The sequence below is a fragment of the Dermacentor albipictus genome, chromosome 6, assembly GCF_038994185.2.
Source record: "Dermacentor albipictus isolate Rhodes 1998 colony chromosome 6, USDA_Dalb.pri_finalv2, whole genome shotgun sequence".
In the NCBI taxonomy this organism is placed as follows: domain Eukaryota; kingdom Metazoa; phylum Arthropoda; class Arachnida; order Ixodida; family Ixodidae; genus Dermacentor; species Dermacentor albipictus.
In genome coordinates, this window is record NC_091826.1 from 117,794,073 (window position 1) to 117,923,754 (window position 129,682).

General features: G+C 45.2%; 3 protein-coding genes and 2 long non-coding RNA genes across 12 annotated transcripts; 3 read left to right on the forward strand and 2 right to left on the reverse strand.

Annotated features, from left to right (window-relative positions):
• Positions 1 to 2,842: 2,842 nt before the first annotated feature.
• On the reverse strand, positions 2,843 to 18,398 carry LOC135916289 (zinc finger protein 664-like). 6 transcript variants are annotated; one of them, XM_065449619.2, is made up of 4 exons: positions 18,142 to 18,322; positions 15,844 to 15,921; positions 12,447 to 12,597; positions 2,843 to 7,022 (listed from the first exon to the last, which is right to left on the reverse strand). In XM_065449619.2, exons 2-4 carry the CDS (start codon positions 15,851 to 15,853, stop codon positions 6,788 to 6,790), a joined length of 396 nt encoding a protein of 131 aa, XP_065305691.1. In that variant the 5' UTR covers positions 15,854 to 15,921; positions 18,142 to 18,322; the 3' UTR covers positions 2,843 to 6,787. The 6 variants fall into 6 exon arrangements, 4 of the variants coding, with proteins under 4 accessions (XP_065305691.1, XP_065305690.1, XP_065305689.1 ...); XR_010568892.2 differs by lacking the exon at positions 15,844 to 15,921 and having other exon boundaries at positions 18,295 to 18,398; XR_010568891.2 differs by lacking the exons at positions 15,844 to 15,921; positions 18,142 to 18,322 and adding an exon at positions 17,032 to 17,212.
• A 63-nt stretch (positions 18,399 to 18,461) lies between these two features.
• Positions 18,462 to 43,505, forward strand: LOC135916290 (uncharacterized). Of its 3 annotated transcripts, XR_010568894.2 has the most exons (5): positions 18,462 to 18,483; positions 18,580 to 18,986; positions 36,540 to 36,691; positions 37,349 to 37,819; positions 42,463 to 43,505. It is a non-coding gene; the product is annotated as an uncharacterized lncRNA (long non-coding RNA). The 3 variants fall into 3 exon arrangements; XR_010568893.2 differs by lacking the exon at positions 36,540 to 36,691; XR_011515380.1 differs by lacking the exons at positions 36,540 to 36,691; positions 37,349 to 37,819; positions 42,463 to 43,505 and having other exon boundaries at positions 18,580 to 19,340.
• Positions 43,506 to 43,510: 5 nt separating this feature from the next.
• Positions 43,511 to 62,405, forward strand: LOC135916288 (zinc finger protein 575-like). The gene is made up of 3 exons (XM_065449615.2): positions 43,511 to 48,360; positions 52,623 to 52,734; positions 58,771 to 62,405. Exons 1-3 carry the CDS (start codon positions 48,112 to 48,114, stop codon positions 59,034 to 59,036), a joined length of 627 nt encoding a protein of 208 aa, XP_065305687.1. The 5' UTR covers positions 43,511 to 48,111; the 3' UTR covers positions 59,037 to 62,405.
• A 31,585-nt stretch (positions 62,406 to 93,990) lies between these two features.
• Positions 93,991 to 95,546, forward strand: LOC135916260 (uncharacterized). Its single transcript, XR_010568883.2, has 2 exons — positions 93,991 to 94,343; positions 95,427 to 95,546. It is a non-coding gene; the product is annotated as an uncharacterized lncRNA (long non-coding RNA).
• A 9,900-nt stretch (positions 95,547 to 105,446) lies between these two features.
• LOC135916259 (ninjurin-2-like) lies at positions 105,447 to 124,546 on the reverse strand. Its single transcript, XM_065449580.2, has 3 exons — positions 124,350 to 124,546; positions 115,835 to 116,077; positions 105,447 to 106,494 (listed from the first exon to the last, which is right to left on the reverse strand). The coding sequence occupies exons 1-3, from the start codon at positions 124,392 to 124,394 to the stop codon at positions 106,315 to 106,317; spliced, it is 468 nt and encodes a 155-aa protein (XP_065305652.1). The 5' UTR covers positions 124,395 to 124,546; the 3' UTR covers positions 105,447 to 106,314.
• Between the last annotated feature and the right edge of the window lie 5,136 nt (positions 124,547 to 129,682).

Genomic DNA, 129,682 nt, shown 5'->3' on the forward strand with positions numbered 1-129,682 from the left:
TATCAGTGCAAAAGTGTTATTTGCCCCATTACTCGAAAATCTGTCGGCATCGACCTGACCCAAAGATGGCACCAAAATCGGCTCACGGAGCAAAGAGTAAAAACACATAAAAAATGCTTGGATTGACGTCAAAATTTCTCAAGGAAGCTCTTGTAAAGTGCAAGCAAAGTGAATTAATGGCTTCAAATAGAGAAAATGTGGTACATTTTGGCCTGGGTGGAAACTGAACCCGGGCCTCCAAGCTGCGAGACGTGCACGCTTCCTCGACGACACGGCGGCTCTGCGGTTCTGGCTGATTGGTGCGCCTGGTGTGTGCATCATTGGGCACGTGACGGCGAAGCCAATGTGGAGGTGGTATTGCTATGCATTATTGCATAAAATGAGCGCGTTCATGACGTTCCGTTGTCTACAAGTGGTATGATCCTTTCGCATTCCCACATTTAAGCAGTGTTAAAGTTTGTCTTCTGAATTTTGCTTTTATAAACCTAGTTGGAAATGGTCACAAGGTAACTATGAGCACAGCATAGTTTGTTAATTATGCAATGTGCGCAATAGATAATTTTCTGCCTCCTAGAAAACTTAAGCACCTTTGCAGAAGCCAGCACTTCGGAATTTTTATGTAACACTGCTAGAAGTGCTTCTTTTAGCGACTATAGTTTTGAAGACTGTAGCAGGTTGTCCAGTGGTTCACAGTTCAACAAGTTGAATGAAATAGCCTGTGTCGAGTTTTTTCTGCTTTTCTTTGAAGTGCTGTACTGGAAACTGCCTTCAACTAGTATTACAGTTATCATATTAGCTGGCTAAAATTCAAGCAATGGCATATGCCAGAACAAGAGTTATGACTACCAACTGAATTTCACCAGTTAGCCTGTCGCTAATTCAGTACCATTGAGATAATACAACCAGAGAGTGCAGTCATATTTTTTTCATTTATTTACTGCGAAATTAGCGACAAAGTGCGAAGTGGACGAAGTGCACGCGCCGAGCGCCAGTAGTTTCAGATGTGCCGTGCTTTCGACGTTTAGTTCGCGTCGAGGCGAGAGACAACACGAAAGTCAAATTCGCTCGCTGCTGCTGCCGTGTTTCCTCACTCCAGCATTTTGAGAGCGAGTTTCCGTGGTCATCGAGTGCAATGTGTTCATGTTTACCTGTGTGCACGTAACACCGTGCTTGGTAATTCAGCTAGTAAGCGAATGTTTACAACTTCATTTGGCCGATAAAAGTAATATACTCACTTCATATAGCTCCCTACTAATTTGCTATCGCAAACGATGCTTTGCCTACCAAATACCCATTAGGTCTTTCTAAAAAATATAAAGAATGAACCTTACACATTGTTTATATGCATGCGTTACATGTAAATACTTATTATTTACGTCATACTTGTCCTTCGGCATTACAGAAATGGTTTCAGAAATTGTTAGGTTACAGAAATAGTTACACAAACATGGCAGTGCCTTTGCAGATGCCACTTTCTTTTTGCTCAGCTTTTTCGCTAATTATGGTGGCTAGAGCTAGCATACTAACTCTATGTTAAGTGTATAACAGATATGCTACGGCCAATGCACAAAGCTCAAGTTTCTAGGCTGAAAGCCTAGAGCTTGGGTGCCACATGCTGCATTCTGTAGGCAAAGCCAAGGCAATCGCTTTAGCATCAGAAGCCAAATGACGCACATTTTGTATGTGTGAGCACAGCAGAGCAAAGCCCAGCATACATTTAGGAGGAATTCTGGGACTGCACTCATATTCAGATATTTGTTCTTTGAATGTCAGGTGCTGTCAGGCATAGGTGTTCCAAATTTTGTTCTGCTATGTGCAAGGAAGACTGGACAAAGTAGCGCTACACCCATGCACAGAAACAGACTCGGAGCACAAGCTTAGGGAGAAATATCTGAAAGCTTGTGTTTGTTTTAGGATTTCCACTATGTCAGTGCTCAAGACCTATTCGTGAACATGTCTTGAGCAGTGACTGGCATTAATTCCTAACATTTAAAACTTTCCTTACTAAAGAGAAATGATAAGTCTGAGTAGAACGGTATTCTTTCTAATTTCATGCTAACCAGGTTATTAGATGAGGAAATCAAGGTGAATGCTCGCCTTTGAAAAGGTTGCACTGAAATCCCAGCACTGGTAAGCCAACGTGAGATCACATATTTGAAAGTATTCTTTTGCATTTGAGACCCGGTGGCTTAGTAAAAGTTCTTCAAACTTGCCAAGTTCCAGCTTTGGCACCTTTAGACTACAAACCAGTCAATCTTAACCGAGGAAAATTAAGTGGGCCTGGGTGGTTGCATTTTGGTGAGCTAGTGCAGAAATTTCAAGGCTATGTCGCCACCCACCTTTTGTTCTTGCATCTTAGCTGGCTCATGAAGCTGTCAGAATAAGAGCAGCTCTTCTGGTATTGTAGGTAAGTAATTTACTAATTTACTGTTCAACTTATTTAAAATCTCATTGGAATATGCCTGATGTCTACCATTACTATGAATCTGCCCCTGCAATGAGTATTCTATCTGGAAGTACCTATCTCAAATAACTGAAAAGTATTTACTGAACCAGCCAATATATACCGACACGAAGTCATGCTCTCTTGTTCACTTCTTTAACACATAGGTAATAGGAAACTGCCGTAACTGCGGTGGTACACTACAGCCTCCACCAACTACCACACAATATGCCCAAGGCCATGCTACCTGTGGATTGCAAATCACATGAAAAAACAAGCCGCAAGAATAAATTCCATGAGTGCATGTAATGACCAACACTTATCACGCAGTACCTTACATGGAGCTGCTCAGCCTTTACCAGGAGCAACTTCAGTATTTATTCAAGTCTTCACCAGAAAGACTATTCAAGCATTTTATTAAATCTGGGGCACAGTATGTTGCCTCTGTGTTGACCATTGTCTACATATTTTGTTTTCGTAAGCAACATAAAGCTTGACAATGCAAATTTTATGAAATACCCATGCAAGCACACATACACATTACGGTTATAGAAGTTAACACATATACAGAAAAACAAAACTGAACACTACCACAGTATTTGAGTGTAAGAATCTAAAAAAAGAAAGGAACTGCAACTAATGTCTTCCACTTGAGACAGTGCAAATATGCACTGGCAGATACCATTGCACACAAAACATCCCAATACACAACATCAAACATGTCAAACCTTCTTCAGTAATTTTGTGAGGCAATCACGAAAGAAACAAACTCTGTGTCACTGGATGGTTTGATCAGTCGTTATGGAGAGCAATAACTTCGTACAGAAAGTAAGACTGGGCATTTGATGCAAAAGCAAAGTGCCAAACGAGATACAAGCTATAATGTAAAACTAAGTACTGTCCCCTCAATTAACTGCACAAACTGCTCTCTGCTACTGTTCAGCCATTGAACCATCCACACAAACAGAAACATCAATGACTTGCATAAGGAAATTAGCCTCGTATATCGCAGCTCATGCACTAGGCCTAGCATGCTAGGCTTAGCACCTGACCACTACACCTAGTCTTTCATAAATGCCACAAGCTGCATTCTGCACTGTGGGTTACAGGCAAAGTTTAGGCAAGCACTTCGCTTGAGAAAGCAAATAAATGGTACACAAGAGCAGCTGAAAACAGTAGTAGAGAAGCCACAATGTACAACATCCACAATCACTCAATCATATTTTGTAGCCAAGCACTCATTGTGACCAAGACGACTAGACGAAATATATGCGTGCACGTTTGCTTGCAAAATGACTTCGTTGCGTGAGGCAATACACCACATAAGAACAGAAAGCTGAGCAAGCAATAATTCAAAGCAAATTCACTGTGGCAATGTTTGGTCTATTTTAGCACATACCAGTATGATAAATTCAATTTGTTCATTCTCAACCTGCCTGACGGATGATTTTCCACTGCAAATAGTGCTCAAGTTCTAAAGCAAATAGCATGGTTAGCAAAATTTGTAGCTGTGACAAATCCACAACTCATTCCTTGTGAAATCATCACTTTACAAATGTACATGACGATGCTCCACCAAAAACTGTCACTGAAATATGAAGCAATAAACCTGGTAAGCGGAATTAATAGAAATGTGCTTACCTAACGGGGTTTTTCCATAATCAGTATGATGCAGCTAAGCTGTCTGTAGTGCTTGGCATGAGACTAATTTCATCACGGCCAGTGCACAGCTTCAGGTCTCCGAATGCCAATTAACTCCAAATTTAACAGGTTACCAACTTCAGGTTTCACATTTCACTAATACTTAGCTTGAATTATAGGCCTAGAGTAAGTCAGGAGGCTGTTCTTTATACTATGCCCCTTCGTGCTTCTGTTAGACGCACTTGCAAAAAAAAAAAAGAAAACTTCGCTCGAGAAATCTAAGGCCCTTATCCTTCTAGGCCGAGCCAAGTCTGGCATTTATGCCACGATCAGAATACCAGCAGCCTGAATTAGACTTGTAACAAATGCGTGTGATCAGTGAGACATTAGCGGTCAATCATGCCCATGGTGCTGCAAGCTAGCTTGAGCTGTAGACTGACTTCAATGCTACTAAAGATTGCCACCTATCCATGAAATTTTGGTAAACAGAGTGAAAGAGCAATCTGGTCTTTGGCAACACTGCAGGATCATTAAGACTGACTTCATGCCCTGCCAAGCTCATGTGTAGGTGCACACAACTCTTTGCAGCTCAAATAAGGGTGGAAAGGAGCTGTCACCTCTTCATCTGCTGGGCTCCATGCATTTAAATTGTCACTTTGTTTTTGCTTCACTCCAAGCCAGGCATCTCGCAGGCAACACAACTGTGCTGGTGCCCTATTGCTCACAGACAACTCCCAAGTTGCACGTATGTAACTTCGGCAAACTAGGGCACACAAAGATTTAATCCGTAGATAACTGAATACGCTGGCACCAAGTTTTGATTTATATTGCTGCTGCAAGCAAAACATAGCCTATGCAATGCCACATAACACATTTCAAAGCAAGTGCTGTCTTAAAGTTCCATGGAAGACAGCTTTTTAAGTAGAGCCAAAGAAAGTAATATCATGAGAAGCCAACAAAAAACCATAGGGGAAATTACTTGTACTTGCTAACTGAATTAAAGAAATGATAAATTAATGGCAATTAAAGTGGATGAACGAACAACTTGTTGCAGGTGGGGAACGATCCCACGACGTCGCATAATGCGTGCAAGCATCGCAAGCGTAATGCGAAGACATGGGATCGTTTTTTACTTGCGGCAACCTGTTTTTCCATCCACTTTCATTGCCATTAATTTATCATTACACATAATGCGAAGACGTGGGATCATTCCCCAGCTGCGGCAAGTTGTTTTTTCATTCTTTCATTGCCATTAATTTATCATTCCTTTAATCTAGTTAGCAAGTACAAGTAATTTCCCTGATGTTTTCTTTGGAGTCTTTGTTTGTTGGCTTCTCATGATATGATTGATAAAAATCGGGCCCCTCGGTTAACCCCCTTCCTTCTAAAAAAAAAGTAAGTAGCATAATTTCTGAAAAGGCACTTAGCTCACAGATTGCACATATAAAACTCGGTACGGTGAACAAGGTAACAAGGCATGATGACACGCTCCACAGACCAGTATCACGTGGTTGCCAGAGAGCCCCAATCGTATGGCTGCTCATCTACACCTAGTGGCAACAATGTTTCTGAGACCATGTGATAACATTACTAGTGCTAAAGCATCACATTACTTCATTCATTCATTAATCACACAAACTAGCCCAACAGCTTACTAGTCACACTAATAAACATTACCCTATTAGTACAAAACATCAAACCACCAGCTATGCCATAGTCATCAGTTTAGAAAGGACTATTAGGTCCCATCTAGTCAGCAAACAATTAGACAGGCAGTCACTGCACGGTACTGAAAGACACATCTGGATCCAAACTTAGGCCAGATTCTGTTTGGTGGTGCAGATACAGTGCAGCAGCCGGGCAAGCACTTTGCAGAGCGCACGCCTAATCATTGCAAAGTTATCACTGGCACAGTGCTAACAGAGGAAGTTCCAAGGCCTATATTGAACGCCTGGCAAGCGAAACTGATAAGCACACTGATAAGCGAAATAGGACGCTAAACACATCAATGAATCTACACAGTCTGCAGAAAGCCTAGCACCTAAGGGCACACTTGAGGGTATAAGTGGATTGCACTATAAATAATTTCCATTAAGCTTTCCCCAAGATAAGACAGGCTGCCACATAAGTAGTGCTGTTGAACAACAGACGTTACCCATGGTGGTTGTACATGTGCCCACTGAGCAACAGCTTCAAAAAGCACTGGGATAGTAGCACCGGGGAAAGCACAGCTCACTCGTATGCTCTTCTTGATGCTTTAGGAAAGGTGCAAAGCTAAGGAGTTTCTGTGGAAAAAGCTGGCATCCAAACCACTGCCAAGGTGCACAATGCACTTTTTGCTGCTCAGGTGATAGAGGGCACTGCGCACAGATGCAAACTGGTATGTGTCGACAAGTGTTTGTGCACTCCAAAAGATCTTCTGTACCCATCCATGAAGTGACAGATGCAGTTAAGATTAAGCAGCAGAACCATGCAGTTTAACCTAGTTGAACAGAGCATGCATCCACTTATGCCAAAGCAGCAGGTCGCCATCCATACACAACATTGCACAATGCACTCTGGACAGTCTTGAATCACTGGAAAATGCAGCATGATGAAGGGCTTGCTTATGTGGGCCAATGGCTGCAACTTCATTGCCCACTGTGGTTGCCACCATGAATTCAGAGATGTGAAGCCGGAACACCACCATGCCTACATTCACTCTTATGGCACGTCGTTGTCGCCAAGTATCTCGTCCTTGTGGATACGCAGGTGGATGGTCAACAGCTGGCGGGTGACAAAGGCCTCGGGGCAAAAGTAGCAGCGGAAGCGCTTCTCATTGGTGTGTGCCTCTTCATGGGCGATGAAAGGTGTCAGGTAGACGAAGAATCTACCGCAGTAGCGACACTTGAAATTTCCCCTCTTGCGTGACTGGCTGGTGGCTGTGTACGGGCTGTTGCTAGATGAAGACGACAATGGCAATGTTAGCATTATTACATAAAAGGGTGAAAAACTCTTTTAGCACTATGTCAGTGAAGTGCAGATGTACTTTAAAGAACATTTCCGTTGCCAACTCCACAGTACCTTGTTAGGTGCACAAAAGTACGGGTTGCCACCTATTGAACTCTATAAACCTTGTGCCATTTTCAAATGGAGGCTCTAGAAGACATCCAGTTTTGCCCACTAAAAAAGCCTGTTAAATTTAGCAGGCAAGAAAGTATTATGGCAGGCCACAGTGTTATACTACTGTAATATTCCAAGTAAGTGCTACCCCCTATACTGAAAGATACTCCTTCAAAGTGTGCAGGGGGGGGGGCGGGGGCTACCTGCTTTGGATCCGGGGGTCAGCAAGCCAGGCAAATACCGTCTCCCAGCGACCACAGGCTCGCCTGGTTTGTTTGTTCGCTTCCGTAGGCGTCAATAAAATCAAATGCATTGCAATTTAAGCACAACATAATTGTATACACATTGTGCTGATCAACATAGGTGTTTATTATGAGCTACATGCGGTCGTGTCCCAAGTCCCACAGGTCCCTGGCTTAACTGTATACGCACATCTTACTGTACACACGCTCGATGGAGAGGAAAAGAAGCCTGTGGGTCTGATCGTTGTTAGTCACATTTATATGAGGCCAACAGACAGTGAGGCCAAGGAAAGAGTGGAAGAAATTATATATATTTTTAATTCAGATGTGCATATGACAAAGTAAAGAGAAGTAAAAGTGGACAAAAAACAACTCTTTGCAATTGGGAACTGAACCCATATCTTTCATATTACACGTGCGTTACGCTACCAATTGTCCTGTGCTGTCTTTTCATCCATTTTCTTGTGCACCTGTGCATGTGTCCTGGACCTAGCCCTGGGAGTGCTAGCCAGTGCCACTACTGATGGCCGGTGGATGTAGACCACCCTTTCAACTGCAAGTGTTTGCAATAAAACAAAGTGACATCATCTGGATAGTTACGATGAGCATGTTCAAATAAAAGCAGAAGTAACAAGCGTTCATGGAGAAGGTGGATCGTCCTCTCCTCTACATATTGGCAACAGGAAACCCGCGACATAAGGCCTCTAGAGGCGAGGCCGAGCAGTCTTTGTGGTTTCGTGATTGCACTCAAGAGCCTGGAGGGCCATCGACAGGCCACCAAAAGCTGACGCTGGTGCGTGTCAGGCCTAACCATTCCCAAGACCCAGTTCACCATGAATGTCTTCCTGGACAATGCCAGGAAGTTTGCTGTATGGATGACACCGCGACACCAACTCCACCTTGCAACACATCTGACCAGTGATGACCTGCATTTTTGGCACCGGCGTGAATCATGAAAACCCGACTTGAAAAACGGAGCATGGTATGGAAGGCAGCCGTGGAAGCCACTGCAAGAATTTATGGTCTTTTTACCTTGGAGTGCCCATCATTACATGAGCTGCAGGAATTTCATTCCACAATGATAAATCAGTAACACGTACTAAGGGAAATCGGCAAGAAAGAAAGTGCGAAGGATAAATGAAAGGAAGAGAGGTTAACCAAGGCCGAGTGCAGTTGGCTACCCTGCATTATTGGAATGCGAAAGGAGAGGATAAGATTAAGAGAAGGAGAGAAAGTCCAGTTATAAAGGCCAACTGCAACGAAATTATGGACTGTGTAAAAAGCCCTGTTCAGGTAATTTAGATGTATAGCAGCCTCTGTGCAAAATTTTATGTTTGAAATGCAAGTGGGTGCTTCACAATATGCCAGTAAAAAACTGTTTTTCATACCAAAACTGAAAAAAAAAACATCGACATTACCACTTTCCAGAAGTGACATACAATTTAGCCTGTAGAGAACCAGTGCCTAGGTCATCTGCTTCTCTTGCTTGTATACAATGCCCATGTATCAGCGAACAGGTCCCGCACATTTGCCAGCCACAGTGTTAGTATACCCTGCTTGCTGCTTCACACACTGTGCCCATGCTGTCGTGTGCTCACAATGTTGTTTTACTGCAAAATATTTTCCGAGCCAAGCCAGGTTTCTGTATCAAGTTGTCTATGCCCAACGAGCAGAGCCTCGATGCATTGTCTCTGCTCAGGGATGAAGAGCACATTGGGGTGGCCAAGATAAAGGTGCAGTGTGGCGTAATGCAGATGCGATTCACATGTGCAGTTATGCTACACTGGTGAAAACTGAACACTCTACAGTCTAGCATGGCTGTTGTGGCAATAGAATGTGTCCTACTTCACACCAGAGCTGCTGGAACAGAGTGAATTGTGCACTAACTTGGTTGACCAGTAGCATGCTGCCCTATATATAGTTTGGTTTCACTGCAGCGACTGTGTTTACCCTGTTTGACTGTCTTTACCCCTGCCCTGCCACCACCAAGGTAAAGGGGTTGACTGGTGGGTGAACAGAGTGCCCCAGAGAAATGAATAATCTCCTGCAGGCCAAATATAGTAGCCCATTGTTGGATCGCCTGCAACAAATTTTTAAATTCTGTTAATTCAGGTGTGCTCTCTTATTTTTTTTTCCTGCTGTGGTAACACATGCGCTGTAACGCTACATTTTCATTTTATAATACTCTGATAGGGTTTTGACTTTCACATCAAGATTTTCTATGTGTACCAAGACATCATTGCTGCTCTATGGTTCATGTGCTATATACTCTTTTTTTGCTCATCGCTCTGGTAAATCTCAGTTGCTCAACTTTCTGCACGTTCATTATGCTTATTTTTTCTTCGTCCTTTTGTATGGCGCACATTGATGTGTATTGCACACCCCTCTTCCCCCTAATGTAATGCATGCTTGGGTGATATGCAAGTATGTGAACAAATAAACACATACGCTACTAGAGCCACCGCACTGCAGAGCTCAGGGTTCTTTAACCACTACCTCAGGTTCTTTAATGTGCACTCAATACACGCCCCTTCCCCCCACACACCCCTGAAATGCAGCAGCCACAGCTGGAAATGAAACGCACAACTTCCTCCGGCCCAATAGGAGAATGCAAATCCAGTAAGCCACACTGAGCCAATGGTGTGAGAGGGAGGGGGTGATGCAAGATTAAGATTGGAAATCAGGGTTGCCATGATCAGAGCCCACGTGAACAAGGAAGCCATGTGCAGAGCCAGGAAAAAGGAGTACAGCATAAGAGATAACCCCCACAGAAACAACAGCTCCTAATGTCTCTGTGCATGGTCTCTACGGCTTTTTGAAATAGAATTTATGTCACACTACAAATATTTAGGAATTTGTGTAACAGGCCTACAACTAATTAGCTAATAAAGCACATGGAAAATATATTGCAGTATGTCAAGAGAACTGAAAACACTACACCGTTGGTTTTATTCATTCTATGATTTACCAATACTTGAAAAGTTTGCTTCTGGTCGTGCGAAGCCCACTTGGAGTATGTCTGTGCATGTTCCAAAGCAAGCTATCATCATCATCAGCAGCAGCCTGGTTACGCTCACTGCAGGGCAAAAGCCTCTCCCATACTTCTCCAACAACCCCAGTCATTTACTAATTGTGGCCATGTCGTCCCTGCAAACTTCTTAATCTCATCTGCCCACCTAACTTTCTGCCGCCCCCTGTTACGCTTCCCTTCCCTTGGAATCCAGTCCGTAACCCTTAATGACCATCGGTTATCTTGCCTCCTCATTACATGTCCTGCCCATGCCCATTTCTTTTTCTTGATTTCAACTAAGATGTCATTACCTCGCGTTTGTTCCCTCACCCAATCTGCTCTTTTCTTATCCCTTAACGTTACACCCAACAGCAGCAGCAAGCTATAGAGCTATACAGCTACACAGCAGCAGCAAGTTACAGCAAGCTATACAACAGCAAAAAGCTCAGCTATCAATGCTCGTGCTCCAAGGTGGCCTAAAATATTTAATGATGTCGTCTTAACTGTTTAAGCCACCTTTGATTATGGGGCATGACAAAGTGGACTGCGGATTAGTTTTGACCTTCTTTGGTTCTTTTACCACATGCCCAATGGCAGGGAGCACGAGTGTTTTTGTCTATCATCTCCTTTGAAATGTGGTCGACTGGGCTGGGATCGAGTCCATGACCTCATGCTTAACAGTGCAATGCCATAGCCGCTAAGAAACCATGATGGGTCGTGCTCCAACGTGGTCTCCCTCTGAAAGATCAATTGAGCTCAATGCAACTTAGCTCTAATGTCTAACAGGCCCTGGCAAATTCAGTACGAATGGCAGACTCCCCAGTTGAAGTGATCGCTTACTTATACTCCACGCTCTACTTTCCAAGTCACGCTTGTCAACAGCAACTTCTTCCGCAGACATACCTCGTCACCGTTTAGACAGCCAGCAAATGTCTTTGAATGAAAGAACCGAAGAAGAAAGTGACAATGAGGACCCCAAAGAAAACAGTTGCTGCGGTGATCACACGAACAGTAAGAGTGGTGCTGCACTGCCGTAAAACGACACCGTAGGGTGAAATTCAAGCTGAAATTCACATATATAACTCGTACCAATTATTCAGATCATCCTGTTTATTGGAGCAAAGCCCGCCAAGTCTTAATAATCTATCGGTTACTCTATATCACCTTATATTACTGAGCACACTTAAGTAACTTTTTTTTTTGGTTTCCCATACTGGCACCCTCAGGTTATAATCGTGATCACCTTATAATCGAACAAATATGGTAGTCAAATTATTCCACAGTTCACAACAGTGACCCTCAAGGCACCTAGGTAGCTTTGAACATTAAACCCCATAGATCAGTGAACCACAGCAGCCCATGCAAATTAGTCTGCTGAGAATCATGCTTTGCGAACTATGTGCCAATTTCTAACTTATTTTTTTTTATTTGAAAGTTTGCCCTGGGGCCCCTCATCTCCTCTGCAGTGGAAGTGCCGAGAAGCTATGCAATATTTCTGGGCCTTTGTCCTCATTTACAAAAAAAAGAAGCAGGTCTCGGGACTAAAACAAGTTATGCTGTTAAGCAGATTAGTTGGTTGCTGGCTTTTTAATGTTACTAGTGCAAAATCCCATTTCATTTTGCAGTCGCAAGATGAGCCGTGACCTTCAATGCACGCTATTAAAGTTCCTGAATAGCAATTTCCCCTGGTAATATGGCGCATCACCTAGTGAAAGCATAGATGTAAAAACTTGTCCAGCACAAGGAGTGTTGGTGAAAAAATATCAATAACCACAGATCTAGCTCTGCAATAAGGTGAACACAAATTCACTGGTTCGAATCTGGTATTAGCCTGTCATTTCTTCGTTGTGTTGCTGTTAAAGATAGTTGGTGGGTCAAAGATAGAGATCACATCACTGTCTGCATCACTGCAGCAATTCTGAATTGCAGAGCCTAAAATAGGCAGTGAAAGTTCCCGTGCGATGCATTGCGACACCAATGTGTCCATAAAATGTCGAGCCAAGCCTACCTCTTGTGAGGTGAGAAGTTGTAGAAATCACCGCGCTCCTTGGCGTTCTCCCTGTAAGCATAGGTGTTCAGCTTGACACCAGTGCCACTTCCTTGTGTGCCCGAACGATGCACCAATTTTGGTATGTCCTTCTCGAATGAGGCACCGGTTACTACAGAGAGAGAAAGAAATCCACTCATGTATGGGAATTGCTGAAGGATCACGGCGAAATCATATGCGCACGTGCATTTGGCATCAGCAGTAGCAAGAAAATAATAATAAATGAATGAAACAACTACAACAGCTTGAGGTCAAACTATCTTTAAGTTTAACATAAGCTCTGCAAACACAGCCATGGTTCTCTCTGTTGCAATAAAAGCAAGCACCATTAAAAAGTGCACTATGTCTCAAATATCATTTTATTACACGACATAAACAAACCAAGACCGTCTTGGTAAAGCACTTACAGCCAGAACTTGGCGGTTCCTGTATCTCTAACCAACTTTAAAGCCACTTGGTTCTGAATTTTTGCACACCATTATGTTAAAATTACAAGGCTGCTTTGATATTTAAAAATGGACGAAATTAGTTTCACTTGCTGCATAAAAAAAATCAGTGATGCTAATGATGATATGTGCCAAGGCAACCAGCACTTCCCATTTTTTATGAAAAAGGAATTCTGTCTTGCTAGCTTGCTACAGGCACCTTTATGAGCCAGCCATACAATGCCGACAGACGAAGTCGAGGACTGTGCATGGTAAATGTGAATTGTAGTTGAAAAGTAGAAATGAAGGATGAGCAAATTTGAAATTTTGAATACAAATTGCATGTTACTCACTATTGGTATTGGAAAAGGTAATATTTGGCATTTTCGAATATTCAAAAGTACCCAAACACTTGGCAACAACTGATTGATAAAGCCTAGTCACTATATATCCATTTGCTAAACAAGGTATCACCAATTATCAGAAATGAAACACGACAAATGCCTCTGAATGAATGCAGAAACAAAATGAATAACATAAGTTTTGCATTTGGTTTTGCAGCAACATGCAACCTGAGAGTTTTGCTGGTACTACCTAATTTAGCGTTTTTTGGCAGTCTGGCCATGTAGAATTTTAACCTTTTATACTATGATCAGCGACATTTTCCTTGTAACGGGCCCCCTTATGTGTGTTTACTGCACACAAGTTCCTTGTGGAGCTTTTTTTTTTTCTCTCACAACTTGTTTTCAGCCACCATTTCTCTAGTGTTTTTTATAGCTCCATTTCAAACAGCCAGCCGCTCATTCTTTGAAGCAAGTTTGCAACCAGGCTCCAATGATGCTGATAGGTTATTTGTGCAGCTCTTTAATGGCAATTAGTGACCTTCTGTTTAAAATCGATTCCTTGCCCCCGATAGCTATCTTTATTAGACTAATGAGTGCAGGAGTCTTAATTATGCAGAAATGGATATTCCCACTGTAAACATGTACATATGTCGGCATTTGTCTATTCAATATTGAATTAAAGTTCGATACATACAACTCATATTTGATTGATATTCAGAAAATGTGGTATTTACCTGCCTTTAGTAGAAATAATAAGGAAACAGGAAATGAAAACGGAAGAAATGACACCTTGCTGCAGGTGAGAGCCAAACCAGCGATCTCCACATGTCGTGCGCCAAGCTCTACCATTTCAGCTACAGTTACAGTTATTTTCTCCCTCTCACCGTCCATTCTCACAGGTATTTTGTGCATGCACACGAGCCTACCCTAGGGCAAATTAGCCAGCATAACTCAGAGCCACTGAGACAGATCTGCGATTCAATCATGGGCAACAAACTCCTAGTCCAGGGCTCCAGCAGTCACTTTCAGAGATACTTTAAGTTTTGTAAGGTTTCTCCAGACCAGCACAAGACATGTCGATGTCTACGAGTGACAGCACTTCTGACATGCTCTGTCAGGATGGTTGGCACAGTGGTAGAACACTGTGGCTTGTGGATGCCGAAAGCACCAAGTGCTAAGTTCCGTGAAATTTGGCAGAAGTGAAAGTATCTCTAAAAGTGATTGCCCAAGAGTGCCGCCCTTGCTATAATGGCCACGAGTAACGCTAGCTAACACACCCACGTTACGTTTAGTCAAATAGACAAACACCAAAGAGAGTGGATGGGGAGGGAGGGACAGCTACCAGTGAAAGCTTGGGTCACTTCCTGTACACCTGTATGGCATTAGAGATTAAATGCAGCAGTGGGAAGGTGCCATTTCGCAGGTGCGTGCACCCAACAGCCACATACATAAAGTTGCCAATGCTGCATCAAATTTCTGCCTCAGTTTTTTCACCAATGCAGTTGTAAAAGTGACTTCGACTGTACAAAGATGCCAACTTCAACACTTTGCAAAGGCTCCGTAAATGTCACATAAACATGCACTTGGCATTAGTGCACCAAAGAGTTTATACTGCGAGAGAGTGAGGCTGGCCAAACATGTAAAAGCGCAGCATGTGGCAATGCATAGATCGCGCATGATTGTGTGAATTCACCTACGAGACGATGTACAATTGGCTAGCTCGCATGATGTGGTAACGTGCTTGTAGGGCCACCTGAACAATATCAATCGCAATACAAACTAGAACTCAGGTGGTCACCAGTACTTTACGTCAAGTTACACATTTAGTCAGCAAGACAATGTATCTGTGTAATGCCCTTTCCGATTGCTTGCTACTACCATCTATGGCTACTGTCATAGCATGGTGCCTTCCTCACAACCTCTGCTTCAGCAGTGGTACATCAGTGAGTGGCACATTACAAGTTTTAAAACATTTATATATATGGACCATTCTTGCTTAAAAAAAAGTTTTTAAAAAATTTTCTGGGTTGAGTAATTGGTGGCTTTAGACATTGACATAGCCCTCATTTATCAATGAAGAATTTAGTTAAGCTGGGCACTACAAAAACAAAAATTCATTAAGGTACAGGGAGGTGGTGAGATTGCATCCAAGGTGTCATCACCCTTGGTCCTTGGTTTCTGCCCCTTTGCTGCCTTACCTGGTATTAGCTAGAGGAAAGACTGCCCACAGTGGTATCCCAGAAATGTAATTTACCATTCCAGCTGAACCTAGCATCCTTCCTCAGTGTACCTTTACGAGCCTATTCTGCACATCATGAACGTAGGTTAGTTGTATTTGTGAATGCAACACGGTCAAGATTAAGCTGCACATTATGTTCTAACAGCTTTAAAAAAAAGGTAATGTGCTTACCCCTGCTTTCCTATTGTTCAAAGTTTACATAACAGCATCTTTTAGTGCGTATCAGTCCATAAACTGTGGTGTACTCGCCTGCCTAATTTGTCCTAATTTTTTATTCCCGACAGTGCAGGGACAAAATACTGCAGGATCTGCAAGCACGTGCCAAACAGCATTACTGACAAAGAAAGCACCTGGTGCCATGACATGGCATCCTGCACGAGTGTCCTCTTACGCTCCTGCGCCTGCCATTGCAACCACTTCTCGTCAGCCTGCAGTCAGAATTGCTTTAAGTGCAAAACATTACACAAAGGGAGCGGTGTTTGTTTCGGCCAGCAGAGTGTGGGGTACACTGTCTCTCACATTGCAACAGCCAAAAGAGATGCCACTCAGCCAGTGTGATCTTTCGCACTCATTGCAACTCCTACAGCAGGAGTTGTGCTACAACTACACTGCAACTGCAAGTTGCATTGCAACACTGCAACTTCTACAACAACACGGCATCGTACGTGCACAGTGCCGTTGTTTCGACACCTGGTGCTTGCTTCATCAGAGGGCACGGGAATGTAACTTGGCATGCACTCACAAATTTTGTAATAGTTTGCCTCCACTGTACATCACTGTGGCTGCTCACTTCTCCACTGTTGAGACATGGGGAGGTATTTTCTAAGAGTCGACCGAGTGGACATGTCCATTTCGTCTGCTGCTGAAGTGCTGACAGACTGTGGCACCTGGTTGCTGCGGACACGCAGCCCAGCCCAGCCAATCAGAACTTCAACAGCTGAAGAAATGGACATGTCCACTAGGTGGACTATTACAGAATACCTCGAGCCTGTGGTGCTATTTTCGTGTGTGTATATCTCTTAAAGGAAACAGGTAAGCAGGTATGCCAAATGTTCTTTTGAATAAAGCAGACCAATAAATTCAATCAACCTGGGAAATTTGAGTGAAACCAATGAAGCTGTAGGCAGAGAATATTCTTTCGGAGCTGTCAGAATAAAAATACACAGTGTCTACTTCATTTTAAGGGGGCAGCAACCACAAACAAGGAAAGGGACCATGTACACAGCAGAAAGTTTCATCCATGACGCCACTATACAGCATGTGGACAAATTGTTAAATGTTTGCACGATAAAACCACTTGAGAACGAGAAATTCACAATGAATAATTTTTGCAACACGACACCAAATACAACTACAGCCCCTAGAGAAGGGGATCTTGGTGATGTGGGACAGAAGTGCGAACCTGGAACACAGAAAAAGAAATTAGTTAGAGGAACAGGGTGAATGTTCAGATGACATGGTGAGAGGCTCTTGCAGACGCAACAAACCACATAAGTATATGGAAAGAATATACGATTGGGCATGCTAGCGATGGATACCTGCGCGGTACTTCCCAGTGCCTGCGGATACCTATGGATACCTGCGCGGTACCAATATTGCTTGGCTCTCTGCAACAACTGCAAACTTGGAAGGCCTCCAGTGGTCATCTACTGAAAGTTGGAACACAGTCATGCAAATACGCCAGCTTAAAAGGTAGTGCTTGTCAAAAAACAATTGAAATTTCACCTGCTACACTGGTTGATGGCTGGGAGCATGCCATCTTCACTTTTTGAATTGAGCGCATTTTAATCTTGCATGTCTGTAGTGCTATAAATTAGCTTGTTTTAAATTCTTCCAATGCTTGACCATTTATTGCTTAAACTTGCAATTATTGGATAAGTATATTGCTTAGCCCATTGGTTCCTAACCTTACCAGGCCGCAGGTGTAAGAATGGAGTTCAGTCAGGTTTGTCACTGAACATTCATATACACATAATGTAAGTATGTCTGTGGAATTACCAGTTAAAGAAATGAAGTAGGCTGTATGCAACAGCACATTAGTCAGCGTTGACACTGCTGCTGATGCTAAAATTTTAAATCGATATCAAGTTTGCATTATCATTCGGTGTGTACAAGCCCTATGTGGCTGTTTCTTGGGCAGAAAATGTTGCAACACACCCTGATCTTTAAAAAATAAATGGGGTGGGGCTGGGGACAAAGTTGAACGATGTGGAATAATGTAAATATAAAAAAAATGTCACTGGGGTACTCCGGACGAATGCAACCAGCAGGCGAGCACTCTCGATCGTAAAGCAGAGTTAATGATAAAGAATTATTTACGCGATGCAATTACACAATATGCATATACATGCACACACACGCATGCACGCGCGCGCTCACACGCACACACACACACACGCAAATCCCTTCACCGCGTAATAATAGCTATTGCAAGTTATTCACTCCTTAATGAAAATGTCAAAAAATTCACAATCTTTCTAACACCATCAGATGAACGTTTCGAGGTGAACAGCTAGTAATAAGCATGAAGACCACACAACATCCCACAGCAATAATCATCGTGCTTAACTGTCACTGAAGCAAACGCAGTTAATAAGCAGCGCGTGCTAATTACAACGGATGTTCGCTGACATGATTGCACTACGCACAAACAAGTGCACCCCTTGGAGCTGTCATATCTTCGTTCGCTGAGGTTCGCTGATGTGCGGATATCTCGAAGCATAGGCACAGCGAGACGATTTCTTCACCACATCATCGAATAGATTTACAAGGATGCTTGTTATATCTGCCGAACGCAATACCCCATGCTTATTCCTCCGCTGGATGCCGGCTATTCGGTTCGGCACGACGGGAAACGTGAACGCGTGCATAAACCGAACGTTTCCAAGCGCGCCATTAGCGCGCGCTCACGGGCTTCACGGTTTCGAGACGTTTCGTTTTCCGCCGACAGGCCGTCACGTTATAGTCACGTAGATTGCCAGACTACTTGCGTGAGTATGTAGAGCTGCAACGTTTAGCCGTGCTTAATTATAAGTTTACTTTCCGGCCAATGCTTCCTATATGTATAGTATTTACAAAACACGCAGGTTGGATACGGCTGCGCGCCCTGGCTGATTCCAGCAGCGCTCAGCTTGTGCAGTTGTGGTGCTGGTGGTCATTGCTTTCAGCGTTTCAGTGGTCAATGTTTGCTTGTGTCGCCTTTGTTCATGATAACTGTGGTGCTGACTACTGCTGTTCGTCGTGTTCTAACGGCAACCTCAAGTGTTCGCCGTGAAGCCACCGAAGACGTCGGAAAGGCCTGTCACTTTCTTGTCACGTAGCGAGAAGATTGTGTGCCGATATCGGTCTCGACCGTCCCTTCTTGTTGCGGACCTACCAAACATTAAACCACTGCCAGGCAGTCGTCGAAGGCTTCGACACTAACCTGTACGACGCGTGCTTTGAAAACGTCGCATAGTACCAACAACGACGCGACCATCGCTCTCGAGAATTGGTACTTTCATGCGTCGCCGATTGCATTATCTGGCATTATTTACCTAGCCCACCATTCTTCGGCAAACATTAGAAGCTTCTTGGGTTCGAATTTTAACTATTCGTCTGACATGCGGGCCTACGTCGCTCAACAACTTACATAGTCCTTGATGGAAAGCATGCATTGAGCGTAACCGAAACTGCGCGACGCAAACGGAAGGTGCAAGTTTGTTTATGCGGTAATTACCTTGGAAGTTTGAGATGTTTGACACCTTGTGGTGTTTTGACTGGACACTTATCGCAGTCAGTAGGCAGACGAAAGTGGTTCTTGTTGTGGAAATCTTGCAATAAAGTCGCGAACATTTTTTTTAGTTCTTGTGCGGGCTCCGGCCTTATAAATATGCGAGCGTAATTTTTTTTTATAGTTCGTAAAGTGTAGTGAAAAATCGGCCTCGCTGCACAACACAGTGCACCCAAGGCGACGCTATCTTAATGCACAACGCAAGACGGCTTAGTAATGTAACAGGGTCCTGAATATTTCGTTGCCCGTGTTCAAAAAAATACCTTCGCTCACCGCTGCACTATTCTTGCCCAAATTTTGCAGAACGATCGCATTTTGGTGTCGACTGCGCTTAGTGTAATACCTGGCACGATTAGTCGCCTGTTCTTTAAGACAAAAATGAGAAACTTTTCGTCTGTGGGAAGAATGGCATCTAAAAAGCCGGCCTTGGCACGGACTTGTGTCGCCACCTGCCGCATCTGCAAATGTCATCTGCATCTGGTCCCTCATTAGACAATGAGGGACCAGGCTTCCGCCTGTCAACGATAACGACTGACAAGCAAGAAAAATACACCGAAATTTCATGTCTGGCATTTGCTGATGATATTGCATAGCTAGCAGAATCAGCAGCTGACTACCAACACCAGCTCGACATCTGCTCCCAAGTTACAGGAAACGACCAGCTAAGGTTCAACACTGACAAAACACAGTGGATGAGGATAAATACAAGCAAAACTAGCGACAAATTCACCCTCCAAAGGAACCTCATCAAAAAAACATCAGAATACAAATACCTCAGCGCAACTCTCAGCGACCAACCAAACTTTCTGGATCCGCATCAAAATGCATTAGTAAAAAAATCCAATCGCCTCAAACGCCGCATCTGGCACTTGGCCAGACATGCATACAACCCATACACTGTCGGACACACACTGTAGAAGGGAGTAGCAGTAGCAGCGACAGCATATGCACACGATGTGCTGGCCTACTCCAGTGAAACCATAAAATGCCTGGAGCGTCACCAAACAGAACTGGGCCATTGGCTGCTAGGGGGCAGCATAGCCACTGCAAATGCAGCAGTAAGCGGGGAAATGAGCTTGTCCTCATACGAGGCAAGGGAGGCGAGGTCCAAATTACAATAGTCCGGCAGACTCAAATTCATGGCAAACACAAATTAGTCGCAGACTGTACCTACACCTAAGATACAAAAACATCAAGACGGCTTGGATTCGGAAATACACGTCCCTAGACACAGTATACAGCCCAAATTCAAAACACCACTACATTAAGACAGGCAGAGTGGCGCAAGGCACTCATCAAGGAAATCAATGATGCTGAAAACACTATTTGGCGCATGACAGTGGCAAAAAAGCAAAGCCTGGCACTATATTACCACCACAAGCTGGAACCGTGCCTGTCACCACACTACCGAGGAGGTAAAGGCAGCGCCCTGCTGCCTTTACCTACTGCCTTTACCTGCTGCCTTTACCTTTACCCGCACTGGCGCTCTCCTCACAAACCAACGCCGCCACGAACTATTCGGCGTGGATCCGACGTGCCGCTTGTGCGGTGCACTAGAAGAAACCCTTCTCCACGTGCTATAACAATGTCCGAGACTTCCCACAGATCCCTGGTTGTGAGTCCTCATGCGGCGCCCCCTAAGTGGCTTGAAAACCCTCGTGTGGACCCCCGCTCACGAGGCTGTGCCTGGCAACACGTCGGCTCACAGTTTGGCTCGAGATCTCGCGCGCTGAGCTTCGTTTGCGGATGCGGACGGCGTGAATGAGGAGGAGAAACACGAGGAACCCTGCGATACTTATCATGAAATAGCCCATAGGTATCGCTTGAGGCGTCGCGCACTCCCACCACCGGCCAAGCAGCTCGATAAAACGCAAGCGGTCGCATTTAGGCGACTCCAGACAAACACATACCCACACCCAAAGTACATCACCAAAATCACAGGGGGCAAGGAAAGCAACCAATGTAGGCTCTGTTCACAAACAGGAACAGTCACACACATAATGTAGGAATGCACCTCGCTCCCGTTTTCTCATCCCCCCATCAGCAGCGAGACTGACTGGACAGCCTGGCTCAGTTCTGGGGACGTCAACCGACAGCTTGAACTGGTGGACAGAGCGGAGAAGGCCAAGCAGGCCCAGGGCCTTACTTGAGCACGATCCCTCATCCACATCCCCTTTTACCCTTCCCCCTTTCAATAATGTTTACCACCACCACCGTAGATTCCCGATCGTGCTCCCTGGCTGAGAGCCTGGCGCTGACTAGTCTCACCGAGGAGGACCGAACTGCATGTGCCGAGACTACGAAGATCCGGCTAGAACAGTGGAAACGACTGGGCAGGCGAGCCGAATATGTGAAGGAAACCCCCAGACAGACATCGCCCGGCTAGAGCTGCCCAGTCACAGCGAATGGCCGCTGACGACGACCACCTCAGCTACATGAGCTGCTACGACAGACGGCCAACCAGACGGCGACGCAGCTGGGACGCGCTGACTTGAACCGGCATGGCTGGCGGATTGGATCGTCGTAGCTTTGGTGAAATCTGAGGTGACTGGAGCCTAGAATACAACGAACCAGACCAACCAGATGGACTCACAGACTGTGACTGTGACAAAACTGTGTTTTATGTTCTTTCTCTCCTTACTTTCTACGCCTTGCTTTCTTTCCTTTTCGTACTTTGGCATTGACAAACGCCTGCCCTGAGTCAAAAGGGATCAGGACCACTCACTCACTCACTCACTCACTCACTCACTCACTCACTCACTCACTCACTCACTCACTCACTCACTCACTCACTCACTCACTCACTCACTCACTCACTCACTCACTAACTAACTAACTAACTAACTAACTAACTAACTAACTAACTAGCAGCGTTTAAGGAAGGGCTGCCGCGTGTTGCCCATAGAGTCGTATATTAACTCTATGCATATAGTGGTGTGAGCTCCAGTAACCGTAGAGTTTCATACAATAACGAAACTCTATGCCTGGAATCATGGAGTTTTGCCTGCAACAGGTGACTGCCCTCCCTGAAACGCTGCTTTCTGCAGATGACGACAGGTGGCGACACAAGTTTATACTCGCGTCATCACGGCAGCAGCTCGCATTCCCATAAGCGTAGGCAAATTTGCACTTTTTTCTTAGAAATCAGGCAGGCAATTGTGCCAAGTGCTAAATGAAGTCGACGCCAAAATGTGATCGTTCTGCAAAATTTGAGCAAGAACAGTGCAGTGGTGGGTGTAAAAAGTTTTTTTTTGCACGCGCAGCCAAATATTCAGGACCCTGTACTTTTGCCATTCTGCATACGTTATCTTCCCAACCAAGGATTAATTCCATACCTCCTCAATTTCACAAACACAGCTCAATTTACATGAAGACCTGGAGGATGTTACATTTCATCAATCTAGCATGACTGAAAAACGAAGCACACTGGTGAGCCGAAAACAGCTGCTTGAAAACCCATCTGTCCTCCTTGCCGTCCAACCTTTGGCCAATCGGTGCTGTCAATGTCGTTGAAAGACTTTGAACCCTAGCCCATGAAGGCGTGGGTTCACATTCTCACTTTTGCACTTTTGTTTACTGAACACACCGAGCGGAAAAGGTCCTTGTAGACAGGGGTTGTCACACTTGACTTAAGCTGGCGCGTCTTAATTCCAGAATTGACTCCAGTGTTAGCCGCCATGTATGTGAAACAACTGTGACGATTACTGGGGGCTGTGAGAAAGCGCCGTAAAACAACCTTTTCCGGGAGTTCTCTTGCTCCAATTAGGCGTGAAGGCGACAGTGAACCAACTAACAATACTCGGTCTGCTGAACGTGGCTAGCCTTGCTGGTGCTATGGGGCTGTCCGAAGGAGGTGCACTGTTGGCTTTACAAAGTGATTCGTCACAGTGGGCTGGGAGAGGTTCGAAGGTCACTACCCCCGCAGGCCGATCGTAACAGCACGCACCCTAGCATTCCTGTTAAGAAACAGTGTGAGCGCAACACCATAGTCCAAGTGTAACAGATAGTAAACATCACACGTAAACCAGTGCCTTTCAATACCTGCCAAAGCTAATCCTTTCATTGAGTGGTGATAAAGGCCGATGGGTTCTTGTTGAGCACCGCTGGCAGTGCTCTTTACCACTGCAGCATTGAGATGCGAGGTAGCTGCCAGGGCACATCTCTCGCTGTGCAGCAGAAGTTGCCTTCGTGCTGCATCACACGAACATTGTTAGAAGACCGTTTAAGGAGCTCGAGCATATGCTAAAGCTTCATATCACTGTCAATCCTTTTGCCTTCCTAGAAAACTGAAAATTCTTTTACCTACTGTGAGTGAAAATCCAAATGTCTTGTTTCAGTCGATCCTCTGTAAACACTGATCGATGTGCATTTATGTCTGCAGTTAGAGCTAATGTCACCCACTCTTCAGGCTCACTGTGTTCAGCTAGCTTATACTCGGTCCCCAGATATGTATTTTTGTACATGCTGCAGGTGTGTGTATAAAACAAAGCCACAGGAAAATTTGTAGCCATATGCTTTAATAATTCGCAAGGTGTAGCAAAGAATTGGCCTCATTGCATGACAGTGTACAGAAGGCAATGCCATTTTATTGCACAACTCAAGGGCTACCCAACAGGGCTAGCAGGACTCAATAATACACGCTCGCCATTCTGAAGGCAGGTGGTGATCTCTTCTTCCCAATCAAGGCTTCCAGCCTTCTCAGTTCTGCAATACATCGCTACCATATAGCGTGGGAACGTGAAACGCCCTCTTTTACAGGCATCTGTATGCGGACTAAGCCATCATACGGTCTTTTAGGTGCGAAGGGTTTTCTAAATCCGATGCATCGGGCATGGTGGTTTAATCGGACCGTTCAGTTTTCTCTGGAAATGCTGGTTGATGTATATGTGTTTGCGCAATCTGCAGTAAAGCTACTATCCCGTGTTCCTTGTGTTTGGCTCCCTGTGTTTGGCTGGCCCACGGATTGTATGCCTTCATGCAAGAGAGGCCTCAAGCTACTTTTCTGCATGTTGCCGTTCTGTTGTGGTAGACTTGAGGTAGGATCGAGTAGGCATCTTGCTTTCTTAATGGTCAAGACGTATTAGCGGGCTAGTTCGTTCATATTCGTAGTAAAACAGTGACAGATAACACAAGGGACCCGACGAAGAAGAATGACACTTACACAGGGCGCCCTGTGTAATTGTCGTTCTTCTTTGTATGGTCCCTTGTGCTCTCTGGTGCTATTTGATATGGCATTCTTAATGTTCACTTTGCCTCCTTCACTTTTTCACTTAGTAGACAATGTTCAATTGGAGCTCCTGCCTTGTTGCTCCGACATGAAAGTTCAGCATCGGCAAATCACAAGAGTGCAATCAAAAGGGCAGAAAGCAAGATGCTTGTCTGATGTCGCCATTGGTGATCAGAAGTGCTTTAATACCCTTGTTGCAACAAAGCTTTCAAGCATGCTCAAGTCAATGCAAGTTAAGGACTGCTACATATTGTTTTCAGGCAAGTGGTACTTTGAACTTGCCATACTACTCAGTAAAGTCTCTATCACAGTGGAGAATTTTGATACAGGTTTACATAAGTGAGTACTAAAACTGTGTGTGTGATTGAGGTCATGCATGGGGTCATGTCTGACAGGAGTTGATGATATCTGTTGAACATTGCTATGGTGAAATTTCATCTGACGCTGAAATATCTTTGCCATAAGTGACGGACATTCATTGTAAGCATATATTCATCATATATATAGGCATATGTATAAGCATATGTATCCCTGCACCGTCTTGTTTTCTTCGTGCTTTGGCTCTGTTTCACCCATCCCAAATATATTTGTTATGTTTGTATCTACAAGAAAGATTATAGATATCTACTTTGCTATATATGTGTACATTATTTTGAGGTTTCGCTGTATTACGTGTCAGATTGCTTCAATCTTTGTGTTTATCATCCTAGGGGTCTGATTGACCATGTCAGTATGCACATCCAGCCATACAAGATGCAGGAACTGTGCAAAAGTTTTTATTTAATGCTGTATGACGATGGCTATATGATGAAACCTACTTTAAAATAAGAAAACTAGAAAAGCATGATTCCTGAAATAGAAAAATGCATTTTGCATTAGAGTTTGTGGCCTAAACAGCACGCCAGTCAATTTTAATATAGGCTACCAGATATTCAAGCTCTGTCGCAATGTCCATGTCTCGAAATTTTTTTGTGGACCAGTGTATGCGCATGTATAAGTACTGGGACATGGCAAAGAAAAAATATGCATGAGTATATTGTGTTTGAGGCAAAAACTGTGTTTGAGGCAGGCCAACAGTATATACTGAAAGAATGGAAAATATCATCTGTATGGTGCTGTTAAGGTAATTAGGTGCTTAGGATACCTACACCCCTTGTGAAAATAGGGATTCTCTATCGTTTCCTTTGGCTTGAAAAGAAACAAATGTTTTTTTCTGGTGCATGCACATTCCAAGAAATGGTTTGGCAACTTTTTTTTTTTACAGTTCTTAAAACCATTGCCAAAGTTGTGTGCTTACAACAAAGCAGGACGTACATTTCTAAGCAGTGCGTGTAGTCAGTCCCATCGGCATGCAGACAAAAAAGAAATAATGGTCTAGGTGACCATTGTTTACGTTTCTGGTATAAATAAGTGCATTGAGCTCCACACTGTGCCTTCAAGGTCACAGCAGCACTGCTGTGTACCTATTTGGTTACTTGCATGCACACACACACATGCTTTACCTTATGCACTGTCGGCATGGAGTGGCACGCACATTGTGTCTTTACCTCTGTACAGAGAGCAATGCCAGCCACTGTCTCTCCGCATATACTTCATGACGCAACATTACGTCTCTCTCAGAAAGCAAGACTACGACCTGATCTTGATGCGTCGCTCTTGTGAGTTGTAGTCGGGAAGTGGCATGAGTATGGCATGTAAGCTCCGTGGAAGCCTGAAAAGTTGGAAGTTTTATGGAAGCGAGACATTCTAATCGACCTGAGCATAACATAGAAGAAAACCTACGCAGGTTTTTCAGAAAGCTTCGTAGCTGGAGAAAAATTAATCCTGGTGTTGGGATCTGACTCAGTACCAATGCTGTTCCCCACTTTGCAAGTTTCTGTGCAACCAATTTGTCATATTCAATCTTTCTGCAGTTTGAATTCTTGATTAATTTAGCATTTCGCTGCTATCTGCTTGCTAGCCTTCTGATTGAATAAGCAACGAGGCAACATACTGGCACTTCCAGAAACTGCCCTTGAAAGTTCAGCACAGCTTACAGACAGACGTGAAGAAAGGGACATCTTGACACAAGCACAGTGTCAACACTTGTGTAATATCTTTGGAGTCTAGTACTTATTTGAGACATGGTTTGTGCGTATTTAAACAATTTATTGCACAAGTATAGCCAAAAGTGTCTTTAAATGCTTGCAGTATGCCTTAAATGTCATTGTTTTGGTCAGGTTTTACATAGGTGTGCAATTGTTGGTGCAGTAGGTTTTCATAGTCATGTTTATATACAGTTATGTAATATGTGGTGTTCAAAACACAGCAGTCAAACACCAAAACACAGTGCTGATCTCCAGGATTAATTGCTTGTCTGTCAGCGTTTTAAAAAGCTGAATATGGTTCTGCCTCTAGCATTGTGCACCATGAAGTAGCTGTCTGGAAGTTTGTATAACAAATAATGGAAAGAAAATTTTACCCAACCACCATCTTATTTTGAAAAGCCCATATTGTCACATACATATTAATAAAGAGTACCAAGTGTTCTTATTTTTGAGCAGTACATAAAGCTAGCAGGGACTAAAAGCTAGCATGTGACTAAAAACACTGTACAGTTTCTAGCAACAGTTCAGGCACCATAGGGCATCAACAAAAGATTTCTTCTAGCACAGGTCCTCATTGCGCAGTTGCTTCAACACATGGCTTTGGTCAAACACATGCACATGGGCTATACCACTTGATTTCAGCTGCATGTCCAGGCTGCAAAAAAAAAAAAAAATGGGGGTGCCACTGGTCTCCAAACTTTTGCTTGCAACTGTACATAAACTGCTGTGTATTCTTGTTCGCTGTTTTTTTTTTTCAATGCTTTCATAGGGTTTAAAAAAATATCAAGCTTTGAAATTTCCCCGAAGGTTAAAACTGAGGTTCCTCTTACAAGTAAATACACTTTTGGAATGTACAGATGGCAGACTGTAAATATTTGAATCAGTTTTATCAGTCTCATGTAGGCTCTGTAGTTATCGTCTAAAAAAAACAATTACAATGTCTAACAGTGGTAGACATTGTGCAGTAGAACCTTATTCATATGATATTTAGGGGGACTGTAGAAAAAGAATGCATGATCGGAGCAAACATTGAGTAATCTTTATGATGGCGTACAAATTGCCACACTTACCCACAACTTTATCTGAAGTTGAATAGGAAGCACATAGACTATTGAAAACCCTTTCAGGAAAGCTCAGTATCACTACCTGGCAGTTACAGTGAGCATCAAACACTTTTATAGAGCTGTTGTATTCATGAATCACATTAAGAGGCTGGTGATTTCCAATGGATAAGTGGGTCGAATCTTCTTTAATAGCAGCCTCTTTTTGAGCACTTACTGCCCTTTATCAGTTTCTGCAGAGCCTTGTGCATCAAATCATTGAGGCTCTTGCTATTCGTCACATTGTGGTGTCCCGTGTTACTGTACCATCTGTGGGGCTCAATGATAGTTAAATCGCTTACCTTTGCGATTAAGGCACTCATGGTACATCTAACTTCATGTGCTATTTTTTTGCATTGTGTAGTTTGTTTTCTGTTCCCCGTTTCTTTGCATTTTTTCATCTTCTAAGGTTCATTAGCAACTGTTGATGAGATAAATGTTTCAGTTTATACTTGGTGTCTTTTCATTTTGTTTCGTTTTTTGGTGTCATTTGCTTACAAATCATTTACCAACATCTCACCTAGTTGTGTTATTGCAGCTATTGTTCTATTGTAACTGTGCAAAGTATCGAAGGCCACGAGATGGCACCTGTGGATGTGGTGCGGGGTAACCCCTTTAACCTTTATTCATCTCCTCTTGGCTTTCAACTTCGTGAGTCATGTTGAGATTAGTGACCAGAAACGATCTGAACACAGTGAAAGTCCATCTGTGGTCGTCCATCTGCGCTATGTGGCAGGTTCTGCAAAGTGACCGTTTTTAGAGATGACACAGGGCAGTCAATGTAGGCGCCACTGACAGACAATGCTGCATCGGTGGGGCACTTTCCAACTTTTGGATGTAATAACCGGGAAGAGCAACTTAATAATCAGGGATCAAATACACATGACCTTATGGAAACAAAGTTGTACGGTAAGACCTGGAAAAACATAACAGGAAATATCAATGAGGTATAGTCAAAAGAAAAATGGATGACAACTAGAAATATAAGACATTCCATCGTTCATATTGAAGCCTTGTTCACAATGAAGGCAAAGTCAGAGGATGGTTATGTACGCATGAGTGGATGGCACCGGCAGTGGGTGTAAGGGGAAGGAAGGCCGCCGTCATTGCGGTTGCAGCCTGGAATCAGTCATTTGTATCGGCGTCCATTTTCCTTTGAGCTTGATTAATCCAAACCAGATGAGTTTTTGTCAAACCCTTGACTTCTTATCAACTAGGTTCTTCTGTATTTGCATTTTTGCTGCAGCATTGCGTCCAGTGCAGAGACTCGCGTGACAATTCTTTCCAGTTTCAGAGAGAAGAGCCAAGCTGTTAGTCAATAGGCTGCATCACATTGGGAAAGAACATCTGGCTCATGAAGCTTGGATCAGGGGTGATGCACGGGGAGTCTAGTTTGTTTTCACAAGACATGCATCTAAAAACTGTGCTACGAGTTTAGGTTTACTGAAGGGCGCATCCTATGCGGTTGATTGCGACTCGTTACCTGCCGTCGTGGTTCAGGGGGGAGAGGGGAGGGGGAAAGGTGCCATCGCGTTTTCAGTTCACCGCTGTGGCAACTGCATCGCAACGGTGGTGAAATGCAAGAACACTTGTATAGGCAACCTTTTTTTAGTATTAGATGTTAAAGAGAGTGCTGGGGTTTGTCATTATGCACCACCACCAATCAGTGATGAGATGTTTCTACTTTTGCTTTTGCCAAAGAAACTGATTAGTCACGAGATTTAGATATGTCAACTAACCACCATGTTTACTTTTGCATGAGAGTAACAAAAATTTATTTTCTTTAAATGTGGCAGTGGTTTTGTAAAGTTGAAGGGCAGACAGCCTTTTGAGCAACATAAATGTTGCCCAGCTGCTTATGCAGATGTCAACTTTGCAAGTTTACCACTCTAAAGAAACTGTGTAGGTCCTTTCAAAGGCCAATGGCAATGGAACTCTACTTTTGCTAAACTGGTTATAAATTAGTAGCGTATATTATAGAATAAATCTTGGCGAAGCTGCTAGTCTGATAAGGGTATAAATTTTTTTTATTAACAGCTTTTAAATGAAGGACCTTGGCAGATGATGTAATTAGCTTGTGGTTATTTAAAACAACACAAGTCCCAAAACATGACCTCCAAGATATTCTGTGTGCCTTGGACAGTGCTCGATGTTGGAGCTGATTTCCAGTCGCTGTGCTTATTCTCAACATCCAGAATTCTGCATTATTTTTGGTAATGGCAGCTTACTGAGTTTTGGCACAGAAAGCATCGATTTCTACTAGCTTCTTGTGACACATTCACTGGTATTTCAAATGCAAAAAATCTTGCACAGAAGCTGCTCAGAACCTACGCTATCTGAAATTAAGCTTTCTATGTGACCTAAAATTTTGTTGCAGCTTGCCTTTAAAGCTTGGACACATTCCTTGTCTGCCACTGTATCTGTGAGTGTTCTGAGAAATACCATGCACATTCTTTGGCATACCTATGCATAATGGCTAGTAGTGCAAAGCTAGCAGGCACAGAAACAGACATTCATGACTTGGGCAAGTGCATGTGCCATAACGTCTATTTTTCTCTGTTTGTTTTCTGCTGTAATACTGTCATGTGTGATCCACTTGCCGAAGCCTCCGCCTTATATTTTACAGTTTGGTGCATTATGATTCTGTTTACGACTTGTGCCAGTTGTGTCTTAAATTTGGCATCCCACTTATGTCATGAATTTTTTATCCCTGTATCCCACTATGCTCTGTCGTGCATGTATTCAATTCAATTCACTTTATTCACCAGATGGTACTAGATGGCTACCTGAAAAGCTGTGTAGAGAGCTTGACAGAGGCCCCAGTAACCGTTACAAGCATACATCGAAACAGCAGACACGAGATACTTAACAATAGATGAAGTGAAAATTTAAGCATTTATTTATTTATTTATTTATTTACTTACTTACTTATATATTTATTTATTTATTTTGTAACGAAGAAGAGTAGCATGTGTGCACCACAGCACCATCGCTATCGGTATGAGCTCGTGGTTGCTGTCCTTGGCCGAACGCTTGTGACTGCTACCCATTCGCCTGTGCCTGTTGCTAATAAATCTCTTAGCAATTTATTCTTTTGTTTATTTATTTACAGTACCCTCAGGGCCCAGAAGGGTGCTACAGAGGGTGTGGGTACAGTAATAAAAGAAAAAAAAATACAACACGTTCAAACAATTATTCGTATTTAGGTGATAAACTCAAAACATAATCAGTTATTGCAATCTTGAAAGATGATGCTTCTTCGATTTCCACTCAGCACTGGTTTTTGGCAGAAATGAATCGGAGAAAACATTTGTGCGACAGAAAGGAGTGAACACTTTAAACCGATAATCAAGACATGTTGTGAGACTTCGTACACGTTGTCACCAACATGTACGAAGGCTCTGAAAGGAAGTCTTGTTTAAGCAAGTTATTTCGGTAAAATGTTTTTTGAAAAAGGCAAAGACGGGAAATTTTTCTTCAAAGCTGCAAATTAATAAGGCCAAGGTTTGACTTCTTTAAAGAAATGCTAGCTGTGCGGGAATAATTTGAAAGGATGAAACGTGCTGACCTGTTTTGAAATGACTCAATGGTATCTGCTAATGTTTTTTGACCACGGTCCCAGGCAGATGACGCCTACTCTAGCTTCGGTCTAATTAGCGTTTTGTAGAGCAGTAACTTCAGATGGGGTGGGGCTTTAGAAAAATTCCTGCGAATGTAGCCAAAAGATCTGTTTGCATTGTTCGTGATATGTTCCATGTGCGCATGCCATGAAAGGTTACTGTTTAGCTGGATTCTAAGATATTTATAGGAAGTCATCTGCTCAAGGTTGGTTACATTGATAATATAGCCGAAAGGAGTTGGTGAGTTTGAGCGATGCAAGACAGACATAATTTTGCATTTAGTTGGATTTTAGAACATTTGTCATTGTGAGCACCACCTTGAAATGTTGCATGTTACAGAGAAATGCATTAGTGTTGCAATTAATTTGTTAACAAAACGTTGTTTCATGCACTGAAGCACACAAGTAACTGGAACGCCAATGTATTTCTCCGCAAAGTTTGGGAATTTATATCTCAAAACTGGTGTCGTCCTGAGAATTTGTTCCAAGTGGATCCGCCTTGCAAAGTTCACTGCTAGAATTTGTAAATTGCAATATGGGTCATAAGATAATTAGCTAAAAGCTAATTAGTGAATTCTTGCTAATTAGTCAATCTTGCATTTTCATTTTTCGTGCAAGTAGTGTCCGCCGCTTCGAGTAGACCGGCTCATAAACTAGAATTGAGCTATCTGCCGCAAGCAACCTGCAAAAAATTTTGGAAGTGTTTGCTGAAACACCCTGTATATAGACATAAGTATACTCAAATATACAAAATTAATTGATACAACAAACGTTTATTACAATGCTTTCACAAAACATGCTCGCACCTGAGATTTCGACATGTATTTAGTTTCTTTGTATTTGTTTTTGTCAGCCTCACTGGCCTTATCACTTGTGCGCATGTCATTATAAAAGAGTATTTGCTCTTGTTCAGTGCATTTAATGGGCAATGTTTGTGACACAGTTGGTTTTATCAACTCAAGGGTCATGTATTATATCTTGCTGGAATAACGTGCACCTTTCCACACCTATATTTATCATCACTTCCTGGTTGATCCACAAGCATTTATTTCATGTACGTAAGACCCAAAGCGTATTATTTTGAAGTTTTCATTTCACTTTATGCGACTCTGCAGCCTACCTCAAATGTCTCATGCAAATTCACTTATCGATTTAATTATTATGAACCTCCCAGCTTAATGTTGGCATTCCATGTTAGCATTCGCTCAAGCTCACCAAATGACTTGAGCATTGCTTTATTTTTTTTCCCCTACTGGCAGCATCCTTGGCTAATGCTAAAGTATTTTCTTAGCTTGTTCGTTGTGGCATCACATGAAGCCTGCCCTGCATGAAGTAGCAACCACAAAAAGCCAAGGAAAGCTTAGGGAAAAATTAACAGTTGATTATTTTGGACAGTCACCTGCTTCCAGCACTAGGTAGCACGTACATGTTGTTGCACTTTCGCTCTGCACGTCACTAAGTGTCTGACACCACTACAAAGCAAAGCTGAACCGAGAATTCTGATAGTGTCGTATGCACCACCAAAAAGAGCACTCTCTCTTCAGCTGCTCATTGGTCTGCACTGTTGGTAAAAGCAGCGATGCTGTCGCTGCTTGCAGTCTTTGTTTTTATATGCTCCTTCTGGTTGGCAAGTATGCCTCATTAGAAGCTTCTTTATGTTCCCATAATTGTCTTGCGGCCTGGCCTGCAGTCTTGTGCATGGCCAAAGCGTACAACAAAAATGCCCAACAGAAGGGAAGATGGCAGTGTTGTAGCTCAATTGGTGCAGCATTGTACGCGTAATGTGGAAGATACGAGTTCGGCTTCCAGCAATGGCATGTTTTCTTTGCATCCACTTTCATTTTCCTGGTTATTTGTACATTTTAATGAAAAGAGCAGTTAATTTCCTCTAGGCTTTTCCCAGGGTAAATTGTCTATTGACGTCATGTGGTTTTTGGAAGTTCATTTTCTAATTGCTGGTGTAGTCTGTATTGTGTGCGCAATGAGTAATCTTCCAGGGCTACCTTAATTGGCAGCCCCCTTTTATGTTACTTACATATTTTTTGCCATATATTTATTCCTTGTGGGGGAGAGGTGGATTGTAATTTAGTTGTCTTAGATTGCATTTAATCAATTCAGTGACGATAGATACATTTATGCATCTATCAAACCCTTTCCAGTATTTCCACTTTTTTCTTTTTTTTTCTGGCCCTTTATTATCTCCAACTCCCGTCTCAGAGTATAGACTGCAGCTCTATAAGTGTTGGCAAATTGTCTTGCATTGCCAGTTAGTCTTGGATTTGTTCTGTTGCTTGTGTACATAGGCGGTAAGCCGTGAATGCTACCAGATTCACATCCGTAATGAGTTTCTCTTGGTGAATGTTGCATGTGTCGAACTTGTGTAGTTGATTGAATCAAAATGCCGATGGTCTGCATTGTGGGACTGCTGCAGAGGCTGTGGTGTTCAGCTGCTGAGAATGACGTCGTGCGTTTGATTCTTGGCTGCAGCACTTTGGGTCGGGATAGTGTAACACTCCTATTCCAACTCTTTTCCTTCGCATGCTTCAGAAGTCCGAACGGTGCTTTACCTAAGTCATCACCAGAAAGAATGCAATATGACAAGACATCTAACTTGTTTGTTCTTTGAAGCCTATTTGCCAGCCATCTCATGCACTCACAATGAACCACACATCCTTATTCACTTCGTCCTCTTGTGCTGGCTAACTCTGTATGCCTCATTAACCTGCCGAAGTGAGAGGGGGGCGATGGCTACAAGCCAACCATGACTGGACAATGATGTAAAAGGTGTAAAATCTGGCAAAAGGAATTGCAAAATTGTGTTGGCCTTACATTTTTCCAATTGGGGTAGGAACTCAAGTCAGGTTGGGTGCCATACCTTGGGGGCATCCCAAATAACAACAGGTGGTTAAAGTTAGTTTAATACTTTAGGCCTGCATTGCCCAAAGTATTTTCATTGTGGTTATTATGACTGGTAGCAAAGAAACAAATTCTAACTAGTGTAGTGCCAGTGGTAGTCTGTTGTTGCAATGTCTGAGCAACAATGTGCGTTGCTGTTGTAGCCCATGTATGTGATATACCGTGTCTGTGAAATTTGCTCTATGTTAGCAGAACTACAGATACTTTGCATCCGGAATATTTCCATTATTTGAAAAAGAAAAACATACTTGCAGTTTTGTGTTTTATATAATCAGGTAGTGCAAGTATGATCAATTGTGTGTTTATGAGAGCTGTTAAGCGCTAATGTTTGCCCCATCAATTATACATAGCTGAAGAATACATGCATCTGATAAAATCAGATTGTCTTCGGTGCATTTTGTGACTAAACTGTCTTTCTTGGTGAAAATTCAAAGTAGAGATCTGTGAATAAAAATTTGTGAACTCGTAGTCTTTTGCAGACATTGTTGACTTCTGGAACAAACCATCTCATTTTGTGATATTGTGCATTTCTAATTGCCACTTTGTTTTTGCTAGTTTCATGCAGTGGTAACAAGCCGAAAACCATGACTTTTCAGCTGTGTGCAAACTGGGCCCTCTGCTTCCCTAATGCATCTCCATTTCACTTCAGCGTAGAGGGTGTTGACACACATAGCAAATTTACTGGAGGCAACCACTGCATTAAATGGGAGGTTTTGTGTGTCACATTTAGTCAGCACTGGCGAAAGCACTTCCTAATTGGGCATAATGCCTCCAACTGCTTGGTAATTAATGCATTTGTGGTGCTGCAAGCCAGTGCTTCAGATCTTTCCATGAAGAATTACAGCATGGCTTTACTTTAATGTAACTTGGGATTTCATTTATTAAAATTGCAAGGACTCATTAGAAGTTGCACAAATTATCTTTCTACTGCCTTGAATTTGATCATTGTACTGCAAGTATGCAGCACTATTGTATAAAATTATATAAATTTGGCAGATTCATGAGCAGTTAATCTTAATTCCTGTTGAAAGAGGTTATTTAACTCGATGAGCTCAGAGTTTCGTCAAGCTGACACGTTTAGTATGCATAATTAGCGTGTGGCACAATATTTGATGTAATGCGACTTTAACCAAAACATTAGAGTGTCCTGCTTGCACCCCCCCCCCCATTTATTTTTCTTCACTTGTACGAAGTTAGCGTACAGCTACTGTTATTGGTAAAAAGAGCACAAGGGTTACGCTGTGTGCATGTCACATTGGCTCGGCTAGGACACTGTTATTTATAGCATGCCATAGTAAAAGGCTCTATGTTAGTGCTTTACTGAGAGCACATTGAACAAAAATTTGGCGATAGTCAGTTGGCTTACAATTAGGCTTGCAGTTCTGAAAGCTGTCCAAAAGAAATCAGGGTACAGAGACAGAATTACAAGATGGAAAAACGTTTCTGTTTCTTTATTAGTGTTATCCTACTGAGGACAGTGGACTGATAAAGGACAAAGAAAAACATGTAGCAGTTTGTGTTTTTCTATTTGGTGTGTAGAGAAAGTCATGATTTGTTTTGTAAAATTTTGTTGATTAGAAACGTGTAAACGACTTTTCTAGCCGTACTGCGTGCCTGCTCTGTGTGCATATTTCACTCGGGGGTAGCATATGTGGTGTTGTATTTTGTTGGTACTTTGTTTGGGGGGAGGGCAGGATTTACCTGTTTCATATGAAATGGATCCCAGTTACACTGTTCAATATCTAGCTGCTGCTTGCTGGGGTCACCCAGTGGCTATGGCTGCGGAGCTCAAGGTTGTGAGTTTGACCTCTATTGCAGTTGCCACATTTTTTTTTGGGGGGGGGGGGGGTAGAATGCAAAAGCACTTGGGCACTGTGCACAACCTAAACAATCCCAGAAAATCAATATTAATTCAGAGCACCCCACTACAGCGTGATTAATCATACCATGGTTCTTGCATATGAAATTTCAAAATTTTTTCCACACTTCTGCAGTGAGAGAATTAAAAAATGCCACAGATCCAACAAGCTGGAATCTATATACAGCGAAGATTTGCGTGAGTGCATAAAGAGCTGAAACACGACTAGACATGCGCACGCGCACGCGCAGAGGCACTCGCAAATTATACTGAGCCTTTTGTTAAGTGGAGTTGCTGACTACAAGTGAGTACGGCGGGTCCCTTGAACACATGATTTCAGAGGCAGCATGCGCATGTTTATGTAGCGCAATTCAAATCCATTCTATCTGCAAGGAGCATTCACTTCCTCATTACTGTGCAGCTGCGGATACGCAAGGCAAGCTTTCTGGATCTTTTTCTTTGTGCAGCTGCTGTCGCAGATGTGTCGAGGCAAGCGCCACATGGTGGTGCTGCAAGAAACCGAGCGGTGTGTGCGGTGTGCATGATCCGCCGTAATTGGTTGGCCTATTCGGCAACGGAACAGTCAGGCAACAGCTCCCACATTCACGAAACCTGCAAGGTTCACTACAAAAACCTTCACTTATAAAATGTTGTTTCAATAAAATGAGCATTTGGGCACCATCTGCCTTTGATAGGTAGGAGAGACTGGTGTGCATTGCGACATCCACATGTAGTCATTGTTTGGTTGCTAAAAAATTCAGAATTCATTTTTTTCTTTTTTATGACTAGGCTACAGATGACACATTTTGCTGAATAATTCTCAATGAAGTGTGCACGTTCTGCACCCAAACAGGGAACTTTATTTTTAGGAAGATTTATTGTGTCACCAAACAGTAGTCTGTTTAACATGCATTTTCTTGCTTTAACACTGCGCTCCCAAAACTTTCACGGCACAAAAGGCCTGCATGTATAAGCGTAACCTTTCCCTGACTAAAAACTAGGAAGCATAGAGCACAGTAAACAAAATGTACATCGAGCGCAAAATATTACCCAGTAAGTTAAATTTCTTTAAGTGTAAGCAATGTGCACAATAAAATCTCTCTGCTCTGAAGTTTGAGTGCTGTTGAGCCTGCAAATTCAAGTGGAAGATTCTATCTGCACCTGTCTCTCTTAATTATATAATTTTTGGCATTGTTTGGCATTTTTTAGCATTGTGCAGTGTTCCCATTGAGTAGCAGCTTGCATAAGCCTCGGCAATATCTCCTGTTTGGTGCAGTCTGCAGTTATGGATTCTGGCTGCCATTCCCACACTAGTGCTGTCGGAAGATGGGTCAAGCCCGGCAAATGTGCATCAGAGCTTCGCCGACGCAGCCTTTCGAGGCTGTGAGCAACTGTTGACACTCTATTGGAACCACGCCAGGGCCATGCAAAGTCGAGGTTATCTGCACCCATTGAGAGTCTGCAGCAAAGTGAAGACCGGCGCTGCTTGTCTGGAGAACAATCCGTCAAAACAGGGTGTTCCACACTGCGCCCAGCAGCACGTTCCAGCTACACCGTGACCTGGTGCCCCGATTAAATTTCAATCTCATGATGTTCACAGAGTCGTTTGGCTGGTTGAAACACTTAATGGGCCATATCAAGGAGTGCCACGCTTAGTGATACAGCATTTCTTGCCTAAGTCTGCTTTGGGGGGGCTTGTGTTGGCTGCATTTTACTTGTAGCACGAACAGCCGGCCCGTATTGTCAGGTAGGAATTTTTGTTATAAATCAGGCAAGTTACATTTGTTTAGCAAAACCAAAGAATCCAGTCGTGTCTTTGTTCATGTGGTGCCATGTGTTTTAATACACTTAAACTGTCAAAAGCTGGTGAAAGTGTATTACGCTTGGAATTCAATGAAGAGAAATGGTGTAAGAGTTTTCTAGTCTAGTTCTAGTATAAACCCATGTGATGCGACAATGTGGTGTGTTACTGTTCTGAGATGGCTGGTGTGATGTTTGAGAGAGTTCTTTATTGTGCACAATAATAAGGTTACAAATGGAGATTATACATACATACAGAGAGAGGTCCCATAGTGAACAGACTGTACAGGGGACCTCCCATTACAAATGAGTAGGATATGTAAATGTAAAGCAGCTATATGCAAACACACAAGACACCACAGTAATGGACCACATTACTGGTACCACGGACACCACAGGCTTCCTCACTCTGGGCAGCCAGTGTATAAAATTCAGTCTTATCAAAAGTGCATGGTGGGTGTTTTATGACACTCAAGGCATTAGGTTGAGCTTTTAATGCTTATGTGCAGGCCTCATTCCTTAGTACACTTTGCTTGGTAAAAGATGACATAAAAACATGCTAGATGTTAAATCAAACAAAATGCCTTGTGTACTTTGATGATCATGTGTCTTGTTTTGAAGAAAAGGGAATTGTTGAAAGGGTAAACATGAAACTGTAACAGTGTTGGTATAGAGATGGTAAATATTTGTTGCAGTTCAGTGTTGTCAGTACGTTTCTCTGAAACTGATCTTTCGAGCAGTTTTTGAGCTACAGGCATGCTTATTGAAGCTGCTTATTAAACAGGCATGCTTGATAAATATAGTTATTTAGCCTTCTGTCATCGTGGAAAGGTTTGAAGATTAAAATTGACTCATTTGCACTTAAGACGTCACAAGGATAGCTGTGATAGAGTTTGCTGACTAACATTTTTGTTGCTATAGTATTTTAACAGTTGTTTTACCACATACTCACAATTCTTGTTTTCATTGCCTTTTATTGTATATGGCATAGATGTGACGGTATTGGTTTTTGTGCCTTCCTTATCGACGATTGAGGTTTGGCTTGTAGATGAGCTTGACTTTTCTTTAGTCATTAGCCCTTGAGTAAACATTTTTGAGAATCTTTCTGTGGTCAGATTTTGCATTTAATATTAGTCATTCTGCAGTTTTACATGCTTAAAAAGTTGGCTGTAATCATGCTGAAGTGCACCTGGCGTAGATTGCCTGCAAGGGTTATTACAAAAAAATTGAGCTTAACACGACCGTGATTTTGAAACATTCTTCACTGGCACTTAATTTTGCTCTCACCTTAGTTTATTTAGACAGTGCCTACTCGTGCTGTGAGCGGCAAGCTAATCAACAAACAATTTGAATTCAAATGTTGATGCCGCTGCTAGTATTAATACAATTTTTTTTTAATTAGCTCAATGGCCATAGCACAAGGATTGGTGCTGTATTCTGTGTCATTGCTAAGAAAGCCAGTGTGACAGTCAAACAGAGTGCCAGCAGGAGTTTCCTTACAAAACTGATTGTGACACTCTTGTTTCATGGTTATAGAAATTAGCTTTCAGATTTTGTTTGTTCTCGCTTTTTTAGATCTTGCACATAAATTTTAGTTTCACGATTCTGAGGAGTGAGGGCTATGTGACCTTACTACATATCTTGCTGTACATCTTTTGCATTTGCTTAACGTTCAGTTTAGACTGTTTATTTTGGGCATTTTTGGTGTGTTTTTTAACTAGCAGCAACAGTCAGTGACTGCAGTTGTTTAGTATTTACTGCTTATCTTGAATTTTTTTTATTTGCGTGCATAAATCTTGTGATGGGCATTTTGCCAGCTGCCTAAATTAACTGGTTTGTCATATTTGTTGTAGTGCACCATTCTTTGGCAAGCTAGCTGATATGTGTTGCATTCATATGGCCTTTATTTTCAAAACTATTTGTGGTTTCAAAATCAAACAGCTCATTCTCTTATGTCAAGATACATCCTGCGTGCCTCATGAACACTATTTGTCTCTCCAGGCAACCAATACTCTTACCTGGGTCGTTTTCCATTCAAAAGCTTATCGGGCCTTGCAGTAAATGATCATGACATAATTATCTTGAAGCATGGCCAGCATGGATTTGTTACCCTAGATTTTAGCTTGTAGCATTTGCTGAATAAATATTAATGATGGGTTAAAGTTGTAGCTTATCATAGCCCATTCATGGCTTTCTCCATGAACTTTCTTGCAAAGCACTATATTTCTGCGCTGTGAAACTTTCCACTGAGGCATTTTAAATGGCCTGTTCAAGTAGATCCTTCATGTTGTAACCCATTAGAGATGTTTCCTCATTGCACTTTTATGCTTTTGGAGTCATTTACTGATTTGTGTCTCAGATCATTTTAACTAGTGCAACTGCAATTGATTTACATTCCAAGCGCAGCCAGCAAGCTGTGTGTAAAATGACACTTTTTCATTGACTTGGTCAAGGTTTAAATGCTTGCCCTTGTGTAATTGGACTTGATAATACCTTTTAAAGTAACACTGATGCTTTATTTTAGACATCTTGGCCACAACGCATGGTTATAGTATGTAGAGCATTTTAAAAAGTGAAAGATAAAAACAGTTTTTTTTTTTTTTCAGTCAATGTGAAAAGCCTTATCTGCTTTAATGCTAGGCTTAAAGTACACTAGTCCATAAGCCATAAAATTAGTTGAAATGCCAGTTCACCAAGAAAACTACCATGTTCTTTTTGTGATTGACATAGCACTGTGGCGTTGCAAGCTTATAAAATTTTCACCGAACAGCATTTCTTTTCGTAAGAAACAGGTAGACTCGTGGAAAAATTTTCTGAGCTGCTGTAATAGAATGTCGCTGGTGAGAAACTTACTCGTAAACTGCTGACACACACCACGTTGGTTTAGGATTCTGCAGCTGAAAACAAGGTTGGCAGGTTTGCTTAATATTCTGGTAGCTGCATTCTATGTTGCTTTCACACAATAAAATCAATCAGTCTATTTTAGTTTGGTGACATTAGCGTTCCACCTCTCTGCTTTTCCCTCAAGGTAATCTATATAAAATTGAACTGGGATATTAGTTGGGCCAGGAAGTGTAGTTTAACCACCGCTAGTAGGCAAGATAGAAGCAGCACATTCATCATATTTGTAATGCAGATAGTGTCTGTGGGAAACTTGTGAATCAGTGTTGCAAAGCAGAAGCTTTAATTTACTGTCGGTAGAAGGAAATAACTTCTAGTGGAACACTTGAGCCAAGCCTAAACTATTCACTTACATTGAACTTGTCCATCTAATTGTTCCTGAAAGAAAATCTGTGCGTGGTCTCTTGGCTCTACTGCTGTACAACAGTGCTATAAACATTCTCTGCGGGGTGGCTACGTGTTGAGATGACATTGGCAAACTTTCACTATTCTGTTTCATTCTTCATCGTAATTGTCTTATTTTAACTGTGAGCATGTCACTAAATTAGAAGGAAACAAGGCTGATAACATGCTAATAATACTGAGTTGCCTTGGATTTCAGAATTTCTCCCTTTGTCCCCAGAGTACATAAAAAATTGTTGCGGTTGGCAGCACTCATTGGCCTTTCTAATGCAAAAATTCAGGTGATTCCGTGTAGTAAGTCTTTCCTACTTTCTCACTATATACTCTGTTTCATACTTAGCGGGCAAATGCTGGTGAAGCTACTCAAGTACTAGTTTCATGGTCAGCTGGCTTTTAATTCAGAATATCTCATTGGGAACAACTTCCTCGTGTACTGCTTAATCTACAGCAGCTAGAACTAAATTTGTGTCAAGTCATGTATTTATGTACATTTCTTGCTATATGGTGCTGTATGTTTTGGTTGCGAACACAGGTGGTGTGCGTTGGAGGCTGTGCAAAAAGTGAAGTCGTACCAACGTATCCTTCCTCTTGTTCTGTACTGAACAAGCCCAGATATGCAGCATCTTATATATAAGAGTTTCTTCATAATTGTGACTGTAACGTATAAGGATAACATGCCTTAAATTGCATAATGCATCCGTGTGCATGGCTTTCATACGGCACGCACTATTTTTTGGTTGCGCACACAGGTGAAGTGACGAAAAGTTGCTGCAGCCTCCTCGGTTTTGCCTGCTGGGCATGAAGGGGAGTATGGAGCAGTCAGCAGAATCCCTGTGACATGCCATGCCATGCAACCTTCAGTTTAAGCTTGCAAACAATTTGTTTTCTGCTAATTTTACTTCACACAACGCCTTATGGAAAAAAAATTGCAGTAAGTTCTCTTAAAGACAAACGTATGGGAGTCTTGAAAACTTGTCACATCAAAATTTTTACTCCACAAAGGTCGTTGGAATCTGTCGAAAGCTGGCAATATGTCTTTGAACTATTGAGTTTGCAAGATAACATATCTGAAAAAAATCTGGAATGTGTTTTCTTTATTTTACCCCTCTCAGGGTGTGCGTTTGTGTCTTTTGTACAGGTTCTCTTTTTTTTTGGCATTATTGTATGTTCAAGTAAGGCAGTATGTAATTCTAAAATCTATTAATAGCCTGCAGCAGCAGTCTGGTTGTCTTGCGCATCACAAATCAAGTGCATGTGTCTTTTGGAAAACTTTTTTTGCTTTTGCAGGCTGGGAACAGCTGCCTCACACATTCTCCGAAGGTTTGGTCCAGACTAGCCGAGATCACAGTGGCTGCGACGAACTGGCCAGGCACCTGACGACCAGTGCTCCCTTGGAAAGTAGCGACGCGCCAGACCAAAACAACTTCGTCGAAGAACTGCGACTCAGTTGGAGCGCTGCAGGCCTTCCGAGTGTCACGACGGCTCAGTTGCAGCCGCATCGGCAGCCGCATCGGGAACAACCTCTGGCACAACTGAAGCGGCGCTGGCCGTGCCAGTTGTGCCCGATTGTCTGCAGCACCGAGTTCAACCTGACGAGCCACATGCGACGCCACGCCACCCGCAAGCGCCACGCTTGCCCCGTCTGTCCGACAACATGCAGTACCCTGTTCAACTTGGCCAGCCACATGCGCACGCACACGGGCGAGAAGCCGTTCAAGTGTGACATGTGCCCCATGGCGTTTGCTGCCAAGGGAACACTGGTGAACCACCGACGGACACACACGGGGGAGCGGCCGTTCCAGTGCCCCTTCTGCAACAAAAGCTTCACACGCAAGTTTGTGCTGCGGGACCACATCCACTACCGCCATTCAGGCCAGAGTGGCTCGCGATGAAGTGGCCAGAACCCAGTTGCTGTGGCCATAGTTCTTTAGTTACCCAGAGGGAAAAGTGTCACTCTCAAACATGTAGGAATGTCAAAATCTGGGAGCTTTAAGTTAATTTGGAAAGCCAGGGACTCCCTGTAGATACATTTTGCAACCGTTGTCCTTTCTCTCGTGACATTTTATTCTATACCTCAACAGCACCTAAGCAGCTGTTCTTACTGTTAATATTACTATTATTATATGAGAATTTGTTGCTTGAACATGGGTACTCAGGCTAGAGTGTACAGTTATATCAAGTGTCGAGTGGCTCTGTGAGTCGCTCAAGTTAGAGAGAAGGTGTGAACGTCTGCACTTACTGTGCACTGGTTTCAATCGTATGCTTTCATTTTCATCATTATGCTTACTATACTATGTGTGGGTAAATGAACCCTTTCATGGAGGGGGGGGGGGGGGGGGGCACGTATCAGACTACGCTTTTAAAGGTAACTTTAGTGTGCCGTAGCGTCGAAATGTAGCAACTACAATTTAACTTTTCTGTGTGCCTTCGTTTCTAGATTTCGTTTTATTTATTTGTTTGTTTTTTTATTCTACAGTCATCGACAAAACAAAATGCTTGCATTAATCGTTTACTTTCTCTTTCTTTTCTGCTCTGTTTCATTATTTCTTTCTGTTTACTTTCCTCTACGTGGCATTGCAAAAAACTGTTAAGGTCTCGCTACTCTTTCAGCACTCATGTGCCCTGAAGGTATTAGTTCATTCTCATCAGCTGCTATTGTATGGACAAGTTCTCAAGACATTGTTAGGCCTTTTGGAGGTTTCATCAAATGCAGTGGGACAGTGTCGGTATGAAAAAGTGCAGTAACACGTTTAGGTAGACTATGGCCTGTGTGAGCATTTGTGGAGCGTACCAATTAAGCAGTAATCTGTGCATGTTTGGCCAAAAAGCTATTCAAACCCAGGCTTCAGCGTACCTTTGGCTGGTCTTGGCAAATTGCATGTCAACTCATACTACATGGCTTTGGCTGCATGTTGTTTTCAACATGCAGCTTATGCAAGCTAGTGTTGCATGAATCAGTCACATGTGAGCAAACAGTGTGGGTAGCTGCAAGAAGCATGCTCAGGAGCATGAGGTTGTGTTTTTATGTTCCCACCTAGGTTTATAATGTTGTACATACATTCTAGCAGCACTTCTAGTATGGCATGAGCTAATATTTCTTTCTGTATTTATGGAAAAATTAATGTTATGCATGTGTCATTTATGCCTTCACAAGCCTGGGGTGGGGTGGGGGGAGTATTTGATTAGCGTCCAGCTATTGGACATGTCCATTTCATCTGCTGATGAAGTGCTGATTGGCTGGGGGTGCCTGTCTCCTTACGCATACCCCAGCCAATTCTCCCTAGTTTATATCACTGGATGTGCGACTAGTTTATCAGTTTTATCAGGAGTTATCAAGTTTTTTGTTGCATGCAATAAACTGATAGCTGTACGTGAGCCCCAATAAAGCAATTTTTCTCTTGTTGGGAAGGTGCTCAAGAAATCTAGCTACCTTTTGCAACTGCCATAGTCACTTCAATTAACTGCGTGAAGCTTGTCGAAACATTCCTTGAACACTTGTAACAGTAATAAAGGACCAAGAACAGCGATAAAGAGTTCTAGTACAAGCGTATTTCTTTTGGCCTAATGTTGCATTACTTCCAAGTTCACTCCTATGCTTGAACTGTAAGTACTCCTGTTCGATGGACCGCTTGGTTGCTAGATTCCTGATTCATGCTCTTAGCACAATATAAATTGGTGTGCTCTTTGTGTCTTCTTCATATTGTGCTGGTAGTATGAATCAAGATTTTGTTTGATGTTGTACAGTACTATCATTGTAGCAAGAGTGATCCCTAAGGAGCACTAATGAACATCTCAAACAGTATAGGACTTGGAAATCATTATAACAGCAGTGAGCATACGCCTATCTTTTTTTTAGAAAGCCAGCTATAGTACTGTGAACTAGAAGCACACACTTCCTATACCATAAAGGTAAACTGTTTAAACGAGCTTAAACTGTGAAGAGCCCATGAAGCACAATTTCAATTACACTGTCAACAGCAGATATTTCCTCATCTGTCTTAAAGCTACAGAGGGTAAATGCAGTGACAAGTTGCAAAAATAATTTGTTGCAAACGCAAGTTGAGGAATAGATATCGCATTTAATGGTGGCATTGAGGTTATGCTTTGTTGACTTTGTAGTTTTGTACTAGGGAGCCTGAATGTTTATACGAGAAAGATGTTAGTGTCTGAATGTAATGAGCTTGCGCTGTGAGGTATGAATGAAAGATGGGCACTGTGCATGCTGTATGGTGCGTCAACATTTTCCTGCTGGTGCGACACCGGCGGGGTTCATTTTTAGATGTAAAGTTTCCAGGTTGCGGCATGCTTATAGATTTTAATAGTGTCACATCACATATTCAAATAATTATGTATAAGGAGTGGCATAATTAAATTTCCTACTGATAGCTGACGTTGGAGACCTAAGGCCCCATCGGCGAAAGCTCTTCAGGACTATAAATAAAGTTGTTACCAAACTGATAGCTGACGTAGAACATTCCAGCTTCAACTTTGGCCTAGTTATAGGTAGGTTTTTGTTGTAGGTCTTAGCAATTATAAGAATAAATATATACAGAAAGTTGAAGGAAAGAAGCCACTTCAGAACGAGTTTGAACCTGGTACCTTAAAATTGTCTGCTAAACTGTTTCACTAAATAATCAACAAAGTGGAAGCGCAAAGAGTGACTCGTGGCTCGTGAGGCAGTTATAAAGCATGGTATAGTGTGTGTGATGCTTATATGCTCGGTTCAAGGCGAAAGGGGATCAAAGTAGGTGCGAAGGAATGAAATGCAGGATAGGTGAGATGCTGAAACTAAAGCTATACTTCCTTTGAGCAGGTGATCTGTAAACTGCTGCTATTCTTTTTCTTTTGTAATTTACACAGGTGCAAATGCTCGCCTCTGTAGCTCAGTGGTTATGGCATTCCACTGCCAGGCACACGATCACTGGTTCAATTTGTGGTTGTAGCCACATTCTAATGGATGCAGAATGAATGAACATTTGTGTACAAGGCTTTGTGGGGGCATGACTGAGAATGCATTTGATAAAAATATCGAACCTATTGCATTGAGACATGACAAAGGAATTCAGAGCATTGTTGTATTTTGATGCGGGAGACTACAGAGTCAACATCCATATTAGACAGAGTTGATATCATATATCAGATAGAGTTGATATCGGAAAAGCCATGTTTTTTTGTTTGTGTGTTCATGTGTTGCTGGTTTTGTACCGCAATGTTTAGCTGTCTTTCAAACAAAAGTTAAGCTCTACGTTCTAACAAATTGTGCACAACTGATTTTACAGCACTGTAGATGTTGCACTAAACACTTTTGGTGCCAACATTACCATTACTTGCATTGTTCACTGTGTCTCTCTGTATTGCTTTCTGTGCCTTATGTTAGCTACCTTCTTTTTTTGTGAACTTTGGATACAAATCCTGGTATCGCAGCCATAAGGAGTTAAATAGTCATGCAAATTACAGTGTTCTGAATAAAGAACAACATTTCGATTTCATTCACGAGTTCTAATGGTCATCCACACGTTTGGCAGTCTGAAATAAGGTGTTTCTTCGCAGCCCATCTGATAAAACATCGGTGGAAAATTAAAACGAACACTCATCTGAAAGAAACAATGGCTTTTTAATCGTGACAGTTTTTTCTATAGAGCGCTGCTCTTAGACAAGAATTCCTGTGGCAAGCACCGCTGTAACCGAGCAAACGAGCACAACGAAGGATGAAAAAGCAAGTGCAGAGTGCAGCGGGGCATGAAAGGTGTGAGGAGCAGCGTATAGGGAAAACGTGATAAAAAAAGCTTAGTGCGGCGATTATGGGCTACGAGATGGTGCCAGAGTAGCATGCCTGCGAGGTCTGTCTGCAGAAGCGGCCGTGAATTGCACCCACGGGTCACCCATGTGCTGCCTCTCGCGATCTCCAGATTATCGAGGCAGTCTTGCCACACTTTGTGCCATTTGCAGCTTGCCGCACAAGACAGATTGTCCGTGATAACTAATATATCGCACAATGAAAACATGTATAGAGCTGCAGTGAAATTTCACATTAGGGAGTATTGTAATTGTGGGAAAATTTTTTTTTCGGCCCCTTGTGATATTTGCACGTAGCCTTGAGATCCACAGTAGTGGACAGAGCACCTGATGAGGTATGGGAAGGGAGTTGAATTCACGAAGCGATTTCAAGCTAAACGTTCTCAATTTGAGGCATTTGACTGGAATCAAATAAGTAGGTATGTAGGTGTATGTGTATACGCCTATTTGTAAGTAGGCAGATGTGGAAAGACAATGTTGTGTATTGGATGTAATTTTGTTTAATTGTACTGTAAAGGTTATTATGTGTTTTGTTCGTTGTTTCTTATTAAATGGCAGTAATGTTCATCTGTTGTGACATTTCTGTTGTAGCATAATGCTATTCAGTGGTTTTTGCTGAACCACTGAGGTTTATAAGCATTTGACTCGGTCAGTCCTTGAGAGGAAGACCCAGCTTAGCCTTCGCTATCCACAGAAGGGTGCTTGAATCTGCCGTAGTACCAGAAGAGTACCAGCTGTTCTTGTGTGGAGGGCACCTCATTACCTTAATCAAAGATTGGATGCGCAAAAGTGATTATTGTTTAGCCAAAAGAATCTGTAGCATCTTGTTGAACTCATACGAGCATAGCTGTGCTCCCAACTTTGAGGGCAGTAATTTCTTATTCAGACCCATGATAGTGTGGCTTGCAATGCAGGCAGGCCAGATCATTATAGTTATGGCTGAATATGTGTAAATCAGTCTTAGGCTGTCTTCCAGGACTAAGAATTGTCAGACTTTAACCAGTATTTTGTGAGAGAGCAAACGTACACGCATGATTAATGCGTTGGCACTGCTTTCACTGCAGTGTGCACAGATAATGTTATGACTTTTCATTTTATTTTGCCCCGTGCGACGTTTGGTTCGACAGTTGGGTTTTCTTTATGACGTTTTGGTTTCTGTTGTGCCCATGTCCTTTGCACATGCTGTCAGTATTATTAATCAACTGTGTTGTTTGTCTCTCCTCTTTCGTAGTCTCTCGACAGCTTGAGTCGGCAGAATCATACGGCTTGGATACTACGGGTCCCTTTAATGAGCATGAAGGTGCACTGCCTGCTGGCCACATGCTTCTCCAGTTTCCTGCGCCTGTCCAGCTGTTCTTCGCCGAGCAGTTCGAAGCTGGAAACAGTCAGGTTGGCAAAATGTTACTGCCACAGCAGTTAAAGAGCAACCTTAACGAAATTTTGAAACACCTAAAAAGCTTAGTTTCAAATAGTGTAGATGTTATGTTTGGAGTGTTATCAGCCACCGCGAGCTAGTGGTGGGACTGTTGCCGAGCACTACAAGAAGGCAATCAGCATTAATCATCAGCATTCGCAAGAGTGCCGGCTTGAGCTTAACATGTGTAACCAATAAATTTTCGTCTTGCTCCTATCTGCATGGTGCCTTCTTGTCATTATATGCACAGCCGCCTCAGCGTAAATTTCATGTTTGAAATACCAATGCATGTGTCATGAAAAGCTAGCAAAAGTACACTTCCTTGATATCGAAACTTTAAAAAAAAGAGGTGCACACTGGAAGTGGCACATCGCCCAAAGTGTGTTCTCCTTGGCTTTCGAGATGGCGGTGCATATGTCACCGAAAGCCATCTCTCGGCAGTAATTATTAATAATCATCGCTGCAATGCTAGTGGCAATCAATGCAATGTGTAGACAGTAGCTTGGCTAGAAATCAATGAACTGGTGAGCTTATTAGACCTATTCCTAAACGAAAAATTTCTTTGCCTTCCTCCACGATTTGGCATGCCGTGGTGGTGGTTCATATTGTCGGAGTGTTGGTTGTCGTCGTCAGCTGTCTCACCGGGTATAAACTGTTGCCATCGGGGACACGATCACTTCTACAAGATTTCATGTGACTTGGCACCAGATGCGTCACTGTACATTCCGGACAGCATTTCTGGCACTCTGCCAAGCTCTCTATATTCACTGGGTGACAGGAACGCCTTCAGCTGTTTACTCCAACACGTCCGGTGCTGAGTCGCATGAAATCTCATGGAGGAGATCATATCACTGAAAGTGATTGCTCGAGTACTATATCACTGCTGAATAAAACTTACCTTTGTTCTGCAAGGTATTCCACCATGGCTGATGATCGCAATGCGGTGCATTCACCACCGAAATCTGCTGCCCATTTTTTTATTGTGATGTGCCACTTTGTTTGGTTGGCTCATCAAAGCTTTGCTTACACCAGTTCTCACGGTGTATGAAATTGACATGACTTTCTTTTTCTACTTGAAAAGTGACTGTTCTGTGACAGCGTTGTCTGTTGCTCACTTACGTGCCTGTCTTTCATTTCGTTGTGAGTGATGACTTGTAATTTCAGTTATATATGGCCAGTCTTAAGTCACAGGCCGGGAAGTGTGTGGTGAAGTATGAGAATAGTGCTGATGGAAGGCATTTCAGTGTTGACTGAAATGCTGGCGTAGCTGAACAAACATGAAATTTCTACAAGAAATTGCACACTTGCAGGCTTTTTAACTCTTTATGAGCACAGGTTTGAGTTTGATAGGATATACCTACTATGGCCAAGGGAGCTCTCTCAAACATGAACGTTCATGCTCGGATTGGCAGGTGTGTTGCCAAGCTACCATTCTCTGAATGCCGAGCGAAAATCTAAATTTAGCTCCACGTGTATCATGCGTGGCACAACAATGATTCCATCTGTACACGCAGTGCATGCATGGTTGAGCAATTGGTTGTTTCCTCCACCTAACAATATCAAAGCAAGGCGCATGGGTAGAACAGTCACAAAGGTATGAGTAGTAATGCTATAGCACGTTTTCGTTACATCAGTTTTTCTGACCATCAAGTTCTGACCATTTTTAAAGATATTTCACTTCAAAAAAAAAATGACAAGAATTATGGAAGATCACTGTCAGTCAGAGGTACCTTTCCTCTGTGGCCTGCTGCATATGCCCTTCATCAGCAAATCATGAAACCTTATCAGCACATCAGCAGACACACTAAGTGGTAATCTCGCTGCCAACCACAATGATACCATGACATACTATATATCTTGCTGTAATTACTGTGCCCCAGTCGAAACTGTGTAGCATCCCTACTATGCTGGCTGCAACTTCGTTGAAATGGTTATCGGTCAAGCAGCGGTGCTTGATGCAGAGGTGTCTCTTGTGGATGCGACGCCTTCGCTTTAGTATATGTAAGGCTACAAACCCCTAGTGTCGTCCTAGCACATCCGTTGTGCTGGAATGACCAAGAATTGGCTCATGCCAATGTCATGTACACAGTGCTGAAGTTGCCTGTTCGGGCACACACACAGTGGCCCATGCTGTCTGTCCCCACAAGACAACAGCCACCACATACCTGGTGGCCCCAAGTTGACTCTGTTCCCATAAATGGCCAGAAACGTACAAACCTCAGGTGGGGGTCAGAGCCAAAGAAAGCCGTCTCTTAAACAAAAAAGGCTGAGTTGTCATTGTGTTCAGTATTCCTTTAACCCTTTGACTGTCAAGTATTTTTCACAACTGCTACATAGCCCCTCCCTGCTTGGTTTCTTACTTTTGTTGGTTCGCTGGACATTTTATGCTGCATAGAAGCTGGTTTTTCATCACTGTTTTCTCCCATTTCAATATTTGTTAACAGTTCCTAAGTTTCTGCATTTGTCATAGTCCAGACAGACAGACACACATACAGACATGCCACGCAGATCATGACCACGGCTGCCCATCGGATATTCAGTCCCAGCCGTTTTCTTTTTCCCTTGCTTGCTTTGCGGACATTTCATGGTACATAGAAGCTGTTCCTCCATCACTGTTTATCACTGTTTTTTTTTTCCAATTCGTAAAATCATTGTGTTCATAAATCCCTTCACCTGTTAAAGTAAGGATAGACCTGCCACATTCGCCGTGGCCGTTGTGCCATGACAGAGGGACAAAGTACTCGGGCATTTGCTGCACCTCAAGTCGGAAATTTGACTTGCAAAGTCTTTGTGTGTATAGATGGCCTCTCCATAGATGGCACAACTGGTATGCGGTGTCATTTTTTTTGCACGAGTTGCTTCTGGAGAGACAGGGAATGCGCTAAACATGCACCGTCACTACCACCACACTTCTATTTCGTCCACTACCATTTGAAGCTGAAGCTTGAATCCTTTTTACACTTGAAAAGTGCAGTGCTATATATATTTATTTACTGTGCTTAAACTTCCTGCTGTTATTGAAGTTCTGTGAATTAATAATGACCTGGGGCACTTCTTGAGTGATCAGTTCACAAACTGTTTCTAGAATTGTAAGGTGATGCGATCGTAAACAGTATAAACTTTCCTGTCTTTTGTTTGTCCTTATGTGCCTAGACTCTTTAGTAGGGAACAGGGCGCTGAAAATTGGCAGTTCTTGAACAAAATTGTTGAGCATGACATTGAACAAATTGTATATCAATCACTCACTATTTATTTATTTATTTATTTATTTATTTATTTATTTATTTATTTATTTATTTATTCATTCATTCATAATACCCTACAGGCCAGTTGTAGAGCATTGAGTAAGGGGGTAACAATGTCTACAGAACCAAAAAGAGCACCAAATAGAAAGGTAACAAAACAAATGTTACAAGTAGTACTGTGGAACATCATTACACAACGTTATGAAAGAGTGTATTCAGGTTATCATGAAAAGTTCGCATCAATGCATTGCAGACACTAAAATTTTTTTTTTTTCGCTAATAGAATACAAATATTTCATTCATGATTATTCATCACAATGCACACTTTAGCGAAGTACAGATAATAACAGCACATTTTTGACCATGATTTGGGACTTGACTTCTCAAAATGTTGACCTCAGTTGGCAGTACAACCAAAAGCAGCATGAGATGAGAAAATATGGTGTACTTGCATAGCACTGGTTGCCTTCATGTGCATCCAAATATGCACGCACAGTGTTGGGGTATCACTGTGACAGTGTCAGGTGATCACTGTGAAGCAGTGAAAAATTGTTTGATTGCTCGCTAGAGAGGACGCAGTGCAGATTGGAGAGAAAATGCAGGTAATTGATGTCGTAGTCAAGATTTACAAGAAGCCATGAAATTGGGCAGGGTAAAAAATGTATAGAATGGATAAGTGGGGCTCTGTTAGCCCTTTATTGTGAATCCTCAGCCATTCTCATCCAGGACACAGCTTATTCTACTTTGCTTGTTTGGAGACGGGCCATACTCATCAAATCAGTTTGCATCATGCATTTGGGTTTTGGTGCTTGAGCATACTCTTCAATGCTTTTGATTCCTTTCGTTATCATCTGTAACGTTAATTATGCCCTAACCTTCACATATGCTGAGGGTATGCCTTTTTTTCAGGCAGATGTGTTTCATAATATTTCGAGTGAATGCAAGACAAGAGCTTGCCCAATCTGCCTTTATTGCTCGGCATTCTGTTGCAGAAGTCTGGATGCAGCGCAAGTCTTATTGCTCCTGGGCCCACTGTGAGTGGAACAGACGCACCTGTTCCCTTGAAAAGTCATAAGCCAAGACCTCGCGGAAGACCCAGCACTGGTAAACAGCTCACTCAATGTACTAATCAGTGCACGCTTTAGTGGCTGACTGCCTATGCCACTCTTTCTCAGCACAAGGTTGCAAGTTTAATTTTCCAGCTAGCTGTGGTGGTTGCATATTGATAGGAAGGAGATTGCCAAAGCTTTCTCGCTAAGGTGCCTGGCATAGGTCGCACAGTAGGTAACTACGCACTCTTACTCATTCACCAAAATTTTTGCACGCTCTATACTCACTCGCACTGATATGTACCCATACTCATCGTCACTCATACGTTCACGGTCGCTTCCATTCACACTTACAGGTACCCAGTTGTGTCTTGAATCGTATCAAACAGTTCTCTTGGACAGCCCCAGGAGGTGCCCAATTATTCACATACAGTTAAACCTCAATCTAGCAAAGTCAGTAAAATCGGCAATTTGCTTTGTTACATCGAAATTTCATTCTATTGAAATTCGACCTTCTACACAAATAAGTACAGTCACCAATCCGTTTTTCTTACACAGAAAGAGGCCGCAGAATTTTCCGAATTATCAGGCATTTGTAAAAAGCAAATTTGAATTAGAAAACAATTCATTTTGATAAATTTGGGAGTCAGCGGCGCATGATATGGTTTCATGCCACGTATGTCGACGATATGTTCTCGGCAGTACGAATTAAGCAAAGCCAGCCACGCTTCCATGTAGGTCTGCTCCCACAGCTAATAGCATTGCTCGCACTGGGATGATGCTATCAGGAAAAGCGCCAGCAGCAGGGAGTGAATGCTTTTTCTGGCTCTCGCTCCAATGGGTCATCGAAACTCGAGATTGCACAACCTCCAATACTAAATGTGCAGTGAGAGAGCTTACATGGTGCCACGCCTTCTCGGCACACCCACTCTTTGCATACATGACAGATTATCTCTAAAGCAGGGTTTGCGCAGCTGCATACGCACTAAACCACGCTTACAGCCATGCGCAGCCGCAGCCGAGACGCGTGCCAACTTGCCCCCCCACTCCACTCTCCTCCGCCTTATCACGCGCGGTGCATCGCGTTACCACAAGCTCGCTGGCCTCCCCCTCTTCCCCTCTGCTCGCATGGAAAGGTGGCACTTGTGAAGGCACCATCTTTCTTTCCTCACCCTCGGCACACTTTCACTCACACTTAAAGCACACAGTGCGGGGGGTGCAATGGGATCTTGTAGCACTCTGTCTTTATACGAAACGTGATGCAGCTCCACTTTGGCAGATCTTGTCGTGGGGTGCGTGATTTGAGAGGTGCGTTTGCAAACAGCCGCTTGTAATTCATTCATTTGATTATCTACATCCGCAGACGTTTCCATTTATTGTCTCAAGATTACTTTGCGGCGGCAGTGAAATTTCGTTATATTGAAATTGCATACAAACACACTTCATTATATTGAGGTTCTAAATTCATGGTGTTCTATGGACAAGAAATTATGAAAGGGTAAATACTTTGTTATATCAAAAATTTCGTTATATTGAAGTTAATTATATCGAGGTTTAACTGTAACACCAATCCGCAATGTTTAATGAAGGGGCTGGGCACGGTGTGGAAACACCGCCTTTCTTAAAGGGACACTAAAGGCAAGTACTAAGTCAAGCTAAAGTGATAGATTAGTGCCTAAGAATCTCTAAGGTGTCAATATTGTTATGGAAGGGTGAAAGAAGAGAAAGAGGAAGAAGAAGATCACAAGACGCTGGTTGCTGCGTGTTGTTACTAGTCAGCCATTTTAACCCAATTGATTCTCCTTGTATATACATTGTAAATACACTCTTATACTCCCAACATCCCCGTAACATATGGTGGAGGTGCGCACAAAACACACACAGATTTCAGGTAGCAGAGAACTCAACTTCCATGTGACGTCGCCCGCCGTGGTTGCTCAGTGGCTATGGTGTTGGGCTGCTGACCACGAGGTCGCGGGATCGAATTCCGTACACGGCGGCCGCCTTTTGATGGGGGCGAAATGTGAAAACACTTGTGTACATAGATTTAAGTGCACGTTAAAGAACCTCAGGTGGTAGAAATCTCCAGAGTCCTCCACTACGGTGTGCCTTATAAACATAAAGGTGTTGGGGCACGTAAAACCCCATAATTTAATTTTTTTTTTCCCCATGTGATGTCGCGGGATGCCCAAACGGTCCAAGTCACTTGACCAAAAATGAAGCGGCAGCGGTGAATCCATGGCTCTGTTTTGGCTCGTTATCCCGTCTGTCAGGCAATGTTTTACTCATCGACAGCAGCAAAGGGTGGTGATGGCGTATGCAATGTCACCAGTTCCCCAATTGGGTGGCGGGAGATTTGAATTTCGAAAAAGGTATTCAGACCCTTCAGATGCAATTTTCTCGTAAACTAAGTAGTTTCTTGGCACGAAACAAGCATTGCTAGGTTTCTGGAATGCTATTTAAACAGTCCACATTGACTTAATATTAACCTTTAGTGTCCCTTTAAACTCCGCACCACTCACGCTCATACTCTCGTCAACTCTCACTAACTGCCACTCACATCTGGTGATTAATCAGTCATGTTTGTGCTCACGTCAACTCAAACTCACCATCGCTTGCTTTCTTTAGTGCTTACATTAACTGGAACTCACTCATACTGACTTCTACTCACACACTTGGTCACTCACTAATGCTCTATCTCATGCCATTGAAATGAGTCTAGAGCAAGTTTGAACCAGTGTACTGATATACGGTGCCTGGGCGAGAGCCTAAGGTGATTGTAATTTATCGTTGGAGCCTTCCAAAACAGCCATGAGAGTTTCTCGCAGTTACCTGGTGTAGAAAATGAATTTTTCGACTACTCAAACCAACTGTTGCTTTGAGTTCTTGTTTAATTCAGTCTTGCACTGCAGTTGTCTAGCTTCTTAGTTAGTTCACGTGGTAGAGTGACTGCCACGGAAAGATGTTGGTCCTGAGTTGGATCCCTAGACCAAGATGAATTCTTCTCCAACTTTGAAGCTCTCTTTCTCTGAAAGCCATATTGGGTTTATTTCATAGCTCTGTGCTAAACGTTGGGTAGATGTTTATTTTCTAGACTTGTGCAAGTGTCAATTTTTTGGTTTGAAGTGCAGTTGAAGTGAATAACAATTAGCATACAATAATTACAAAGCAAATGCATCAGAACGTCATTCATACATTTTGAGGAAAAAAAAGCTAGTGAAGAAAATATACTAACCTAAAAACATACGTCCCAAAGTCATTAAAATATTTAGCAGACTCAACTGTATCAGACATCTACGTAATGCAAAATTTTGCACGAACTGCCGCATTGCGAAACACCGATGCACGCCGTGCTGGTGTGGCTTGAGCAGCCCAAGATATGCATTGTAGTTTTTGTAACTTCAGCAAGCTTATGTTCACACTGCTTGAATTTTGTCTGGTTCAGCAGCTCCTTGGGGAAACATAATTTGGTATACAGTTTTGACGCACCCACTTGGTGGGAATCGTTGCAGCACGAGATACTGAAGCGTGTTGAGCTAGTGGGTGCAAGCAGACCATGACGCTCATTATCATTTTTCTTTTGTGTAGTATTTTAAGATGGCAACGGGAAACGAACGAAATTTGGCTGGTGTGTGACACCAGAATGTGATGCTGCCAAAGTAAAACGTGACGCTCACTTTGCACTGCTTACAGCAGGAAACAGCGGCGCTTTTGGGTTGTCGCCTATTAAAGGAAAGCTGAAAGGTTTTCCAGGAAAAATTAGTGAAGAGCTGTACGTAATTGTTTTCAACCCCCCGAATTTGAATATCGCATCGAAATTGAGTGAAAGAAAGTGGAAACAGCTTTTATTTAAACCAAAAGTGCAGCAGCAGACTGGGGGCAACTCGTGCGCCTCGTTTCCGCCTGTGATTGGTCGGGTGCCTCGTGACGTCAACAAAGGTGTTCGCCCAGACCGACCGCTGCCACCACACATGAAGCACGGTGCAAGGTGGTTTGGCGCTGTTGTTTTGCTGAGACACTAATGGTAAATTTCGAGATCTTGCGTTTCTCTGAGGAGCTCGGCGTTGCTCCCTACATGTACGAGCCGATTGCGAGGAGCTGGCCTCTCCAAGAAGCAAAAGATGCTGGTAGCAAGCAGTGCTTTCGTCGCAAACGAAAGTGAAGTGTTAGCATCTCCTCGTGTTAGAAATGTTCTTTGGTGAGTATCTTTTTTGCAAAGCTGCATTCAGTAATCCAGTGAGTTCGTTTCTGGAGAAACAACTGTACTGTTATGTTCCTGCATGCCTCCTCGCGGAACGTAAGCGGGGCTGCGATCGTCGGCATTTGTGTGCTGCCCCAAAGCTGTCGGGAATCTACATAGACGGTTTACATGCAGGAAAAGTTTTCGGGCTTTTGTAGCACGTGTAGTGACCTTGATCAGCGCGCCACCCGCACGCTACTTGTAACCGGAGCCATAAAGGCGGCGAATTCCGTCGGCTATGTGAGACAGCTGGTTTCTCTCTCTCTTCTCTCGCATGCCAGGGAGCACAGCACCCTGGCATGCGCTGGCTTTCAAACACATGCAAACTTTACACTTGCACTGCGTTATAGTTGCATGTAGGCTGTCTCACAACATGCGTGCGAATAGGAAATCAACGGAAGTTTGCGACAAAACCTGCATCAAGGGTGGGAGATAAACATGCACCTTCCGTTCAGCGTGCTAACACGAAGGAGCTAGCAGTAAATCAAAATCCAGGTTTGGATGAGTTCGTGTATTCTTAAGGTCTTCCAAGACCAGTTACCATCCGTCCGCCCGCACCTGTCCCGTCTTTGTGTATTCGTTGCCCCGACCTTTCCGCGCTGCATTTAGAAAGCCTGCCAGCAGCAAGTCGTACTCTCACTCATTCATGCATTATTGAAAACTCTGGTAGTAATCGTTGTCACGGAAGTGGTTGGAGTACAGCACTATAGTTCTTGAGCGCTTGAAGTTCTTTCGATTCACAGGAGCCTCCCACTTAGCTGAAAGCTTCTTGTCTTGCGGGAACTAATGGAACATCGGAACATCATCACAGCCGCTGGTGTTCGTGCAACCGTAGACTGCACAGAACGCCGGCATGATTGGCCTACCAGTTCAATTGATGCTGCGCACGTCAACAACCACTCTACATACACAAAAACAAAGGAATGCAGGGTCGAGCGAAGCAGATTAGGACGGCACGTATGCAGAAATAAGCATGGTCAGGCACGGTCGCGAAGACTGCGAAGGAATGGAACACCAGTGCTGACGTCACTGCGCCACAGTTTCCGGTCTCCGCTCGCATCCTTAGCGTCAGCAGCAGCGCGCGGCGCTCGATGGGGGCCGGAGCTACGGTGCGATTTTAACCGACGATTTTGTCGCTCCTAAGTGAAAAATCCCCCCAAAATTTTACCTGCATGGTTTATAAGGTTCCTGCATCCATATATGAGCGTCTTATTAAATTCGACAGACTCTTCAGCTTCCCTTTAAAAGCATGCAGTATGCAACCAATGGCACTACACCACATGTGCTGTGAAACAGATAGGTGAAGATGCTTATTGCAATAGGATCGGCAATGAGAGCTGTGAATGTGACGTGCGACAACCCTTGAGAAGATGTGCTGGTACCGAATGAAACTGAGTGCGTGCAGGCAATTTCACATGACATGGGCAGGTGAGTACTGTGGGGAAGCTGTTGTGACAGCTGCCTACTGCTCTCAATTGGGCATGCTTCACGCCTTTACTTGTTCATATGGGATGTAGTGGCTGTGAAATGTATGATGCAATTGCAGATTGGTGATTTACAGAACATACGTTTCAAATCATTGTGTTTTCGGGGAACATAGTAACAAGTCAAAAAGAAGCATATTTGTATTTAGTCACTGTTTTGCATTCTCGATCATGAACATTGCCACCGGGAAAGCGTGCAATAGAATATCCACTTGAATATTCTACAGAATATTCTAAAATATTTAGTATTCGCACAAGCCTATGGCATTTCCATTCATGAACCTCCCTTGATCTTGTGGGTTTGCATGGAACTGATTTGCCAGTTTCACTGACACAGTTTAACTCGTCGTCTGATTTTGCCGTGCAGGCAAGAAAAGACACGGGTGCCACCTGTGCACAAAGAGCTTCATCACAGCACGAGACCTGCGCACACACCTGCTGAAACACCAGGGCCACAAGCCGTTTCACTGCCACCTGTGCCCGGCCACCTTTCTGGCACGTGGCTACCTGGCCGACCACCTGCAGAGTCACTCGACCACCAAGCGCTGCAAGTGCGACCTCTGCCCAAGGTCGTTCATGCGCCCCGTACAGCTCAACCGGCACAAGGAACGCCACCACTCTAACGCGACGTGAACGCTCGAGGGTTGTGCAGTGGAATGTAATGAAGTAGCCATGTTGTTTTACTGCACAAAGCAGTCATTGAGGAAATTGAGTTTAAGTTGTGGCAATGTCATATTATTATGCAACGCTTGAAGTGCACACACATAAATTGTTCCATGGCCAGGATCAGAGGGTGTTGGATGTTAAATTTAGCATGGTGATAGTTCATATAACGAAGTTGACATCTGCAAAATTTCAGAGTTATTGGATGGTTAACATAGCTGTAATTAACAGCTAAGAATTAAGTTGGAGGGAAGTGCAACAGCTCATAGCAATGGGCAGCAGGCACATTTCCCCGTCATTTGAGTGAAATCGTTTTGTAAATACAAATGTACCTAGTTAACTCCTTGTGACATAAGCAACTTTTACTGCAGTAACAGCAGCAACAATGCATAAGCAGAGCTGTTTAGGTCCAAGGCCTAATTTTTTCCATATCCACCACCATTTCTCAGTGGCTCTTGTGTTACGCTGGTGGTCCTGCAGCCACAGATTCGACTCCCAGCCAAAGTGGCCATGTGTCAGGCAGAGCTAAATGCAAAAGTGCTTGGTAACATGCATTAGATATGTGTTGACAGGCCCAGCTGTTCAGAATAATTATGCAATTCCCTTCACTACACAGTACAGTCAAACTTCTATATAAAGAACCTTGATTTAGCGAAATTCAGGATGTAACTGTTCTCATTTACCAGTCTTAGTTTCATTGAAAACCATGTATTTTTCCGCTATTTAATGAAGTAATTTTGTGACAACGATTTTGTTTAATGAAGTTTTCGGCCATTTAAAGCATGTACTTGTACGGCTGGTAAATGTAGCAAGAAACTATAAAAATGTCAGTCAAGGCAAAAGGTATTTGCAAGCATCCTGCTGAATGAAAATTCAAGTGGCAGAAACACCATTGAAGTGCGAGCACTCAGGCGAGGTATGCAGGAAACACCGCTGCACCATTTGTCACGTTGCTAAACAACTTGCGGAAACCACAGGACACAACGCGGCTCGAAGAAACATGAAAGCTGACGATTTATTTGGTGCAAGAGGGGGGGGGGGGGGAGGAGAGAAGGAGTGAACGTGCAGTAACCTAATCAAGCATGTACAAAAGCGGAAGGCAGGAGAGGCACATTCACATCTATCTGCCCTCTTCCTCTAGTGTGCCCACCTCCTCTCATACCCTGGCCGTGAGAGCATGGCTGTCCACTAATGGGCCATGCACCATATCTTAGACGTAACCTGCGGCAAGTGGAAAGGGATTTGTTTAGAAATGTTCACTGACAGGATTCTATCTACCAGCAATGTCCTGAGAATTGGTGAAATTATTTTTACTCCTGAAATTTTAAAACCTGGAATTAACAAAATTCTCGACTTAGCGAAGTCTTTTGCCACAAGTACAACTTTGTTATATCAAGGTTTGACAGTATTTCATAGCCTGTATGTTTCTTTTCGGCAAATGAGCACCATCTGTTCACGAAAATTTTTTCCGGAATTGTTTGAGTGAGCTAGCTGCCCTGGTGAACACGACAGCCACCCAGAACTCGCAACCGCTTCCTACGTCTCTGTGTCCAGAAAAGAGTGCTCGCGGTACCTGGCAGCAGCTGTCAGTGCGCCTCCTATAATATTCTTCATGTAACGTTCTGGGCAACTTGCTACTGTTGCATCAATGCTGCACATTTTCTGGGGCAATTCGTACAGAATTTGGTTGACGCTATTGTTCTCTCCTCAGCACAAGTTCTCAGCAAAGCAGCCAACAATGGTTCTCAGCTCAATTCAAAAGTGGTTTCTTGAAAACAGGGACGGCATTTTTGGGCTATCACTTTCAGAGGTAGTTTCACTTTCGTGAGATTTCGTGAGAATTCGCACTGGATGTGTTGAAATATACAGCCAACAGTGCTCATGGCACTATGCAAAGATAGCAATATTGGCACAACACTAGAAACAGCCATCAGCCCTATACGCTGATGTGTCCAGGGCTGGGTGTCCTAAACTTTCGAAAAAATGAAACTATCTCTGAAAGTGATCATTCGAGAATACAACCGCAGGTGGCACTCAGCTTTCGCTTTTGACAATGAGCGAAAAAGCAGGCTTGTGGACAAAGGCTTTGAGAGCTGGGGAGTTTAGCAGGGCAGCCAACTTGCAACACTGTTGTATTGACGCCAGCTATGGATCCTGCCGTTCCATTATGTGACAGGTTCACTGCCCGTCTTGTAAAAAATTTGGCCGCATGATTACAACGCAAAGGCAATTGCCATGCCCAGCAGCAGTGTTCTTGCTGGTTCAGCATTCAATTGAAAAATGTCCAGTTGCTTAATAGTGATGCATTCTACGAGACTCCGCGTGATTCGTATGACAAGCTCAGAGTTGAAAGGGGACTAGTTTCTCAAAGCATGTGCCTCCTTTAGGACAGCCATCTTGTTGCTTTGTATTGGCAGATTTTATGTCAATCAAGAAAGTCTTTCCTGTTGTAGTATTGTAAGAAACCAAGAAAATAAGTGTCAACAGTGTATCTTCAGTGTAAAAAATTGTGTACAGTAAAACCTCGTTAATTCGATCCTCGTTAATTTAGAAAATCGGTTCATTTGGAGCTGTCCTTTGGTCCCGGCAGGCATACGCATTATTTATTGCAATCAAACTCGCATTAATGCAGGCATATTTGGCCATATGTCGGTTCATTCTGGCAAATCTTGGAGCTTGACGAGCAAAGGGTGCTGCAAATGTGTGGCAAACAGTAGTTTTGTTTTGACTCAGTGCAACTGCTCCACACTTGTCATAAACATGGCGGAAGCGGTCGAGGATGAAGAACGCCGGCTGTATCGCAATGGATGGACAATCTACTGGTGACCAGCTGCGTGATTGATTCAGAACGCCAATCAATCACAAGATGACGAGAATTGCAGCTTTTGCATTGTTTGTGTGCAAGATAGAAACAAAATTCGCTGATTCATTCAGTAAATAAAAACGTGCTCACTTAGTTAGCTCTTGTGTATTGTTATCTTGATATCCTCAATAGTTTGACCCTCGGTTAAGTCGCAATTTTTCTTTTTTTTTTTTTGGTCCCCTGAAATTCGGATTAACAAGGTTCTACTTTATAATGTTAAAGATTGGCATGAAGGTGAGGGATAAAGACAAGAAAAGATTGGCTCAATTTATTTATTTCGTTTACTGACACGTGTGTTCATTCTCACATATTTTTTCTTTTCTTTTTTTCTCGTATCCTAGTCACTCGAATATATTTTGTTTTGCATTGAATTTATATCTGCACACCAAACTGACTTGTCTGCTATCCTAGACTGCAGTGTTATTCACTTGGACACAAGCGCAATAGCATGCTAGTAAAGCACTTCTACATCTGTCTCCTGTGTTTATGATGACTTGTACTACAGTACTTCACGTAACGCCACCACCTTCAAAACCGTGTTTCCAGTTCCTGTGCTTCCTACTGTGCCTCTCGAACCCTAGTGATGGGTGCGGACTGACTAGAACAGTAGAGCATTCGCTTTTGCAGCAGTGGCCATTGTAGCAGGTCGTACATAACGATTACCATTGTGTCATAATGATGATCAGTAATCAGTATGTACCAAGGTTTGCTTAAACCGAAAGCACATATTCCATTTTTGACTCTGGCAACTTTTCCTCTAAAAGAACATGCCGTATGACTGCTGCCCTGATGAAAATGTGTGAGCACAATGAACAGCACTGGCTTATGTGCGAGGTGTCTTCTTTTTATTGTTAACTGAATTTTTAAACACCACCTGCAGCATATAGTACAATTCTACTAATTGAGCAGTATTACTCTGAGGTGTACATTATTTGCACAAGAAATCACAATGAATGTTAGAGCAATTAACAAAGTTTTCCTAATTAACATGTAAACTAAATACTTTATGGCATGTGTTGCAGTTTACTAATTGTAGCTAGCAACTTTAAAAGTCATATCCCTTTGTAACGAATTGTGAGGACGACACCAGTTTCAAGTTATGTGTTCCCAAAATTTTCTGTGGATTGCATTGGTGTTACAATAATTTTCGAACCTTAGTGCATTAAAAGGCATTTTGTTTAAAAAGTATGTGGAACAAGAGAAACACTAAATCACTTTGGACTGATGAAGTATTCACTGAAAAGTCTATTTTTGTTAAGTTTACGACAATAGGTTTGTTATGGGGGGGGGGGGGGGAGAACATGAAGGTCAGAGTTCCATTTCCTGAATGTTGTGCCGAAATTTCGAAGCTGCTGTGTCACCATGTTGCCATGGATTTCAACATTTTTTTTCCTCCACATTTGACCCCTGTTGGCTTAGTGGAAGTTCCCGAATCTTGCCATGTTCAGATTCGGGCTTCTTTGTAGAACAACATAGTCCATTTTTGCCAAAAAATAATTAACTATAGGACCTAGCAGATGGCCACCAAAATCCATGACATCACAAGTGCTTTCTCGCAGTAAGAGTGCTCTATTTAGTATTGATGAAGGGGCAGTGTGCTGCCACTGGTGAAATCATTTTAAATGCCTAAGAATTTCTATGGTTACACAATGAGAAAACTGTCCATCCGTCCCTTCTTCGCATAAGATGGTCGCTTTCAAGATAGCAGCTGTGGAAGAAGCCGACGACGATCATGCGAGCAGTGGCACGAGCACATCTCTGTGACCATGTGACACGTACAATCAGGCATGCACCAGAACTGTGGAGCAGTCGTGGCTTCGAATCGGACGTCGTCAGTGCACCTGGCACCACCAGCTGCAGTAGTTTGCTTGCCTCATCACTTCATGTTGCGCTGCCTGCCACAGCAGTTGGTGTCACCGTAGTGCTGTCACATTTGCCACAGTGGCGCAAAGACGACCGCAGCTGCTTAGTGACGAACAGAAGCGCAGGTATGCAGAGTATCAGCGTGAATACAGACCATGCCAGAAACAAATGAATGATGCTTCACAGAGCAGGGAACTACAGCAACACACTGCCGAATCAGCAAACAAGAGGAATGACGCCTTGCTGACACCGCCCGATACTGACATGACATACTGACAGGAAAAGCTGCACACATTTCCTTCATTTCCTACATCTCCCTTGTTAATTCCCTGCATGTCCATATTCGCTGCGGGCTCTCTATAACACGAGTGAACATTTCTTCTATTCACCTCTTCTGTGTCATCTTGTGCAGGTCTGACTTGACAGTTTGGTATTGAAACCACACTTCTCCGGTTCACAGTTCTTTCAGTTGTTCTTGCAATTATACCAAATGCACCAGCGCATGACCGCTTAACACCACATCATTACTACGAAAGGCTTACACATCATTGAGATAACTCCCTGAGGATATTCTACATGCAATTTTTCTCTGTAGTGTGTCCCTTTAACCCCTTAACTGCTAACGGCAAGATAACTCATCATCACAACTATTGTACTCTAGTGCCATTGATGAGTTACCTCGTGAAATTTTAGCAATTTTTGCAAAGAATGGCCAATATATATGAAAAATTTAGAAAACATGGTGTGAAATATGCAGGTCTTGTAAAAATTTCGCACTTCTAAAACATTTTTCGGAATTTGTCATGGCAGTTGAGGGGTAATGTGATAGCTGGACCGATTTTGATTGTGTTTGTTTTGTTAGCATCCGTAGACTGTGTTGGACATACAAACAGTCTTCATATTGCCACCTGGTGTTTTGAGCCAGCGCTGCGTGCCCAGCAAAAACGGTGATTGAAGACGACGAAGTCAAGGATCTTGCGCCGGCTGGTGAACCGTCCTCCTTGTGTCTGACATTTTCGTGTCTGGCTGCTGATCCTGCTGCTTATTCTTGCCTTAGCGCGTGACAAACTGGTGGAGGTGCGGGGTAATCTAATCTATGCACCAAACCCCTCCGGGCAGCAGGAGCTCCAGCCCCGTACCGGTGGTTACGCCTGTACACCGCGCCAGCAGAAGGATCCGTGGACAAGCCCCTGAGTTTGGACTCCTCCCAGAGAAAATGGCAGCTCCGACCACCCCAACCGGTATGGAAGGCACAACGCCGATTCATTGTATGCTACTCAATCCGCGAACGCCGAATCCCTTCCACGGCGCCATACATGAGGACGTTGAAGATTGGCTGTTGCACTATGAACGTGTTGCCGCGTTCAACAAGTGGGATGACGCAGACAAGCTGAAAAATGTCTATTTCAGCCTTAACGATGGCGCACGTGTATGGTACGAGAACCGTGCAGATGCCTTAAGCTCATGGGCAGAATTCAAAAGGCGGATTCTTGAGACATATGCGAGCCCTGATCGCCGAGAGCGAGCTGAGCGTGATCTCCAGTCCCGTATCCAAATGCCGAACGAGAGTGTCGCAATGTACGTCGAGGACATGACGCGTCTCTTTCGACGAGCCGACCCCAGCATGTCGGAAGAAAAGAAGGTGCGGTACCTGATGCGCGGAGTGAAAGAGCAGCTGTTCGGCGGTCTCGTGCGCAGTCCTCCCAAGACTGTGGCAGAGTTTCTTTCCGAGGCCATCACCATGGAGCAGACTCTTCGCCAGCGGACACCATCATACGACCGTCAAGTGAATAACATTGCCTCACCTACGGACTTCTTCGGAGCTCTCGGGGGTCACGTCGATTTCTTTCGAGAGCTCATTCGTTCCGTGATCCGTGAAGAACTCCAGAAACTGTCGCTACCTTCACAGCCGACGCTCAGCTCCTTGTCCAGCGTTCTCCGTGACGAAGTTCAGCATGCGCTTAAAGAACCACCCTTCAATACAGAAGCTCGACCGCTAAGACATGACAGCCCACATATGTCATATTCGCAAGCTTTGAGGCAACCTGCCCCACCTCCCTCCCCGCTTCGCGCCGCGCGCCCGGCCATGCTCGAGTCCGTCCAAGCTGCCTCGTATTATCAGGACCACCGACAGGCCCCGAGGAAATCAGACGTGTGGCGGGCACCTGATCGCCGTCCCCTTTGCTTTCACTGTGGCGAAGCTGGGCATGTCTACCGACAGTGCTCCTATCGAGAGCTCGGACTTCGCGGATTCTCAGCGAACTCGCCGCGACCTAGGTTCGGCCAGCGTCCTCCTGAAATCGAAGAATACGTTGCCCAGCAGCGCGGATCTCCATCAGCTCGACACCAGTCACGCTCCCCTTCGCCGCGGCGGTTTTCTCCGACTCGCCGTACGTATGCAAGCGTGGTGCAGGGTCGGTCGCCCAGCCCACGACGGGAAAACTAACCACAGCGACCTTTGGGGGCGAGGCCGCTCAGTCTGGACGTGCTCAAGGACCCCCACTGACGCGTACGCGGACCGACGATACATCGACGACGACAGTACCTGCTGATTACAGAAAAAGAATTTCCTTGGACATTCCTGTACTGCTTGACGGTCGTGAATTGAGTGCTTTAGTGGACACTGGAGCGGATTATTCTATAATCAGCGAAAAACTGGCCACCCTTCTGAAGAAAGTGACCACGCCTTGGAATAAAACGCCAGTTCGTACAGCTGGCGGGCACATCGTCACACCACTCGGCATGTGCACGGCACGAATACAGATTCGCGGCTCTACGTTTGTTGCCAGTTTGAGCGTTCTCCCTCAGTGTTCTCGAGACCTAATCATCGGCATGGACTTTCTCAGGGAGCACGGCGCTCTAATCAACATTCGACAACGCCTTGTCACTTTCTCGACGAAAAGCGCCACAGCGACGACCAACACCATCCACCCTCGAGCATCTCTTCGTGTTATCGATGACGCTGTCACGTTACCACCGCGTGCAAGTGTCGTGGTTCAAGTGGCATGTGACAAGCTCATGCACGGTGAAGCAGTCGTAGAAAGCAATCGGTCTCTCCTGCTTTCTCATGGTGTTTGCGTAGCAAGAAGCCTTGTCGATCTCCACGATGGCCACTGTGAGGTTCTTGTCACCAACTTCAGCTACGAACACCGGCACCTTTTCCCCGGTACTGTCATCGCCTACGCCGACCCGATCGCCGATGTCACTGAGTGTTTTGTTTCCGAGGCAATCGGCACTGCTGACGCACCTCTACGCAACGTCGACATTAGTCCAACGCTTCCTGAAGAGAACAGACAACCCCTGCGCGAGCTGTTGCTTGAGTTCCACTCTTGCTTTGCACGGTCGTCGAAGGTACGTCGAACATCGATTGCGAAACACCGTATCATCACCTATGACGACGTGCCCCCCATACGGCAACAGCCTTATCGTGTTTCCCCGACGGAACGACATGCTATTCAAACGCAGGTGAAGGAAATGCTTCAAGACGGCGTAATCCAGCCTTCATGCAGTCCCTGGTCATCGCCAGTCGTTCTTGTTAAAAAGAAAGATGGCACGCTTCGATTTTGTGTAGACTACCGGAAGCTAAACAACGTCACAAAGAAAGACGTGTACCCGTTGCCTCGTGTCGACGATTCTCTGGACAGGCTGAGGCACGCGAAGTATTTCTCCTCTATCGATCTGAAAAGCGGCTACTGGCAAATTGAAGTCGATGAGCGTGACCGCGAGAAAACTGCTTTCGTAACTCCGGACGGCCTTTACGAATTTAGAGTACTCCCTTTCGGGCTCTGTTCCGCTCCAGCCACATTTCAGCGAATGATGGATACCGTTCTCGCTGACCTCAAATGGAAAAGCTGCCTCGTCTATCTCGATGACGTCGTTGTCTTTTCGGAAACTTTTGACGAGCACCTTCGACGCCTTCGGAATGTACTCGAAGCCATTCGATGGGCTGACCTTACACTCAAGCCAGAGAAATGCCATTTCGGCTACGAGGAACTGAAGTTCCTTGGTCACGTCGTAAGCGCGGCGGGTGTTCGGCCTGATCCTGAGAAGACTGCTGCCGTAGCAGCGTTTCCCGCTCCAACCGATAAGAAAAGTGTGAGACGATTTTTGGGCTTGTGTGCATATTATCGCCGCTTCATTGAAAATTTTTCGAAGATTGCCGATCCGCTATTTCGCCTTACGCGTGACGACACGCCATTCCTCTGGACTGATGCACAACAGACCGCCTTTGCGGAGCTACAACGTCGCTTGTCTTCTCCTCCCGTGCTCGGTCATTTTGATGAGGATGCCGACACAGAAGTACGCACTGACGCCAGCAATATCGGTCTCGGAGCTATCCTGGTGCAACGACAAGACGGCACTGAACGAGTCATAGCCTACGCGAGCCGCACTCTGTCACGCGCAGAGTCCAATTATTCCACCACAGAGAAGGAGTGCCTCGCGGTTATTTGGGCTACCACAAAGTTTAGGCCGTATCTCTACGGGCGGCCATTTAAAGTTGTGACCGACCATCACGCTTTGTGCTGGTTGACCAACCTCCGAGACCCTTCTGGACGATTGGCACGTTGGAGTCTGCGACTCCAGGAATTCAACATCACCATCGTGTACAAGTCAGGCAGGCAACATGAAGATGCTGACACGTTATCACGGGCACCTATTAAATCTCCGAATCCTGACGAGGAAGACGACAGCGCCTTTCTGGGAGCCCTCAGCGGGCCGGATCTGCTCGCTAAACAGCGATCGGACGCTGAGTTAAGACCCGTCATCGATCACTTAGAAGGCGGCATCGCGTCCATTCCTCGCCCACTTTCGCGACGGTTGTCGTCATTTTGCCTACGAGGGGGCATATTATACAAAAGAAACACAGGTGCCGGCGACAAACCACATCTGCTAGTAGTACCTCAAGCCCTTCGCGACGACATCCTATTAGCCTGCCACGACGAGCCGACGTCTGGCCACTTGGGCTACTCAAGGACTCTGGACAGGGTACGGCAACTGTACTACTGGCCTAGACTGACTGCTTGCGTCAAACGCTACGTGAAAGGATGCCGTGAATGCCAGCGCCGCAAGTCACCACCCTGCAAGCCTGCAGGCCTTCTACAACCCATCGACCCTCCGCGTACGCCGTTTGATCAAGTTGGAATGGACCTTCTTGGACCATTTCCCTTGTCTTCCTCCGGCAATAAGTGGATCATTGTCGCAACTGACTACTTGACGCGTTATGCTGAGACAAAGGCACTACCACGCGGGACAGCATCGGAAGTTGCCCAGTTTTTTATGCATCACATTGTGCTTCGGCACCGTCATTCATCATCACTGACCGAGGGACGGCATTTACGGCGAAGCTTCTGGATGACATCTTCAAGCTGAGCTACACGAGTCATCGAAAGGCCACTGCATACCACCCTCAGACTAATGGCTTGACAGAAAGACTCAACAAAACACTGGCCGACATGCTCGCTATGTACGTGGATGTGCAGCACAAGACGTGGGACGAAATCCTACCGTACGTAACGTTTGCGTACAACACTGCCACGCAGGAAACTACACGCTTCCCGCCATTCCGCCTCGTTTATGGTCGAGATGTCCAAACTATGCTAGACGCCATGATGCCATATGAAGATACCGACCAGCTCGACCAGTTAGCCCCTGACGTCGAGGAGTACATTCAGCGCGCCGAGGAAGCGCGTCAACTGGCCCGCGTGCACATAAGACAGCAGCAGTGTACCGATGCAATAAGGTACAATCTCCACCATAGACAAGTGACCTATGAGCCTGGTGACCAAGTTTGGGTTTGGACACCCATTAGACGGCGAGGCCTCAGCGAGAAACTCCTCAGCAAGTACTTCGGACCATACACAGTACTAAGGCGTGTAAGCGCCGTGAACTATGAAGTGATCCCAGATGGAGACCTGCCATCGTCCAAGCGCTGTTTACCACGCGCAGAGACTGTACATGTGGTCCGCCTCAAGCCGTATTTTACACGGTGAAGTGTACTAGTGAAACAACCTTTTTTTTTTTTTCGCTGTCGTTGCGTCTTCCTCCAACGAACTGTGAAGCGTTTTTTTTTTTTGTTCCCAACCGCAGAAGACACTTTCCCGTGTGCATTTCCGTATGTGTGCTAGCGCGTTCCCCCCCCCCCCCCACATTTTTTTTGTCTTACCTAATTTGTGTAGTTTCCATGTACGTTTTGTGTTTGAGCATCGCGTCGATGCTCCGTTGGGAGGGGGAATAATGCCACCTGGTGTTTTGAGCCAGCGCTGCGTGCCCAGCAAAAACGGTGATTGAAGACGACGAAGTCAAGGATCTTGCGCCGGCTGGTGAACCGTCCTCCTTGTGTCTGACATTTTCGTGTCTGGCTGCTGATCCTGCTGCTTATTCTTGCCTTAGCGCGTGACAATATTCTCGTTTAGACCTACATTAGTTTATTATTTCACAATTGTTGCATGGTACAGTGCAGTGCAACACTGCCACACGTGTGTATGCTGAGCACAGAATTATGAAGGTTGGTAAAACAGTAACACTGTCTTGATGTGAAGATATTTGAGCAAGTATCAAAAGTAGTTGCAGCATATGTTTCATCACTGCCAAGGCCTCCATGAGCAGGAAATTTGTACAGGCAGTGACCGATTTCCCGGATGCCCGATTTTTTTAACATGCCCTATAATTCAGACGGCTTCGCGGCACAACCGCGTGACATAACTTGGCACAACTCCGAGCGCAGAGTTATGTCAGAGGCTGAAGCCATCCGCTCCGCCCTGCGCCACTGTGCAAGTTGGCACCCCGCCAGCTCTGCCTATGACGTCATCTGCAGCATCATCATCATCAGCCTGGCTACGCCCACTGCAAGGCAAAGGCGTCTCCCATACTTCTCCAACTACCCCAGTCATGTGCTAATTGTGGCCATGTTGTCCCTGCAAACTTCTTAATCTCATCCATCCACCTAACATTCTGCCGCCCCCTGCTACACTTCCCTTCTCTTGGAATCCAGTCCGTAACCCTTAGACCATCAGTTATCTTCCCTCCTCATTACAGGCCCTGCCCATGCCCATTTATTTTTCTTGATTTCAACTAAGATGTCATTAACTCGTGTTTGTTCCCTCACCCAATCTGCTCTATTCTTATCCCTTAACGTTACACCCACCATTCTTTCCATGGCTCGTTGCGTCATCTTCAATCTAATCGTTGCATCATCTTCTCTCGTTGCATCATCTTCCAGACTAATCTTTGGGACCCGCATGCCTTCCACAAAGTTCTACACCATTCGAGTCACGCGATGAAATCGGATAACACAAGGTTCGGCGACAACAGACAGCGGATAGAAGCCTCGATAACATTCCAGAAACTTCGGATAAATGCAGGCGCGTCCCGCGCTGTGCGATAACATGTTTAGGCGGCAAAATGTGGTCGCCCGATAAAGATAAGTACACGTGTCAATAACCCCCTCTTAAAAAGCATCGGCCCGATGCTGCAAACAAACAAAAGCAATAAAGAAAATCACTCGTAGCAAAGAAAACAGCAAAATAAGGATGTTCGTCAGCGTCCGTAAAATGGTGTAAGACGCACCACGCGGACCACTTCAGATCGTGCGTGGCGCCGCTGTGAATGCGAAATGCCGTCCGGCACGACCTCGATCGTAGTCCAGTGCGCCAATACGTCGGATGACCTTGTAGGGTCGGAAATATCGTCACAGTAGTTTCTCACTGAGTCCTCGTCGGCGTGTCGGGGTCCATACCCAAACACGGTCGCCGGGCTGGTACTCGACGAAGCGTCGTCGGAGATTGTAGTGTCGGCTGTCGGTACGCTGCTGGTGCTTGATCCGTAGGCGGGCGAGCTGTCGAGCTTCTTCGGCGCGCTGGAGATAGGTAGCGACGTCAAGATTCTCTTCGTCAGTGACGTGCGGCAGCATAGCGTCGAGCGTCGTCGTCGAGTTCCTGCCGTAAACCAGCTTAAACGGCGTGATATCTGCCCACCACCCGCAGACAAATGGTCTCACGGAGCGCCTGAACAAGACCCTCGCCGACATGCTAGCAATGTATGTACGTCGACGTCGAACACAAGACTGGGATGCTGTCAAGCCGTACGTAACATTCGCTTACAACATGGCGGTGCAAAAAACAACACAGTTGTCCTCCTGTGGCTTGTCTGACTCAGGGGCGTAGCCAGGGGGGGGGCTTATGGGGCTTCAGCCCCCCCCGAAATTTTTTCGTGCTGTCGTGTGCCGCCGACCAAAACAACTCCCGGCGCCAGAAATCATGCTCGATTTTGTCTAGAATGTCCTTAATTCACGCTCGAAAAGACATTTTAGCTCGAACATTGCTAAATCGGGCTGGATTTCGGGGCAACGCCCATGCATCGGGAGTCGCATACCGTAACGCAAGGAGCCCCACCGGGCACAAAATTTCAAGGGCGTTTTGAAGGCGAGCGGGCTCGTCTGGGCATCTCGCGGAGGTCGCGGAATCTGCGGAGCGCTTGGATTTCAATTCTGAAACGTTGTGGGTATAAAGTTCTCATAACATTTTGATGCGAAAGGTCCATTGACATTTTCAAAGTCGTGCTTTAGATTTCCAATTCCGGAACTTTGTGGGTTTAATGCTGTTGTAAACATTTGACGCCAAAGGTGCATCGACTTTTCTAAAGTCGTACATCGGGCCATACAACGAGACAAGCCAAATCAACACACTATCAGACAAGTTGACAAAGCACGCAGCGAGGTCCGATGAGACAAAGCGTTGTGGTGGTTCATTTGTGCCCTCAGGTCACAGAAAAGAATATAAACATTTTTTTTTTCACCTGCGCCAAAGCATCCATGTCAAGACACTAAAGCAACCATTGTAAATAAGTTCTTATTTATTTTTCTACCTAGACTTTTATTCGCGAGGATATATTGAGCCTCTTTCTCATTTCTTTTTTTTTCTCGCAACCCGCGGTCTGCCGATCCAGCCAGAGCGCGTGCATTTTTCTCGTGCTGCATCGATAACCGCTGTTAAGAATGGCGAGCTGCAAGGCAAGACTGCCACCCAGTTACGACTGGGGGACAAGACGCGCATCCCCCACTCACCGTCGCTGCAGCTAGGAGGCGTTCGAAGAAGCGGCCTTTGTGCTGAAAACCGCCTCCTTCCACCAGCCCCATCGACATTGTGACGGAACGAGTTTGGTATGCGAACAATGGTTCCAGAGTTCTCCAGCGCGGACCTGATCTGATACGCATGAACAAGCTGCCGCGGGAAAGCCGTATTTTGGTGCTTCCCATGCCTCAGCCAGACGCAAGACAACGAGCTGCCCACAATTGGCACCGATACTTGCCGGAACGGCACCCCTCCAACGCCATCGTCGGGCATCGGAATGCGTGTGCCTTTGTGTACGTAAACTGTTCTGCGGAGGGGCGGCAGGTTGGTGATGAGTAAACGAACAGTCGCCGCCTCGTATGGCCGGCGGACCGGGTGTATAAAAACTGTTGTTGTGCGAATGCTGGACACACTTCTCTTGAGCAGTCATGTTAGACTGATTCACTTCTCTCGTGCAGTCATGTTGGACAGACACTCTTTTTCTCAAGCAGTCACGTTAGACTGATTTAATTTCTGTAAATAAACCCATATTCCTCGTTCTCGATGAGAAGCAGTTCTTCACTTCATCAACGTCCTCAGCGTAAATAAGTTGGACGACGGCATGGGCCAGCTACCTTCGAATTCATGCTGTACTCCAATCTCGGCAAAGGACCACGGGCGATGGGATTGAGCCCCCAATCCTGACACCGCGCGGCCCACTTGGATGCGCGTTTGTTCTTCTCTGGCCGACTGCATTTTCGCCTGGCAGTGTTTTGGACGCTTTCTGGCTAGCAGACGAGAAAAAGAAACAATGCATAGTCGCTCGCCGCCAGCACTGCGGGGACTCGATGGATTGCAACGTACGCGTTCGCTTGAGCGCAACCTCTCCGGAAAATTTTGTCTCGCCGGTGTAGGATACTGAGCAGTACGCGTATGGTTTTCTGTGGACCAAGCGTCACACGTTTTCTTCGATATTCCTTCGGTAGCCACACTAGGTGCCCAAAGTAGGCATTCGATTGTAGCCAACCTGCTTTCCTTTGCGTTATTCTATTTCGCCGCCCCCCGCCCACACACAAACAAAGAACACATTGTTGCGGCGCAGCAAATTTTCGCATGGTGAAAGTTCGATTTTGTTACTTCTTTCGCGGAAAGTAATGGGCGACGGGACGCTTCAGTTGCCGGATACTATTTTATTATTGCGATAGCAGCTCTATGAAGAATCCAGGCACATTCCTGTCGTTGCCCTCATGTTCCGTATAAATAACGGCCAAGGGCGATAACATCGTGACCGCGCGCCGCATGATCTATGTGCGAGTGAAAGCGTGCGGGGGGGAAGGGGAGGGGGTGAGCTGACGATGGCGGCTGAGTCTTGTGTGCGCAAGGGAGAAAAGCGGGGAGGAAGCGCGCCGCCTTTCGTCGCACGCGATACATTTTGGGAGTGGAGGGAGAGGGGGGGGGGTGCTGTGATCTGTGGTTGCGCAACCTGTTTATTTGCCTTGTTCGACACAATATATATAGTGACTTTTTCTTAGGTACGTAGATTTATTGGTGACTTATGCGTATATTTAAATATCTTGTTGCGAAGTTTTGTGCATATGTGCAGTGAACATTGTTTCCCGTGACAATTTTTTTGCCCTGTATCAAGCTGTATCTTCACATTTGTACATTCCATTGTATCTTCGCATTTCTTATGTACGAAGGCGAGTCAAATGAAAGTGAGACAACCCGCCGCGCGCAATAATGGTTCGGTTCATTATTTTCGAGGCATGCGCGTAGCACATACGCATCTCATTTACAAGTGACATGCAGAGGTGAGGTTAAATGTTCTTTAATACACGGGGTTGAATATGGTTGCGTGACATAATGGACACTTCAAAAGTTGAACAGCTTGGTGTCGTGAGGCTTTTGGCAAATGAAGATGTTTCCCAAAAAGAATTTATTCGCCGTATAGCTGCCGTATGCGTTGAACATTGCGTGTCATTGGCCACTGTGAAGCATTGTAGCAAACTGTTCAAAGAAGCACATGAAAGTTACAAAGACGATCCATGGCCGGGCCGAAGCCACCGTGCAATCACCCTCAACGCAATTGAAAAAGCCGTGGTTGCTCAGTGGCTATGGTGTTCGGCTGCTGAGCACGAGGTCGGGGGAATAGAATCCCGGTCACGGCGGCTGCATTTCGATGGAGGCGAAATGTGAAAACACCCGTGTACTTAGATTTAAGTGCACGTCAAAGAACCCCAGATGAGGGTGACGACTTTTTGTCTGCAATTGTGACCGGGGATGACTCATGGTGCCGCTGCTACTAGCCTGAAACACTACGGCAAAGCTTACAGTGGAAACATTTGAATTCACCACCCCCAAGGTAAACAAAGGCCGTCATTTATGCCGGAAAAGCGCTGACTTCTTTTTAGATCGTTAGGGGCCACTATTGATCGAATTTTCTAAACCTGGAGAGACTCCGTTTCAGATATTGTGAAAGATCGGATCGGCTGCGTGTCGCAATTAAGAACAAACGACGTGGAAAATTGCGCATTGGGGACATCTTGCTTCACGACATTGCCTGTTCCCACGTCGCTGATATGGTTAATACAAAACTGGCAAAGTTTGTAGTAATACAAACGGCAAAGGCAGGAAATGCTGCACATCCCTCATGCAGCCCAGACCTGTTGCCTTGCGTCTTCCACATTTGGTAAAATTTCAAGAAACTGCTCAAGGGAACCAGATTCGTGTCGGAAGATGACGTGTAGTCATTTACAGATTTTCGAGGCAGCAACACAAGGAGCTTTATGAGACGGGAATTACGCGACTCGTTAGTAGGACAAGTCTCTAAATACTCATGGTGACTACTTTTAAATAAAGTACCCCGTTTGTCATATATTCGCATTGGCTCACTTTCATTTGACTCGGGCTCGTACATGTTGCAGAACTCCTGCTTTTTATATGTGCTCTCTGTTGCGACTATAATTTCGGAGCAATTACTCTCAATGCACAACCGGTGACAGCTGCTCCTGCGCAATACATTCTAACAAAGGAAAGCGTCATTGAGATTTTGCCCTGGTCGTTGCATATGTACAAAAATGTAAACAAGGTTGTTGAATGACATATATATATATATATATATATATATGCACACACACTGATCCCTCGACTAATTTTATAAGGAGCAGGCCGAGCTGCGAAGTGAGCCCCCCCCGAACGAAATTTCTGGCTACGCCACTGGTCTGACTGTATTGCAGAATGGCTTGGGTGAGCTCTGCTGTAAAAGCCGTTCCTCTGTCGGTGATGAGGACTACTGGAGCACCATGTCGCAGCAGGATGTTCTCGACGAAAAATATTGTCGACCGTGAAGCATATAAGGAAATCAAAACACAAAAAGTCAGTTATATATACGGACTCCCTAAGTGTTGTGAAGGCTTTGATATCGTTCTGTAAGCACAAAAATCCTGTTATAATTGAACTCTATTCCATCGTATGTAAAGTATATGTATCTAACCAGCATGTTATTATATGCTGGGTGCCAGGTCATAGGGCCATCGAAGGTAATGTTCTGGCGGACCAGATGGCCACGTCAGTTGCATGGCATTCTGCTATCCCCACCGCTGGAGTTCCTGTCACAGATCTGAAGCCCTTCTTACGGAGGAAACTACGGAATCATTGGCAACGCCTATGGGATGCGGAAACAAATAATAAGCTCCACGTGATAAAACCACAGTTAGGATTCTGGCCCTCTGTAACAAAATCACGCCGAACAGATGTCCTATTCTGTCGTACGTCTCAGAATAGGACACACATTTGGCACGCATAACTGTTTACTCACTGAAAATGATCCTCCAACCTGCGGTAGATGCGGGGAGAGGCTGACCGTCCTCCACGCGTCCTCCTGGAGTGTCGGGAAGCCGAATATGAAAGAAAGAAACATTTTCCCTTAGCATACCAGCAGCACATCCCCCTTCATCCTGTTATGTTACTCGGCCCAGAACCTTTATTTGACACCAACGCAGTCCTAAGTTTTCTGAAAGATGTCTTGCATGTTGTTAGTCCCACATGTTCGTAGCGGGTCCTCTCTTCAGAGAATGCCGCTGTGATAGCTTTTTCGTATAGCACATGCCTCTAGGCCCTTGTGTTTCAAGGGCTCTGGCGAGGCAGCAGTGCTCCAAGTAATTTTACCATCTTATATATTTTCTATTTTGCATCATTCTTCTACGATGGATTTTAATGTTCATAGTATTCGTCATTTGTCATCGCCATAATTTTATAGCACGTAGATTTTACTCACTTTACAGCGACTATTTTTAGGCCACTCTACAGCCAAGTCACATCTTCCATAATACATCAACATTACCACTTGTCATGGCGCTCTTTGGCCAAACCTGGCCCTTGCGCCACAAAACACCACACATCATCATCATCATCATTGCCATAGTTTTATTAGATGTAGCTATTACGCACTTTGCAGCAACCGTCTTTTAGGCCCTCTTGCAGCCCTTTACGTCCATTGCTCGTAATTTATCGCTTCACTTTGAACTCATTACCATTGCTCCGGCACTCTGGTTTTATTTAGCCCTTGCGCCACAAAACACTGAATTCATCATCGAATTTGAGGGCGTGCGAAATTAAATTTGGGGGTCGGTGAACATAAATTTGCGGGTATGCTTAATTACGCATAGTTAGACAACTCCCGTGGAGTTTCTGCATTTTTTTTTATCGGGCGAACCTGTGCCCACGAAAACAAGTGACGCTTGAATCACATCAATAGCAGGGAGCACAATTGGCGATCGTAGAAATCTGATGTACGGTCAAGCGCGTCGGATATTATGGGCGGCTCATCGAAGGTTCCAGCGCAACAGCTGGTACCCGCGTGTCTTCCAGAAAGTGCTACGCAATTGTCTTTCGCGTAGAATCAGATTAGGCAAGGTTCGGTGACAACAGGCAACGGAAAAAAACTATTGAGAAGATTCGAGAAGCTTCCGAGACATGCAGACGTGCCTTGCGCCGAGCAATAACGTTTAATATTTCTTTGTCTGTGTAGGCGGTCACCGGAGAAAGATAAACAAGTCATGTTTCAATATGTTCGTACATCAAGCGCTCGAAATCGAGGTATAAGTGGATGAACCATCCCTTCAAGATGAAAAAATGCAAATTGCTGCAAATTTTCGTACCCCTAAACACAGCTTTTATCCCTGCTTTTATAGAAGAACAAAGGGGAAAAGCGTATAGGCCGATATTCAGAAGTATACCACTGTCACGAGTGACAAGCATGGCACCTGCGCCTTATGTGAAGATGACGACGCATGTGGGCAAAATAATGTATAAAGGAAAATGAGAAAAGAAGGCAAAAAAGAAATCTCAAGCAAAGTCACGTGAAGCGCGGGACGGAGGCAGTAAAAACGATCAAAGAGACATGAGCTGGCATTGCTATGGTGAACATGGACTGGCGCAGGCGTATCGCCAGCTATGCTCTGGTGACGTGATCAGGATTCATCGGGAACCCTGACCGTAGAGGGGACGTCTGAGAGTTCGCTTGCGACTGCACCACCTCCTGAGGCCCAGCTACGGTGCCGTGGCAGTACGCCACGACTTCGGTCCAGCCCCGTGAAGCTGTCACCTGCTACCGTCCACTGCCACGGATACAATCGCCGGGCCAAGTCAGCGACCAGTTGCGCTATCGGCTTCGACCACGTCCTGTACCTCGTGCGTCCCGGGCGCACTGCCACCACTGCGTTAACCATCCCTATTAAGCAACAACGACGGAAGGTGACACTTGAGGCGCGTTGGAGTTAAGTGGCGGCGTCCTGCGACAGCAGGCCGCCGCCGGCTGACTGACTGACTGAAGCAGGCTGACCGTAGTGACGGTCAGCCTGCTTGGGAACTGAGACACTACAGCTTGGTAGTTGGTTTTTTTTATTTAGCGCGTGTTTATATAGAGTTATTTCTTGTACTTCTTCGTCTCCTTTCTGGCTTGCTCATTTTTGTCTTATAAATATTTTCTATAAATATTTTCTAAATATTTTCTTAGGGTAAACACGGCTCACCGTGGCCGCGCTCCGCGGGGCGCCAGTGCGTCCGGCGCGGCGGCGCATCGAAGCGAAGCGGCGCAGGCGCACACGGACCCAGGGGAGGTCCTTCGCGTCGTCTGCTACAGCGCTGGAGCGCGCCGCCGCTTGCTTTGCTGTACACTTCGCTATTAGCCCCGAGAATTAGGAGTGGCGCCCTCTCGCGAGTGACGTCACGGCCAGGACGCCGCTCGCTCCGGCTCGCTCGGCTGCCACGCGCGCTCGTTCCCTTCGTGTATGCTTGGGGTATGGGTGGCTCGAGCCGTACGTATTGAAGAATACGTCGGCTTCTTTCAGCTGCCATACCTTAACCACAGTTTCTTCTTCAAAAGCGTGTGAGTCGAGAAACTTTGCGGCTTGGATATCGCAAGCTAAGTAGCGTTAAAGGGGTCTACTAGGTTTTGCAATGCATATATGCGCCGTGTCTATCGGTAAATTTGGACTAAAGAAAGAATATCTGCAAATTCAACGCGCGAAGTTGTGCATGATGCTTCGCTAAACATTTAACATTGCTTTAGTATTTAGCTATGAGAGGCATTGCATTTTACGTGGAAGAAAAATTTGGTAATTGGCGTCAACATGTTATCTGATTTTAGAAAGACACTGCCCAGCGAAGCTCTCATCATGATTCCTATTACTCTGGTGTGTTGTTCTATTCAAATATGGCCATTCATTAATGCGTAAAAAAATAGTTAGGCGCGCATTTCTTATGAAAAAGTTTGCTGCTACTTTCATCCCCCTCTGAAACAGGCCTCCGAAAAAACGAATTGCTCATGGCTGCTAACACGACGGCGCGTCATGTAGAGTATTTACATAGTTAATTCACAAACACCATAGTAGCAATCACCTGAGAGAAAAGTTTCGTTGTTAAGATCGAGAGCCACTCAATTGAAAGTGATGCAATGTTTCATAGTGGCCCTCAGTAGCCTTTATCGACAATATGGCACACCCCTGATCACGTAACGGCAGCAATCGACTGTCCGTATGGCGAGGCACGCTATGTTCGCGAAACCCATCAGTTCACTACAACTTCGAATTAAAACCATAAAGCATGTTTTTTACAGCGCCAACTGGAATGGCTAAAACATTCTCTAGCTACTACACCGCAGCTTAGATTTCCTGTATACAAAAGGAAAATTCAAGCACCTTCTGTCTCACCATGTCTCGATCCAGCGCTATTCAATTATACAAACGGATAACTATTCGCTTCGTCGGTACATAAAAGAGAACCTTGCAGGCAAATTAAGTTTGCTCCAATCCAATCGCAAACATTCATAAAGAAAGCACCACAAGCCTTGCATATACTTTCACTTGATTTCTGACCCTCCACCGGGGGAATTTCGATATCTTCAATATGTCCCATACTACTAATCATTGACGCTTCGACTTCTTTCTGGCTGCAGCGATGCGGTCCAGCAGGCATACTTCACTAAAAAAATTGGGCCGAGCAGCCTGTGTCAGTTCGCCAAACAGATTCGTCATGTATATTCCTCAAGCAGCAAGCACCAGTAAATTTCTCAAGTGAGTTTGATTTGATTTAATAATTTCCATTTACACACACACACATGTACAGAGGAGTGTTAAGTGGAGGTGGATGAGGGAAAAAAGTCGCACAGACGCGGCTTGAGGTAACCTCACCCCCTTAGGTACAATATGGCTGCATGGGGTAACACATCAAGCGCCATATAAATTACATTTATATAGTGGCCATAAAACATTGCAGTTATACAATATATGAAAGAACAGTGAAATATTTCCACAATAACAATGCAAAACACACTGCGGCATTGAAATAAATAAATGATATACACTAGGTAACATAGACAAAAAAAGAGGAACATAACATACATTATTATTCATTAACAAACGCGCTCTAAAGAGGTGAGTTGAATGTGTAGCATGGAAAAGGGAATATATATTGGTACATTCCTATTTGTACTCTGTAAATAGCTGTAAGCCTTCATTAACTTTACTTCAAGTTTCCGCCGCTTAAAGAAAATGAACACGTGAATAACCGCCTAATGTCGACAAGCAGTTAAAGAAGCAAGTGAGGCGTCTAGAATCTAAGCTCCAGTATTAGTTAAGTCCCCGTACTACTGCCGAGCGTTTCTGTGAGGAAATGCAAAAATTCGATATTATACCATGAACTACTCGTCGTGAGCAAACCTGTTTTAGCGGAATAAAATCAGCGTAACTGCTGTAGAATCATATATAGCCAGCTTTGTGACATACTTGTTGCACCGCGGCAGGTATGGTATCATAACTGGATTCCTATAGGCTATGGTCTTGCGATTGTCTATCCGCGTATGAAAAACCCGCAATGAGCTGGTCTGCGTCGCTTCGGCTGGCACCGTAGCGTTGCCTTCGAGAGCTGCATTGTTGTCTTAGAAATTAGCTCTTTGAATAAATGTTCGCAAAGGAAGACGTCGTAAAAATATACTTGAGACGACCACCATAAGTATACAAGCAGAGAGAACGGGGGCGAACAAACGAAAACACCGCAGAAAGCGCCCGGACAACGCCCGAACTGTAGCAGACGACAGGCGCGAGTCCGTGCCCTGACGTCACGCGAGCGGCGCTCGCAGCGCCGCTCGTGTTCGTTCTTGGGGCTAATACACCAGAACACCGTGAATTCAAAGGGCGCCGCCATATTGATGATAAAGCCCCTCAATTTTCCAAAAGTAGCGCCATAGATCTTTCCGCCACCCCGCTCACCCAGGCGCTTCCTCCTCCACTCCTCCTGTCGCCCCAGCCTCCTCCGCTCCCCCATTGGCCAATCTGTGTCACGTGAAAGCGGGCCCCGCGCTTTTGTAAATTTTTTTCTTTCCGGCGCAGAGCAGGCGCCGCGCTTTTGTATATCTTTTCTTTCCAGCGCGCTGCGACCCCCAATCTTGGGCCTGCGACCCCCATTCTTGGGCCTGCGCGACGAAGTACGGCAGGCGGTTTGAAGGAGCGCGGTAGTTTTATACAATGGGCTTCTTCGATTTTCCACTTCTGGCTACCCGCGGGCTGCCAGAGCCAGCCAGAGCGTCTTCGTTTTTCTCGGGTTGCTCCGCCCACCACACTACGCACTTCCGCCGGGCGTTCGTTTTGCTCGCGCTGGACGGTTCTGGCTACCCGCGGGCTGCCAGAACCTGCCAGGACGATTTTGGTCTGGCTGCTCTCTGGAAGTTCTCTGGCTAGCAGACGACTAAAAGAGGCGATGGGCGCTCGCCGCCATCTTTACGGGGACTTCACGGATTTCAACGCGGGCGCTTGAGGACTTAAATTTATCTCGCTCAGCCAACTGTATACGGTCATCTCCGGATTTCGTTACTTCTAGCGTTATCTTTTTAGGTGCTAACGCTCCGTTCCGCATCGCGAAGCGGTGTGATACGAGCCGTGGTGAACCGTTTGAAGCTTTTGTGTGTGTGTGTGTCCCCTGATTGCTTCTTCGCGGCGGTGAACAGCGCGCCGCGCTCTCATGCGTGCATGTTATCGGCATCGTGTTCCACGCAAGTTGTAGACGCTCATTCACACATTGCGGTACATCTTCGTTTCGTCTTTCTCTGGTGGCGTTCCTTTTCACATATTCCGCGTATGTATATCTCTCCTTCCTCTGCAGTTAGCGAAGGCTTTGCAGTTAGCCCGTTTTCGCTCCGTCTCTCCGTCGTATGCTTAGGTGGCAGCTCGAAACTGATATGTGTTCGAACTGCAGGCCGTTGATCTAAGAATACACTGATTGCACTCGGTACATTTAGACACACGTACATTGACTTATTGCTCTCATGATTGCGACCGATGTTGTTTTTCGTGTGAAACGTTTCGCTGGTCACAGGCGACGTACATTTTCGCGCGCCAGCCGCGTCCAGCTCCTTAAATGAGAAGCACCATCAGCCACAACAAACTTTCTGAAATCGAAGCTCAAGCAGGTCGGCGCGAAATTTTATGCGTGTGAGACGTACCCGATAACCTGCTTTCTCATGTCTTGTGATGATACAGCGCCAACTCATCAATGTCGCCGGTGAGCGACGTGATCGCTGCGAACAGGGATCTTCCAGCTATCGCTTTCGAGTATACAATCACGATTTCGCGTCTTGTCATCTGCCGCGTCGGAGGCCATCTGTTGCGCTGCGCAAGGCGAGGTTGGCCCAGTACGCGTCCTGCGCCGAGTCGCGCGAAATCGTGCGAAAGCGATCGTATTCCTGAATGCAACTATACATTTTCAAGGTGGCAACGCATAAATGGGCCGACTACGCCGAGCGCGCGTCGGTCTCGACGGGCGCTGCCATGCTGGTAGCATGTTTACATTTGGCCAGCTGTACCGGCGTTCGATTTTGCAAACTTCGGGCAGGTTCGGGTTGTCTTGGGATCCCAGCCCACGTGACTTCCTGTCAGAACCGGAACTAGCTGGCTGCCGTCTGGCTACCAGCGGGCTGCCAGAACTGCGAAAATCGAAGAGGCCCAATGTGTTAGGGCCGAGTGCTTAATTGCGATGCCGTGCTGTTGCGCCTACGGTTGCCACAACAGACCCAGTGACGGCAAAAAGCTTTTTGTTTTACCATCCGCCGGGCGCAACGCAAAACGAAGAAAAGTGTGGATTCACAAGATCGGGCGGGCTGACTTCGAGCAAGTGGCAAAGAACGCGCGGCTTTGTGAAGTGACACGGCTCTTCCAACCTCTTCTTTTGACGCCCGTGTCAAAACGGGCCTGTGTCCAGTGCATTGGGGGTGCGTTAAAGAACCCCAGCTGCAAAAAAAAAATTAATCCAGAGCCCCCATTATGGCGTGCCTTATGAGATCGTGGTGTTGGGATGTAAAACCCAAGAATCAACTTTTCTTCTGTCTTGTGTGCCTTGACTGTTCCAGTTAACGCAACACTGCTTCCTTGTGAAAACTTACAACGCAAAAGAATACAGACGCACGTAGTATACAGAGATAAAATTAGCACTTCAACAAAAGTGTTGCTGGTGCCAATGAGGGAGGGGGATAATTATTTTCTGAACCTCTTTCCAGTTGTCCCATCAAGTTCCTTCTTTCTTTTCTATCAAATTCTAACCATTTGCACTGTAATAAATAAATAACGATTTCATATGCTGGTACGTTGTTAAAATTATCTATACCGCCTATGTGTGAAAACGTTGCTCATGGCCACCACAACCTGTGCATGAGCTACGTACATCTGTAAAAGGCGCGGAACAGAAACGGCCCTGCTGCCAGGCATTGCTGACCGCAGACAGTCGGAATCTCTCACGCGCCGGCCGAACAAAAGCATCCTGCAGGTACGTAAATTAACCTACGAAACCACGTGCACATACTTTCGCGCTGTCAAAACCTGCAACTCTGGTAATTACTCGCGTGTCTGAGCACACCGCGTGCTTGTGTCGTGTTTCAGCAACACGAACTTTCAACGTGCGCGCGCTTTACGCCTTAAATACGCCTTGAATAATGGTGCTTTTCTCTATTTCTTCCGCAAATCCGACACGACATTCTTAAGGCCAGTTACCGACTGACAAAGCAAGATCTAGATAGAAAAAACTGCTCCGCAGGACTCGAACGAACTTTTCCGCGGATTTCCTCCCGTAGCGTGTTAGCCGTCGTCTGCTACGGCAGGCCCACCACCAGCGGCGCCACCGTCGAGGCCGCGCCGAGCGGAGGAGGAGGGAAGTGAATGGCGCTACTTTGGGAGATTGAGGGGCTTTAATTGATGAGCGCCGGTCCCGCCATCTATCCCAAGCGCCGCGAAGTAGCAGGCCTGGGCTGCCACGCCGGGAGATGCGACCCGGCGCGAAGGGGAAACTTGGGCTTTTTAGCTGGGCGGAAGGCGTGTTTCGCGTTTTTTCTAACCTGTCATTTTCGCTGTCTGGATTCAATGAAACTTCAAGACCTCATGCAAGTCCGCAATGGCCACACTGAGGGGTGTGCAGACTGCAGAAGCGAATACATCGGGTAGGTACGCTATTACGTTTGTACAAACCGCGTGCTATATGCTAGAACACGTGTGAGCTTTTTGGCACGTAACCTGTGAAGGAATTTACAGCACTGTGTTGGTGCCATATATTATTAAAGCACGCAGAACACTGTCATCTGCACTTTCAGTTTGGTCTTGTTTGTCATGGTCTCTACTGGGTTGGCCGCGTTTGGCAACCAACTGGCGAGGTCGTTTGACTGCCTGGTTAGCAGACGCCTGCCCTTCACCACCTGCACATTGAAAACAAAATAGATGTTATAGTAAGAAGGGCTGTAGTTCTTTCCCATGCCATCACTGTTGCGAAGATATAAAGTCCTCTCAAAGTGAAATAGAAAATACACCAGGCCAAATGTATCGTGCAACCACTTAAGAGCACAACATTCAGAACAAAAGCCTACAGCACTCGAACAAGCAGCATATGATGCTAAACCTGCACTCATTGGAAAATGAGGTTCTACAGTAGTTATAATGTTCGACTACATGTGCAGTCAAAGCCCGTATAACAGGGCGAGCATGACAGATGCAGGTGTTGTACAGTTGCACAAATTATGACAGGGCACGTAAAATTACCATCCCTACTTAAAGCTGCATCATCAGGACCCCTTTGGTACAAGACAACAACCACACCTGCATTCCAAGAAATTAGCCCCACCAACTGCAGCTACCTGGTATCAGACATGTTTCGCTTGTGCGAGGCCATCGGATTGTTGGCGCTCCCTTAGAAAATAAAACAGTAAAAAAAAAAACTAGTGAGAACGATCAAAATTTTGTTACAAAATAAAAGAATAATTAAGCACCTTATTTTCCTCGCCATATGAACGGAAATATTTTGCGCTTTGCCCCGCATAACAGCCCGCACGCAGTTTAGAGCTCAGGAGGCTCAAATGAATTCGTTACGAATGACACCTGCAACACCAGCTCGTAAAGGTAGGTGCGCTGCAAGAACACCTTCGGCGACGAGTAGTCGTCGTTTACGTTTTTGTGGACGCATGCTACGTGACGAGCAGACTTCGGTTTACTTTCATTAGCAATAACGCTCACCAGCAAGGCCTACAACTTGTCGTTCACGCTTAATGGTCATCCGTGCACCAGCTGCAAGTATCGCTAACCGCAAACTCAACTGTTCCGCTTAATCGTCGGGAGCTCTGCCTGAATGAAAACACGAAAAGGCTTGCCTTTTTGTTATAGCCAACGCGAAGCACCGGCGCGGAATTCTGCTCTGTAGGCTTGTTGCCCAGAAAGTGCTCGGAGCAAACCTGCGTGTTACACGTATTACGTTTGTAGGGCGCAAAGTTGAACGTGGCACCAAAATATACACAGATCGAATACTCACTCGTGCATTTTCACTGGGTTGGTAGTTCTTCCTATTCACTGCAGCTATCCACCGGTGGCGCAGCTTGGCATTCTTCGTTGCGGATGGAAATCGGCGCAGGATGAAAACACCGCACCGGCACGATTCCCTACGTGTGTTGTGCTCTTCGCAAACAGCGCTAAGCAATCTGCTCCTTTTCCGCTGGTTGTTCTGGCATCCAAACACGACGCAATGATGCCCAGATGACTTCTTCTACTTTGGATCCGTGTGAACGGGCACATTTCCGCACTTGGAGCCTTCAACCAGGCCCCGTACACTCTCAAGTTCAACAAATGGCCACAGAGGGCGAAAAATCAATCGAGGCGCGTTTCAGCGTAAGCGCGCAAGTGGAGTTACTGTAATTTGGTCGAATACTTTAGTTTGTGCTTTCTCTGCTAGGGGCGCTAAACATGGTGAATTTTTTTACTTTACACAAACCATTGACATAAACAATCGAGGTGTCTAAAGATGTTTTGTTACCTCAGGCAAATAGGCAGTTGATTTTTTTTAAATTTGATTGTTGAAGCTGCTTTTTAGTCATAGCGTCAAGGTTTTTGTACTTGATTAACCACCGACAGCCGACAGACTATTGGCATCGATGTGTTTCCTGGCCGTTGGCGTTCGAATACTACGGCGGTAAAACATTTTCGAAAGCATGCTGGTTTCGTCTGCGAGTCATTACATAGACTTGCTGTAAAGAGGTCTACTCTTGGCAAAAAATAGTGCCTCATTTTGTTTAGGCGTTGATTATCATGATAAATGCGGCGGAGGTTGAGGGAGTACGCTTGAAGGTACGTTTTTATGCCGTTGATCTCCATAACACCGTAAATACGCAAAGCGATGCCATAGAACACCCGATCATTGTGTGTTCTCCGTCATCGCTTGTTTGCTGTACGCCTACTAATTCTTCATTTCTTCAAGTGTTGTATCCTCCTTTTGTCCTTGTTCTCTTGTGCTTCACTTACAGTATGTCGTTCCGTCAGCTGTAATGCGCATTTGCAAAACCAATACGTTTGATAAGACGCAGTGGTTGTCATAATTTCACTACACATGTATTAAGCTGGCACATATATGGTTCAGATACAGATGCCTGTATGCGGACTTGCACGACGTTGATGCGGAGATTAGGATAATTATGACAGAGGCAGCTGACGGCCGTAAGCTGTTGCATTCTTTCCGCCAAACTACCCGGCCTGGTAGTGCTGTAAAGATGCTGTATAAAAGTGACACGCGGTGACAGGGAAATTATTATACTTAGCAGCCGACCGTACGTTTTGTAGCTTAGGTCTTCTTTCTGGTGCGTTTGTGCTACCCTTATTAATGAGCCATTTCTTGCCTATGTTCTTGACTATGTAACCGCGTTGGTGTGGATGCGTAGACGTGTGCTTTTTGGTGTACTTGTAAAATGCAAATAAAATATTTTCAGGCTTACTCAATCTTTGGTGTCGTGTGCGTTTATTCCAGTCGAGGCCATCGTGCCACCTGGAAACCGCATTTTGTCAGTAGCCCTACACGAAATGCAACAGCTGGAGCGCGGCGGCACAACTCGGCGTAACGGCGGCGTAATAAACGAAAACCCGCTCGGGATGCCCTTAAAAGTCAGTTCAGAGTGTGCCTTAACTCGATATGACTCAGCGCTACATGTATTCTGCGCCTCGATCGTGCTCCCGCCAGTTTGGTTGCTGTGTGGCAAACGTAGCGCCTACTTAATATAGGCGCTACGTTTGCTACACAGCAACTAAACTGGCGGGAGCACGATCGAGGCGCGGAAGCCAGAAACCCAGTAAAGCCACAGAAAGCGTGTGCAAAACCCCGTTTCCGTTTCCTGTCGTACAGCGCCACCCGTGGTCACATACTTTAGTTCACGACGCCACCGCTATTATTTCCGTAGCACTGTGGAAGGTACAGTTTCCCTTCTCTAAGTTTGTATAGGTGTTCTGTGCTTCAACGTTCACACTTGGGAAACCGCAAGCGGACGGAAAAGCCAAAGCGGCCGGATAATCTTTTTCGCGCATGTACAAAACGTTCACATTTGTTTCGCCACTGCAGCGGAAACCACGTCCGCTTTCGCCCACATTTATCTAGTTTGCGTACATTTGTCCGCCTGGTGGCACTGTTCATCACACTATTTCAAGACATACGTTCATTCATTGACCCATCAGTTACTAAAAACTACCATTTCGCGCAACTGCACGTGTCGTTTTTAACTTTCGTCTACCACGGAAGATAAAGAAGACATAGTTTCGATAGCTTTAGCTAGTTGCTTTTCCTAAAAATAGACCATGAGCAACGGAAAATGTTAAATTTTACGACCGGATGTTTACATGCGATTGCAGCTTCCGGTAAAGCGGAACGTCTTTCCGCTTCGCCTGGGCGGAAAAATCGGTCCGAGACCGATTTTTTCGCCGCCTGGTTTTCCGCCCGTTTCTCCGCCTAGGCGGGCGGATTTTGTCAAGTTTTATCCGCTTCCGCCTGCTCCAAGACCAAGTGTGAACGTAGCCTAATTAGAGCTGGCGCTTGCCATGTCTACTGGTCGCCGGCGAACACACTTTGGCAGCCCAGTACAAAACGGCGCCGGTCGACCGGGCAACCCGGGTGCGAGAGTATGCGTTCGGTTAGTCTGGGTGCGAGACTAGCGTGTTCTGGTCTATACCCAGGTGACTGAGTGCCCGAAGCGGCATTGCGGGAGGGCGCACTTCACTAAATGGAGCATTTTGCAGCTGGTTCCGTCTACAGCTTGTGCACAGCCTGCTTAATCAATATACATAAACAGAAGCAAGCTTCTCACCACATAAGTCACTTAACATGCTTTTTATAAGTGATGAGGGTAAAAATAGTCATTTTTTCGCGCTCTTTATTAGGCTGAGGCCCTCTTATTTTACTCTCACAGCACTTGGTGTGGTGCATACCGAGAAACCTATTGGGCGCGCTCTTAGTTGGAGTCATCATGTGATGAGCCTAGCGCGCCGTTTCGCGCATGTCTTGATGGTAGAACGAATTTGCTTAATTGTCTTAAGAAAACGACCGAAAGCCGCTATAAATTTCGCAGAAAGTTAGAGAGCGATTGTTCAATCACGCATCATCATGTTTGCCATGGATTTTACCATTAAGGAGGGCAATACTATTACTTCGACAACAACTAAGAAGTGATCTCAGCTGCTTCGCACTCTCTTATTGACGCGTTAATGTCGCTGGTAGGAGAGCATGGAGCGCTTTACGCGATGTAGGAAAGTGCTCTCCCCGGCATAGTAACTGATTTGGCGGCGATTTTACTCCCCCTTTTCATCTTTCTGCATCCTATAAAAAAACTAAATTCATTTTTGCTGTCACAGCTTGTGTAAAATCACCGAAGCGGTGCCGGTCCTTTGACGGCTACCTGACACGAGACGTCGCATTCTCATTTTGAGGAATCGTGGGTCAATTATTTGATTACATAGGTTAGGTGAAGTAAAACATATGGCGCCGACGGTTTTTTTTGTTGTTTGTTTGTTTTCTCCTTGGAATCAATGCACGCCGCATGCGAATGCTGTTTCCGTCCGTTTCGAATAGGTAATTAAAGGGGAAAATCTATAATCTACATGTCTGTTTTCCAGCTTAAATTACGTCTTGCCGGGTATTTAAGTCATTATTTGCTTCTATTTCATTTCAGTACTTCCTCAGAATGGGCCATATGCATATTCTCACTAGCATATAATAATTTGCTAATTGTGCGGTATACGTCCCCAAGCGACACATGGAGTTACGCCATAGAGGTGGGCATCGGATAAATTTGGAGATTAGGAGGAATTTCTTTCTTTTTTTTTTTAGGGGTAGGCGGGGGTGGGCTATGCTGAGTGGGTAAAACCCAAATATGAATGCGGCACAGGAACCCTTGCCGCGGACAAGCGATGCTGTTGCCGTCGTGCGGAAGTGGCCGGTCCGTGTGTTGGACGAAGGCGGCCACGATAATTAAACCGGCGGTCGTGAGGCCGGCCCGGTGTCGTCTGCCCACAGCATACCGGTGGTCGGCAAACGTACTCGCCGTTTGTAAACGCTAAGCCCGGCCCAAGCCAGATTGCTGTGTTAAGGCCAGTCTACTTTTTAACTGACCATGGGCGTCAGCCTGATCAACCGCTGAGCACCCCCCCCCCTTTTTTTTGCGTAGGTCATGCTACCCCATCCTAGCTTAATATGACGATACGGTGCAGCCAATGACTACTCAACTGAGTGACTGGCCACTCAGGAGTTACAGATTCTGGGATGACTCGCCAAATCGAAAGACATCGGAGGTGTTTCCATTAAACACATTTCCGTCGACTTGCATGATGAATTGAATTTTGTTCGGTTGCTGGTTGCCATGGCACTTCGGCGATAAAAACGCTGTAACAGTGCAGGATAATTTCATTTCCCCGGTGCGCTTTGGAAACTAGCCATGTCGCGGGTACTGGAAAAAGAAAGACGACGCATTGTAGATCTGTGCCTACAAAACTATTCTCAACGCGTTATATCGGAGATGACAAAAAGGCCACTGAAAACTGTAAATAGAATCGTCCAGGCTTGCAAGAAGGATGGAAGAATTGCGGATGCTCCCCGTAAAGCACGGCAAAGAGTGACCATTGTTGCGGCGGCTGCTGCAAACCCGACCGCCACCGTTCGAGAAATTAAGAGCAGCCTCAGGCTGGGTGACGTCCCTGACACGACTATCAAGCGTCGCCTCTACGCCCCACCCAGCCTAAATAGAGCGCGAAAAAATGACTATTTTTACCTTCATCACTTATAAAAAGCATGATAAGTGACTTATGTGGTGAGAAGCTTGCTTCTGTTTATGTATATTGATTAAGCAGGCTGTTCACAAGCTGTAGACGGAACCAGCTGGAAAATGTTCCAGTTAGTGAAGTACGCCTTCCCGCAATGCCGCCTCGGTCACTCAGTCACTAGCGAAGTGTACAGCAAAGCAAGCGGCGGCGCGCTCCAGCGCTGTAGCAGACGACGCGAAGCACCTCCCCCGGGTCCGTGTGCGCCTGCGCCGCTTCGCTTCGATGCGCCGCCGCGCCGGACGCACTGGCGCCCCGCGGAGCGCGGCCACGGTGAGCCGTGTTCACCCTAAAGGGCAAGATATAAGAGAGTTTTAGCTTGCGCGTTTTTACGGCCAGCGGAGCGGAGCGGACGAGCGCAGACGCCACTGCGCATGCGCACGTCGCTGGGCCGGCCAGCGTTTTTACGGAGCGCAGCTTACGCCCGCTGGGAAGCCCTCTCCAGCGGAGCGATAGGCAGCGCGCGAGCGTGCGTAAAAGCGCGCGGGCGTGTATGGGTATTCAAGATGGCAGCCGTCAACACAAGCGCCGGCGCTGCTGCGTTGCCGACGGCGACCGCTGCTCAGGCCCGTTTAGAAGTTTAACCAAATAACTAACTAAAAACACATAACCTACCTTTATTAAACAGTTTCAGCGCATTATTAGCAGGTTTAATTGATATTCTTTTCACTCTAACTCGAATTGTGACCAATAGGTGGAGCAGCAGAGCAAGTGACTCTACTCCGCTCGAAAAAAAAAGAAGCAGTGAATATACGGGGAAGGGGGACCACGACGGTGCCGGGAGTGTAGACGGCCCAGTTTTGTTCCAATCCTTCTAACTGCGTCCCGTGAATCTGCGTATAGTAGAAAAGCGTGAACCAGAAGACTTACAGGAAAGGGGCGTTGACGGTGGAACTGCCAGTGTAGGCTTCCCTCACTGTCGTTCCAAACCTTCCTAGAAAGTGCCTTGGATGCACGAATATTAGAAAAAATTTGGAGGACGCTTAAGCTTCGCCTTCAAGAGTGGGACGCGACAGCGTTCCCGTCGACCCGCCAAGGGGTATACGACAATGCGCTACGGCACAGCAATCACTTACGATGCGCCCCGCATCGGACTTAGCGCCCACCTATCACGCGGTGAGCGTCAAGCAACGCAGCGCAGCGAAACGAACCAAAGAACTCGGTGTCTCGGAGGGGAAACGATCTACGCCAGCCAAACGTCGTGATCGGCACGGGCAGAGAGATAGATAGTAATCTAAACCGGAAGCACGGCGAAGCGTCGTCAGGGGAGAGGGAGTCCCGCGACGCGCCTGGCAGCGGTCCCAATGCGCGCGCGGCGCTCCTCCTGTCGGGGCAGCGCCGTACATTGAGAGGAGGGGGTCTTCTGTGTTTGCCGCAAGATGGCTCTGCGTGTGCGGAAAGCGCAGAAGAAATGCAGCGGAAACGCACTTCGCAACTCGTGTAATTGTGACTTCTGTACGTTACATGTTCATAATTACCGATATACACCGCAGTATAACTTTCCACGGCTCGTTTCGAAGGCAACACCGCATTCACTAGAGGCGCGTTTGCACCGCTTGGAAGCATCGAACTCGTGGCTGAGTGGTAGCGTCTCCGTCTCACACTCCGGAGACCTGGGTTCGATTCCCACCGGGCCAATCTTGGAAGTTGCTTTTTATTTATGAAGCGCCTGCCGTGATTTATCGCTCACGGTCAACGCCGCCGACGCCGACACCCGACGCCGACGACACCGGCTTTTCTGCGACACGAGCTCCTTAACGCTATCGCGTTAAAACGGGCGAATCCGCCCGGCTAAAACTATTTTCTCGCGCGCCTCTCCGCTGGTGTATCCGCTCGCCCGCTCCGCCCCGCTGGCCGTAAAAACGCTCAAGCTAAAACTCTCTATAGTCCGGCGTAACGCGCGCGCGCGGCCACGCGCGGCGCGGTTAAGCGACGTCGGTGAAAAGCGAGCACTCTACAGTCCGGCGTCCCGGCGTAGCCGGCGTGCTTAGGCGCGCTTGGCGAGCACAACGCCGCTGGCGCGGACATAGAGCGTGTTCTATTTCACGCGGCTGCCGCTAGACCAGAATGCACTGCGCGCTGCAGCGGCAGCGAGCAGAAGGCAGAATGGCGGCCTGCGGTGCGCGTACTGACAGTGCGGCTGTGGTTTTTTGAACATCCGTGTGGGATGACAGCGCGAGTGAGGACGCCTGCTTGAAGCGATTTGCAACCTTCCATGTGTATACGATGTGAAACGCATGGACCACCGCGACACAGAGCGCAAGAACAACGCGTGGGAAGCTATACGAAAGCAGTGCGGTCTCGCCACAGGTAAGCTGCATTTCGCAGCTCCTGTACTAGCTGGTGGTAGTCGCCGAGTTGAGGGCGCTTGTCGAATAGCTTTCGCATGTACTACATACATGGTCCGCTTCCGTTTTTGACGTAGCCGAAGTACTAATAATATGAGTGCGATGTTCTGGCTGTCAGGCACGGCGGCCGCATTTCGATGGGGGCGAAATGCGAAAAACACCCGTGTGCTTAGATTTAGGTACACGTTAAAGAAGCCCAGGTCAGAAAGAAAGTGGTTTTCGCACGTAAAACCTTATGTTTTTTTTTCTGGCTGTCAGGAGAAGTTAACGCCATCCCGCAAAAGTTTTCATTTTAGCGCACAAACAGCGCGCGGAACGAGAAACGCGCGCGCTACCCGAACGACGCGCATGCGCCATGTAAACAGCTGTTCGCCGCGGCGAAGTTGCACTCCCGGACGCACAGATGGCGCCAGCCTCGAGCTGCGCGCGCACGCCGAACTCTAGAGGAAGCAAATTTCTTGCACCCCTGGCGTCGCTAGCGCAGCGTATCCGACTTCGCCTGCCGCGGCCTGGCGCGCCGAGAACGCCGGACTATATCTTGGCCTTAAGAGTGGACGAGCCTGTACGTGGTCTCCTGTCTGTCTCTATAGACCAGAACACGCTAGTCTCGCACCCAGACTAACCGAACGCATACTCTCGCACCCGGGTTGCCCGGTCGACCGGCGCTATTTTGTACTGGGCTGCCAAAGTGTGTTCGCCGGCGACCAGTAGACATGGCAAACGCCTGCTCTAGGGCTCCAAAGTGCGGAAATGTGCCCGTTCACACGGATCCAAAGTAGAAGAAGTCATCTGGGCATCATTGCGTCGTGTTTGGATGCCAAAACAACCAGCGGAAAAGGAGCAGGTTGCTTAGCGCTGTTTGCGAAGAGCACAACACACGTAGGGAATCGTGCCGGTGCGGTGTTTTCAGCCTGCGCCGATTTCCATCCGCAACGAAGAATGCCAAGCTGCGTCACCGGTGGATAGCTGCAGTGAATGGGAAGAACTACCGACCCAGTGAAAATGCACGAGTGAGTATTCGATCTGTGTATATTTTGGTGCCACGTTCAACTTTGCGCACTACAAACGTAATACGCAGGTTTGCTCCGAGCACTTTCTGGGCAACAAGCCTACAGAGCAGAATCCCGCGCCCGTGCTTCGCCTTGGCTATAACACAAAAAGGCTTTTCGTGTTTTCATTCAGGCAGAGCTCCCGACGGTTAAGTGGAACAGTTGAGTTTGCGGTTAGCGATACTTGCAGCTGGTGCACGGAATGACCATTAAGCGTGAACGACAAGTTGTAGGCCTTGCTGGTGAGCGTTATTGCTAATGAAAGTAAACCGAAGTCTGCTCGTCACGTAGCATGCGTCCACAAAAACGTAAACGACGACTACTCGTCGTCGAAGGTGTTCTTGAAGCGCACCTACCTTTACGAGCTGGTGTTGCAGGTGTCATTCGTAACGAATTCATTTGAGCCTCCTGAGCTCTAAACTGCGTGCGGGCTGTTATGCGGGGAAAAGCGCAAAATATTTCCGTTCATATGGCGAGGAAAATAAGGTGCTTAATTATTCTTGTATTTTGTAACAAAATTTTGATCGTTCTCACTAGTTTTTTTTTACTGTTTTCTTTTCTAATGGAGCGACAACAATCCGATGGCCTCGCACAAGCGAAACAGGTCTGGTACCAGGTAGCTGCAGTTGGTGGGGCTAATTTCTTGGAATGCAGGTGCGGTTGTTGTCTTGTACCAAAGGGGTCCTGATGATGCAGCTTTAAGTAGGGATGGTAATTTTACGTGCCCCGTCATGGTTTGTGCAACTGTACAACACCTGCATCTGTCATGCTCGCCCTGTTATACGGGCTTTGACTGCTCATGTAGTTGAACATTATAACTACTGTAGTACCTCATTTTCCAATGAGTGCAGGTTTAGCATCATATGCTGCTTGTTCGAGTGCTGTAGGCTTTTGTTCTGAATGTTGTACTCTTAAGTGGTTGCACGATACAATTGGCCTGGTGTATTTTCTATTTCATTTTGAGAGGACTTTATATCTTCGCAAAAGTGATGGCATGGGAAAGAACTACAGCCCTTCTTACTATAACATCTATTTTGTTTTCAGTGTGCAGGTGGTGAAGGGCAGGCGTCTGCTAACCAGGCAGTCAAACGACCTCGCCAGTTGGTTGCCAAGCGCGGCCAACCCAGTAGAGACCATTACAAACAAGACCAAACTGAAAGCGCAGATGACAGTGTTCTGCGTGCTTTAATAATATATGGCACCAACACAGTGCTGTAAATTCCTTCACAGGTTACGTACCAAAAAGCTCACAGGTGTCCTAGCATATAGCGCGCGGTTTGTACAAACGTAACGTAATAGCGTACCTACCCGATGTATTCGCTTCTGCAGTCTGCACAGCACTCAGTGTGTCCATTGTGGACTTGCACGAGGTCTTGAAATTTGATTGAATCCAGACAGCGAAAATGACAGGTTAGAAAAAACGTGAAACACGCCTTCCGTGCAGCTAAAAAGCCCAAGTTTCGCTTTCGCGCCGGGTCGCATCTCCTGGCGTGGCAGCCCACTTTTACTTCGCGGCGCTTGGGATAGATGGCGCGACCGGCGCTCATCAATATGGCGGCGCCCTTTGAATTCACGGTGTTCTGGTGTATAGACCAGAACACGCTAGTCTCGCACCCAGACTAACTGAACGCATACTCTCGCACCCGGGTTGCCCGGTCGACCGGCGCCGTTTTGTACTGGGCTGCCAAAGTGTGTTCGCCGGCGACCAGTAGACATGGCAAGCGCCAGCTCTGGGGCTCCAAAGTGCGGAAATGTGCCCGTTCACACGGATCCAAAGTAGAAGAAGTCATCTGGGCATCATTGCGTCGTGTTTGGATGCCAAAACAACCAGCGGAAAAGGAGCAGGTCGCTTGCGAAGAGCACAACACACGTAGGGAATCGTGCCGGTGCGGTGTTTTCAGCCTGCGCCGATTTCCATCCGCAACGAAGAATGCCAAGCTGCGCCACCGGTGGATAGCTGCAGTGAATAGGAAGAACTACCAACCCAGTGAAAATGCACGAGTGAGTATTCGATCTGTGTATATTTTGGTGCCACGTTCAACTTTGCGCCCTACGAACGTAATACGTGTAACAGGCAGGTTTGCTCCGAGCACTTTCTGGGCAACAAGCCCACAGAGCAGAATCCCGCGCCGGTGCTTCGCCTTGGCTATAACAAAAAGGCAAGCCTTTTCGTGTTTTCATTCAGGCAGAGCTCCCGACGGTTAAGCGGAACAGTTGAGTTTGCGGTTAGCGATACTTGCAGCTGGTGCACGGAATGACCATTAAGCGTGAACGACAAGTTGTAGGCCTTGCTGGTGAGCGTTATTGCTAGTGAAAGTAAACCGAAGTCTGCTCGTCACGTAGCATGCGTCCACAAAAACGTAAACGACGACTACTCGTCGCCGAAGGTGTTCTTGCAGCACACCTACCTTTACGAGCTGGTGTTGCAGGTGTCATTCGTAACGAATTCATTTGAGCCTCCTGAGCTCTAAACTGCGTGCGGGCTGTTATGCGGGGCAAAGCGCAAAATATTTCCGTTCATATGGCGAGGAAAATAAGGTGCTTAATTATTCTTGTATTTTGTAACAAAATTTTGATCGTTCTCACTAGTTTTTTTTTACTGTTTTCTTTTCTAAGGGAGCGCCAACAATCCGATGGCCTCGCACAAGCGAAACAGGTCTGATACCAAGTAGCTGCAGTTTGTGGGGCTAATTTCTTGGAATGCAGGTGCGGTTGTTGTCTTGTACCAAAGGGGTCCTGATGATGCAGCTTTAAGTAGGGATGGTAATTTTACGTGCCCTGTCATAATTTGTGCAACTGTACAACACCTGCATCTGTCATGCTCGCCCTGTTATACGGGCTTTGACTGCACATGTAGTTGAACATTATAACTACTGTAGTACCTCATTTTCCAATGAGTGCAGGTTTAGCATCATATGCTGCTTGTTCGAGTGCTGTAGGCTTTTGTTCTGAATGTTGTACTCTTAAGTGGTTGCACGATACAATTGGCCTGGTGTATTTTCTATTTCACTTTGAGAGGACTTTATATCTTCGCAACAGTGATGGCATGGGAAAGAGCTACAGCCCTTCTTACATCTATTTTGTTTTCAATGTGCAGGTGGTGAAGGGCAGGCGTCTGCTAACTAGGCAGTCAAACGACCTCGCCAGTTGGTTGCCAAACGCGGCCAACCCAGTAGAGACCATGACAAACAAGACCAAACTGAAAGTGCAGATGACAGTGTTCTGCGTGCTTTAATAATATATGGCACCAACACAGTGCTGTAAATTCCTTCACAGGTTACGTGCCAAAAAGCTCACACGTGTTATAGCATATAGCGCGCGGTTTGTACAAACGTAATAGCGTACCTACCCGATGTATTCGCTTCTGCAGTCTGCACACCACTCAGTGTGGCCATTGCGGACTTGCATGAGGTCTTGAAGTTTGATTGAATCCAGACAGCGAAAATGACAGGTTAGAAAAAACGCGAAACACGCCTTCCGCCCAGCTAAAAAGCCCAAGTTTCGCTTTCGCGCCGGGTCGCATCTCCCGGCGTGGCAGCCCAGGCCTGCTACTTCGCAGCGCTTGGGATAGATGGCGTGACCGGCGCTCATCAATATGGCGGCGCCCTTTGAATTCACGGTGTTCTGGTGTATAGGCCGTTTTATCGGGCGAGGAGGATAGGGCGCGCCGAGAGCCTTTCCTCCTCTCCGGCTTGGGCGATCCGGCGCGGCGCTGCTTGAAAGTATTGCTGTCGCATGCTGCGGAACGATTTCGAGATGTTTTAGATGGTACTTTGTGAAATTTACGCCATGTACGTTCATATACGGTCGTCAGGGAAGCCTTTCGGTGCATAGGCTACTACAGTAGGCGGAAATACCTCTTGAGGGCGCAAAAATGTGACGCGTTTTATCAGTCGCGGTGTGTGTATGTGTTGCGAACTATTTTGTTTATATCGGTTTTAATTCAACAAAGAAAACCGGCATCTCTGTATTACCAGCATTAAAGAGTAAATCAACTCGCTGTCTGATCGATTGGCGCAGGGAGTAAAACATAAAACAAGAGCGCATGCTCGTGCACGGCCAACCTAAGCAACCATGAAACATCTAAGCGGCAGGCGCTATCAAATATTTGTGATGCACCGGCATCGTTCTCGCGCATTTCAAGTCTAGTAGACTTCAAATTACCATATGTCTACGCTAGCCTTCCTGCATGAGGCCGATGGCGCTGCTCAACACAGCGATCACTGTGGTTGGTGAACCAGCACGATTCATATGTAAGCTGTGCGCTTCGGCATTGCCTTTTTGGCCTGAATACAGCCATAATATATGAGGGATCGCATAGAAAGAATACGATGCCTATTTCTGAGGACAAAATTTCCGTAATGCGTGTGAGTGCGTCGCGGAGAACGGAACGATCACAACCTAAAAAAAAAATACGGTAATCATCTTTCTTGAAAAAGCAAGAGAAAACGGGCTAACGCTGCAATACGACCTCACATAGCCACGCCGCACAACGTTTATAAATATATAACCTCTGATGCCATATGCTTGGACCATGCGGTAGAGAGAACAAAGATATCTACAATCCAGCGCCTACCGCTGCTGAGGACGCTCGCGCAGTTCGTAAACGGTCGCTTTGCTGGACAAGCTTAATTCAGCCTTTAAGGTATGCTGCTATTACTAGTCAAAACTACTTTATTCATGAGTGGAAACTTCATCCATCGAACCTAGTAGTCACGCAATGTTACCTGCAGCGAACAGTTTGAACGCTTGTCAAAGTATAACAGCACAGCTCCTATCGTAGCAGAACGCTACCCACGCTGTTACGGTTGTCGCGTATGTTTCATCGGGCCTAAATCGCAGATTGGAACTAGGGGATAATACTGCAATAAGGTCACATTAATGATTGGAACATTCAGAAATACAAAATTGATCTCCGAAGCTGATTGTAGGCTCAAATATGCGCGCACACTCCCGCTGCGTGTTCCGTCCACCTCAATTCGCCAGCAGAAAATCCGACCATGACGCCTTAAACCACTTCAGCACGTCTCACAGAACCGTTTACCACGTAGAAGACGCACGTCGTACTAAACAGACCGCACGACCGCGAGAACAAACGCCAGAACCTGCCGCCGAGCGTATAACTGCCATGCAAAAGACCGCTTTCACCCAAGCCAGTATGGTGCTGCTCATAGGCGGCGCCACTGCGTTCACAATATGGCGGCGCCTACGAAAAAATGGTCTATAGAGCGCCCAAAATGCACGACAAATACACACCCAAAGATAAGGACACGGCGTACATACGTGCAGTAAACTGATTAATGTTGGCTCTGCAGATCCCTGATTGGCTGTTGTATTGCGATAGCAATTATATGGACGCCCTAGGCGCATTTCTGCCATCGCTATTATGTTCCGTATAGAGTCCAAGGCAGATAACGCCGTCGCCGCGCGCCGTATGCGCAAGTGAAAGCACTCGAGGAGAGCCGACGATCGCGGCTCAATCTGGCACGAAGGAGGAAAGGAAATCTGGCTCGAAGGAGGAAAGCGGAGAGCAAACGCGCCGTCTTCCGTCGCGCGAGTGGCCGTGAAGGGATGGGAGAGAGGGAAGGGGAGGCGGCGTCGTGCTCCGGCAGCAACTGCACACTTCGCGACCGGGCGCAAAGGGAACTGGCGATCACTGATCAATCTCTCGCGCGAAAGGGAAGAAAGCGGTGAGCCTGCACGGGATGGAGAGTGGCTTCTATTCCGCCAGCAAGAGCGTACTTTATGCGGCCGCGTGAGGTCGCGTGCGCCGTATCTTGAAAGCGATATGCAGACGGCTCATACCTTTGTACGTGCTGTGCTCTCGGCGCTCAGTTCGCGCTGAAGCGATACAGCACGAAGGGCACTTCGCCTTCTGCTGCCGCCGCCGCGCTAGCTGACGCGAGCGTTTTGACAGCGAGTGTCCGCGCTCATCGAGTGTGATGTGTTCATGTGCGCTTGTGAGCGCTGACATCATGCTTCTTAATTCAGTTAGTAAGCGAATGTTCTCATGTTTTTACGGCCGATAAAATTACTATCCGCACTTCGTATAGCTGTCTAGCAATTTGCTATTACAATCGATGCTTCGCCTTTCGGGCGAACCTGGGCCTTTTTTTTATTCTTCATAATAAAGCCACCTCCTGAAAATCGTTTTTTTTTTCAATTTGTTCTATTTGTATTGTACGCCATGAAATAAAACTGTCATATATCACACCAGGATACTTGACAGAATCCACTTGTGTAAAAATGTTCAGCTTGCAACAACGAGATATATGCACCGGATCCTTCAGAGTAAATGCAAGTTATGAGCATTTGTACACATTTAGAGAAAGATTAATGGTATTAGATTTGTTATCTGGAACAAATAAATACGCTTGCAGAATTTGATACCGTGCGTCAATGTCCTTTTTCACTGAGAAAAATGTTATACTTTCCGTATATACTTAGGTATGCGTATTAAATGGGACTGGAGGCATCATTGCCCCTTGAGAAATTCCTTTTAACTGTTTTCATGCTTAAGCATTCTTTAGTGAGTCAGTACCCCAGCCCCATCACGCGAAAAGTGTAATGCTTTGTATCGGCAAGAAAATGCTTAATTCGCAGTTAGGGCACTTAATTGTTATGATAGTGTAAATGTAGTTGATCGGTAGCTTTATAAGTGATAAGCAGCAATCTTAACCAAAAAGACAATACCCATTCAGATACGTAGGGCTCCTTAAAAAAGAATAGTAGGGGTAAGCGACCTGAAATTTGGGGTGGGGTCAACTTTAAATTTGTAGGTGGCCGAACTGAAATTTGGGGGTGGGCCAACTTGAAATTTGTAAGTACGCCAACTTCCCATTTGCGGTTGGGGCAACTTGAAATGTGGGATGGGTCAACTGGAAATTTGCAAGTGGGCAGACTGGACAGTTGAAGTTGGGCCAACTTGAAATGAGGGACGGGCCAACTGAAATTTGGGGGTGGGCCAACTTGAATTTTGGAGATGGGTCAACTTGAATTTGGGGATGGGCCAAGTTGAGATCTGGGGGTGGGCCAAATTGAAATCTAGGGGTGTGCCAACTTGAAATTTCGGGGTGCGGCCACTTGAGAATTTTTATGCACGCGATAAAAAGTTGCTCTGAAAACAATAAAACTATCTGCCCCTTAAAAGCTGCGTAATCCAAGCTTGTAAATATTTTGGCAAGTTCTTGGATTCAGCGGACTAACACCCCGTGTCAGCGTGCCTGGCCCACCGGAGGCGCTGCTGCGCCTGCGCTGGGCTTCCACGAGGACATCTGCTCATTCTGGTTGCTGCAGCAAGCGCACGCAATAATCAAAATACTTCGCATCTGCAGGTTTGTCCCATAAGCTTATTGTTATCTTTTAGTAATATGCTTATGGAACAAACCTGCAGATGCGAAGTAGCTTGATTATCTCTTAGTAATATTCTGTCTCATGTACATAAGCACTCACCACTTCTCTTATCATCATCATCCATCCCAGTACTTTCACTCCCCTTCCCTCTTCCCCAGTGCAGAGTAGCAGATTAGAGCGCACTAGCTCAGGTCGACCTCTCTGTCTTTCCTATCAATAAATTCTATTCCTATTCCTTAGTAATATTACCTGTATGGCCACGGCTGCTGCCAGAATTCTGCGGAGTGTATTGATCGCCGCAACTACCAACTGAGTTTAGTTTTACTGATTTTTAAAATTCTTTGTGCTGCCTGATTTTGGTTTATTGTCGAGAGAGTAGTTCCCACAAATTCAGAGCTTGCGAAACGAGGGGAGCAACTAATATCCAAGCTTGAAATTCATATCAAACAGCATATCATATCAAGAAGCGCATAGATTGCAGCATAATTTCTAAAAACTGCTTTTGTTTGCTACGCAAAACAACCGACGTATCGCTAATTTCTTTCTAATACGATATGCCTCCATGATCTCTCTGGCCAAAGCATTGCCACTGCTGCCTAGAATTCTAATACTGGAAAGAAGTGGCTCACAGGCACAGGACTTACAATGCATAGATAAATGAAAAGAAGCTTGTTAGCTACAGACCGCTCATAATCCCGCGCCCGATCGTTGACACATTGGCCGGTTTGTCCGACATATACTTTTCCGCACTTAAGCGGGGTCTTGTACACAACGCCAACGGCGCATGCGACGTATGCCTTGGTATGCTTCTTTCCACAGGCAGGTTTCCTCGGAGATCCCGAAATGCGTGGGCACAACCCAGCAAGTTTTCATGGCGCAGAAAACACCATAGGCCAGTAGCATAGGCTAGTACCATAGGTCAGTACCTTTTTGCCACATTCTTCAATTTGTGGGCAACCCTGTGAACGTAGGGCACCACTTCCGGATCTCTTATTGTTCGTATACCCTGGCGAGGCATTTTTCTGCCCTTCAGTTTCTGAAGGAGTGTCTCTGACACAGCTGTCAAAATCGGACGAGGGAAGCCAGTTGCACGTAGGTGCTGTCTTCGATAGCGATACGTCGCTTGTTTTGCGTAGCAAAGAAAAGCAGTTGTTAGAAATGATGCTATAATTTATGCGCTTCTTGATATGATACATTGGTTGGCTTGATGGTCAGTGCGCTTGCACGACCCTGCTATGCTGCGTACTTATGTACGCGAAGACTTCAGAATAAAATTTAGTTGCGAGTTCGCGCTTGTCCGGTTCTTGTATGTCTATCTTCTGTCCCGTCTTGGAATTGCGCTTACCAGTATTCAGTTGTTTTCCTAGGTCGATATGTAAATACCATATTAAGCACCTTAGCTAGAAACCGAGTTGACATGGACAGAGGAGTTTTCTCTTATTACAGTGGAACGCCTGTACAACAAGCGCCTTTACAACGAAATTACCTGTATAACGAAGGAATAATTCCGTACCGGTTCTAATATGAGCTGCACTGTGCGTGACCTTTACAACGAAGTGACCTATTTAAGAGGCCTCAAGCACTTTGTTATAAAGGCGTTACACTGGAATATTATTCGTAACACAAAACAGGTAAACTTCTTTCAACTTTAAAAATTTTAATTTTAGGAAAATTGGCCTGATGGAGAGAGAACTCTCTCCCGGTTCTTTAAGGAACAGTATAATCTTTGCAATTTTCCACTGAAATGGAAACCATGCTCTTCGGACTGAATAATTTATAATCGTAAGTAGACTATCTTGCGATTCTTTCCATAAAATATTTGACATGACCGTAATGACTCCATCTGAGCACGGAGCAGCCGAAGAAAGTTTCCGTATTACATCTCACAACTCAGTCATAAAAATTTCACCGAAATCATCTTCAACAGACGAAATCAATGTATAGAGAAGAACTTAGAAACATTGATTTCCCAGTGCTTTATCAAGTGCCGTTTCTTGTGCAGATAAAATAGCGGATACTGCGATTACCGGCACCGGAATAATTTTCCTATATAGAAGAAAGCCGAATAATGCGCGTTTGTTGTTAGCTTTCAAAAAGTCATCATTGTTTTTTGTCATACTTAACCTTTATATATCGGCAGGGAACGTTTAAATGCACCCAAAAAAAAAAAATAGCCAGACCAATGGGTTAGTAGCCATTTCTTCCAGGCGTCTTTTTTTTTTTTTCGCGTGTAGTTCCTCGAGCAGTCGACACTACCAACTCGAAGATTATGTTTAACTGCGTCATTGTCATATTCAGCTTTTCGACAGGACTCCTTTAAAGCAGAAAAAATGCTGAATGATTTTTGTTTAGAATTTGCTTCAGGTAATGAAGCCAGTGAAGAGTAAAAACTGCTTTGAAATTTACTATAATTTGTGCAAGTGCGCTCCTGCGAATCTAAAAACGTTAGTGGACGTAAAATACAAAACATCATCGGACAGTAGCCGCTTTTCAAGGCATAGTCAATCGTCGACCAAAAGAAAATGCCGAAAGTCGTGCCTGAAAATGTCAAATTCAGAGTGGAAGAAGCCAGAAGTATGGAAAAAGTAGGGTGCCCTGAATTTTGAAAAGTAGGATTATTATGCTGTGACCAATCCCACAAGCGAGTTCCGCAATTATCTTACCTTAAGCCCTATGCAACATGATGAGAATTAGTAACGCGCGAAATATATATCATCAATAAAAATAACGCTATCTAGAGCGCATGTATCATGGGCCCTGAGTGATAATAAGTATTTTCGATAGAAAATTACTGGCATGAAGGGAAGGTGAAGACAATTAACTGGAATTTCAAATTCAGGGGACAGTAGTGTCAGTGTTTAAATTCGCCTTGCGGCAACTTCCGGTTGACACTAGCCTGAGTAAACCATAATCTCTGGAATATTGATCTAAACAAAACAAGCGATAATTTCTGAAATGGAAATTTTACCTGGGCCCAGAGAATCTTCTTTTAGGAATGTTATGTGTAGATTTGTTTTACCACTGAGGCAATATAAATCTATTGAGGCTAAAAAATTGAAGTAGAGTTCCACTGCAATGATGTCAAAGATCTTATGGTCAGGATAGTACTGTAATAGAAACAAACTTCTCGAATATGCTCTCCTGGAAACCATTACTAGGCGGATATGTTTCGGTATTTTTCTTGGGTATCAAACAGGAAGCACTGTTTAATGGGGACCGGCTACGTTTTAGATCTCGCGCATCGAGGTACACGTCAGTAGAGACTGCAAGCGTGACATGTGAAGTCTCCTGGGACCCGCAAACACTTAAAGATATCACGGCTGTCATCATAGGGAAGCACACTGCAGTTATTGATACTGCTTGCTTCTTTCGCAGTTGGCAGCTTGGAAGTTTCGAGAGAAGTTGCTGAAGCCACCTTTGCTAGGTTAGCCATCTAGTACTATTTAGCCGGCATAAGCATTCAGAGAGGCTGCTAAGTAATCTGTCAATTACATTTTTTACTGGCTTGTCCACTGTGGCTTAATCTGTCTGTAATGTGTGTACGTACATGTGTTGAACGGGGGTGGGAGATTTGGATGATTTTGGAGATAACTTTAAGCAGGGTCTTTTTTTCGTGTGTGCGGAATCGCATGCTTCACATAGATCTACTATTTCTGTGGGTGTTAAATACCTCATAATCAATTTCAGACCAAAATATGGAGTAGAAACGTGTTGTCTCGTCATTTCTTTTATTATGTTTTACAATCAAACAGGCAAATTTCGCAGCAGTTCAGTAGGACAATGATCCCCACTAGAAGTCCTCACAATCGAACAATGGTCCGACACCGGTCCTCACGAAAAGAACATCGTAACTAGCGCTTGTTGTGAGAGAGATTCTAGGTTTCGATATGACTCTGGTTTTATGACTTGCTCATTATAGAAAAACGAAGAAAATAAAGAGTGCTAGCGACATATATAGGCATATGTTTGCACCTTAGAGTATTTCCTAAACGTTACGCCGAAATAAAATTACACAAAGTAAATGAAAGAAGCAGAGTGGGTTCGACGTATACAGTAAGCGCTTGCCCCGTGCAGGGCGTTTATTAGCAGTATTCGTGTATTTTGCGTCATTTCAAATACGAGTACTAGATGCCATGTCATTAGCTCGGCGGCTACTTCGACGAACAGAGCTAAGCAAGCCGCATTACGTGGCCCGCTTGTACGTTCAAAGGCCGTAGTGCACAAAACACAGTTTGTGAAAGTTGCCAACGTTAAAAAAAGAGATTGGCGATGGCACAGAATGCTTCGATTGCTTTGATCTATCTCTTTGACCCCAAAGTCAACACACAGGATTTACTGCACAAAAGGCAACAGCGCTTGGCGAGTCGATACTGCATAGTGACAGTATATGAGAGCAGCAAACAAATAGCAACAAGGACAGTCCTTGCCCCACTCTCACTGTTTTCGAAGCACTAATGCACAGTCGAACAATGAAGGCCATGCGCGTATGTCCACGTAGTAGAACGATGTCGGTTGCTGCAGTGTGGCAACATAGTTCGTTCACTGAAACAGCGTGGGCCTTTCGTGCGGTGGGAAGTGCCTATGACTGAGGCCCGCCATCCTCGTGCCTGAGATTGAAGGAAGCCGCGACAACGTTGATCATGGCCACCACGGTTGCGATGACGGTTGCCACATTGGTGAGCAGCTCCACGCGTCTCTGGTGGCACTCTTTCGAGAGGTCCAAGAATCCAACGACCACGAGAAGCCCCATTTGTATAACCTGGAAGGAATTGTACAAGACTTCGTTGAGACTTCAGTGTCATTGCAGTGCCCAGTGCTGTGCAAACCAACGTGCCAGCTGTACGTGACCCGTGCGGCTTAACCACTGGCTCGGTCGCGACAAGATTTCGCGGATAGGTAGGCATTTGAAGCGAACATTTCTTACCCTGTTTGGGTGTATTTCTATATTTTACCCCCACTATACCCCCACTCTAAGGTGAGAGCGTAGCAGGAGGACAATATAAAAGTGCTAGAAATTTACAAATGTGCCTCCAAATACGGCTTTACCAGCAGAGGACTTCCTAAATTAAAAAAATATGTATACTTGAACGTTTTTTCAAATATGCTCACTGTGCACACAGAAAAATGAAGCACAACCGCCAGCGCAGTATTGTACTTAGATGCAAAAACGAGAAAGAAAAAGTAGACAGGTGCAAAATATGAACTCTGTAATGTGCAGCAGCATATGCTCGCCAAGCAAACCGACACGCATTGGCTGCTCATAACCAGCAAGTATTAAAAGAAGGAAATTAAATACTATAACGGCCAGTATCTAAGAAAACAGAAATAGCCTTAAAATTAGTGAGTGCGCGCGGATCATTTTGCCTTTAATGTGTAAGTACGCGTCGCGTGGCGGTAATGTGAAGTATAAGTGTAAACTTTGAAGAAACAAAACTGTGGTGCGGTCAATTTGAAGGCCGCCTCGTGCACCACCTATAGAGGCGCCACTGAAAGCCACCTAGCGGCCACTTCCAACAATACACGCGGGAGCAGTAGCAGACGACAACCCTTTGCAGCAAGGATGGCTGAAGTTCGCGGCTGCGATTTCTCCTTTGTTCGGGTGCCAGGCTGCTTCTTCTGCGGTGACAGCTGTAAGGAAGATGCTGACCTCTGTGCGAGCGGGTATGAACACGATGTTACCGGTGTTTGGGACAACATGGTCCACATACGCGCAAGGTGTGTCCCGCAGACAAACGCCATGGAGCCCATTTACATGACGTGGAGCTCATGTTGACTAGCCGATAAATTTTGTTGAGTGATGCGATCTCTCGATGGTTTTTTTTTATTCTACCCTTGCCACAATGCTGATTCTGTACCTGAATAATAAGCACCCGTCGTTAGTGCAGACTTATATCAAACAAATCCGCACGGTGCAATCTCTGCATATGCCGTTGTGATTTTTATGCCGATGAATACATGTGACATCGCCGAATAAATGCAGTCGAAGTCGCCTCAAAAAGAGTAATTGCCAATTTATTGATGGAAACGCGTACACTAGCCAACGAAGTCACCAAACACACGGGTTAATAAAAGCGCGTGTTAGTGTTGTACCACCGATGCAATTCTGCTGCATACGCCGATGAACTACCGTTCCCTCTGCAGTTTGTGCAATTTTAAATTCCCCAAGGGAGCTGCTTGGAAACGTAAAAAGCTAAAGACTGACTAACTTTTCAGTACTTTTTATATTACTAGAGAGAGCTAGTGCCACATGGTATATTTAAAGCCAGAGCAGCGCCAGTCAAGGTAGATGAACGCTGGCGGCAAGGCCCGGTTTAGTCGTCTGCAGCGTAAGTATAAGAAAGAATTCAATTGAGTACAAAACTCACATGCAAGGGACTACGTTGTGAAACACACAAATCACTCGGCGTGTTAAGTTTGCTCAGGCAGCATCGAGGTGTGATGACTTCCCAAACGGGACGCGAACTTTTCAACGAGAAATGGAACAAAAATACCGTATGCAGCAGCTATTAGCAATTCTCGCCCTGAGCTACCTATTTTCTAAACACATTTCCAAAAACGCAAACAATATCTAAGATGCCCTCGGGCGAGAAGAATAAAGCCGTTAAAGAAGAACTTCCATGGTATCATTCCGATAAGACACAACGTGATTTATACCCCTTACAAACAAGGCAGGGTGAAAACTTCGTAGCTCAAAAGAATCGACAAGCGTTATGCATGGAGCAACTAGCAACAGTTAAACATGTGCGAAGCCACGCATAAAATAGATGTAAAAACATGAAGTGCGCGACAGCTGATGCGAGGATTTACCGCGCCACATGAGACCAACAATTTCAGTTCTTGCAAACTTCAGTAGCTTTAACATACAACGCAATGCGCTCGTGCAGTCGTGCTGCCTAGCTAGCGCAACGCGGTAAAGAAGCGGAAAGCAATATAAGCGGCAAACAGCATTCCGAACTTTAGCGAAATGCCTTTAAACCGCATGCTGCACTGCAGACGAACTTCGTTGCTCATGCGTCTAACTATGATCGAGTGGAAGAAAACACCGACGAGACAAAATAAAGGATGAGAACAAGAAATTTCGCTTCGAAGCGACGATCTATTATTGCTACCGTTGCTCCCGCTGATGAGGCTTTGCCAGGAATAATTAGAACCGTATCGCCGGCACGTTTTCACCGGTGTTTGAGCCCCCCACCCTGCAACAATTCTTCTTCGACATTCCCTGAAGCTTTGGCCGCCCCACACGTGCGAATGGTGTTGCCTATCTTGCTCTGAAAACGTGAATAAGACAGAGAAGCACGATCAACGACACAACAAACTACGGCGCGCGCCAGGCTCCTCTCCCGCGCGTTCTGCGCAAGGCCGCCACCAGTGGCGCGTCCGTCGGCGTGCACGGTGCGTATACCACGCCTCGATTGCCGCAAATGGTGCACTTGTTTTGTTCCCCTAACTTATGCATGTCCAGCTTAGCAGTGTCGCAGGTGACGAGCATTTCTTATTCATTCTACACAAATATTATGCAAGTTTGATCACAGATTTAATCCGGAAGATCTCAAATTAGGAGCGATTTTCATGATTTAAAATATTGGGAGCGCGTTAAAGTGTAACTGCCTCCACGTCTTTCGTATAAACAACTGCCCTGATAGTGGTAATGAAAAGTTAATGAATGAGTTTTGTTAAATTACTATTCCGAAGCCCCACGTTATTTGCAGCAAAGTATGCCAGCCTCGCCTAAGGACCTCCTCTGCAAGAACGCTGTCTTGGCTACGCTCGTAGTCTTTCTTTTTTAAAAAGTACGTATGGTGTAAAAAAAAACAGAACAAGACAGTATAGATATGCGAACACTTCTATTTTTTAATAAGCGGTCGATCCTGATTTCGAAACAAATTGGTTTCAGATCACAGTGCTCAATATGACAGGCTGATATTTACCTCGAAAGCCGTGTTCAAGTGGCACAGCGCCAAAGGCAGTATGCGGCATTAAACTCTGTAGACATCTCAAAAGCTTATGATAGTGCTGAGCATGTGATATTGCACAATCAGCTGCGGAACATGAATTCTCCAAATACCTTCAAGCATGGATTGCAGAATATTTAAGGAACATAAAATTTTGTTGCTTCCAAAGCGGCATTTCATCGGCTAGATACGCGGCGACAAAAGACGTTCTACAAGGGGCAGTACTTTCTGCAGTCTTAACACTCTAATGCGCTCTATCCCATGTGATAATGCCGAAGAAACTTACGTGTATGCTGATGACACAGCGTTTTTCTGGTCGGTGAATGGCATCCAAAAGCTTTATAAAATGTTGCAGCCATGCTTGTCTGTTATAGAAAGATGGCTTGATGCGATGCATCTCCGTCTCATCGTGCTCGCATTTTCATTAAAGAACCCCATATATATTTCGCCATCTTATTATCTAGATATCGTCCCACAAGTAAAGATTGTCAAGTATCTTGGCGTGACATATGACTGTGCTCTGTCTTGGAAGGCGCACCTTGAATATATTGCGAAGGGTGTTCGTGCGATTGGTTTGCTGCGTTCTCTGAGCAATAGTCGATCAGGAATGCGAAGAAGAACGCTGTCATCACTGTACCGCATGTATGTTCACCTGGCATTGGAATTTGGGTGTATTTTACTCTGGAGCTCCTACATGTAAACTTCGCCACCTGGTTCTTCTGGAGAAGCAGGCCTTGCAACAATATTTAGGGCTGCCTAAGTTTTTAGCAAATGAAGTTTTACATCTTATAGCTAGAATCCCTTCGCTGGTTACGCACTTTTGATGGTTAGCTGCATAAACATATTTAATGCTATATTTATCCCCCAATAAGCCGTACACAAACAGTTTTTTATCTCCCAGCGGTATTTGTTTTGTTTTTCTTGTAATGGCCGCGTTTCAACACACCTCAAATTATTTTTATGAAAACTCTCCCAGACAAGTTAAACTTACAAATTCGGGAGGTGGCTCCTGTTTGTTGCAACAGCAATTCCATTAAAGTTCAGTTCGATGATATTTTCCCTAAAAACGCGAAGTCACTATCTTAGCGCATGCTAAGCTTTATCTAAAATGATTACTTTTTCTACATACCGATCAAGACAGTTATTGCCACTGACGCTTCCCAAAATGAATAAGTTTCTTTGTTTTCTTCCTAAAATGAAGAAAAGTGGGTATTTGGAATACTTTCTCCTATTCTTGATTGCTCGTTTTTTGTTCACCTTCAAGACTTCGTACGGATCTTTTTAGCAGAATTTTTAGGCCTCCATAAACTAATTACATCAACACGTTCCACAGTGGTCGTGATGGATTCTCTGTCTGTGTGCTCCTCCCTCCCTTATTTAAGTACTCTCAGGTTTTCCGAGCTTTTACATTGTTAGTGCTCTATTATTAGATTGGTTTGGGTACCAGGACACAAATGCAAATGAAATGGCAGATTCCTTGGTGAAAGCGTCTCTGAATGGCCCAGTCATTTAAGTCCTACCGGTATCAGCTTTCGCCATAGGGGTTAGATGTCCGAGGTAAATGATGCACTATGAATATTGCGCTTCTTCAAGAAACTCCTGAAATTTTCGTCACTTGTCGCATTGCAATAGCAAACTCTGTCAAGCGCAAGCACTTGAAGCTGCACTTGAAGCTGACTACGGTGTCACTGTGTATCAATAGGAACGCCTTCGCAGACTGCGTGACATTGCCCACAGAAACAGTTCTGTAATGTGTGTATGTGTGTTCTTTTGTCGGAGTCTTTTTTCATTCTTTTTCTCTCTCACACCTATCGCATCTCTTTGCTCCTTCTCCCTGTACTTGGTAGCCAACCAGCAATAATCTCTGGTTAAGCCCGCTGTCTTTCCTTTGCCTTTCTCCATCTCTCAATCTCTAAAATTTTTACAAAGACCTGGGGGCTATTTTGTAAGAGTCCACCTAGTGGACCATCCATTTCGACAGCCGCTGATCGGCTGGGGCCGCTCGTTTCCTCCTCGCCCCGCACATCTCCGTGCAATCAGCACATCAGCAGGGGCCACAGTCCACAAGGTGGACTCTTACAGAATACTGGCTCACTCACTGAACTTTCTCTCTTAAAAAAATAAAACAATCGATCATTTTCACATCGATTGTCAAAGATTCTTATTTGCGAAAAAGAACGTTAGAAACCATCCCGTCTTCTTAGATTAGACCTAAATGTTCAAAATTTACTGTCTTTGGGTGCCTCGACAGTTGGGCACCACAACAGGAAGCTTGGCGATGCCATCCAAAATTTTATTGCAGGGTCAGAAATATTTCTACTATAAGATCAGAGCTTACGGTTTCGTTATATTTCTACAAAACCAAATAGATTAGCTGTACTTATTTTCAGTTATTTCTTCGTTATATTAAAATCGTAAGCTAGAACCAATCTGTTATTTCCCATATACCTATTCACAAGTTTTGTTTACATCATTTCATAATTGTTTTTTTTTCTTGTTATGTTGAACTGCCCGGTTCTTGGTCAATTCCCCAGAGCGGGTATGTGCCACTAACATCTAGGCTCTACGCCTACATCTTTATATTTTGTGCATGCAAACTGTGTGTATACGCTAATATCCTGGCATTCTGTTTCTTCATCTTTGTAATGGCTGTACCTGTTACGACCACTATCGGCACCACTGCCATGTCTGGGAAAGAAGGGAAGCAACTAGCGTCACATATGGGCACATACCTCTCTTCAAGTACAGTTTATCAGTTTATCAGTTATCAGGTCAGGTAAAATAGCCACCGTTATTGAAAGCGGGAGCCAACGTTCAGACAAGTGAACTTGTCTTTTTCAAGGCGACATATGTTTTCCTCGGCACTGTATAGATAGGTAGGGTTCTTCTAAGGGAGAGAGGGGGTACCGCGGATGAGTGCGGTACTGTGTATTAACGGCGAGGGTGTAGAATTGAGAGTAAATGAGTGCTGCGAAAAAGGCGGGTCAAAAAGTCACACGTCAACGGCCATGTGTCAGTCGGCGTGTCAATGGCGTGCACAGCACCCCTCTATTACCTGCTTCGCTGGTGGTCGTGGGCTATCCTGTCTGTGAAAGAGATAATAGAAGGAGAGGCAGAAACCAGTGCTCAGGAAAAAGAAAAAGAAAAGAAAAGAAAGAGGAAAATATATGTAGGAATACGGAAATGGAATAAATAACTATATAAATAAATAAAATGAAAGAAAGGAGAAGGAAGAAACAAAAAAGAAAAAAAGAAAGAAAAGAAGAAGAAGGAAAAAGAAGGAAGAAAACCACTAAGCAACCAAACTAAGTGTTGTTGCCTATAGCTTGAAATTTAGCATAGCGAATAGATTCTAACGTCTCCTTTGAAATGTATATGCCTACTGGTTGCAATGCCTTGAACTTACGGATAAGGTATGATCCTCTTTATTTTCTTTCTCGTTCAGAGCGGAAATTTCACTAAGATGTAGAGTTTAAGTTCATCAAAGTTATGACCTGGTTGGTTGAAATGCTCAGCAACGGCTTTGGGAAGCTTCTTAGCTGTATCCGCGCGATGTCCGTTTAATCTGACATGTATTGATTGTCCCGTTTCGGCAATATATTGTTTCTTACAGAAGGAACATTAAAGCATATAAATCGCATCCGAACTTGTAAAAGTAAAGCTACTTTTGACTTCGTGTGTATAACTATTTGCGGTGCTTTTAATTTTAATGTTACTTTGAAAGTGCCTGCAGGTTTTGCACCTGGGGCGACAACATGCTTCTATTACGGGGGCATGGTGTTGGATGACTTTTGTGCGCACTAACATGTCTTTAGCGTTTCTGTTGTAGCGATAGGTAACCGTTTGTACATCCGGAAACGCTTTTCTCAGATGCTCGTTTCTTGAATATTGGGTGACATTTTCGTAGGATGTTGTTTTTGTTTGGGAGTGCATTAGAATATTTCGTTATGAAGGCTGGCGGTATGCCAGATTCTGGTGCAGGCTGTTTCTTAGCTAATTCCGAATGTCTCTCCTATACTGACGCGACATCATAAGCTCTATCGAGAACAACTTGTAGATAGTTTCTTTCTGCTGGCGTTGTTTTAAGGTCATTTAGGCGGTGAATATAATCGTTGTCTTCGTTGCAGATTCTTCTTATTCGTTTCGCTTGTCCGACAAAAATTTCTTGCTTGCAGTGTCGCGGGTGATGACTGTTGTAGTCTAAATATTGCTGGATATCCGTTGGCTTCCGGTAAAGTGTCGTTCTCAGTTTTTCGTTTTCTATGTAGACCATCGTGTCGAGGAAGTTTATTTGACTAGGAGAGTGGTGAGCATTAAACATAATATTCGGGTGAAAGTGATTGAAATGGCTAATCAAGTCGGTTAACGCGCTTGTGCCGTGTTCCCATACTATAAATATGTCGTCGATGTAATGAAGAAAGGTATGGGGTTTTAAAGGGTAAGATTTCAACAGGCTCTGCTTCAAGCTGTCCCATGAAAATTTTCGCATACGTAGGAGCGAATGGTGTTCCCATGCTAGTGCCGAAAGTTTTCAGGTAGTGAATGGAATTGAATTCGAAATAGTTGAGCGTGAGAACTAACCTAAGGAGCGATAGGTAAACTTCAGGAACGTGCGCTTGGGGATTGATTGCGAGGGATTTCGATACGGCTTCAATTCCTTCACTCATGGTTATGTTTATGTAAAAGGCAGCAACATTCAAAGCGACTAGAATATAGCGAGGCTGGAAAGGATTTCGTTGGCGTTGATGCCGTAGATAATTCGAAGGAAGTGCGGCGTGTCTTGAACAGAAGATTGGAGGGTAGTGGGGATGTTTGACAGGTGGTGATTTAAGAATTTAGATAGTGACTCGGTAGGTAAGTTTTATTAGATACAATAGGCCGACCTGAGATTTCTGGTATAAGCATTGCTTTGATGGGAACTTTATGTATTTTAGGAAGAAGATAAAAGCAGCCTGCTGCTTTGTTTTGGGGCATCATAAAGCGATATTCAGATTGCGTGATTAGTTTCCTGGACAGGAGCTCCGCTATTGTGCTTTGTACAGTATTGCTGTAGTCTGATGTTGGGTTAGAGTCGAGTTTTCTGCAGTGGGTGTGGTTTCTCAGATGATTAGAGGCCTCATTCTTACACTTTTCTATAGGCCAGATACTGCCGCCTTTGTCTGCTGGTTTTATTACAATATCATTCCTTTCTGCAAGTTCCTTAAGGATTTGGTGCCGAGTGGGGGACAAATCTGTCAATGCCGCGCTGACTCTAGAATTTCATTGGAGATTAGCTTTATGCATAAATACAGGTCTGGGTACTGTTCGGCTTCCGGTGTCCACGTGCTAGGTGGTCTAAGAGAGGCTCTATCCTCTTTTCCTACGTCTGGCTTATCGAAAAAGAACTCCTTGATGCGCATGCGTCTTGAAAACTCTGTTATATCTTTGTGGAGTTCGTAATCGTTTACTGCGTTCTTCGCCGGAGGGAACGTTGAACCGCGTTTCAGGATGTCAACTTCCTCGGGACTTAGACTCTGGGATATGTCTACTACATTGCTGCAGTGCTCTGGATGCTCGCCTGTAGGACTGTCGGTGGAGCTACGTGCTGCAGGGGTTACATTAAGTTCTTTGGGTGGATGTGCTGCTCTAATATCTTTGCGCCGGTATTTATCTAGTAATTTTTCCTCCTTAGTTTGGACGAATTGTTTAAGTTCTCTTCTTTCCGGTTAAGTTAACTTTATGCTGTCGAGTTGATCAGAGATTATCATAAGTTGTTCTTTGCAGTGTTCTTCGAGAATGTCAATAAGGGAGAGCGATGCATTTTCTAGGATAGCATTCCACTTTAGTAGTAGCCTGGAGGGTAAAGAACCGAGGGCGCATCTAACCTTAATTCTGAGGCCTTTTGGGATTTTCCTCTGTTTAATGCAGCTAGTGTAAGTTTTTATGCGAAATCTGTAATTTGTTTGTTTGGCGGTGAGTTTGCGGGATTAGAGGAAACTACTACTGCTAAAGAACGACGTGTGGATAATGACACAAACACGAATGCCACAGCGTTGCATCGCGGGTGGACGTACCGAACAAACCTGGTTTATGCTCTTGACTTCCGTCCCAGTATTACTGCAAATGGTCACGGGATTCTCAATAATTCTTTGTGTGCGGCACCTTTACCTGCAAGCCAATGGAGAGTGATACCAGGAGCAGGACGGGTGTGTAGAAATCGAAGCCTCGTCCCAACTGGAGCACATGCTTGAGTTGCGCCCCATTCGCCGAGAGCAGCGCCACGTCGAACAGGCCCTCGGAAACGCTCTTTTTGGCCGCGTACCAGTTGCGGTAGCTGGCTTCCGGATCAGGGACCGGTACGGAAAAGAATGGAGACGGAAGGCCCACCGTTCGGTCCACATTGTCGCCTGCCTGCATATGCGCATCGGTGTCAAAAAGCCATTCTGCTGCTTGCCTTCGACAACTAGCCCTGGTGACTACAACTTCGACAAAGAGAACACCTTTGTTCCCAAGCGTCGCTTATAGGCAGGACTGCTGCAACACTGCGCGACGCGCGTTCGTTCCTGATACAATGATGCGATAAAGCTAGCCGGTCTGTGTTGAATGCGTCTGATAATATGGACGTGATCAGCTTTGTAAATCGGTGACCCTTACTTTTGTATCCTTACGGATAATCAACCCGGTAGTGATATTTTCGCCACACTTAGGTACCAGCCACCTTTTCATTTGGCACTTCTTTCCTGTACTCTGCTTTGGGTAAGTTTGTTTTGTACTTTGCTTTGATTGCCGTGAAGCACAACTTCAGGATGAAATAAAATGTAAGCGTCGAGGCCAGGTTCAGGCAGATACAAAAAAAAGCCACTGATAGAGCTTGTTGTCCATGATCCATCGTTCGCACTCTTCAGGTTGGTCAGTTTCTAGCGTTACACCTACAAGTACTTTTTTTAGACTGCATTTGTGCCAGAGCGCGTCTGAAGTAGATAGCGGGCATCCGCTGCCTGTAAGGGTATTTTACATGCTTAACCCAGCCTAGCCTGCTCCCGCTGGCTTGATCGTCTTGCCTCTTGGCTATGCTTTACTTGCTGTGTTATCACCTAGTAAAACAGCTAGCGCCGTCGTAAGGTCTCGGAGTGCCGCGCACATGAGGCGAAGTTCTAGCGGATAACGTTGCTGCAGATTCGCCCAGTAGTGCTACTGGGTGCCTACCAAACTACCATCGTATAGTTTGCCAGTTCCACAAAACGTCTAACTACCAAAGAGCCTCGTGTCATTGAGCCAGAGTTTATGTTTCCTCAAAAGGGTGCACCCTGCCTGAGGTCACGTTACTTGTGTGTCAGCGCTCGTGCATTTTCAATGCCTCTTCTCGCGTTAAGCTACGCGCTCGAGGTCAGCGATTTTCGGTACGCTTTTACAAGTAAAAGTGTGCCTGTAGCTGGCCACCTGCTACTTATGCTCCTTGCAGAGCTACGAGATGAACTATGGGCGCAGAGTATGAGAAAGTGGCTAGAATATATGATTAGAAGTGAGGACGGGCCATCACTCAGCCGTGACTAGCGTTCACAAAGTTTTTTTAAACTGACGTTGCGTGTGTGCTAATATCATGCGCGAGAACGAGAAACTCCTGAGTCCAAACTTCAAAGCCGCCAATGACCTGGCAATACTGTAACATCTGGAGCCGTCATATTATTCTTTTTTGTAGTTGTGCAGATCATCTGCAACTACTGAAGAACTATGGAAATTTTTCCATGATATGACAACATTTTGCATGCAACATTTCATTCCTGAACGTTCTAAACGTGCAGTAAAAAGAAACCCCTGGGTAACACGGGAAATAATACACACGAAAAGAAAACTTAAACGTATGCGAAAGGCTTGCACCCTCCATCCTAGTATCGAACAGAAACATGACATTCATCTTTTAGGTAAAAAGCTCCGGCATAAACCGAAGACGTCTAAAGATAACTTTTATAACTCAACACTGAAACGATTTCTCAAAGAAGCCCCAGATAAGTTTTGGAGGTACTTGGACCTAACGGCTAAGTCGTGTAGCATGCACACAGACAAAAGTAGCCAGGATCAAGCGAAGGCATTTAACTCCTTCTTTTCCTCAGTTTTTACCATCGATCACGGTATTTTGCCTACCATCAATGATTATGCAGACAGACTTCCTATTCGGAATATCAAGATTACAGAAGAGGGCGTTTTCAATCTCTTACTTCACGTTAATATAAAAAAAGTCCCGGTCCTGATGAAATCCCCAATGAATTCCTTTATAGATATGCCGAATGGACATCCAAGTTTTTAACACTAATTTTTCAATCATCCATTTCTAGTGGCTCATTTCCCACTGCCTGGAAGCGCGCAAAAATTGTGCCCATACATAAAGGTGGCCCAACCTCTGGCACTAGCAACTACCGACCGATATCGCTCACGAGCACCTGTTTTAAAATGCTAGAACACATTGTGTCAAAGCATCTGCTCACCTATTTAGATGAACATAAATTAATTTTTCCAGGTCAACATGGCTTTCGCAAAGGCTTGTCCACCGTCACTCAGCTTATTGAACTTGTGCGTAACCTTTCTAGCACAATTAATGCCCGCGGCGAAACTGATATAATATTCTTAGACTTTGCAAAGGCCTTTGACAAGGTGTCCCACAAAAAGCTTTTACTTAAAATCAGTGTTACTTTCAGAAATTCTTCCCTTACGCGGTGGTTCACTTCCTACCTTGAACATAGAGAACAATATGTTCAATTGGGGTATCAGCAGTCTAGTTTATCTCCCGTGGTATCTGGGGTACCCCAGGGTAGTGTCTTAGGGCCCCTTTAATTCTTAGTGTTTATAAATGATCTGCCAAATGACATCACTACCCAAATAAGAATGTTTGCCGACGACTGCATATTGTACAAGAGAATAGAGTCACCAGGTGATCAAGCCGACCTTAAGCTTAACTTACACGAAATTAAGAACTGGTGTGATCGGTGGCAAATGCAGCTTAACCCAACTAAATCGGTTTTTATGTCCATCTCTAGAAAAAAGAATATCTTAAATTTCTCACACCGTATCAACGGTCATGAGCTTGCTCGAGTTAAACAACATAAATACCTAGGTCTTATATTTACACCCGACTTGCGTTGGAATCTTCATGTAAATGAGCTTTGTGCAAAAGCTAACAAAGTATTGTGGGGGCTGAGACGTAACCTACACTGTGCCTCCCCTGAAATTAAAATTATAGCTTACAAAACCTTGCTAAGGCCTATAATTGAGTACGCAAAAATAGTATGGGATCCCTACGCACAAAGTAACTGTCTAAAACTAGAGAAGGTCCAGCGCCTTACTTCTAGATTTATATTTAATAAATACCACCGCTTTCACTCTCCGACTGAATTATGTAAACATTCAAAGCTTCCACCTCTGCAAAAACGTACGGAGTATGAAAGCCTTAAATTCCTGTTCTTTGTAATTCATAACCATGTCAAAATAAAATACGACAAGTACTTCCAAATCAAGACACAGGAAACATCACGGCACAGACACAGTATGTATATACCTCCTCCCACAGTGCACAATGACTGCTTCAGGTATAGTTTTTTCCCCAGGGCAATTCAGCAGTGGAACTCTTTGCCTGACTCAATTGTCCAAAAAAATTAGTTAATGCATTCTTGGAAGCATTACATTGTCTTATGTACCCTGATACACCCTGATGTTTTGTAGTAATATTGTGACAGAATAAGTCAAAATGTGCTCTGTCATTATATTGTTAAGGTGTTTCTATCAGCAGTGCTACTTCACTTTTTTTTCTTTTTTTATAGCATTGTTCAATCGCACTATTGCACTTATCTGTTTATGTATGTTACATCCACTCCTGTAATAGCCCGTCATGGGCTGACAGTATCAATAAATAAAAAAATAGCAACGGGCTGATAAAACGAATGCCATACTAACGTGTCAACATTATCGAGACCGATTGATCGCATGATCGATAATTAATTTAATATTTGGCCTATGATCACTGCTTCAGGACTGCGTAGCAAATTCATTATCAATTCCGCCACGACGGTATTCTCGGCTGCCTTCCTCTACAATATCTAAATTACTACAGGCAGCACATATTGATCGGTATTTCAGACTTTATTGCTGTCTGAGTTATCTTGCAGCATGCGTTCTGCGATATTGCGATGAACTTTCTCCTGCATATTGCGCTCACCGAAATATCACTGGCCAGCAACATCAGTAGATAACAAGTATGCGACATATGGGTTTAGGCATACAGAAAGGATTTGCATGTTGAAACACCGCCAAACTACCCCTTCCTCCGCATGTGCATCTGGCGGTCTTACAAAACAGCTGCGAAAGTGAGTGGCTGTTGCATACAAAGAATGCAAAAATGAAAATAAAATAATCCTTAATGACCTGCAATAAAACCCAGACTAATGAAAGAAACCTGAGGATTCCAGAATGTTAAGGTGGCACGTAGATTGTGCAGTTTCTCGGTAATGCGAGCCTTGTCGCTATGAGTTCCATGCATGTGTATAGGTCACCTTGTGCAACTACTGTTTGTCAACATGACGTGCTTCTAGATGTGAGCGGGAAGTATATTTCAGAGAATGAAGTGTGTGTGTGGCAAACGTACTGAAGTAAAGTGTTTTCACACGTTATAGACAGTTAAAATATTTGTTCCTTTGCGACCATCAATGAGCCATGTAATTGAACTTTAGAGTTCGTGAGAAGTATCTCCATATATGACTAACTGCAGCAGTACAACAAGGCTACGCATTCAAATAAATCAAAATGCGGTGATGTCCCTACCAAAAGGTGGATTTTTTTTGACACATAAATTGTGCAAATGGAGAAGTTAGCGCTTATGCTTTGAAAACATCTGCTTGGAAGACCGTGTGATGCTTTAAGCAACCTAAAGTATGTCATTTTACTCTTTTAGTGAGACCGCGAAATCATCTTTTTCGTAGCAGCCTGTTTCAATAACATGCTGTTACGTAGTCAAGAAAATAGTAAATTCCCGCAGCATGAACCATGGGTCAAAACGCTAGGTCATAGAGAAATAAATTCAACAAGAGGGGACACTCGGCGAAAACTGGCAACAAGAAACACGTCATGCCTATTGTTAATCCCATCGGTTAATTGACGCGAGCATCAGAAAAAAAGAATGTGAAATGAATTTATAGACGCTTTAGTTTGTTAATCTTTCCCACTAAAACTACAAAGTTTTACTTATGAATGAACCGATACATTGCGACTTATTTTTATTGCGTTACCTAGCAACAAGCTAAATGAACGCCAGGCGCGACAGATGCATGCGTCAAGGTCGATCCAAATAGGTCGCGAAGCTTCGGGCGAAAAACGGTTCAGTACACACTGTCACCGACATGGGCAAGGTTGGTTATGGGAGCAGCGATTGAAGCGCGACTATGTTTGGAGGGAACAAACATAGGGAAAGAAAAAAAGCGGTATTTTTTTTTTTAAATTCAAGCGAGACACAGTTAGATTCATTCAACGAAAATAATATTCCAGGTCAATTTTTTATATTCGTGACTAGTAAAGAAAGCACAAGTTTGTTTAATTTTATTGCTATTAATACATACTTTTTTTCAGCGCCCATCGTTACAGGGGGCGATGACGCCGCTACCAATCGCAGTGCAATGCAGCTCTTCAAATGTGCAGAAAGGCGCGCTCGTAAAGTTCACCTGTTAAAATACGCCCCCGACGCGTTGGGCTGTTTTGCTTGTCGACGTTTGTCTGAATTTGGTGAGGCGGGTAGCTTCATCGCTTCTTAACCTGTTCAGTCAAAAGTAGTGAGTTACGACCGCCAGATAACTGTTTTAGCTGTTTTCTTGCGACTGCGCTGGCCGACGGGCTTGGCGTCCGACGATAGGACCAGCACTCTATACCTAAAGCTTTCGTCGACCTCCAAAGAAAGTACGGTCTGTGCAGGGGCGCGATTTCGACAGCCGTACGGCTGCCCTTTTCCTGCATCGCTTTCCGCGCTGAAAGCTCGAAACGCCCATCAAGTCGAATGGTGGGGCATTTGAAAATATAGCGCTAAAGGTAGGTCACCAAAACAAGTTTTGCGCCTTCCAAAACAAAATGACGTCACTTGTTTTTAACGGTTATGGCGTCACATTCTTCTTTCTTCCTCCGGAAGTGTGCCCTCCTCATACAGATGGCGCTAAGCCCCATGAACCGCCGATGAACTACCATGTTTGGAACGTATGGGATCCTATGGGAGCTTTGCTACCAGGTACATTTACATTGTATGCGTCATGCGCCAGACAGGCCACCGAAGTCAGCGGGGCAGGTTGGGCATGTGAAGTTCGTCTGTTCGGCGACCCGTCTCTTTTGGATATAGTGTGTTTGTTGGGCTCCCGTCGTATTCTTGCGTTCCTTCTGCACTTCGACCCGGCACCACTGCACTATTTGACTACGGCGTGGAGAGAAATTTGGTTTGACACTCTGCGACGCATTTCAAGCAATTTTGGCTTTTACGGCACAGAACCGAGACTTGTGACGCAGTTAGCGAAAAACAGCTCGGCCGTCCTGGCGTAATTAATTTGCGGTAATGACTCGTACTGGGGGACGTTTGCGACGCTTTCTATGAGCCCCAAGATTATTATGACTTATTTCGGTAGTTTTTGCGCACGCTCGCCTTACCCGGCTTTGTGACGCAGTTAGCAAAAAGTACTTCGGCCGTGTGACGCCGTTTCGCAGTACTGACTCTTACCGGGACAAGTTTTGACGCTTTTTCTGACCCACAACAGTATTATAACTAACTTAGTTACTTTTCGAGGTACTTTTCAAGCACACTGGCTGCGTCCGGCGTTGTGACGCAGTTAGCGAAAAGCAGCTTGGCCGCGCAACAGTTTCGCGTGTACTGAATCTTACTCGGACACGTTCGTGACCCACTTTCTGACCCACAAAATTATTGTAATTAAATTCGTTACTTTTTATGATACTTCATAATTTATGATACTTTGGCGCATTATAGTCTGCACGGCTGCTGCGCCATAAAAATCCTAAATCATCATCATTTTTATGATACTTTTGAAGCACACTCACGTGCCTGGGGTTGTGACGCAGTCTGCAAAAAAGTAATACGGCTGTGGTGGCAGTTAGTTTGGCGTGTACAGAATCTTAGTGAGAAATTTTTGACGCTTTATATGGCCCCGCAACATATGCCTTCTTTCGGTACTCACGCTTGCACAAAAGATAACGCCGAGGAGCTCAAAAAACCAACAACTTGAAAATTCTGTCTTCTGAACGACTGAAAACATGCTTTGCGCCCACGCATTTGTCTTGAGCGCGAGTAGAAGACATTCTGCGAGCGTCTAGCATGGTCTGGCTGAGAGCCTGTGTTGTAGCCACTTCTGTGTATATAGCGCACTATCGCGTCGTCTGAGGCCAAGTTGTTTTGCAAACGCGCAGTCACCCGTGCGTTTATGCCCTTAAAGTGCAGAAAATCATGCCCGGGCATGGGGGGAATGCTTGGAAATGAGATGTTTTCTTCATAATTTATGGTACCGCTTGGAATGAGTCGGGTATTTACGACGCCATGTATGTAAAAGCGAACTGCTCTTGTTCGTAATGTCGCCCATTCACCACTTTCGCACGTTTTTCCTCTACACGCAGTATTCCTATACGGTCTAAATACCAAAATGACACGTACTTGTAATCTACTTTTTTCAGCTGATGCCGTCCGGCGGAGGTTCGTACGGGAAACTACTGCTGTTTACCTGGTGCCACAACGTTGGATGAATGCACGAAAAGTACGGAACGAGCATTTATATAGAGCAAAATAAAAGTTTCCTCATTTACAAGGCGTTTTGCGTCTACTTTATGAAATTGCACGTGGCACAGATTCGACGGAGGCTTGTGAAGATCGTTCGCAATCGTTTTAATTAAACGATTCCGCACTCAGACCACGTGCGACTGACTAGCAGAATAGAAAAAAAAGGAAGCGCCTAGTAGCGCAGCCGGCGTAGCGCGTGCCAGCTAGCGTTCAAAACGCTTGCGCCCAAAACCGAAACCGGAAGGAGTTAATCCCATCCGCCTGGTGCGCTACAGTCAATTTGGCAGCTGGGCTCTAAAGAAGTGTCCGCTCTTGTTGAATGTCTCTCTATGGCTAGACTCTATGACGTTCAGTTTTGGCAATTTAAAAACTTGTGCACCAAATGGGCATCATGCAAGGTAATGAAAAACGATGATGACTGGGAAACGTCTAAATTGAGTGGAACAACCAGTGCCCCAGCTTCAACAGCTACCACATTCATATATAATGCTCGCGACTCATGAAGACACGCGTGTTCTTGCCTCAGGACTGTAGTGGGAACGATGCTTGTGTTACTGATGATAAATAATCGAAGGTATCATTATCGAGACACCTGATGCTTTCCTGGTGAATGCTAAATAAAGGTAAGACTCGGTCAAGAGCTTTCACTCAAGCCGATTAATTGGGGGTTGTTTACGTGAAACAGCCCATTTGCTACCATATAATTTTTTTCTTCTTTCCAACTGCCATTTTATGATACTCCAGGGCCTAACCAAAGCTGAAAAAGAAAACGAAAAGAAACATGGGTGCCCCTATGCTCCAGCGGAACTTTCTACATCAGAAAAGTCAAATGCTGGGGAATATTTCACCAACATTAAACCGAGAGCAAAAGAAGGGCCTCACCTCTTTCGGCGCAGCCTTGACGGATGCCAGTTCGGTCATGTCCATGATTATGAATACAGGCACTAGCCGCGCTTCGTAGCGCAACAGAAAGTGCCACTGCTGACTGCGCCTAGCAGTCAGTTGTCGCAAAGTGCAAGCGATTTTCTGTGGGCGCGATGCCAAAGGTTGCGAACAGGTCGAAACAATGTCACGTTTATATTTCTGCTATTGTTTACGGGACGCAGCTCACTACCGCGTCACGCTCTTGGCATGCCCACTATGTTACGCGATCACTCGCATATGCACGGGAGATAACGTCTTCTCTGGGGCCTGTGCAAACACTGAGGATGTGAGCCACTTTTACGTACGGTGAAGGCCAAATCGCTGTCGTTCGCACGCCGAAAATAAGCATGTTGTTATCAGTTGCCTAAACACGCATTGCGTTCTAGCTGTATCTAAGCCTTCCTTCGGGACCTTGCTCTTATCTACGGTAAGTACCGTTCGAAATAATCGCTGTTATCGGCAAAATGATACGAGCTGTATAGTTCCGCCTGCTGATGACATTTCAACTGCATCGCTTCCGCAGTCGCTTTTGCTTGCTCTCACTGCGGCATCGCACACGCAGTCATTGCTTTTAACGCTATTAGCGGCAGGCACGATGCATTTAAATTTGCCCAAATCTTGCGTAAACTCAACTGCACTGCGTAGCTGCGGGCAAAATATTGAATACGATGGCGCCAGCAAAAATTTATATTTATTCTAGTACCGCTCCGCTACATGTAATTGCTAAAATACATTGCACTAGTGCAACACCTGCACGTAGTCTCAACCACTTGATTTCAGTCGGTATGTCCAGGCTACAAAGAAATGCATATTTCTTTCAAGGCAGCAGTACTCTGCAAATTTTGCTCTCAACTGAACATAACAGCGCAGCAGGGCTCTTTGATCGCAATATCCTTTATAATAAAACCTTATTTTTATTGTTCGCAATAATGGTCTGTTCATTAGAGCTACTCAAAGCAGCCCTCTTCAAAGCTGTCAATTAGTCAGGTAAATGATGCAATTAATTTTACACCTAACCGCAGCAAATTCGTACAACAACGTAAATGTCGATCGGGAGTTGTGGGCTTGTGGTCCTTTCTTTTTGTTGCCCTAGAAGAGACTTCATAGTTAAACGGCCGCAAGCCTCTTTGGCCTCTAGCTTTTCTTTCGTTTTTTCTGCGTTCAGATCGTGCCCATAAAACAAAAAGAAATTAAAGTAAAATCAAACCTCGAAAGTTGTAGTACACAGATGTGAAATCTGACTTAAATATTCAGCAACGTTGAAGAAAGGCTATATCATATGTTATTATGTAACCATCCAAGGAATGAAACACAAACGCTAGCCTACCGGCGCTTGAACACATAGTTAGGCCAAAGCTCATCATCCTCCCCGCCACTCCCCCCCCCCCCCCCCCCCCTCCGTCGTGTTACCAACAACCTATATTTACTTGTTTGTTTCTTTATGAAGTCACTTGCTCAGAAGCCGTGCTTTGCTAATTTACTAGTATACTCATTTGCAAAATATCACCTAGTAGTGACGGTGAAGAGCGGTCGCCCGAAAAAGATAAACAGATACACGTGTCAATTCCCCCCTCTCAAAAATGATTGTCCCGATGCTATAAACATAACAGGAGATCGAAAAATAAAATTACAAGTAATAAAAAACGAAGTCTAAAAGTGACACAGTCCAAAAAGAAAGTCCAAAGCTCAGCAATGCAATCTCCTAAAGTTTGTCAGCGCTGGTAGAATGGCTTAAGTCGTACAACATGGACTTGTTCAGGTCGTGAGTTGCGCCGCTGTGATAGCGAAATACTATCTGGCACGACCTCATGGTCGAATGCGCCAATGCGTCGGATAATTTTGTAGGGTCCGAAATAGCGGCGTAAAAGTTTCCCACCAAGTCCTCGTCGGCATATCAGGCTCCAAACCCAAACATGGTCCCCAGGCTCGCATTCCACGTATCGTAGTCGAAGGTTGTAGTGCCAGCTGTCGGTCCGCTGCTAAATCTTGATGCGCAGGTGACGAAGAAGAGGTGATCGCAGCGAGCAGCTTCAGCTTCGAGCTCTCTGCATTTTCTATTTTATTTTCTGTGATCTCTGCAACCAGTGACAAGAAAACTGGGGGACGCCGTCCTCTGCAATGGGGGACCCACACCCCGCCCAGCAATTGGGTCCTGAACGGCCAGTTCGTTATGCCGGTGACATGAGTGACCGCTTCGACCCTAGCATGGTCCCGATTGAGTCATCTGATGGCTCCTCTGCTGATGATATGGGCTCGGACAGCAATTTTACCGTGGTGTCAAGCCGACGTCTCAAGAGAAAGATACGAAGAACATCACCGACCTGTCGCGAGGCGACGAAAAAGGCAAGTGGCAAGCAGTCATACACTATTGCATACGTACCAACTACGACAACAGACAACCTCAACTCACTTACCAGGCAGAGCCTGTCGGAATATTTCGAATGAACTGCCCATGGCCAAATAGAAGAAATACGTGTAAACGCTCGAAAGAACATCCTCTCGCTGGAAGTCAATACACCGACAATATTGGAGACATTGAAAAACGTCACTCAGTTGGGAAGCATCCCTGTTCGCGCATTCCCCACATACGGCAAGGAAGCGGCGACAGGCGTTATCTACTACATGGACATTGTTATTACAGACACTGACCTGGCGAAACTACTCTCATCATCGGCTCCTATGATCAGCTTTCACCGTGTTGGACGATCCCGATATGTGAAATTAGTGTTCCAGTCGGAAACTTTGCCAACACACGTCAAGGTTGGATATGTCAGGCATTCGGTACGTCCTTACGTGCCGAGGCTATTACAATGTCACAAGTGTATGAAACTTGGGCATGTCAGTGCAGTTTGCAAGGCTGCAGTAACATGCAAACGATGTGGTGGACCTCACGGAGACAGCGATTGCAACGTTGCTGCGAAGTGTCCAATTTGTTCTGGTGTCCACGACGCAACGTCAACAGAGTGCCCAAAGATAAGGAAAGAAATGGGTATTCTGAAGAAGATGGGTAGAGATCATTCCACGCACAGGGAAGCGGCAACAACGGGACCGCAGCCCTCCTCGCGTAGAAGGGACGACACCTCAAGTGCAGCATCCACCCCCTCCTTGTCTCCGGAATGAAGAAGCACGTGCCTCAAAGCCTTTGTATGCTACGAAAGTACAAGGCAACTCATCATCGGTCCCAAACACGTCGGAGACTCAGTGGCCCTCGTTACCATAAAGGCCTGCGGGAACGCCCTTATGCACCGCTCCTACACGTAATGAAGAAAATGAAAAGATGGATGATATTGACATCACGAGTATGTTGAAAAATTTGATGGGTTCTATGCGCAGGATTATTTCTGGCCTAAATACCCCGGCTGCCAAGGCTGCCGTGCAGCTACTTGGTGCTGGAACCACTGCTAGTGGTTCTTCACTAAGCAAGTATGGCGGTGATGTTTGAAGAACGGATGCGTCAATCGCTTGTTATGCAATGGAATGCTCGAGTTCTACGCGGTCGTTTGTCGGATTTCCGACAGCGAGTATTTAAGTACCAATTTCCAGTTATTGTTATCTGTCAACCAAATACGGATTCTTCTTTCCGTATTTCTGGATATGTCCAGATGTGGTCTCGTAATGACCAAACCTCAAGCAAAGTGTTAGTTTGTGTACGTCACGATCTGGTGTATTTCAGACATGACGTCCCATCGCATACTATTAATGATTACATATGCCTTACCATAAAACACAGATGACGCACGGTTACAGTGTTTCGAGGATACATCCACCCAAGAGCGAGGATCGATTGCTCGCACCTGATGTCTCTGCTGCAAGCATCGCAAGGTCCTCATATTGTGATTGGTGGCTTCAACGCGCACCATCCCATGTGGGGCAGTCCTTCAATGAATTCTCGTGGCAAATATTTGGCCGACTTCATGTGTAGTCATGTGCTCAATGACGGGTCGCCTACATGTATTCGTGGCACGTACTACAGCAGTTGTCTTGGCCTAACGGCTGTATCAAGAAGCCTTCTGTCTCCAGCATGCTGGTCGACGGATCTAGAGACTCATGGTAGTGACCACCTCCCCACTTACGTTCACTTTAGCTGGTTTCGCCGTTCAGCCTCACGTTGCATTCGTCAAACAGACTGGGTTTTATTTAAGACCTCTGTCGACACCGCCTGTCAGAGTATGACTTCTCCATCCGAAATAGAAGACATCATTGCCTCTACCCTGCGGGACAAAACCAAAGAAGTCAGCATACCGAGGCACAGATCATCGGTCGACATACAATATGAGGCACTTCGTGCAATCCGTCGCCGTGCGGAACGGCGATACAGAACAAAGTCACCGTCAGATCTTTCGAGCAGTCGTCGAGCTCAGCGACATGTTCTTCGACATCTGGAGAAGCTTGACAGACAGCGTTGGAGGGCATTCTGTGGATCCCTAGATCATAGACAGCCTCTATCTAAGATCTGGCGGGTCATCAGGCAACTCGACAACAAAGACACCCATTCCGTGAGGTGGCTCTACATCAACGCCGGACCGAATTGGAGGTAGAAGAGGACTACTGTAAACTCATTGTGGATGCATCTAATGCAGTGACTTCATTCCTTGTCACCATCGGGCCCCCGCCACCTGGTGAGCGACTCGAAGTACCGTTTACGATGCAAGAGCTTGACGCTACGATTTAGGTTTCTCGACGCTCATCGGCACCAGGACCAGACGGAATCACGTATGCTGCACTGTGCCATCTTGGCACAGAATCTTTTTATAATACGACATGGGAGACAGGAAATGTTCCAGATAGTTGGAAATGCAGTCGCGTTGTAGCGCTGCTTAAACCGGGAAGCGTCCTAACGAGCTTTCCTCCTACAGACCGATCGCCTTAGCCAGTTGCGTCGGCAAAGTAATGGAAAGAATGGTCTTGTCAAGACTGGAATAGTTTCTAGCGCGGAATAATTGCTTTCCTGATTTTATGCACGGATTTAGAAGAGAGCTTTCTTCCATTGACGGTGTTATTGACTTGGTCTCCACTGTTGAACGGGAAAGAAGTCGCCGTCGGTTAGTTGGAGCTGTTTTTCTGGACATTAAAGGTGCATACGACAATGTACTCCATTATGCAATCATTGATGCACTGGAAGATTTAGACGTCGGTGGCCGGATATACGCATGGATTGTTAGCTACCTCAGTGGCCGCACGGTGTGTATGTCGACAAATGATGGCGACACCGGACGCGTGTTTCCAACTGCTTGTAGGTACAGCGGTGCGCGGCACTGGCGGAGACGACGGACGTTTGCGCGCATGCGCGA

Bases quoted from the DNA above. Each gene is read 5' to 3' on its own strand.
- LOC135916289 (XM_070541278.1), bottom strand. From the start codon at position 17,276: ATGCGCTCAATTCAAAAAGTGAAGATGGCATGCTCCCAGCCATCAACC. The intron at 12,598-17,218 runs GTGAAATTTCAA...CTCTCTCTGTAG, and splicing joins GCCATCAACCAGTGTAGCAG to TAACCGGTGCCTCATTCGAG. The intron at 7,023-12,446 runs GTAGGCTTGGCT...GTCTTCATCTAG, and splicing joins AACTTCTCACCTCACAAGAG to CAACAGCCCGTACACAGCCA.
- LOC135916288 (XM_065449615.2), top strand. From the start codon at position 48,112: ATGACGTTTTGGTTTCTGTTGTGCCCATGTCCTTTGCACATGCTGTCA. The intron at 48,361-52,622 runs GTTGGCAAAATG...ATTCTGTTGCAG, and splicing joins TCGAAGCTGGAAACAGTCAG to AAGTCTGGATGCAGCGCAAG. The intron at 52,735-58,770 runs GTAAACAGCTCA...TTTGCCGTGCAG, and splicing joins TCGCGGAAGACCCAGCACTG to GCAAGAAAAGACACGGGTGC.
- LOC135916259 (XM_065449580.2), bottom strand. From the start codon at position 124,394: ATGGACATGACCGAACTGGCATCCGTCAAGGCTGCGCCGAAAGAG. The intron at 116,078-124,349 runs GTGAGGCCCTTC...GCGCATATGCAG, and splicing joins TCAAGGCTGCGCCGAAAGAG to GCAGGCGACAATGTGGACCG. The intron at 106,495-115,834 runs GTAAAGGTGCCG...AATTCCTTCCAG, and splicing joins CACTCTCCATTGGCTTGCAG to GTTATACAAATGGGGCTTCT.